Here is a 144,179-nt window from a genome sequence, read left to right as displayed (position 1 = left end):
AGGGGTCTCCCAGGGTCAGTGATGCACTGTTGTTGCACCCTCAGCGGCACTCAGGCGGCCAGGTGCAGAGTGTTGAGACCCAATGTTATCCTACGAAGGTTGGGGGGCTGCGGTTGGTGGCGGCTGGCAAGCTGGCCACAGGGTTGGGGAAGCAAAGCTCCTAGGGTTAAGCTCAGGGCAAGTTGGGGACAAAGTTAGCACCAAAGGGGCACCCTCAGCGGGGCTAGGGCAGCCGGGTGCAGGGTGCTGTTTTGAGGTTGGGCGCCCTGTTGATTTCAATGGGAATTCTCAGGGTCAAAGAAATACTGCAGGCTCGGGGACAAGGATCTTCCAGTAGTGACCACCACTTCGAGGGGAAAGTTGGGATGTAGACGGATGGTTAGGCACCGCTGGGTTGGGCATACAAGGTCGTGTGGCGCAGGGGTGCCTTTGGACGTCGGATTTTCTTACCTGCTCTGGTCACAGTTGGGGGGTCCTCTGGATTGAGGCTGTAGGCGTCTTCTGGAGGCTTGAGGCAGGTCAGGGGTTGCCGGAGCTCGGGTCAGGATCACTGGGGGACGTCCTCATGGTGTTGGTTCACTCAAACACGGGCCGGGCTTGGCGGGTGCAGAGTGTGCTGGATTCCCGGTTTCTGGCTGGCACCAGAAGATGTAGTTTAAACATGTCCGGTGTTCACGGGAGAAACAGCTAGGAAAGTGAATGCAGACAGGTCTTCTGGGGTTTTTGAGGTTGCTGGCCGCAGGACACGCTGGGGTTTCACGGGTGCAGGTTCGATGGGAGACAGGTCTGTAGGGCTGTGGCTAAGTCAGTGGACGTCACCCTCTTGTTAGCTCTGCATGGTACCTGTCCTTCTTCTTTTCTTGTCGTTGCTGGATCTGCAGATGGAAGGTTCAGGGTGCCCCTAAATACTAAATTTAGGGGCGAACCAGGTAGTTAAAGGTCAGGGACCAATGGGTATCTTCCTTGGGGTGGGTACACCCCTTATTCTGCCACTGTCTAGTGGGAGGGGGCAGGAGCCTGTCCCTGGTTGGCTGGGTCCCCATCCTCAAGATGATGGGGCCTCGAGGTTGTGCTTCACCTCGCCTCCTGCTACTTAGGGGTGGAGTTGGCAGACGTGGGCACACCTCTCTTCCTCACTTTGTTTTTCCCACTGGGTCTCCTGCCAAATGTGGGGGTAGAACCAGTGGGGACCAGTTGCTGAGTACAGCAAGTGGCATGAAGACGCTCACAAAGGTGGATTGCCTTTGAAGCTTCTCCTTTGTGAACCCTGCCCATCCTGGGGGAGGAGGCTTGGCACCTCGTCCCAGGAAGTGCATTGTTTCAGGTCCCTGAGAGCAACAAGCTCTCGACCCAGGGTCCAGAAACATGTCTGGTGGTGGCAGCCTAGGCAGCCACTCAGTCAGATGACTGGGAGTTGGTCGAGTTTACATTAAATCACACACTTGCATCAGTGTGGGTTTAATGTGCTGGGAAGTTTGATACCAAACTTCTCAGTCTTCAGTGTAGCCATTATGGTGCTGTGGAGTTCATAATGACAAACTCCAAGCACCATATACTCTTAATGGCAGCACTACACTTACAGTGCCCAGGAATGGACCTGGGTACTGTAGGGGTACAGGGCTCCTGCACCTGTACCCTTACCACTTGCATAGGGCACCCAGCTAGAGGGGTGACTGATGTATGCCAGGGCAGTGTTTTGTGGGCATGGCACACAGGGATGTGTGCCATGTCGACTCTTTGTTTTGTTCTGCACCAAGACACGCAGCCTTCAAAGGCAGTGTGAGTGTGTCAGGGCACAGGGCCTCCAAGTGTGGCACAATAAGTGCTACAGCCCTTAGGGGCCTTCTCTGGTCACATTGCCCTGGATACCTATGATACCAATTACCAGGGGCTGACATGTGGCTGGCGATGCCAAGTGGGTTTAGCATTCAAATCAGGTTTAGGGAAGGAGCACAGGCCCTGGGTACCTGCTTGGCAGGAGCCCTGGGCACACTCAGTCAAAGCACATCAGCAATTCAGCAAAAAGTGGGGGCCTACCATTCAAGAAAGAGGGCACTTTCTCACACCTGGCCCAGAAATTGGAACACCTCCCACCATCTTGAGAGAAGTAATATTCTTGGTGTGACAATGGACACCAAACTGTCACTCAAAAAGCAGGTCAACAATGTGATAAAAAAGCATCTTCAACATCACAAGAATCCTACAAATGGGGTTTTCATACCAAGCGTACACCACATGATGCAAGCTCCAGGCACGCCAGGGCTGTCAAAACCATTTACATCAAAGGACACTACATTGGGATTACAAACTGTGTAATCAACATACTTTAATGAGCCCAGGAAGCTGCCGCCAAAGAGGTTATTTTAGTTTGAACAAAGAAGATTACATAAGCATTGCCCTCAATGCTCTGCAATGGCAACCAGTGACAAAAGGAATATACGACAAAGCCCTCTGTTTTGCCAAGGAGGATATCCATGGGACTGGAGAAACCTCAGCTCAAGAGAGGCATCCAGCTTTTCAGAAAACAACTCATGTAGGTGGGAGCTCACTCTCAGCACGAATATGGCAAACTACGGAACTGAGACTCAATCCCAACAAATGAACGACATTTCCTAAATCAATCTAATGACATTCTTTATGAGCCATAGCACAGCATCGGGGAAGCCTGGTTATGACACCACAAATTATGTAGATCAAAATCCACTTGACTTTGGACCTGATTTGTATTTAGGCACGCGGCCCCCAATCCCAGATGAGGACAAAGTAAATTACCTGCACCTAATTTATAAATGACTGCCATGCAGGCGGTCATTTATAAAAGCATTGCCAAAAATCACCATGATGGTGGTTCCAGGCAATGTATATATTTTCTGTGATATGGGGCTGCAGATGGAGGGTGCAGCCCTGTAGCACAGAGTAATCATTTTTTTCTATTAAAAAAGAAAATCCTAAACAGGACTTTTTATGTTTGAAAAGAAGGTTGTACCTGGGAGTATCAGGCTCTACCTAGTGGTAAGGAACAGTAATAAATGACTACATGTCCCCCCTTCTAAATTGGGTGAGTGAACATATAGACGTTTCTCCAAAGTGCCGTACTCACCAGGGCTGTCATAGCAGTTTGGCCACAGCGGATACAGAGTAGTCTCCACCATCGCCAGAATCAAAGTCTATCCGCATTTAAATCGGGTGGGTGGACCTTAATGTTGGCAGTATGTATACACGAATATATAAATCGGGCCCTTGCCCCTTACCGTCACAGAGGGTTTTTGCCAAGAACTCCACTAAATGTGTCAACCCTTATAACATATTAACATAATTCACTGCATATATTCAGCTACAAAAAGTGGTAAATACCTGCATTCGTGACTGGGTTCATCCTTACACTACTCTTAAAGTTATATACAAAGTGCTATCAAGATCACCTTTTATTTCCACCGCCCTACAAACTACATGTAGTGCACCCAATGTATTGCCATATAAATCTAACTGCAAACAACACCCCTTCAACCATGATTCTAAAGACGCCCAGAACCTCAATGAAGTTTGAGCGCTCCAGTGACCTCAATGGACACAATGCACTATATAAATGATGCTCACATAGCAGATACTTAACAATCCAATCAGAAATCTCTTTAGCCCTCGCATGATGAATAGAAAGTGTTTTATAAATAACCATACAATTCAATACCAAATCTGGATTTTATATGAATATGTGCTCTAAGCGCCACTGAAAAGCCATGTCTATTTCTAACAGTTTTGCTACGTTGTTTCAAATATTGATAGGTTGATGTTCAAACATTATGCACTGGATTAGCATCACATACGTGACGCTAGCCAGCACAAAATGTTTTTTTTACCAATTTACTTTCCAGTGCAAAACTTGTTTTCCATTGGAAAGTACCCTACAAGTAATGCAAAGCAGCTAAACACATTACTTTGAGCTACTTAGCACCAAGTTACATGGGTGGTATACTGGCGTTCCCATGAAACCACCCATACCTTAGATGCCAAACCCTATCTACAAACAATTGTAGACAGGGTTTAGCGCCAAAAGTTAATGTCATCTGTAAGGAGGTGTTAAGAGGAGAAATGTTTTCATTTCTCCTTTCTTTTCCTACTTTGCATGCGTGTTGCACTGTGAATCACACTAAAGTGGGAAAAGAGTGTGAACTTGTCTAAGCATAGTATTTTGTACAGGACGGGCACCTAAAACCTATGCTAAGATTCAGGCACGCAACTTAGCACTATGGTGCTAAGGTGTTTGCCTGGCACACTGCAGCTGAAATCAGCACCACGGCTAGGGATAGGGAAGGAGAGAGCCAAAATCTCTGTGGATACGGCTCTCTCCTGCTCTCACCCTGTCACCTAACACAGCGCAACCTCTTTGGGGGCTGCGCTGCCTTGCGCACCTTTTTTGAAAATATCGCCCTAAGTTTTCAATTAGTTCATTTTCTGGCTACTGCATTTGGAAGGATTACGTTTTCTTTCAGTCTGAGGCCTGCCAAAACGCTCTGAAGCACAGTCCAGCTCATTAGTTCCCCGGAAATGTGGATTCACTCACAGTGACATTTACGCCTGCACTGCCAAGTCAGGCTCAGACTATCAGTCATTCTGGGAGAAGCACTCGTTTGTGACTGTATAAGCTGGCTTGCTGGTGACATTCTTTCCTCTACAGTACCTAATTTGACAGGCGACTCGAAGGAGCTTTGTTGAAAACACTCTAGCCTCCAGTGCTCCAAGCTTTATTTGTGAGTTTCTTATCTTTGAATGCTCCCTCCTTCTGAGCGGGCTGACTGAGTCGGTGATTGTGTACATGCACGGTTTTGGAATTGTAAGTCAACCTTTTATTACATGTGAAAATCCCTATGTATGTGGTATTTATGCAAACAGTAAAGCACCCTACCCTATATTTAGGTTAATGTGGGAATTAGGGAAATGTGCAATATAGCAACTTACGTTTGAGTCACATCCGCATATATAAACAAACACAAAAATGCAGCAGCTTGTAGTATTTTTACAAATTAAAATTACCCTTAATAAAAAATCTGAAAGAACGTGAACAGTGCACCAGACTTGTAAATGGAGGACATCAACAATGATACACAGGATTCCACAACATATACTACTGGTGGTGGTATCATGTCACTGGTATGGCCAGGCCAGTAGCCAGAAGGAGATGTGTTGTAGGTGGTATGGTCCCAAGGAACAACTGTGGCAAACAAGGGTTTAGAGGTTAGACAGTGTGTGCCTTCCCAACACAAAATCTTTTAAAATAGCACAAGAGGGTGATATTTTAAAGGATGCGACGTGTTTATGGCCCTTTTCAAAGCATTACTATTCTCCTACCTTCAAATTATTTGTGAAAATGAATGCAAAATTATACCTTATAAAGCTACGTGAGCTAGCAACATTGAGAATTTTCAGCAAATGTCTGTCAAATGGTGTTTTGAAAGCACCTCCAGTAGGTGAAATTGATGAAAACTGAATAGAAGATCAATGCCATTATACATGAGGCGTGGGGTTCTCCCTCAAAGCTCCCTTGGAAAATGTGTGGCAAGTGATGGTTTTCTGGACACATGTTTCTATTAACGATTGGTAACTATTGCATGGGGTCTAAATCCAATTCTAAATCTACTGCCACATAGTTCAGAGTACACAGACATGCTGCATATAAAGATGTGAGCCAGATCTCAATCAGCAATGCACTGTGAACTTCATTTATGGCATTTTAGCATAGGGCAGCAAGGCATCTTGCTGTGCTGCCCTACGCCAAAGTGAAAGAGCAGGAATGCACCGTATTTAAGCAATATGGTGAATTCCTGACCTTTCCGTCTGGTCTGACAGAATTTTCACAGCCTAGCACCAACGTAGGCACCCTTCCACTATGGAGCAAGGGTGCCTCTGACGCATGCAGGATTCTTTTTGTCCAGAAGGGGCACGTTGCTGCACAAAAACTATCCTACGAGGCGTTTTCCTCTTTCCATGTGTGCTACAGAAGAACACACGGAAAGAAGAATAAAACAAGGAGATATAAACATATTTCTCCTTGTTATGCCTCACCTTGGGAGGCATGCGAATTTGACTCTTCTACAGGTCTATATCAGTTTGTAAATCTGAGGCAGCGTTAAAAACCCACAGCAACGCCCATGGAATGCCTCCTGGGCATAGAGGAAGGCAACACAGCGAATTGTGCTGTGTCGCCTTACTCATGATTTATGAGGCCACTCAAAGCCACGCAGAAGGCCAGACTGAATGGGGCCATAGCCTGTGTTGCCTGCCCTCTGGAGGGGAGAACCTCATCAGAAGAATGCACCCACACTTCAGCCACGAGAAGTACGTTTGTTGAGGGGACGTGGCAGCCTGATATTGCTGCTGTGGGTCTCTCTCCAATTGTAGTGCAGAGGGAGAGGTCCGTTTCACCTTCCTTGTGCACAGTCTGTAGAGTATGGCTGGCGGAATGGTGGTCTCCAAAGTGGTGCAACAGAAAAGGCCTGGAAAGGGGAAAAGAAGGAAGTCATAAATACGAAATAAATGAGAAATGGAAAAATTAGGGATGAAAAATAAATTGCAAGTGTTAGATACATTTTTTGTTTACAGATTAAGTACTGATTTTACCCAAATCACTGATAGTGATTGGCAAGTCCCTCACCCTATACCTTCTAAAGAGTCGTGGTAAGATACTTTTTTAACAAGTGTAATTTTCTACATGCTATCCTGTACCACATCAATTACAACTGCAGTGCTAGACTCACTTTGGTTATTCTTACAACATGGCAGTGAAAAGTATATTTATGGGAGAAATTCTGTCAGAACTGATTTTCAGATGATTAAGGGCCTGGTTACGATACCGGCAGTCGCAAGATTGCCGTACCCTCGGATGGCAGTCTGACCACCGCCATCCTGGCTGTCCCACTGCCTGATTATAATCAGGGCAGTGAGACCGCCACAAGGCTGCCACCACCGCCAGGATCTTGGATACCGCAGTGGTGGCAGCATTGAAAGGGGACCTCAATAGTGGCGGTGCCGATGCCAGCACTCCGCCCTGATTAGAAGTTACAATTCCGCCTACCTATTCATGGCGGGGACCCCGCCATGAAAAGGTATGCAGTAAGGAAAAGAAGGGGCACCAGGGCAAATCTGCAGATTGCCCACTGTGCATGGGGGCACGTGTCGTGTGCCCCTCAAAAGTCACTGAGTGCCAAAGATGTTGCATGGTACACAGTGTACTGGATGTGCAACAGGTGCTGTACAACAGCGGCATGTTTTCAGGTTTGTTCTATGAGCTGAAGCATGTTGTCGCACTGCCGCCAGCACCTCTACGGGGCAATTGTAGTGTGATGGCCGAGATGCCACCAACTTAGTGGTCTTCCTGTGAGCCCAGCTGCGGCGATCCCTCAGGAAGATGGCCACATTCGTAAATGGCCCTATGTCTGCAGACCTGAATACCAACTACAAATATAATGATTTATTATAAAATCAATATTAAAATAAGACAACCATAGTATCAACGACCCAAATCTTACAACTTTAAACACGAAAATACTGATTCCAAAATATCGTCTTACAAAAATATCTAAAGTTAAACAAAGTCTAATGCAAAAGTGCATTTACAGTAATAATGATTTTTAAAACTAACATTTAAATACAAGAGTCATTTTCTATAGACTATTCTGTGCCACATAAATTACCACTGCATAACTAGACTCAAATTGGCTAATCTTACAACATTACAATGAAAAGTGTACATAAATGGAAGAAATTATGTTACAACTGATTTTCAAAGGATTAAGGTGTCGATTAGGATGGCGGACGGACTTGCGTCCGTCCACCACCCCCGAGGTAGAGGGACCGTCCTCAAGGGCAGCGGCATTCCCTCCATGCCAATTAGGATGTGACCGCCACCCTGGCGGTAACATCCTGTATCTTTAACATTGTGGCGGGTGCTGCTTCAAGCAGCACCCACCACAATGTTAAAAATGCATGCACAAAGCGGCAGGCACCGCGCGGTGCCTGCCGCTATGTGCATGCACATGCAGGGGGTTACCATAGGTACCCCCATGTGCACCCCCACCCCCCTCCCCTTCACCCTGAGGCCCGCAAGGGCCCCCCAGAAGCAAAGGTCCACATGCTTTTCCAGGGCAGAAAAACCGCCGCGGAAAAGCATGTTTACACACGCTTCCTAATTTGGCTGGCGGTGTCTTGCAGACACCGGCACCAAATAGCGATCTACACCCCGCAGATCAGCGGTGGACGGACCTGCCGTCCGCCACTAATCCCACCGCCATCCTAATCTGACGGGTGGTGTTGACAGGGACCGCGGCGGTGAATCCGCATCCTCCGGGCTGACGGTGGCTTCCATCGGCCATCATAATCGACCCCTAAGTCTGCAGACCATCATCAGTGATGTCATTTGAGATGTCATCAGTGATGTCATCAGTGATGTCACTGACCATGTCATCAACGATGTAATATGTGACATCATCAGCAGTGGATTGCGGGCGCGCAAGTTATAGTGAGTCCAACTAACTATAACGTGGGAATTTCAATGGTTTTGTATGAGTAAAATGTTCAGCTAACTATAACTGGTGTGAAACCTATGGTTTTTTCAGTGAATTTGAAAGGTTTTTTAAATGCTAATTCCTAACTATAACGAGTGTGAAACTTATGTTTTTTTCAGTGAATTTCAAAGGTTTTTTAAATGCTAATTCCTAACTATAACGATTGTGAAACCTATGTTTTTTTCAGTGAATTTCAAAGGTTTTTTAAAAGCTAATTCCTAACTATAACGTTTGTGAAACCTATGTTTTTTTCAGTGAATTTCACAGTTTTTTTACAAGCTAATTCATTTGTATGTCGATTTTGTAACCTGCGATTATTTTTTTTTTGTTAGCTGATTTTTACAACAATTAATTATATTTTTTTTATAAAAAAATCATTTGTTAAATGTATATATTTTTTTTTACATTTTTTCCTGGTGCGCTCAGGGTGCGCACACCGGTAAGCTCTCCCGAGAGTGCACCGAGAGCGCTATTTCTGCGTTCGTAAAAAAAATATGCATGAAAAGTAAATAATAATGGAAGACATTTAGAGGCCGATTAGGATCGCGGACGGAAACGTGTCCCGTCCGGCAAGGAAGTGGGCAAGATACTCCGGACCGCTCCGCGGATAAACCGCCGTAGCGATTAGGATTATACTGGTTTGAACCCCTGACCGCGGCGGACGGAGAACACCAAAGTCCGTCCGCGGCGGACGGAGTACACCAGAGCCCGCCGCAAGCGGATGGAACCGACGAAACCCCGTCTGCCGCGGACGCACAGGAACGCGGGAACAGCCACCTCCACCGCCATACCTGCGAAGGCTCCGTGTCCGCGATTAGGATAACGCCGCCTGTACCCCGGTACTCACCGCCATCCACGTCCACGGCGGAAAGAATGCAACGAGAAACAGTGCATCACAGCGGAAGCCCAACACGAACAACATCCCTACCGTCAAACCAATGTCAAAAAGTGTGACGGAAGTAATTTGCAAACACACGAAAAAGGACTACCCCCCACCTGAAACACCAACACCAATCACAAGCCACAATGACACCCCCAAGTACCCAATAATGCACACTAGTCAACACACCCACCTTCCACCTGACTGCCAACAACCATTGAGACACGACTATAAAATGACTCACACCCACTACCACAATCCTTTGCATCACAGCATAGCTTCTAGGAAGAGGCCCAATACGAGCAACAGCATACACCAATTGAAGACACACAACCACCACCCTACCACACCCACCACACAAACACCCACCACACCATTCCTACACACCACACAACACGCACCGCCCAACTCACTCAACCCACACCCTGAGCACCACACACCACGGCACCCAAAAAAACCCCTAAATTCACGGAGACCGAGTTGAAGGTAATGGTGGATGAAATTATCCGTGTTGAGCCCCACATATTCGGGGCCCAAGTCCAGCAGACCACCGTGGCGCAAAAAAATCACATGTGGGACAGGATCGTCAGTCGGGTGAATGCGTCAGGGACCGTGCCAAGGACAAAGCACGAGATACAGAGGCGGTGGCATGACTTGAAAACCAGTGTGAAAGGCATCCGTGCCAAAAACCATGTGAGAGCAAATCACACTGGCGGTGGCACACCCCGGAGCCCATACCCTACACTGATTGGGAGGAAAAGGTGCTGGGCATACTGCACCCAGAGAGCCTGGAAGGACTTGAGGAAGGAGAAGAGGCTGGTAAGTACTAACCAAGTACCACGATCAGAACGACATGGTCAGCCTCACACAACTGAGTAGACACATCTCCCAGGCCCCAACCCATGCACGTGGGCCACATACTCACCAAAATGTGAATGGCTACCAACAGGCCCCCATGTCCACAGGGAGGGCGGTGGTGTTGTGTGGGGTGTGTGAGAGGTCACCACTACAACTCCCAACAGGCCCCCATGTCCACAGGGAGGGCGTTGATGGTGGGTGGGGTGTGTGAGAGGTCACCACTACAACTCCCAACAGGCCCCCATGTCCACAGGGAGGGCGGTGGTGGTGGGTGGGGTGTGTGGAAGGTCACCACTACAACTCCCAACAGGCCCCCATGTCCACAGGGAGGGCGGTGGTGGTGGGTGGGGTGTGTGAGAGGTCACCACTACAACTCCCAACAGGCCCCCATGTCCACATGGGCCAGCAGACAACAATGTGGAGGGAATGGATAGCCCGCAACAACCCCCCCCCTCAACCAAGTGTCCAGACGCCACGGCCAGCAACACCACCGCCACCGCCACCTGTGCCCCTGGCGACGGATGTGGCCCCTGAGCAACCTGCCCCCCCAGCTGACTCCGTTCCACCTCAAAGACGGAGGGGCCGTCCGAGGCTGGAAGTGGGTGAGAGCAGTGGGGGGGCTCCACCCACACGCTCCAAGAGGGGCCGACAATGACTCTGACACTGCCTGAGCCAGCCATTTACCCTGGCAACTATCCTGTCCCACATAGCCAATCATTGGCACAGGTCTGCTGGACTAGCCTGACATCACCCAATGTGGTGTCAGCACGGACATTTCATCTGCCATTACCTTCAACTCACACTCCCCCACCCCACACTTACTTGTAAATATTCACCAGCACCAATGCACAACCTGTAAATAAATGCCACTTACACACTCAATGATGTGTTGCCTCCATGTTTAATCACATGATTGCCTCAGAAACAGACGTAACCAGGTGCAGGGATCCAAGTCGTACATAATCATGCCGCTGCGGGAGTGACCTAGGGAAATTCAGAGACAGCAAACACACGTCAGGAAACATATTCACACCCATCACAACACACAGCACAGCAACATTCCACAAACCACACTCAACACAAAATCATTGGATGAGAGGACACACATCATGGAGACTTGCATGTCCAAATAAATGAACACACACCTATGCAACCATCACATAGCAGAACACCCAGCTGATGCACACCACATCCACACAACACCAGCAAACATACATAAGGCATTGTCAACCGGCACAAGAGGTAGTTACTCACATTCAAGGGAAGTAGCGATCAATGAGCTGGCGCCTCTGGTCCACACCTTCCTCCTCACCACTATCCTCATCAGTCGACATGGGTGGGATGGGAGGCCGAGGAACTTGTTGGTCTTCAGGGTCCAAGAGCAGCACGGCCAGGTTGTGGAGCATGCAGCAGGCAATCACGATCCTGCATACTTTGCCTGGTGAGTAAGGCAGGGCCCCTCCGGTCTTATCCAGGCACCGAAACCTAGACTTTAGCAGTCCAAAAGTACGTTCCACCACTCTACGTGTTCTTCCATGTGCACGGCGGTCCTAGGCCGGGCCTGGCACGGCGGTTGTGGACATGGCCGGCACGGCGGTCCTAGGCTGGGCCTGGAACGGCGGTTGTGGACATGGCTGGCACGGCGGTCCTAGGCCGGGCCTGGCACGGCGGTTGTGGACATGGCCGGCACGGCGGTCCTGGGCCGGGCTGGTCCGGCCGGTGTACGGTGGATGATGCAATGTGACTGTAAGGGGGGTCATGAACTGCCATGTCCATTGACTACATCTAAAGGGTGTGTTGGCCTGCACCTCCCCCGCCGAATACGTGCACCGCCATGGTGGCGCCAGTGATTGAACATTGTTGCAAAAGAATGATCTGTCCCGGAAGCTTGCACATGCGGTTGCCGATGTGTGACCGTGACGGTCCGTGCACATGCAGCCAATGGGAAGAGGGAACGCTGGCCGCGTATGGCCAATCGAAAGTAGCGGAAGCAGTGCACCGCAACACCAAGGCCAGTCATTGGCCCTTTTACAAACACGCATCCAGGGCTGACCAATTGCTGGTGACGTATACCACTGACATGTGCTCAGGGCCCTATATATGTGTGATGTCAAAAAGCACACATCCTACCCTGGGAACCAGTGCTGGCTGTTCACCTCGACCTGCTGCTGCTGAGCTGACCACCGACTGCTGCCTGTGACCATCACCTCGACCTGCTGCTGCTGAGCTGACCACCGACTGCTGCCTGTGACCATCACCTCGACCTGCTGCTGCTGAGCTGACCACCGACTGCTGCCTGTGACCATCACCTCGACCTGCTGCTGCTGAGCTGACCACCGACTGCTGCCTGTGACCATCACCTCGACCTGCTGCTGCTGAGCTGACCACCGACTGCTGCCTGTGACCATCACCTCGACCTGCTGCTGCTGAGCTGACCACCGACTGCTGCTCTAGTGCCATACTCCGTGATCTTGCCATGTCGAGAGTCAAAGAGATCCGGTCTCGCCCCTTCACCGCCGCGGAGCTTGATGTCCTCGTGGACGGTGTGCTCCGCAACTTTGTACGGCTCTACGGCGCACCCGGACAGGTGGTAAGTGCAGTGTGGGACATGTTGGTGTGCATGAGGTGGTCAATGACTCCTGGCTTCTGCAATCTTAGCTGTGTACTGTGGGCCCGACATATTTGTCGGAATGTGCATGGCTGCTGACAGATACGTGTTGCCCCTATCTGTGTGACAGGCAAACTGTCCACTGACTTGCACCCTTTTGTCTCCCATCATGGTAGGTCAAGCTGCACCTTCGCAAGGACGTGTGAAGGAGCATAGCACGTGATGTACGGGCATTGGGGGTGTGCAATAGACGACATACACACTGCCACAAACGCTGGGACGACGTTTCCAGGCTGAGCAAGAATGTAGCGGAAGTGACACTGGGGATGATTCCAAGGACGCCACGTCTGGCCCGACGCTCCATGACCCCTCTCATGCACCGTATCATTGCAGTGACGCATCCTGACCTGTCCGAACGGCTGAGTGTGGATCAACAGCAAACTAGCGGTGAGCAGACTGTCTGTGTATGTTACTTGGGAGTGCAATGCATGTATTGGTGCCCAGACACAGTAGTGAATTCCGTGGTGCGTATGTATCGCTGCGATGCCATGTTGGTGCCATTGGGTGAGTGTAATTTGACATCCAGGTCCGGCATGTTGACACGCCACTTGCTTAGTAGTTGAGTGTTGAAGCACATGCCGTAGTGGTCCGTGGCCCCATGGAAAGACATGTGTGCAGATGTACATGCTCCTGCCCTGTCCGCATGCTGTACATGTGTCACGGCCACCAACGCTATGTCATGTGAGGATGACTGGTAGAGGTGGGCCGTGTGCAGGATGGGGGCTAGAAGAACCTTGTCAGCAATGGAATTAGGCATTCCTTGTCCTTCTGTACGTGAGTGTGCCCAGGACTTACACCTCTTTTCTGTGCATTTCATCTTTGGCAGAGGGCACTCAGCCACAGACGGCGGAGATGAGTGGAGGCAATGCATCCGGATCAGACTTCGCGCACACGCAGACTGACACAGAGGAGGGCAGCGCCGGAGAGGGGGACAGGACCATCCCTGAGGACTCGCATGTGGAGACACCATCGTCCTCATCTTCCGAGAGTGTTGGTGAGCCAGCACTGTTGTCACAGACTGGGAGTGGGCAATCAACACCTTCGGTCGGGTCACAGCTCACAGGGCCCACACTGCCGCCAACTGCACCATGTACTGTTCGTGCACGCAGGAGTAGGGGAAGCAGAGTGGCGTTCGGTGCAGGCACCGCTGCCCCTGCAACGGTGACCCAAAATGCACTTTGTGCTGAGGCTGTTGATCTGCTGCGACAGCTGTGTGTGGGGCAGACCAATATGACAAATGCATTCCAAGACCATGATAGGAAGTTGGGGCAGGTGGTGGCATTCATGGAAGGGATGCATGGCGATCTTGCTGGTCTACACAGCACAGTTCAGTCATTGACAAGCAGTGTGTCGTCTGTCATTGTACAGTCGCATGGACAGGGTGCTACTTCTGTTTCCCCATCTACACCACTGGATGTCTCGGGGGGAGTGAATATTCTGACCAGGACTCTAATACAGGTTATTGCACTAGAAGCAGCGTCAGACAGCACGTCAGGGCACGGAGGGCACAGACACCATCCCCTAGGTCAGCAAAATCTGTTCACAAAGACAACGTCAGATACACTGGAGTACACACACAGGATCCACAAGTGGTGTTGGGGGACATGCCTTCACATGCTACACGGGCATTCCACACAAAAGGTACTCCCAAGGGATACTCCCAAGTCCATGGACACTCCCTTGGACAAGGACAGTCAGAGGACAAAGGCACCTCAAAGGAGCGGGGACACGCCCATGGACAAGGACAATACTAAGGAAAGGGCCACTCCCAAGGACAGGGACAAGGACAGTCAAAAGACAAAGGCACCTCAAAAGAGCAGGGAGAGTCCCAAGGGCAGGCACACAACAGAGGAAGGGCCATCTCCCAAGGGCAGGGACAAGGACAGTCAAAAGACAATGGCACCTCCAAAGAGCAGGGAGAGTCTTAAGGGCAGACACACAACAGAGGAAGGGCCATCTCCCAAGGGCAGGGACAAGGACAGTCAAAAGACAATGGCACCTCCAAAGAGCAGGGAGAGTCCCAAGGGCAGGCACACAACAGAGGAAGGGCCATCTCCCAAGGGCAGGGACAAGGACAGTCAAAAGACAATGGCACCTCCAAGAGCAGGGAGAGTCCCAAGAGCAGGCACACAACAGAGGAAGGGCCATCTCCCAAGGGCAGGGACAAGGACAGTCAAAAGACAATGGCACCTCCAAAGAGCAGGGAGAGTCCCAAGGGCAGGCACACAACAGAGCAAGGGCCATCTCCCAAGGGCAGGGACACACACAGGGAGAAGGTGTCTTCTGGAGACAGGTACACCACAGACGACAAGTCTGCTGCCAGGAACAGGGCACCGTCCAGGGCACAGGGAAAGTCCAGAGCCAACACTCCTCCTACGGATAAGGCACATCCTAGGGACAAGGCTTCTCCCATGGACACTGGCGCAATCAAGGACAGGCATACATCACCCCTGGCTGCACTGAGGCTGATGTTGTCGAAGGAACGGAAAACAGATGTCTCCGCGGCGGAGTCCCACCATACCTCCACTCCCATCCAGGCCCGTCATAAGCAGAGGAGGGAGTCCCCTGTTGTTGCATCCCCCATTACACATGATTCTGAGTCCAGGCGGCAGGCACACAGCAAACGACAAGCAGGCTCCAGCACGTCCCCAGAAAGCCGACCCCCGGCAGCAGATGCTCCACCTATGGTGGGTGTTAATTCTTTAGAGTCCCCACCACTTGCCAGTCCTGTCCTGTCCAGGGTGCACTCACATATCCCTAAGAAACGCAGACACACACCATTGACACCTGCCCACCCCGATGTCGCTCAAGTACAGCTATCCCCAGCTCCCAGGGCCACCCTGCCTCCTGGCCCATACAGCCCTGTGGCTCATCATTTCTGTGGTCCCAGTGGCGCTGGTGCAGTAGACTCTCATGTATCAGATAGTGGCACTGTGTCTGTTGTTTGCTGTCATGCATCATGTAGTAGCACAGTCTCAGTTGTGCCCTCTCCTGTTTCAGGTGCTGGCAGTGTATCTGGGTCTATGGCTCATGTGTCAGTCAGTAGATCTGTGGCTGTGTCTCACACTCCTTTTTCTGGTGCTGACAGTGTGTCTGGGTCTGTGGCTCACGTGTCAGTCACTACATCTGTGGCTGTGTCTCACATTCCTGTTTCAGGTGCTGGCAGTGTATCTGGGTCTATGGCTCATGTGTCAGTCACTCGAGCTGTGGCTGTGTCTCACACTCCTTTTTCTGGTGCTGGCAGTGTGTCTGGGTCTGTGGCCCATGTGTCAGTCACTCGGGCTGTGGCTGTGTCTCACATTCCTTTTTCTGGTGCTGGCAGTGTGTCTGGGTCTGTGGCCCATGTGTCTGTCACTCGGGCTGTGGCTGTGTCTCACATTCCTGTTTCTGGTGCTGGCAGTGTGTCTGGGTCTGTGGCCCATGTGTCAGTCACTCGGGCTGTGGCTGTGTCTCACACTCCTGTTTCTGGTGCTGGCAGTGTGTCCGAGGCAGGTAGTTCACGCAGTCCACCTGATTCTGTGATGTGAGGTGCTGTTCACTTCACTCACATGTTATTGCACATGGTGTGTACATTGTCCATTGAGAACAGCCTTGCACTGTTGTGGTCCTTGGGACGGGTTGCTTGGAACACGTACTTGTGCTGCCTCTGATGGACATGTTCAGTGCAATGGACTGTTGATGCACTTAGCCCCTCTCACGTGCTGCCTCTGATGTACCTGCTCTGTTGTCGACAATGCCCTGTTGCTGTTCTGATACTGCATTCTGCCCTCTCATTTACTGCCTCTGATGTACCTGCTCTGTTGGGCACAATGCCCTGTTGATGCTCTGATACTGCATTCTGCCCTCTCGTTTACTGTCTCTGATGTACCTGCTCTGTTGGGCACATTGCCCTGTTGATGCTCTGATACTGCATTCTGCCCTCTCGTTTACTGCCTCTGATGTACCTGCTCTGTTGGGCACAATGCCCTGTTGATGCTCTGATACTGCATTCTGCCCTCTCGTTTACTGCCTCTGATGTACCTGCTCTGTTGGGCACATTGCCCTGTTGATGCTCTGATACTGCATTCTGCCCTCTCGTTTACTGCCTCTGATGTACCTGCTCTGTTGGGCACAATACCCTGTTGATGCTCTGATACTGCATTCTGCCCTCTGATGTGCTGACTCAGATGTACCTGCTCTGTTGTCCACAATGCCCTGTTGCTGTTCTGATACTGCATTCCGCCCTCTCACGTGCTGCCTCTGATGGACCTGTCCAGTGCAATGGACTGTTGATGCACTTAGCCCCTCTCACGTGCTGCCTCTGATGCACCTGTCCAGTGCAATGGACTGTTGATGCACTTAGCCCCTCTCACGTGCTGCCTCTGATGGACCTGTCCAGTGCAATGGACTGTTGATGCACTTGGCCCTTCTCACGTGCTGCCTCTGATGGACATGTTCAGTGCAATGGACTGTTGATGCACTTGGCCCCTCTCACGTGCTGCCTCTGATGGACATGTTCAGTGCAATGGACTGTTGATGCACTTAGCCCCTCTCACGTGCTGCCTCTGATGTACCTGCTCTGTTGGGCACAATGCCCTGTTGATGCTCTGATACTGCATTCTGCCCTCTGATGTGCTGACTCTGATGTACCTGCTCTGTTGTCCACAATGCCCTGTTGCTGTTCTGATACTGCATTCTGCCCTCTCGTTTACTGCCTCTGATGTACCTGCTCTGTTGGGCACAATGCCCTGTTGATGCTCTGATACTGCATTCTGCCCTCTGATGTGCTGACTCCGATGTACCTGGTCTGTTGTCCACAATGCCCTGTTGCTGTTCTGATACTGCATTCTGCCCTCTCGTTTACTGCCTCTGATGTACCTGCTCTGTTGGGCACAATGCCCTGTTGATGCTCCGATACTGCATTCTGCCCTCTGATGTGCTGCCTCTGATGTTCATGCTCTGGTGCCCACTTTGCCCATGCTCACGCATACATTGTGATTATACCCCTATTATGTGTAATAAAGGTAGTCAATCATGTGTCGTGGTTTGTCGTAGTCATTCCTGCTTGCGTACTACAATTGTGTATTTGTATTTGCTTGTGATCAGTGGTTTCGGTAACATGACACTCCCCCTCCCAACGTCACGACCCTTGCAGGTATTCCCCTCCAGACAGCGATTGGTTTGTGCCTTACCTGCGTCGTCGTGGATAGTGGACCAAGACTTGGACGTGGTGGTTCGCGAAGAGCATCGGGAAAGCGTGTAGCGCTGGGTCCATGGTGGCGAGCAGCTTGTGGTGGGTATCTCTGCTATGTATGGTATCTTCGCTGTGGGGAATCCGCCGTGTTCAGACAGGTTGTTTTTCCGCAGCGGTTTTATGTGTATTTTCCGCCATCTTGATTTGGGGGACGGTCGTAGACGTCAGTCCGTACGGCAGAGTCTCTGGATTGGTTACGTCCGCCGCGTGGTCGGGTGTAGTTGGGTGCGTGCTCTTCCGTCGCGGACGGAATTTTGACACTCTTTCCTATCCTGATTTGGCGGACGGAGTGTCCGCGGCAGGCGGACACGGAAAAGGCATTTTCCGCTTACTCCAGGGCTGCGGACGCACTTCCGTCCGCCATCCTAATGAGCCCCTTAGTACCATACTTATAAAAGCAGTATTTTTGATTTACGAAATGAAAATGATTTTGCATTTCCGTAAAGCTTTCAAAACGTCACTCAGGCGCGCCGCGGAAGCGCCCCCGGAAGCGCCTACATTCGCGCCGCGTAGGCACCCCTGGAAGCGCTCCGGTGCGCGTCAATTCATGTGACCTTAAAATAACTCTTTTCATTGGTTGCTAACAGTTTTTTTTACAAAGAATGAAATCCCCACCCATTTCCTTCACTTCTTCTTTCACTTTTGTGACTGCAAGACCTCTCTTTTTGCCCCCGGATCTTTGTTGGATTACTATCTTGGATTACCATGGCTGCCAGAGCATCCAGCAGTGAAGATGACACAGAGGGATTTCTTGATGAAGAAGTTCCTCAGCCGAAGATAAAAGAACACTTCATATGGACGTTTTTTTCCATTCCAAATGATCAGAAAAGAGTAAATGCTCCAATGGTGGAGTGCAGGATTTGTCACACTGTCCTGTCACGGGGTGACCCCACCAAGAAATATTCATTTGGAAACTCCACTATGATTCGAAATGTCGAGAGGAGGCACCCCCAGAACTTTGCCCGGGAGAGTGTCAGGGCTCTGGCACGAGAGGCTCCCAGTGATGGGGCCTCTACTTCAACCGGAGGAGAAACTACATCAGGGAGGGGGCGATCACAAGAGCTGATTCCTAACATTCAGCCTGCTTTTAATAAAGGCGTTATTAAATGCAGATATTGTGATCAGCTACTTTGCTATGCGGAACAAAGTGTGCTGCTCATGGTTCGAGCATTGGATAACCATCGCTCCCGTTCACAGCCCTAATTTTGTTTTGTTTTTTTGCTCCTGTTGAGCAGTTTCCCATTCCCTGTTTTTGTTTTTGTTCAAAAAAAAAGAAAAAAAGAAGAAAAAAAAAACTTCTTTTCAGAACTACCTCCAATTCTCATCAAAGAGCTGTATTCTTAAAAAATGAAAAAGAGTAAGTGAAGTGGAGTGCATTGAGAGAGGAGAGGAAAATGAGTGAGAAAGCAAAAAAAGGGACGAGAAGAGAAGGGAAGTGAAGTAGGGGGACTGAAAGAAGGGGAATGTGGATATGCGAAAAAAATTTAGTAAAGGAACGGGGGTGTGGAAGGGTAATAAAAGAGCAGTGATGTTTTGGAAAGAGTGGAGATACAGACTGGATAAAGACAAGTGAGTGTGAGAACAGGTAAGTAAGGCAGTGAAGAAACAGAGAAAGTGAAAGAAAAAATAAGAGTAGAAGACTCAAGGCCTCATTTTTGCACCTGCCTCACAGCAGGCGTAACACTGACGCAGGCCCTTTAACATGGGCCTGGCCCCATGTGAAAGGATGCATTGCTGGGGTTGCGTCACTTTTGTAACACACTCAAGCAATGCATCACTTTTGTGCTTACAGATACGTCAGAAATACTGACGTATCTGTAACTCCTTGCGACATAATGTGTCATACATTAAATATGACGCATGAGTAGAAGACTGAAGGCCTCATTTATGAGGCCATGCGTCACTTTTACGCCACCAGTGCGTCACTTTTTGTGACGCACCAGTGGTGTAAAAATTTCACCTTGTTGAGTCATATTTACAAAGTGATACATCTACATAGATGCGTCACTTTGTAAACCTTTGCGCCACATTATACCTGCGTCAGGTGTAATATATGCAAAGGTGGCGTATTGACGCAAGAAAGGGTCGTAGAGGTGACGCAGTGTATTCTTCGAGATTTCACTGCATCACTTTCAGGAGGCCGCTGCGTCAACATTTTGCACCTGCCTTACAGCAGGCGTAAGACTGGCGCAGGCCCTTTCACATGGGGCTGGCCCCATGTGAAAAGATGCATTGCTGGAGTTGCGTTTCTTTTATAACACACTCCAGCAATGCATCACTTTTGCGCTTATAGATATGTCAGAAATACTGACGTATCTGTAACTCCTTGCGACATAATGCGTCATAAATTAAATATGACGCATGAGTACAAGACGAAAGGCCTCATTTATAAGGCCATGCGTCACTTTTACACCACCGGTGCGTCACTTTTTGTGACGCACCAGTGCTGTAAAAAATGCACCTTGTTGAGTCATATTTACAAAGTGACGCATCTAGGTAGATGCGTCACTTTGTAAACCCCTGTGCCACATTATACCTACGTCAGGTGTAATGTATGCAAAAGGGGCGTATTGATGCAAGAAAGGGTCGTAGAGGTGACGCAGTGAAATCTGTGAGATTTCACTGCGTCACTTTTAGGACGACGTTGTGTCAAAATCTTGCGCCTGCCTCACAGCAGGCATAAGACTGATGCAGGCCCTTTCACATGGGGCTGGCCCCATGTGAAAGGATGCATTGCTGGAGTTGTGTCAGTTTTGTGACACACTCCAGCAATGCATCACTTTTGCGCTTACAGATACGTCAGAAATACTGACGTATCTGTAACTACTTGCGACATAATGCGTCATACATTAAATATGATGCATGAGTAGAAGACTGAAGGCCTCATTTATGAGGCCATGTGTCACTTTTACGCCACCGATGCGTCACTTTTTGTGACGCACCAGTGCTGTAAAAAATACACCTTGTTGACTCATATTTATAAAGTGACGCATCTAGGTAGATGCGTCACTTTGTAAACCCCTGCGCCACATTATACCTGCGCCAGCTGTAATGTATGCAAAGGGGGCGTATTGACATAAGGAAGGGTCATAGAAGTGATGCAGTGACATCTAAGAGATATCACTGCGTCACTTTTATGACGCTGTTGCGTCCAAATCTTGCGCCTGCCTCACAGCAGGCGTAACACTAATGCAGGCCCTTTCACATGGGACTGGCCCCATGTGAAAGGATGCATTGCTGGAGTTGCATCATTTTTGTGACACATTCCAGCAATGCATCACTTTCCTCTAAGCACTCTACATTATTTTTTTTACTCTAAATTTTTACACTGTTTTTCCCCGTGGTGCGCTCAGGGTGCGCGTACCGGAGAGCGCACCCAGAAGCGCACCCAGCGCTTACCCCGCGAAAATTTAAAAAAAAAAAAAACTTTTTTTGCCCTTCAGTGTCCATCTAGGCCCCCCTCAGAAAACCTAGAGGGTCAGGGGGTGTCTATTCTGCCCCTTTTTAATTATTTCCCCATTTATTTTTCACCTCCTCCTTTTTTTATGCATTTACCACACCCATACCTTATAATTGTGCACTGTGGTGGAAATGACTTAGGCACTTTGACTGGGGTAGGTCTGGAAATGCTTTTAAAGGACATCTTTGGGCAATTGATGTCACCTTTTCCAAAAACTGCCTTGGTATTTTCTAATATATGCCAAAGGCAAAAATGGAACTGGTCCAACCAATTTTGTCCACAGATTGAGAAAGCAAGGAAACATGTAAATAAACCTGTTTCTGCTTACCTCAGAGACTATGCTATGGGTTCCATTTACCACAACAACTTGCGTTACAACATGCAAGACATCTATAGAAGAGATGGTGTGCATTTTACAGATGAGGGGAATAGAGTCTTCCTCTTGAATTTGAGACTCTGCATTGGTACCTACTTGTAGGTACAAAAACACCCAATGAACACAACAGCTCTTTTCAGAGCTAACTTACCTCTAAACACTCTACATTATTTTTTTACTCTATTTTTTTACACTGTTTTTCCTCGTGGAGCGCACCTCGGAGCGCACCCAGCGCTTACACCGCGAAATTTGGAAAAAAAAACAAAAACTTTTTTTGCCCTTCTGGGTCCTTCTAGGCCCCCCTCAGAAAACCTAGGGGGTCAGGGGGTGTTTACTCTGCCCCCTTTTAATTATATCCCCCTTTCTTTTTTCACCTCTTGTGTCTCGATTCTACCAAGACACAAGGTGGCGGACTCTCCGGACTGTTTAGAATGTTGACAGACACCCGAAAGCCAATCAGCTTTCCGCTCGCGCCCTCCCGTAGCGCGCCGGGTGCGCTCCCCGGTACGCGTACCCGTGAGCGCTCGGAGAGCGCCTATAGATATATATGTATTTTTGAAGTTGCTTTTCATAAAAACCACTGGAGCAATTTTCAGCAAATATAGCAAAGGCTCATCTGTGTACCAGTCCCTACAATTTTGCCAAGTTTGGCGTAATTCCGTTCAGCGGTTCGGGCTGTAGACTTGTCAGACCATCCTATGGAAATTAACATGGGGAAAACAAGTTTTGGGACCCCCCTTTTTTCTCAGCCCCCACTCCACGAATCCCCCCGAAACTTCCAGGGAAGGAGCGGAGCTGGCCAAAATTTTGGAAAATTACACACAAATTCCTCAACCGGCGCCAGAGTTATTCCCAATAGAATGTTGCGGATTTCCTATGGTAGCCAATCCTAACTATAACTACCTACTGGCGACCGCCAGTAGGTAATATATATATATATATATATATATATATATATATATATATATATATACAGTAACTGACGAAGGCAAGTGCTGAAACGCGTATTACTTTTTTGTGCAATAAACCTAATTGAGGTTTAACTTACTGAGTGTGCTGGTTTGTCGACCTTGGTCTGGCAGAGGAGCTGAGAATATATATATATATATATATATATATATATATACACACACATATATATGTAACAACTTGCTGCCTTCGCCTCTCTTTTTTTCTTTTTAGTATAAGTACATTTGTCACTTTTTATTTATTTACTATCACTTGGTTGCACTATTTTATCATGCCAGTATTTATTTGCATAATTTGCACATTTGTCTTTTGCACATCCTTAAGTCAATTGGTTCATTGCCCACTTGGGCAGTATAACTCTGTGTCCCTCATCGATTTGGTTGAACACAGTGGCTGAACCATGTTAGTCACAAGGTATTACTCTATGGTTCTAGGTTCATCAAATCCCAGTTTTTACATATTTTGGAACAGGATTAGATTGATGTTAACTTTTACCATTGTGAAATGTTTTGGTTGTGCATTCACGGGTTTTAGCAGCAATGCAGTGGAATAATTCTATTTTAACATATTGATTTATTTATATGTTTTATATTTATTCTAAATTGCTGCTATTTGTGACAATTGTATTTCAACCCGTGATCATGTATTTGTCTTACTGAGTTTATTTTAACCAGTACACAAATGTTAGTTTGCATTTACGCAAGAACAAACTATGACAGTATGTCTTTTATGTCTATTTAATTTCCTTGCATGTTGCACTTTAAAAGGAGTATTTCCGCCCCTTATACGTTGTCATGTGATCAAGGCCTCTTCAGGCTGAAACTCGTAATGGTGGTATGGTGTAGAGCACAATAAATCTTAAAGCACCAGTTCCTGGGTTCGCCCCGTATTTTGTGCTGCTGTAATTGCTGCAAGACATCCTTCTGCCAAATATATATATATAGTTGAAGGCATCCGACGAAACGCGTTGACCGTCCTCCTTGTTTGCACTAATGGTGTTGTAATATAATAAAAATACCTAAACTTTGAAGAAATCAAGTCTGCATTCCGTTTGTGCTGTGGTGAATTGGAGCTGCTGGGCTACGGACAGGAGCCCGGCTGGGTTCGTTCTTTCTTGAGAATATATATATATATAGTCACTGAAAGGTTTCAGGCCTTATATAGTTAGGAATTAGCTTTTAAAAAACCTTTGAAATTCACTCAAAAAACTATACGTTTTAGGGGTGTTATGGTTAGCTGGACATTTCACTCATACAAAACCATTGAAATTGTTCCTATATAGATAGTTGTACTAACTATATTTCGCGCACCCGCAATCCACTGCTGATGATGTCACATATTAGATCATTCATGACATGGTCAGTGACATCACTGATGACATCACTGATGACATCATCCAGTGAATGTGGTTTGCTTTGTTATTTAAATATGCATTATATATATAGCAATTTGTATTGAAGAATGAGTGGATATATATAAATAAATATTTGGATCGAGGATTTAGTGGCAGTGTAATTGACTGTTTACTTGGACCAATTTATAATGTCTCACTAAATATAGTGGATAGTGACTAAACTGTGTGACTATCTGTATCACTTTGTCAGTTGTTGTGTAAACTGATTCTACAGTTGGTTACTAGCTATGTGAAAGTCTAAATTAGTTATTGATTAGTTAACTGAGTATTTGTATGGGAGAGTGAAAGTGTGTGTGGTTTGGTGGGGGGTGTGTGACTGTCCAAAGATGTGTGAATAGTTGGGTCAGTAGATATATGAAGTTAAAACTACATGTTCTAACAGTTTGAGTAAGTGAATCTCTTTATGGGTGTGGTGATGAGCAAATATATTTGTTTTTTATTTATAAATATATATATTTGGTCGCCAGTAGGTATATATAGTTAGGATTTTTTCTCTATGGGATTTTTGAAAATTCTATGTCGAATAACTTTGGCGTTTGAGGACGGAATTGGCTGAAATGTTCAGGAAAATTTTGTTTCTGAGCAGCCCCTGAAAATCTGGGGGGGTTTCGTCAAGGGGGGGCCGAGAAAAAAGGGGGGTTCCAAAACGCGTTTTTCCCATGCAATTTTCCATAGGGCGGTTGGACTCACTTTTAGCTCGAACGGCTGAATGGATTTCCACGAAGCTTGGCAAAATTGTAGATATTGTTTGCCCGATGTGCCTTTGCTAGGTCTCAATATATGTGCTCCAGTGGATTTTGATAAATTAATGTTCAAAAAAATATATATATTTGTAACAGCGCTCCGGTTAGCGCCCCGGTTCGCATACCTGACGCGTAACGGAACTTCGCGAAGCGAAGCTGATTGGCTCTCCGGTGTCTGTCAACATTCTAAACAGTCCGGAGCGGCCGCCATCTTGTCTCTCGGTAGGATCGAGAGACAAGAGGTGAAGAAAAACGAAGGGGGAAATTAATGAAAGGGGGAAAGGTAGAACCCTCCTGACCCCCTAGGATTGATGAGGGGGCTATTAAAGGGTCCCACGGGGCAAAAAAAAAAAATCAGTTTTTTCGCGGTAGAGGCGCTACCCGGTACGCGAACCGGGTAGCTAACCGGTAGCGTAACGGGAGTCCGCCATCTTGTGTTTCGGTCCAATTTAATCACAAGATGGAGGAAAAACAATGTGGGAAATGGGTATAAGGGGGCACGGGAGACGTATCCTGACCCCCTAGGTTTTCTAAGGGTGGCTGAGGAGGCTCATATATGTCGAAAAAGAAAAAAAAATTTAATTTTTCGCGAGGTTAGCTGCCGGTACGCGAACCGGGTAGCGAACCGGGAAGCGAACAAAAGTGAAAATTAGTGAAAAAAGGTACATTTGAAATTTTTAAAGAGTAATCATAGTTAAGGTAGCTCTGAAAAGAGCTTTTGGGTTCTGTGTAAGTTCTAGGTACTTAAAAGTAGGTACCAATACATAGTCTTAAATTAAATATATTTTTCGATTTAAAGAAGAATACATTTTAAAGCTTTTGATATTTGCTATTAAAAAACCATTGAAATTCACATGTTACATCATTCATGACATGGTCAGTGACATCACTGATGACATCACTGATGACATCTCAAATGACATCACTGATGACATCACTGATGACATCTCAAATGACATCACTGATGACATCACTGATGACATCTCATTTGACATTAGTGATCACATCACTGATGACATCATTCATGTGATAATACGATGAACCTCTTCAGACTCTAATATAACCTTAGATACACTCAGTGTAAACAGACACTCACAGACTGTCACTCATCCATGGAGTTACACACACACCTAGTCAGTCATGCAAAGAATCAATCACACCTCCATTTTCTCAACTATACAGTTATACACACCTTACTTATTCAAACATATACTAACACATATTTACTCGCTTATACAATCCCGGATACAAGTTCACAATGATCCATACAGCCACTCACACATTCACTGGCTCTTATGCACAGTTATTTATATATGTCAACTCTCAAATGTACTGTGTTTTACATATGTACTTACTTTGACATGTAGCACTGAGATATCCATTCACTCACCAATAGACTCATGCACACAGTCAACCGCCCATACAGCTGTTTCCACATGCACTTTTGAACCCATACATCTAGTGAATCAACTGCTCATACATCTATGCACAGAGTCATACACCTCCCAGCCACCCACACACACACTCAGTCTCCCATACAAATACTTGGGCAACCAATCAATAACCCATATAGTTACTCATATAGCTACTGATCAACACATGCAGCAGTTTACATAACAACAGATATAATGATGCACAAATTAAGACAGTTTAGTCACTAACCCATGCACTCAGTGAGACACATTTAATCACTCACTCATACAGTCAGTCATGCACCTACTAAATCCTTCATCCAGACACTTATAAATCCACTCATTCTTCAATATGTAAGACATATTTTAACTTTACAGAAACATACAGTCACTGGATGTTGTCATCAGTGATGTCATCAGTGATGTCATTTGAGATTTCATCAGTGATGTCATCAGTGATGTCACTGACCATGTCATGAATGATGTAATATGTGACATGATCAGCAGTGGATTGCGGGTGCGCGATATATAGTTAGTGCAACTAACTATATATGCGAATTTCAATGGTTTTGTGTGAGTAAAATAAGGTTTTGTAAATGCTAATTCCTAACTATATATGGTGTATAACCTATGGTTTTTTCAGTGAATATATATATATATATATATATATATATTACCTACTGGCGGTCGCCAGTAGGTAGTTATTGCTAGGACCTATTTTCCATAGGAAATCCGCAACATTCTATTTGGAATAACTTTGGCGCCGGTTGACGAATCTTTGCAAATTTTTTAAAACTGGTGGCCCACTCTTGTCCGCTCCTATCCTGAAAGTCTCGGGGTGATTTGTCAAGCCGGGGCTGAGAAAAAAGGGGGGTCCCAAAACGTGTTTTCCCCATGCAATTTCCCATAGGAGTCTTTAGTCGCAGCTACAGCCCGAACTGCTGAACAGAATTACACCAAATTTGGCAAAGAGTTAGACCTTGGTTTAGAGTCATGCCTTTTGCTTAAATGGTGTGAATCCGTTCAGTAGTTCCTGAGAAAATCACAATTAAAATTACATATATATCTATGGCCGCGCAGAATCGGTGCACCCTGCCGAGCACGAGCTGCATGCTAATTGGCTGTCAACACTCATAATCAGGAAGTGTTAGCAGCCATCTTGTGCCTCTGTAGAACCGAGGCACAAGAAACCTGAGAAAAAAATGCAAAAAACTTGAAAAGGGGGCAGGATAGAAACACCCTGACCCTTTTTTAAATCGGCAAAATCCGTGCAGGATGCGTGGATCCTGCTGATAAAAAAAAAACAAAGCGCGGTTTCCCATGCTACGATTCTAATTAGCCCCCAGGGGGCCAAGTCCCAGGGGCATTTGGAAAATAAAGTGTGAGGGGGCCCAATGCCTCCCCACAGTGCCCCGGGGACCGCCACCCCGGGGCAAAGTATCAATAATTGCAGGGGGCACACGGCCCCCCTGCAGTCCCGGGGACCACCACCCCCCGGGGCTTAAAAGTTTAATATTGGGGGGCCACTAAGGCCCCCCCGGGCCCCGGGGGCCGCCAGCCCCCGGGGCTCAACTTCATAGACATTGCGGGGGGCACAGGGCTCCCCACAGCCCTGGGGACCGCCACCCCTGGAGCTTTTTTAAAATAGATAAATACCCTGTGTGGGGGGCTCAAGCCCCCCTCATGCCCCGGGGACCGCCACCTCCCCGGGCACTAAAGATTCAAATTGGGAGGTCCGTGATGGACCCCCAGCCCCGGGGACCACCACCCCTGGGGCTTTGTAAAATATGGGAGGGGGGCCGTGCAACCCCCCCCCAGGGCCGGTTCCTGCAGTGTTCCGGGGTGCCCAACCCCGGGACACTGTAGTTTGCAATGACAGGGTGGGAGCCTTGTGGCTCCCACCCTGTCATTGCAAACTGCTTTGCTTCATTGAAGCCAGAGCAAGGAAACCTGCTCTTGCTTTCTCATAGTTAATTGTGCTATGTTTAACACGCGCGCCTGCAATGCACTGCTGATGATGTCACATATTACATCATTCATGACATGGTCAGTAACATCAGTGATGACATCACTGACATCACTGATGACATCTCAAATGACATCACGGATGACATCACTGATGACATCATCTATTGAATGTGGTTTGGTTTGAAATTGAAATATATATCTGTATTGAAGATTGAGTGGATATATAACTGTCTGGATGGAGGATTTAGTAGCTGTTTGACTGTTTGTTTAAGTGAGTAATTAAATTTGTGTCACAAAATATATGGGTTAGTAACCAAACTATGTGAATGTGTGTATCACTGTCTCTGTTGTTGTATAACCTGCTGCATCAATTGGTCACTAACTACATGAGTGTCTATATTAGTTATTGATTAGTTGGCATAGATGTGTGAGTGGTTGATTGTACAGGCATATGGGTTTAGAAGTGTTTATGGAAACAGTTGTTTGGGTGTCTGAGTCTGTCTATTTGTGTGTTGGTAAGTGAATATATGTGTAAATGGTACAGCTCCAATAAAGTAGAAAAATAAAAGGCATTGTATATGAAAGTGGTGTATATAAATAAGTATATGTAAGTCAGTGATTTGTGATAGTAACTGTATGAATGAGTGTATAATTGTAATAGTGATTTTTTAACATAGTAACTATGATTTACTATGTGTATGTATAAATCAGGTGTTGTGTGTATAAATGTGTAGGTGAGTAAATGTAAGTGTGATTGATTATTTTCATCAGTGAGTAGCATAACCGACTAGGATGACTGTTGATGTGTCAATGTCTATATAGGTGTATGAGTACATTTGATAGTGTTACCATTGATCAGTGACTGCATGTATAAGTGATTCTGTGGGTGAATGGACAGTTGTGTGTGTAGACTTAGGAATCAATGAGTGTGTATGTAGTAACTGCTATGTGTGTGTCAATGCTTTCAAATATGGTACTCTGTATTTTACAGTGAGTGATCAAAGGTTATACTAGTGCGTGGTGAGGTGTATCAGATTGTCAACGTGGATGATGTCATAAGTGATATCATTTGAGATGTCATCAGGGATGTCAACAGTTATTTCACTGACCATGTCATTATGATGTAACATGTGACATCATCAGCAGTGCATTGCGGGTGCGCGAGTTATAGTTAGCACCTGGAGGCTTTCCAGGTAGTGGCAGTGCCTGGGGGTCTGTTGGTCGGAACGCTGCATCTAAAAACACTCTGTTGATACCGTGCTTATTATCCTGCACTTTATATCGGCGCTGGCATGATTGCAATGTTGGCTGCGCATTTGTAAAATTTTAAAGTGTACTTCTAGTTTTTACTTATTCCTTATTTTGCACTTATACTAATTGCAATTACCGCTTCACATTACCTGTAACCTCGCCCTACCACCGCGGCTGGTGCCGTTAGCATGGAGGGGAGGCGCCATCTTGGGACTGGATAGACCGGAATTAGCGGTCTAGTCTCCCCACAGAGGCAGTGCTTATTGGGCCATGTGCTTCCGGGAGCGCAGCGGACGAGCGCAGCGGGCGCGACGATGGCGCGCCGAAGGTGCGCATAAGGTAAGCTCGTCTGCGCTCGTCCACGAGGGTCCGGAGCCAGGGGCCAGTCACCATGCCCAAAGATACTTTTACTCAGGCCTACAACTTATGGCCCTAAGACCTCTTGACCATCAATGCCCCACCATAGCTGCACATGTGTTTAAACGTGCCATTTCTTATGGCATTGCTAAGTGCACTCCTGTGGACCTTGAGCCACTCCCGGATACTGCCCCACAAGTTCATAAAATTGTGACTTCCACTATCGAAAAAACTTTTCACTGCTTGTTTTTAAACACACGTTCAATGGTACAACACCAAATAGATCTATTTTTATTACTGACAGAACAAAAACCCGATGTATTATTACTGGCAGAAACCTAGCTAACCCAGGACTCTCTTCCCGACATCCTGGCCACACTCCCCGGCGACTATCACATTCACTCAGTCAACCGACCGCAAGGAAAAAAAGGCGGCGGAGTCGCAGTTATTTTAAAAAAATCTTTTACACCTCTGTTGCTGCCTTCACTCATCCTACCTGGCGTTGAAAACATTGTCTTTAAAATTGATACGGACTGCGGAGCCATCCTTACTGTTCTGATTTACCGTCCCCCCTCTTCCATGCCCATGTTTCCCTCTGCCTTAGCGGAACAAATTGCCCCATTAGTAACTACCTATTCCAAAACCCTTCTAGTAGGGGATTTTAATCTTTGGTTTGACGCTATGGACTTGGATGCTCAGGCAGGGGAATTAAAAGATCTTCTTGTTGACCTTAATCTACAGCAGCATATCCACTCCCCCACTCACCGTAAAGGCCATAGCCTCGACCAGATCTGGTCCTACAACCTTACTCTATCTAATCTGGTTGTGGAGCCTTGTATCTGGTCGGATCACCACCTAATACAGTTTGCCTTGACGGTCAGTAGTAATAAGGCACAGAAGCCTCAGAAAATGGGGATAATAAGAAAATGGAAAAGCATTAGCTCCCCGGAGTTTCTAGACTCGCTACTTGCAACTTTACCTCCGGTTTCAGAACATCCGGATGCCATGGAGGAATCTATCTCACATTGGATCACAGGGGCTGCAGACATCCATGCCCCCTGGGTCAAGCCCCCTCGGTCTCGCGCCAGTAATACTCACAGATGGTTTACCCCACAACTTCAGGCGCAAAAATTAGAAGTCCGTAAGAAAGAAAGGACCTGGAGGACCAACTATTCCCAACAGGATAGGGTGACCTACTGTGCTGCTCGCAAGGTCTACCAGAAATCCATCCTGGCACAGAAAACAACTTACTTTTCTGAGCTCATCACACACTCACAAAATAAATCCAAAGACATCTTTAAGATGGTGAATGAGCTCTGTGACAGCGACAGAACGGTCCCCCCGGTGGTCCCTACCCAAGCATGGTGCGACTCTTTAAATTCTTTCTTGCTGTCCGAACTCTTTAACCGAGTTAAATCAGGTTCTCCTGATGATGTTTGCCCCCCACACATATATAAGGACATAGGCTTAGCCATACCTCAGAGTATTCTTCCCGCACTAAATGCTTCTCTTATCAGCGGCAGGGTACCATCTCGATTTAAACAGGCTCTACTCATCCCTCTGCTGAAGAAGCCGGGTGCAGACCCACAAGTCCTGGTCAACTATAGGCCTATTTCCTTGCTCCCATACTTGTCAAAATTACTGGAGGCATATACCTCTACCTATCTCTCTAAATGTATAGAGGACAGCGGCTATCTTGATCCTAACCAAGCAGGTTTCCGTCCCTGTCATTCGACGGAAACGGTCATCCTAGCCGTCCAAAATGCATTAAGATCTAATGCAGACAAGGGCATCCACCAGGCCCTGGTCTTACTTGACTTGTCGGCCGCGTTCGACAGTGTTGATTTTTCCATCTTAATCAACCGTGTCGAGCAGGCCGGCCTTAGGGGCACAGCTCTTGAGTGGACAACCTCTTTCATCTCGGACCGCACTCAGTCGGTTAGACTGGGCTCTTTTACCGCCTCTAGAACTGGTTCCACATGCAGGGTCCCACAGGGGTCCTCACTTTCCCCTTTGCTTTTTAATCTTTACATGCGCCCCCTTCTGCATCTCCTAAAGCAATTTAAAGTTACAGTTTACAACTACGCTGATGATTTGCAGCTTATCTTTCCCCTGAATGCACCCGATTCTGTCATCGAATTCCAAGCAACAATGCAACTGATACAACGCTGGATCAGCCTTAACCATCTTAAGCTCAACCCGGGGAAAACCGAGCTAATTGTCCCCGGGACCAGTAGTATCAGTTGGGGCCCACATTTTTGGCCTATTAGTCTTGGACCTCCGCCGCCCATCGCCTCTTCGGTGAAAAGTCTCGGAGTCATTTTGACCTCGGACCTATCACTGAGGGGCCAAGTTGGCGCGGCTGTCTCTTCCAGCTTTTATCAGATAAGAAAGATTAAAAAAATAGCGCAGTTCTTAACTTTCTCAGCTCTTATTCAAGTCACCATCGCCTTGGTTCTCTCTAGGCTGGACTTTTCCAACAGCATCTATCTGGGCCTTCCTCTCGGTCTCCTTAAACGACTGCAGTTAGTGCAGAATCAGGCAGCTAGGCTGCTTCTTAAACAGCCTGAGTGGCAATCTATCAGGCCAGGCCTTGAACAACGACACTGGCTGCCTGTCCCCCAAAGAATAATGTTTAAGACCAGCTGCATTATATTCAGGAGCTTACAGGAGACAGGGCCACAGTTCATCACTCAGCTGGTCACCAGATACAAGCCCATTTTGAATCTTCGCTTCTCGAATAAAGACCTCTTGATTGTTCCTTCTTACAACAGGAAACGCCAGGGTGGTAGCTGTTTTCACCACCTAGCTGCTGTTTTGTGGAACTCTCTTCCGCTGACTCTCAGGCAAAGCCCAGATCTTTTGACCTTCAGGCTCTCTCTTAAGACCTGGCTATATAAGCAAGCATATCCGCAGTAGATTTGTTATGTTATGTTCCTTCCTTCAACAGCTCCATGAAGCCCACGGGCGTACGTGCGCTTTACAAAAAATCCCTAACATAACATAACATAACATGGTTTTGTACGAGTTAAATGTCCAGCTAACTAAACACTCATGAAACCTATGGTTTTTTCAGTGAATTTCAAAGGTTTTTTAAATGCTAATTCCTAACAATAACGTCTCTAAAACTTATAGTTTTTTCATTGAATTTCAAAGGTTTTTTAAATGCTAATTTCTAGCTATAACCTCTCTGAAACCTATGGTTTTTTTCAGTGAATTTTAAAGGTTTTTAAATGCTAATTTTTAAGTGCAATAGTAGTTATGCCTATTTTTTTTACTGAATTTCTACAGTCTTTTAACTGTTTATTTGTAAATATTTTATTTATTAAACAACATTATATATTTTTTTGAAAATTGCAAAAAATGTTAATAATTTAAAAGCTGAAATATTTTTAATTATTTAGTTTTTTTGTATTTTAATATATTTATATACTTTCCTTTAAAAAAACATTTTCAAAATTGTTTGGGGGGTTGCGCACCCAAAGCGTACCTAAAGCAGTGGGTCTGCGTATTCTAGCTGCAATTTTGGAAAAGTCGTGAAGGATCTGCGTATGGTGACTGATGACTGCGTGTTTTTTTTCAGTTACGTCAAATACGTACAATGTTTCGTGGTGTGCGCTACTGGTATGCGACCGGTTCGCGACTCCTGCGCATTTGCAACACATGCGTATTACGGTACGCGATGCTTGCGCGGTGGCGGGCCCCACGTGACGTCATATACGCCTTGGGGCACGCTGGGTGCGCGACTCCCGTGAGATTTTTTATGTTATAAAATGATATGTACGTGTCTTTACTTTATCTATTAGGGCAAAAGATTATCTAAGGTATTCATAAAAATAATATATTTCTACTTGTAATAAACATATTATATTTCCACAAAGATCACAGTGCATGGATCCCATGTGACCTCCAAAAAAAAGTTTGGATTGGTTCATAACATTTCCCACTGTAACTATTGAAGGAACCCACCCATTTGAAATATTATGGGGTCCATTAGGATGGCGGGCGGATTGCCCCCGCCAGGCTGGTGGTAGCCACCGCCAGTATGGCGAGGGCAATCCGCCCGCCATCCTTCCCTGTATTCCCCTCCGCCATATTTGAATGGCGGGGGGGACCACGGCGGAGCAAAACACCGCCCGCCACTTTTCCGCCCCTGTCGCATTGCGGCAGGGGTGGAAAATGATTAATATGGTGGCGGTGTCAAGCAGACACCGCCAGCCATATTATGAAGGGCTGAGGGTGATGCCTTTCCATGGTGGAAAGGCATGCGGTCTTCACTCTGGGGGCCCCCTGCAGGCCCCCAGAGTGAAGGAGGAGGGGGTATTGCACATGGGGGGGTACCTGTGGTACCCCCCTTCATTTGCATTAACAAAGGGGCAGGCATCGCGCGGTGACTGCCGCATTGTTAATGCAAATGCAGAAATGCATTTCTAGCATTGTGGCGGGCGGTGCTGAGAGTGCCGCCCGCCACAATGCTAGAAATGCCGGATGTGCCCGCCACTGTGGCGGGCACATCCTAATGCTGGCGTCGGGACCCCCGCCCTTAAGGCGGGCGGTCCCGTTTACCGATAGGGTGGCAGGCGGGCAAATGACTGCGTGTTTTTTTTCAGTTACGTCATATACGTACAATGTTACGTGGTGTGTGCTACTGGTATGCGACCGGTTTGCGACTCCTGCTCCTGTGCATTTGCAACACATGCGTATTACGGTACGCGATGCTTGCGCGGTGGTGGGCCCCACGTGACGTCATATACGCCTTGGGGCACGCTGGGTGCGCGACTCCCGTGAGATTTTTTATGCTATGAAATGATATGTACGTGTCTTTACTTTATCTATTAGGGCAAAAGATTATCTAAGGTATTCATAAAAATAATATATTTCTACTTGTAATAAACATATTATTTTTAAATATATTTCCGCAAAGATCACAGTGCATGGATCCCATGTGACCTCCAAAAAAAGTTTTGATTGGTTCATAACATTTCCCACTGTAACTATTGAAGGAACCCACCCATTTTAAATATTATGGGGTCCATTAGGATGGCGGGTGGATTGCCCCCGCCAGGCTGGTGGTAGCCACCGCCAGCCTGGCAGGGGCAATCCGCCCGTCATCCTTCCCTGTATTCCCCTCCGCCATATTAGAATGGCGGGGGGGGACCACGGCGGAGCAAAACACCGCCCGCCACTTTTCCGCCCCGGTCACATTGCGGCAGGGGTGGAAAATGATTAATATGGTGGCGGTGTCAAGCAGACACCGCCAGCCATATTATGAAGGGCTGAGGGTGATGCCTTTCCATGGTGGAAAGGCATGCGGTCTTAACTCTGGGGGCCCCCTGTGGGCCCCCAGAGTGAAGGAGGAGGGGGTATTGCACATGGGGGGGTACCTGTGGTACCCCCCTTCATTTGCATTAACAAAGGGGCAGGCACCGCGCGGTGACTGCCGCATTGTTAATGCAAATGCAGAAATGCATTTCTAGCATTGTGGCAGGCGGTGCTGAGAGTGCCGCCCACCACAATGCTAGAAATGCCAGATGTGCCCGCCACTGTGGCGGGCACATCCTAATGCTGGCGTCGGGACCCCCGCCCTTAAGGCGGGCGGTCCCGTTTACCGATACGCCTTACCTTACCGTACCATTTTTGGACCCCTATGTTTGGAGCAGTTGGTGAGAGACGTCTCTTCTTCTTCCAGAGCTGGTTTTGGATTTTTTGGGGTGTTTTTAAAAAATTTAATTGGAGAAATGACATCTGGTTCTCAAGCTCCTCATCATTCTTCAGATGAAGATATCTTGGAGGAAGTTCCACCCAAGCAGAGGACTAAATCAGTGGTATGGAAGTTTTTCACCTTTCCTGCCGGAGAAAAAAAGGTAAACGCAAGAAAAGTCACATGCTTGCTGTGGGACAGGGTCCTGTCGCGAGGCAGTGACAAGAAATACTCCTGTGGAACAGCGAGTATGTGTAAACATCTGCGGACCATTCACCCGAAGAATCTGGCACGAGAAGAAATGAGGCGTGCAGCAACAAATCCACCACCAAGCATTGCTAGCACCTCCGGAGGGTCCACTTCAGCACTACCATTAGACATTCACCCAGAATTTGCTTTTCTGCAGCAGCATTGCACTAAGTGCAGAACCATCATCTGTTATGGTGAACAGTCAGTGGATGCTATTTGTGCAGCGCAACGGAACCACAAATGCACATTTTTTTTAGTTTTTTGTTTTTTAAATGTTGTTGAATTACAAAAGATAACTGTTTACTTCTTTTTTTTCAATTTTTAAAAAACACCAAATAAAATTCAAAATTGTTAAAAAAATTACAAAAAAAATGGAAAACAAAAAACAGAAGAAAAAAAAAGTTCAGAACTACCTTATCTGGTTTAAAAAAAACTATAATTGCATGGTAATGTCTGAAAGTTTGGTTGAATGTATGTGTAGAGCATGATTCACTGAAAGAATGCATTAGTACTGTATTGTGAATTTATAGGGGAAGATCTATGAGGAAGTGCTGCAGTTGACACTGCAAGCCCTTTAGCTGCACCGCGCTGCGGCACTTCTGAAGCACAGGGATGTGACATATTTACATGAATATGTCGCAATTCTGTACACCCTCTGCACTAGTACACAAACTGCAGCCATGCAGTGACGCAGGCACCCTTGCACCATGGTGCAAGGATATCTGGGTCGTGGGGAGATTGTTTTTGTGCAGGAAGGGACTACTTACTGCACAAAAACAATCACTAAAGGCATTTTCTTCCTTCAATGTGTGCGTGGAATTCAGCATGCATTGAAAGAGGAAAAAACGCTACACCACCTCTAAGGTCGGCGCACCATTCACACTTATCTACAGATTTACACTTTCCCGTAAGTCTTGAGATGTGTTATTCCATGGGTGTTGTGGAACGCCATGGAACGCCCCTTCAACGCAAAGTGCTGCTTTTGAATGGGTCGGGTTTTCAAGGAGAGGAAAAACCACGCAGGGTAGCTTTTTCTCTACTTGTAAAAACGAAGGAGTCCCCAACGCCATCACTACGTTACAAAAAGTGACATACTTGTGGCGCAGGGGGCTTGTAAATCTGCCCCATAAGTGCTTAGGTATTGGCAGAGTGATACAATAAGAACACAGTGCTGGATGGCTGATTGACGGACTGCATGACACTGACAGGAGGTATCATAGGCTGCATGAGTACTACTTTAGTATTTAGTGGAGTGTACCAATAGTATGTATCTGCATAGAGGTTTGTAGGGATTGTGCACAGAATATTGTACGTGTACTTGTGTCGGCGCTTAGGTCATTCTATAAGAACATCACTAGTAACTAGAATGATGACAGTGCTGCAAACAGAGTGCTCCGTTAATTTATAAGTGCTTAGGTATTGTCTCAATGCCTGAGTCATTCTGCAAGTGCATAGACAGTGACTGGGTTCCAAGAGTGCTAGTAGTTGACAGCAGGATAAGTTTATAAGCACTTATGTTTCAGCAGAGTGATTAGATAAGGACATGCTTCTATCAGGATAATTGTAGGTGTGGACACAGACTCACAGTGTGATTCCAGACAAGCATGACTATTACTTGGACTTTTGCAGGACTGACTCAGTAGTCTGCAAGGAGTTAAGGGACCGCATATATTGTGCACATTTGACTGTATCACTGCTTGTCTCAATGCCTGAGTCATTCTGCAAGTGCATAGACAGTGACTGGAATCCTAGAGTGCTAGTAGTTGACAGCAGGATACGTTTATAAGCACTTATGTTTCAGCAGAGTGATTAGGTAGGGACATGCTTCTGTCAGGATGATTGTAGGAGTGAACAGAGTTGCTTTAGAGCCATAGAACGGGTCAGCAGAGCTGCTTTAGAGCCAGAGAACCAGGTCAGCAGAGCCATTGAAGAGCTAGAGACCCAGGTCAGCAGAGCTGCTGTAGAGCCAGAGAATCAGGTCAGCAGAGCTGCTTTAGAGCCAAATAACCAGGTCAGCAGAGCTGCTTTAGAGCCAAATAACCAGGTCAGCAGAGCTGCTTTAGAGCCAGAGAACCAGGTCAGCAGAGCCGTTGTAGAGCCAGAGAACCAGGTCAGCAGAGCTGCTCTAGACCCTCAGAAGCAGGTCAGCAGAGCTGCTCTAGAACCAGAGACCCAAGTCAGCAAAGCTGCTCTAAAGCCAGAGACCCAGGTCAGCAGTGCTGCTCTAGAGGCCGAGAACCAGGTCAGCAGAGCTACTGTGGAGTCAGAAAACCAGGTCAGCAGAGCTGCTTTAGATCCAGAGAACCAGGTCAGCAGAGCTGCTCTAGAGCCTGAGAACCAGGTCAGCAGAGCTGCTTTAGAGCCACAGAACCAGGTCAGCAGAGCTGTTCTAGAGGCAGAGAACCAGGTCAGCAGAGTTGATTTAGAGGGAGAGAACCAGGTCCGCAGAGCGGCTTTAGAGCCAGAGAACCAGGTCCGCAGAGCTGCTCTAGACCCTCAGAAGCAGGTCAGCAGAGCTGCTCTAGAACCAGAGACCCAAGTCAGCAAAGCTGCTCTAAAGCCAGAGACCCAGGTCAGCAGTGCTGCTCTAGAGGCCGAGAACCAGGTCAGCAGAGTTGATTTAGAGGGAGAGAACCAGGTCAGCAGAGCTGCTCTAGAGCCTGAGAACCAGGTCAGCAGAGCCGCTCTAGAGCCAGAGAACCAGGTCAGCAGAGCTGCTTTAGAGCCACAGAACCAGGTCAGCAGAGCTGTTCTAGAGGCAGAGAACCAGGTCAGCAGAGTTGATTTAGAGGGAGAGAACCAGGTCCGCAGAGCGGCTTTAGAGCCAGAGAACCAGGTCCGCAGAGCTGCTCTAGAGCCTAAGAACCAGGTCAGCAGAGCTCATATAGAGCCAGAGAACCAGGTCAGCAGAGTTGCTGTAGAGCCAGAGAAACCAGTTCAGTAGAGCTGCTTTAGAGCCAGGGGGACCAGGTCAGCAGAGCTGATCTAGAGCCAGAGAACCAGGTCAGCAGAGCTGTTGTATAGCCAGAGAACCAGATCAGCAGAGCTGCTCTATAGCCTAAGAACTAGGACAGCAGAGCTGCTCTAAAGCCAGAGACCCAAGTCAGCAGACCTGCTGTAGAGCAAGAGAAACCAGGTCAGCAGAGCTGCTTTTGAGGGAGAAAACCATGTCAGCAGAGCTGCTTTAGAGCCAGAGAACCAGGTCAGCAGAGCTGCTCTAGCTGACACTGACTGACTGACACTGACTGACTGACACTGACTTATTGACACTGACTGGCACTGATTGACTGACACTGACTGACTGATACTGACTGGCACTGATTGACTGACACTAACTGACTGACACTGATTGACTGACACTGACTGACACTGATTGACTGACACTGATTGACTGACACTAACTGACTGACACTGATTGACTGACACTGACTGACACTGATTGACTGACACTGATTGACTGACACTGACTGACACAGACTGACTGACACTGACTGACTGATACTGAATGACACTGACTGACTACTCTCTACTACTCTACTACTCACTCTCTACTACTCTCTACTACTCCCTCTCTACTACTCACTCTCTATTTCTCTATTACTCTCTATTACTCACTCTCTACTACTACTCTCTACTACTATCTCTCTACTACTCACTCTCTACTACTCTCTACTATTCACTGTCAACTACTCTCTCTCTACTACTCACTCATTACTACTCTCTACTACACACTCTCTACTACTCTGCTACTCACTCTCTACTGCTACTCTCTACTACTATCTCTCTACTACTCACTCTCTACTACTCACTCTCTACTACTCTCTACTACTCACTCTACTACTCACTACCATTCACTCTCTACTACTCTACTACTCACTCTTTACTACTCTCTACTACTCTCTCTCTACTACTCACTCTCTACTACTCACTCTACTACTCTCTACTAACTCTCTACTACTCTCTCTCTACTACTCACTCTCGACTATTCACTCTCTACTACTCACTCTCTACTACTCACTCTCTACTACTCACTCTCTGCTACTCGCTCTCTGCTACTCTCTACTGCTCACTCTACACTACTCACTCTCTACTACTCTCTCTCTATTGCTCTCTACTACTCACTCTCTACTACTCACTCTGTACTACTCTCTACTACTCTCTCTACTGCTCACTCTCTACTACTCCCTCTGTACTACTCACTCACTACTTCTCTACTAATCTCTTCTACTCTCTCTACTACTCACTCTCTACTACTTTCTACTACTCTCTACCACGCACTCTCTAGTACTCTACTACTCACGTTCTACTACTCTCTCCACTACTCACTCTCTACTACTCACTCTACTACTCTCTACTACCCACTCTCTTCTACTCTCTCTCTCTACTACTCAGTATCTACTTCTCTCTACTACTCACTCTCCACTACTCACTCTGCTACTAACTTTCTACGACACTACTACTCTCTACTACTCCCTCTACTACTCACTCTCTACTACTCTCTACTATTCCCTCTCTACTAAACACTCTCTACTACGCTCTCTACTACTCGCTTTCTACTACTCACTCCACTACTCACTCTCTACTACTCTCTACTACTCACTCTACTACTCACTCTCTACTACTCTCTGCTACTTACTCTCTACTACTCCTCTACTCTCTACTACTCACTCTCTACTACTCTACTACTCTCTACTACTCTCTCTTTACTACTCTCTCTCTACTACTCACTCTCTATTACTCACTCTCTATTACTCACTCTCTACTACTTACTCTCTATTACTCTCTACTACTCACTCTCTACTACTCTCTCTCTACTACTCACTCTCTACTACTTTCTCTCTACTACTCTCTACTACTCACTCTAGTACTCACTCTACTACTCTCTCTACAACTCAGTATGTACTACTCTCTACTACTCCCTATCTACTACTCTCGCTCTACTATTCTCTACTACTCACTCTACTAGTCACTCTCTACTACTCTCTACTATTCTCTCTCTGCTACTCACTCTCTTAATCACTCTCTACTACTCTCTACTATTCACTACACTACTCACTCTCTACAACTCTCTACTACTCTCTCTCTGCTACTCACTCTCTACTACTCTCTACTACTCACTCTCTACTACTCACTCTCTACTACTCACTCCACTACTCACTCTACTACTCTCTACTACTCACTCTCTACTACTCACTCTCTACTACTCACTCCCTACTACTCACTCTACTACTCTCTATTACTCACTCTCTACTCTCTACTCTCTACCTCTCTACCTCTCTCTACGTCTCTCTCTACTACTCTCTACATCTCTACCATTACCTCTCTACCTCTACACCTCTACTTCTACACCTCTAGCCTCTCTACCTCTCTCTACCGTTCTCTACACGCACACATCTGCACATATATATGCATATATATGCATTTATATATATAAACATATATATAATCTGCATATCTATATAAATACAAATATAAATGCATGCATACATATACATATACATGTATGCATACATATGCATGTTATGTACATGAAAGATTGAAAAACACTAATAAAAACAAAGCTAAAAGGCCACCTAATTACAAACAGAATTGCTTTAACTTAAACGAGGGAGAGACCTATTGCATTTTCAATGCTTGTTTACTTTGGTTCCATCAAGAGGGCATTCAGATGTGTCACACATTTGCAATACATTCTGAAAGTTAGCACTCTAGTTGCTCATTAGATCACTGTAGTAAAGCTACTGCTCACCAGGGAAGTCTGCTGCTGGTATTCAAAGTGCATGTTTCAGTCTGCATGTTAGAATTTCTTAATGAAATAGAAGAGGATTTGAGAAGTCAAAATGTGCCCTAATTTTATTTTCTGAAGCACTAATCATAATTTTTATGGCAAAATGAAGCCCCTCATTTTGTTCCTTTGCAAATTAAATGTTTTAAGTATTACCACTTTATTCCAATCAAGATGGCTTCAGGTGTTCCATACTTTTGTCATAAGTAAGACTGTTGGCGCTCTAGTTGTTCTTTAGAACACTCTGGGTCATGCTGTCATTGGCCTATACGTGGGCTACATCTGAGTGATATTTGTGCTACATTTGGGCTCTTTTGCTCTGGCGGCCATCTTGGGAGACTTATTTGTTATGAACTTTTCTAATTTCCTCATTTACTACAGTCTCTACAGTAGGAAATACTTTCAGTGTTTTACTCTCTAGTTGCTCATTAGATCACTGTAGTAAAGCTACTGCTCACCAGGGAAGTCTGCTGCTGGTATTGAAAGTACATGTTTCAGTCTGCATGTCAGAATTTTTTTATGAAATAGAAGAGGGTTTGAGAAGTCACTCAAAATGTGCCCTAATTTTTCTTTCTGCAGCACTAATCATACTTTTTATGGCAAAATTAACCCCCTCATTTTTTCTTTTTTAAGTTAAATGTTTTAAGAGTTACCACTTTATTCCAAGATGGCTTCAGGTGTGCTATACTTTCATCATAAGTAAGGCTGTTAGCCCTCTAGTTGTTCTTCAGAACACTCTGGGAAGCTGCAGGAGAACACAAAGGAATCAACTGACGGTCTCTACCCTTATTGGATGTACATGTTTTACTGAGAATGTCAGACTTCATTCTCATATGGCTGAGAAAGATAATGTGAATTTACAGAAAATATGCTCTCAGTTTAGCTTATAGATCACCTTCCAAACCTCTGTGGGAAAAGCGTGAGAAAATAGTTTTCTCTCAAACATGATTCATGATATCCCAGCAGAAGGCTTTTTCACATGGTAAAATCACCCTATAACATACCACAATTCCTAAAATGAGTATGGTACCATCAATAAATGATTTATAATGCAACTAAAGTCTTAAAACGTTCTATTAACTGCAATGCTTTTTAATGAGGTGCTATCATGTATATTGGTCCCAAGATGGCTGCCAACACATCTTGGATGAAGTGCTGACAGCCAATCAGATCTCACGACGAGATGTGTCGTTAGGCTCCGCCCAGATATATATGTATTTTTTTCCTTTAATATCTTAAAAGCTACTGAACAGATGTACACCATTTAACCAAAAGCCACGAGTGTGAACTGATGGAGCAAGGTGGAAAACAAAAAATGTTGTATACCCCTTGTAAAATTAACTCTCCATAACAGTAATAAGTACTAAATGTGTGATTTTGAAATTAACCAACATAGAATAAAGTGCATACACAAATACACGTGGGATACTTTTTTGCATGGTTTTGCAAAAGCATCATTTACTAATTTGTCGTATATTGTGTTAGAAGCGTACGCATATGTTATAGTCTAAAAAAGAAATGCATAATTGTGCTTTTGTTTGTTTACTTGTGGCATAAATCATGAAGATTGTTAAGTCAGAATTACGCATATATGTCGCTTCCGGCTAGGTAAATACTAACCGGGTTATTATTAGAAAGGGGGAGGTAAACAGAAAGGGCTTCATTTCGTAAATTTTCACCTATTTGTGTTTGTTTCCGTGATAGTTCCTAAATTGAGGCCTATGCGAGCAAATAAAAATGGAGGCTGATTGAAATTCCGAGATGGCGGCAGAAGTGCGCAGGCGCCAGATCGGAGATGCAGCTGCCTGTGTCTGAGCAGTATGGGTCATGAACAGCGTGGCCATTTTGTGGGGCCTAAGCCAAAAGACAGCGAAGCCAATAATTTGCCCGTGGGAAAGAAATGACAACTAACAATTTAAAGGACACTTCGAAGGAAGTAAAACATTTAGACAATAGCACCCCAGTTGCCGCAACGTGATGGTGACTGTGCAAAAATTATAATAAAAGATGATGAGATGATGCTGATCCGACTCCAATTGACCAATCAGGACATTTTAAAACTTAAGAGTTACGAATTTTGATAGATAAGTTAGTGAAAAAGGGTATAAAAGAGGACATTTGGGACATTGAAAGAAGCTCGCCTTTTGATTTAATCTTTGCACCCCGAGATGCTGTCGGTCTGCGCAATTTTTCCTTGAGGCGCAGGGACTTTGACATTTTTCTCAACTTTAACTTATAAATGGGTGCGAAGTCCAGAGAGGGAGAGAGAGAGGCAGAGAGGTTTCTGTTCTGAGACTATTGCATTCTATACTGATGTCTTCGATTCCACTTTTAGGTAATATTTCGCTATTTTATTTCTTTCGAACTGTCATGCTAATAAATGAATGTTATTGAAATTTAACTTTTCTTTCAGGATTTATTGCATAACTGAAATATTTCCAGTTTAATAAAACGTAGAGATCATGCTAGGAGATTGACATTTCTAAGATAAAAATTAAATAAATGGAGAATTAAGCTGGTCTTGATATCCTTTTAGTCAACATTTACTAGCAGATCCAAATCTTCAATGAATAGTGGGGTGATACTATTTTCCTTGTCTTAATGAAAACCATGGTACTTAGAAATAAAAGTGCAGTTGTAAATAATGTATAAAGTTTAGTTCAGGCACTCCGCTAAAGCACCGCGACTCCTCTTTTGAATCCTTATTGAATCCTCAGAGTAGAGTAAATGTGTGTATGAATGCAGATAGGAATGATGGGCCAAATTGTGAGAAAATAGTAAGTAGCTCCGTGGGTTAAAGGTGAAGGTTTATGAAGAATTTTTGGAGCCGCGCTGCACCAGTAATTCTTGGTAGAAGAGCATTGGTTGTTATAGGTTGACTAGGATATATGATATATAGAGTAGTATATATAGAATTTTGATGTATAGAACTTTTGGCTAAAGTTTGTTGAGTTCGTATTACGTTATATGTAGTCTTGAAAAGGCTTCCGGAAATTTGGGAAGCTGGTTACTCTGCAGGCAGAGGAAGTGTGGCAAGTGAAGTTGCACATTGCATAGTCTGTTTCAAAGTGGTGACATAGTCGTATGTTACAAGTTTAGGGACCTTTACGTGTAAAAGTGGTGGATGTATAGCGAGGGCAACCTGTGAAATCTTGGGTCTGAGCACAGGGATTATTAAGAATCCTGCATACAACTCTACCCGGAGAGAGTAATAAAGTTCAACCTAAGCTTGAGAGAAGGGTATGGTAGAGGGATGTGCTACTTTATCGGCGAAAGTAAAACATTCTGTGGTAGAGAAGAGGTAAGCGCTGTCTACTGGAAATACAGATTTCTTGTGTAATTGAAGAACTATCCTTTTTGGTTTTAGCGAAACTGACCAATGGAGTTGTTTTATGTAGTTACTAACTGGTTCTACTGTATAAAAGTGTAAATACAGTGTGCCGATAAATTTTGCAAAGGAGGGGTCAGTTGAAGCTACAGAAGCAGGAGCAGGGCTGACGTCAAAAGTGTCGCGCTGGAATTGGCCCGTGTGACCAAGACAGAGTAAGGGCTGATTGGTGCATCAGCTAGAAGCAGCGAAATTATTGGTTGAGCACTAATGAAACGTATCTTGTTCTAGTTGGTGCGTTAGTGTGAACCGCTCTGTGATAGGCTGGTGTTACGAAGCAGTTTACAGAAGAGTATGCAAACTTTTGAAAATCAGGAGAGTAATAACAAAATGGAATTCTATTACGGAATGGAGAAAGAGAAACCATGTTTTCAAAAATTGAAAAATGTATTAAAAACAGACAAAGTAATTGAAACTAGAGAGGGAAAAGTAATTCCTCGGCCGAGAACGCCAGCATCATATATGATGACAAAATATGGCTACCATACAATGTATATGGTTAGAAAATTGGGCAAGATATACCAAAAATGATGGTGCGTTAGCTTTCCCAGAAGAAGGATCTTTTAGTCTTGCGATATTAAGAAATTTGAGAGACAAAATGACAAAGCTTGAACCGAGACCTAGACCAACACAGTTTGAAGTTTTGGCTGAGTGGGAAGATGAAATGCATGACTTAGAGCAAGAAAGGTTCGGAGATTACTTAGGACCAAGGAATAGAGGTCGTAGATTTTGGAGAGAAACACATGAAACTAGAATGCGAAGATGGAGAGATGCTAGCATGTGTGATGGAATGTATCCAGTTAGGTTGGTAGATGAGGAGAAGGGGCAGAAATGTAAGGAAAAGAGAAATAATATAGAAACAGGAAAAAGGAGTTATGAGGATTGTGGGTCAGAGGATGCAGTATTGGAAAAATCCTAAATAGGAGACCACCGCCCTACCAAGCAAACTCTATGGGTACAACTCCCAGTGCACCACAGCTAGAGGATAGATTATCGGAAACTCCAAAAGGATTTTCAAATTTCAGAGCTCTCCCAGAGAGAGTAGAAATGAGATATGAACTGGATGTTATATTAATTGGGACAAGATATACGGGGACACCTAAACAGGGTGTGAAATGGAGAGTATGGGATATAGAGTAGAGCGACAATTCGAAGAACAACAGAGTACTGCTGAATATATACATTCAACAAATGAATTAACAAAAAAGATACAGGCGCTTACTAAAAATATAGAAGCTGTAACTGTTCCAGTAACAATAGGTCCAGTAATACCAGTGTTTGAAAACCAGAAAATAAAAGAGCCATCTTTAACTATTCCTTTAAATCAGAATTTGCAAAAAGTAAAAGAAAAGGTTTATCCAGATTTGTCAGGAATTAAACGTACTAACCAAATGACACCGCCAGATTTGACTCTTAATCAGAGTCTTCCGTATACATTCCCATCAGGAGCAGAATCAGATTCTGTAACTCCCGAGAAAAGTGTAGAGAAAATCGATTTGCTAGATGTAGCCAGATTAAAAGTTGATATGGAAGAGCTAATAATTGGAACAATTAGTACAGATAGATTGAAAAATTATCAGGATGATGAGGTTACATTTATGTGTAAAAGTATTACATGGAAAACAAAAGGCATGCATGACAGGTTTGAAAGTTTAGCAAGTGAAATGGATGTGGAATTTACAAAATACAAAATTTTGCAGAAACCTTATAGAGTGGATTTTACTGACAAAGATATAGAAATCATGAATACAGCAGGAAGAATTACTCAAATAAAATAATTAATTGTGGTATTGAGAAAATGGGGAGACATGGATAAATGGAAAATGATTTGGGCAAAGAAAAGAGAGGAAAGCAGTGATAAATCCACATTAGCATTCCCAGAAAGAGAAAAAGAAGAAGCGATAAAAGAATTTCCTATGAGAGAAATACCCGGAGGAGGATATGTGCATGTACCTTGGAGCAGACAAGATATTTTATCATTCACAAATGATTTTCCACGATTGAGAGAGAAACCAGTTGAATGGTATAGACAAGTAGATCGATTTGTAAAGGTTTCAAAAGTCTTATGGGAAGATTTAGATGGGTTATTTGACATAGTAGTACTGGCAGATTTTTGGTCAGAGTGTAAGATTACAGTGGGTTGACCAAAAGAAGAATATCCACGAGGTAAAGTGAGAGGTGCTCCTGGACCTGAAGTAATGCGAAAATATGACCAAGAAATAGTGTTTTTGAAAAAGAAAAGGACAATACAAGAGGCTAAAGAGTCAGTTCATGCCTTCTATGAAAGACTGTTGTTGGTATTTAAACAGTACAGTGGTTACGAGGAATTAAACGGAAAAGGATATGAGTCACTTTGTATATCGTTTTGTGTTTGGACTTAGACCAGAAATAGGGGACATGATTAAGCATAATTTGATGGGATTGCAGTCATGTTCAGTGGACGAAGTCCTGAGACATGCAAAATATTGTAGTGATGAAATTTAAGTTAAACAGAGAAAACTAAAAGAGAAAGCAATGTGGGCACAGGTAAAGGTTGCCGAACATCAAGCAGCTCAATTAGAAAATAAGAATGCAGAAGGTCATCAAAATAAAGTGAAAGGGAATCCTAGCAAACCAAAGTTAGGGGGAAATATAGAAGACTTAAAAAGGAAATATCCATGTCATAAATGCGGCAGGTTGGGGCATTGGAAGAAAGAGTGTAAGTATCCACCATAAGTTAATCCGGAAAATACATTATTGAATCCACGGGTGCAGAGTGAGATAATACAGCAACCATCGCCACAGAAGCAGGTAGTTAATCCACAGTGTCAGGTGCCACAACCTCCACTTCCTCACAATGTAAACCTACAGAGATGCAGTACAGAGAATGGATTCTGTGCAGGAGACCAGCTAACAAGAAATAATAGAGTGCATGTGAGTCCGCAATATTGGCTGAAAGAGGACGGGAGAGAATTGGATGATAGTTTCTGACGGTGCCTGAGAGAGGGAGAAGAGTGCGTGCTTGGTGTTCTCTGGAGGTAGATCAGTCTGATCCATATGTGAATGGAAAAGTAAATGATGTAGATATAACTTTCCTAGTGGACACAGGTGCTACCCGTTCTACTGTTAGATCAGTGGAAATTCACAATCTTCCTCTCTCGGGTGAACGTAAACAAGTGGTAGGTGTAGCAAATAAGCAGATTAAAACGTCTTTAACAAAACCGATTAAGATTGAGATTGGAAATTTCAAAGACAAGCATCGATTTGTTGTGTGTGACAGAAGTCCTGTAAATCTCCATGGAAGGGACATACTGTGTAAAATGAACTGTGCCATTTATTGTTCACCAGATGGCATAGAACTTCCAACTCCAGATGAGGATAGTCTGTATAAAATGACAATGACACTAATTGAGGCAGAAAAGAATAAAATGTTTCCTGTGTTTGAACAAGAAAGAATACCAGAAGAACTGAAAGAGGTAGTCAAAGATCAAGTGTGGAATTTTACAGGAGAGGATATTGGTTTGATGAAAAATGCAGATCCTGTAAAAGATTCTGTAAAAGAAGGAGTAAGTTATCCAAATATTTCTCAGTACAAAATGGCAGCTGAAATAATTGAAGGAATAACACCATTGATAGATAAAATGATTGAGCAAGGGATTTTGAGAGAAATAGAAAGCAGTCCTTATAATTCACCGATAATGGGATTGAAAAAGCCAAATGGAACGTTCAGAATAGTGCAGGACGTGAGAAAGGTAAACAAGATAGTTGTTCCATGTTGTCCAATTGTGCCAAACCCAGCAGTAATTTTGTATCAAATTCCACATGATGCAGAATGTTATACAGTCATTGATCTATGTAATGCGTTCTTCACTGTTCCATTACATCCTGAAAGCCAGCCAATATTTGCGTCTATACTGATGTTTTCGCTTCCACTTTTAGGTAATACTTCGCTGTTTTATTTCTTTCTAACTGTCATGCTAATCAATGAATGTTATTGAAATGTAACTTTTCTTTCAGGATTTATTGCATAACTGAAATATTTCCAGTTTAATAAAATGTAGAGATCATGCTAGGAGATTGACTTTTCTAAAATAAAATTTAAATAAATGGAGAATTAAGCTGATCTTGATATCGTTTAAGTCAACTTTTACTAGCAGATCCAAATCTTCAATGAATAGTGGGATGATACTATTTTCCTTGTCTTAATGAAAACCATGGTACTTAGAAATAAAACTGCAGTTGTAAATAATGTATAAAGTTTAGTTCAGGCACTCCGCTAAAGCACCGCGACTCCACTTTTAGATCCTTACTGAATCCTCGGAGTAGAGTAAATGTGTGTATGAATGCAGATAGGATTGATGGCCCCAATTGTGAGAAAATAGTAAGTAGCTCCATGGGTTAAAGGTGATGGTTTATGAAGAATTCTTGGAGCTGTGCTGCACCAGAACCAAGGACTACCTTTTTGCCAAATTTGGTGTAATTCCGTTCAGCAGTTCGGGCTGTAATGCGATTAAAGGTTCTTATGGAAAATTACATGGGGAAAACATGTTTTGGAACCCCCCCCTTTGTTCTCGGCCCCCACTTGACAAATCACCCCGCGACTTTCGCACCCCACTAGTTTTGAAAATTTCGCAAAGATTCGTCAACCGGCACCAAAGGTATTCCAAATAGAATGTTGGGGATTTCCTATGGAAAATAGGTCCTAACTATAACTACCTACTGTGATCAGTGATGTCATTTGAGATGTCATCAGTGATGTCACTGACCATGTCATGAATGATGTAATATGTGACATCATCAGCAGTGGATTGTGGGCGAGTGATTTATAGTTAGTATAACTAACTATATCAGAGGAATTTCAAAGGTTTTGTACAAGTGAAATGTCCAGCTAACTATAAAACCCTTAAAACCTATGGTTTTTTCCAGTGAATTTCAAAGGATTTTTAAATGCTAATTCCTAACTATAACACCCCTAAAAATTATGTTTTTTTCAGTGAATTTCAAAGGTTTTCTAAATGCTAATTCCTAACTATATCAGGCCTCAAATCTATGGTGTTTTCATTGAATTTCAAAGGTTTTTTAAAAATGCTAATTCCTAAATATAACATGTCTGAAACCTATGTTTTTTCTGTGAATTTCAAAGGTTTTGTAAATGACTAATTTTAAATGTATTAATTGTTATATTATTTTTTTGATAGTGATTTACTACATTTTTTATACTATTTTTTTTAGTTATTTTATTTTTTAAATTACATTATAATTACAGTATACATAACATTACAAAATATACCTTCTTAGAATTATTTACTTTAGTTTAAATACTTTGGAAATAGGCAATAAACTTTTAAGTACATAACTTACAGTTGTTGCAATGAGCAACACAATTTCAAATACAATGCAACATTGAGCGCAATGTGAATTTCTAGTTAAATGCAATTAGTTACTTTATGGATTACTTTTCTAACCACAGGACTGGATCCTAGATTCAGTCCTTGGACATCTACTGTAAACAGTTGAGTAAAAGCGTTTTGGTTACAGTAGTGATTTTTAAGGAATATTATTGTATTTTAAAAGTTGACACTGAGAAACTTTTTCAAATAGAATTACTAATGTTATCCTATGGGAGGAAATTCACTTAGCAGGTAAGTGGTGTTATTGTTACTTTTTCGTACTCAGTGGTGGATCCTGGAACCAGCCCTGATCCATCTCCTGTAAACAGTCGAAAGAATGTGTTTAAGCCAGACAGGCGATTTTTAAGGAATATTTGTAGTTTGTGAAAATCAACACTTAGAAACTTTTCTGGTGAAAACCAGACAATGGATTCCTATGGAAGAAAATACAAGTTACTGGTAAGTACGGTTAGAATTACTTTTCAGGTTCCGTGCTGGGCTAAAAGATGCAGCACTGGGTTCTCTCCTGATAACAGGTGAGTAAATCGGAATTTGTTGTTCGGATAATTTTAGGTGAATATTTTAAAGTTCGAAAACTCCACACTTAGAAGAATTTCCATGTGAAACCAGTCAATGTTAGCCAATGGAAGTAAATTCAAGTTACTGGTAAGTATGGTTAGAATTACTTTTCAGGATTGGTACTGGGCTAAAAGATGCAGCACTTAGGTCTCTCCTGATAACAGGTAAGTAAATCGGAATTCACAGTACATCCAGTAATCGCCACAGAGCTGCGCAGCAGAGAGATGTAAAAAGGAGCACAGCCTGCACCACCTCACTGCAACACAGCGCAGTGACGCTTCCTGGAAGCACCTGGTGGGCTATTTAGCCCCCACTGTCCCTCATGTTTGAAGTGGATTTTTTCCCCAACTTAAAACGCGCCACAGGGCGTGTTTGCACACATCACGTCAGGCCCCGTCCCCTCTCTTCACCATTGTGTAAACACACCCTGTCACCATTCTAAGTTGAAAGATTAAATCCCCTTCAATCCTAAGGGTCCCTAGGGTCTAACTAGCCTACTATGTACCGCCAGTAAGCGCCACAGAGCTGCGTGGCAGAGAGATGTAAAAAGGGGCGTGGCCTCCGAACACCTGTCTGCAACACAGCTTCCTGTCACATACTAGCAGATACCTGTTGGGCTATTTGGCCCTCAGAGACCCTCAGTATTGAAAAATAATTAATTCCCCACCTTAAAACGCGCCACAGGGTGCGCTTGCACAGTGGTGAAGGAAGGGGGCATGGCCTGAGGTGATATGTCTGCAAACACGCCCTGTGGCACGTTTTAAGTTAGAGAATTAATTCCCACCAGGTACCTCAGTATGCGCCAGGAAGCTGCGTAGCAAAGAAGTGTTCAGAGGCCATGCCCCTTTTTACAACACTCTGCAACGCAGCTCCATGGCGCTTACTGGAGGTACCTAGTGGGCTAGTTGTCCCCCAGGGACCCTCAGGATTGACAAGGACTTAATTCCCCAACTTAAACTGTGCCACAGGGTGTGTTTGCACACATGTGAACTCAGGCCCCGCCCCCTTCCTTCACCACTGTGCAAACACGCCCCGTGGCCTGTTTTAAGTTGGGGGATTAACTCCCCTTGAATACTGAGGCTCCCTGGGGTGCAACTAGCCCACCAGATACCTTCTGTAAGCGGCACAGAGCTGTGTTGCAGAGAGGTGTAAAAAGGGGCATGGCCTCAGAACACCTCTCTTCCACACAGCTCCCTGGCACATACTGGAGATGCCTGGTGGGCTAGTTGGCCCCAGGGACCCTCAAGATTGAAGAGGAATTAATGCCTCAACTTAAAACGCACCACAGGGCAGTGGTGTTTGGGTAGTGTAGGAGGCCGTGTCGGGGGTAGTGTTTTAGTGTTTAGGTTAGTGCAGTGGTGTTTGCGTAGTGTAGAGGGTCGTGCCGGGGGTGGTGTTTTAGGGTTTAGGGTAGCGCAGTGGTGTTTGGGTAGTGTAAGGGGTCATCCTGGGTAAAGTGTTTTAGGGTTTATGGTAGCGCTGTGGTGAATGGGTAGTGTAAGCGGTTGTGCTGGGGTAGATTTAGGGTGAAGGGTAGTGCAGTGGTGTTTGTGTAGTGTATGGGGTCGTGCTGTGGGTAGTGTTTTAGGGTTTAGGGAAGTGCAGTGGTGTTTGGGTAGTGTAGGGGTCATGCTGGGGGTAGTGTTTTAGGGTTTAGGGTAGTGCAATGGTGTTTGTGTAGTGTAGGGGGTCGGGCTGGGGGTAGGTTTAGTGTTTAGGGTAGTGCAGTGGTTTTTATGTAGTGTAGGGGGTCGTGCTGGGGGTAGATTTAGAGTTTAGGGTAGTGCAGTGCTGTTTGTCTAGTGTAGGGCGTCGTGCTGAGGTAGTCTTTTAGGGTAGTATAGTGGTGTTTGGGTAGTGTAAGAGGTCGTGCTGGTGTAGATTTAAGTATTAGGGTAGTGCAATGGTGTTTGGGTAGTGTAGGGGGTCGTGCTGGGGTAGTGTTTTAGGGTTTAGGGTAGTGCAGTGGTGAATGGGTAGTGTAGGTGGTCGGGCTGGGGGTAGATTTAGGGTTTAGGGTAGTGCAGTGGTGTTTGCGTAGTATAGGGGGTCGTGCTGGGGTAGTATTTTAGGGTTTAGGGTAGTGCAGTGGTGTTTGGGTAGTGTAGGTGTTCGTGCTGGGGGTTGATTTAGGGTTTAGGGTAGTGCAGTGGTGTTTGGGTAAGGTAGGGGGTCGTGCTGGGGGTAGATTTAGGGTTTAGGGTAGTGCAGTGGTGTTTGTGTAGTGTTTGCAGGTTCGTGCTGGGTGTAGTGTTTTAGGGTTTAGGGTTGTACAGTGTTTGTGTAGTGTAGGGGGTCGTGCTGGGGGTAGTGTTTTAGGGTTTAGGGTAGTGCCGTGGTGTTTTGGTGGTGTAGGGGGTCATGCAAGGGGTAGATTTAGTGTTTAGGGTAGTGCAGTGGTGTTTATGTAGTGTAGGGGGTCGTGCTGGGGTTAGATTTAGAGTTTAGGGTAGTGCAGTGGTGTTTGTGTAGTCTAAGGGGTCGTGCTGGGCTAGTGTTTTAGGGTAGTGCAGTGGTGTGTGGGTAGTGTAGAGGGTCCTGCTGAGGTAGATGTAAGGTGTAGAGTAGTGCAATGGTGTTTGGGTAATCTAAGGGGTTGTGCTGGTTAGTGTTTTAGGGTTTAGGGTAGTGCAGTCGTGAATGGGTAGTGTAGGGGTCGTGCTGGGGGTAGAATTAGGGTTTAGGGTAGTGCAGTGGTGTTTTTGTAGTGAAGGGGGTGGTGCTGGGGGTAGTGTTTTAGGGTTTAGGGTAGTGCAGTCGTGTTTGTGTAGTGTATGGGGTAGTGTTTTAGTGTTTATGGTAGTACAGTGGTGTTTGGGTAGTGTAGGGGTTCGTGCTGGGGGTAGAATTAGGGTTTAGGGTAGCGCAGTGGTGTTTGGGTAGTGTAGGGGGTCGTGCTGGGTAGTGTTTTAGGGTCAGGCAGTGGTGTTTGTGTAGTGTAGGGGTCGTGCTGGGGGTAGTGTTTTAGGGTTTGGGGTAGTGCAGCGCTCTTTGTGTAGTGTAGGGGGACATGGTGGGGCAGATTTAGAGTTTAGGGTGGTGCAGTGGTGTTTGTGTAGTGTAAGGGGTCATGCTGGGGTAGTGTTTTAGGGTTTAGGGTAGTGCAGTGGTGTTTGGGTAGTGTAGGGGTCGTGCTGGGGGTAGATTAGGTTTTTAGGGTAGTGCAGTGGTGTTTGGGTAGTGTAGGGGGTAGTGCTGAGGGTAGATTTAGGGTTTAGGGTAGTGCAGTGTTGTTTGTGTAGTGTTTGTGGGTTTATGCTGGGGGTAGTGTTTTAGGGTTTAGGGTAGTACAGTGGTGTTTGTGTAGTATAGGAGGTCATACTGGGGGTAGTGTTTTAGGGTTTAGGGTAGTGCAGTGGTAACTGTGTAGTGTAGAAGGTAGTGTTTTAGGGTTTAGGGTAGTGCAGTGGTGTAGTGTAGGGGGTTGTGCTGGGGGTAGTGTTTTAAGGTTAAGGGAAGTGCAGTGGTGTTTGTGTAATTCAGGGGGTAGTGTTTAGGGTTTAGTGTAGCGCAGTGGTGTTTGTGTAGTGTAGGGGTCATGCTGGGGGTAGTGTTTTATGGTTGAGGGAAGCGCAGTGATGTTTGTCTACTGTAGGGGTAGTGTTTTAGGGTTTAGGGTAGTGCAGTGGTGTTTGTGTAGTGTTTGTGGGTTTGTACTGGGGTAGTGTTTTAGGGTTTAAGGTAGTACAGTGGCGTTTGTGTAGTGTAGGGGGTTATCCTGGGGGTGGTGTTTTACGGTTTAGGGTAGTGCAGTGGTAATTGTGTAGTGTAGGGGGTAGTATTTTATGGTTTAGGGTAGTGCAGTGGTGTTTGTGTAGTGTAGTGGGCCGTGCTGGGGGTAGGGTTTTAGGGTTAAGGGTAGTGCAGTGGTGTTTGTGTAATGTAGGGGGTAGTGGTTTAGGGTTTAGTGTAACACAGTGGTGTTTGGGTAGTGTAGGGGGTCATGCTGAGGGTAGATTTATGGCTTAGGGTAGTGCAGTGGTGTTTGGGTAGTATAGGGGGTCTTGCTGGGGGTAGTGTTTTAGGGTTCAGGGAAGCACAGTGGTGTTCGTCTACTTTAGGTAGAGGGTAGTGTTTTAGGATTTAGGGTAGTGCAGTGGTGTTTGTGTAGTGTAGGGGCTCATGCTGGGAGTAGTGTTTTAGGGTTTAGGGTAGTGCAGTGGTGTTTGAGTAGTGTAGGGGGTAGTGCTCACCAGGGAGTTAACTGGAAGTCTACTGCTGGTATTGAAAGTGATTGTTCAGTCTGCATGTCAGAATTTTCAAATTAAATAGAAGAGGTTTTGAGATCTCTCTTAAAACATGCCCTAATTTTTCTTTCTATACTAACCATAATTTCTATGAAAAAATGAACCCCCTTATTTTGTTCCTTTTTAAGTTATATGTTTTAGTTGTTAGCAGGTTATTCCAATTAAGATGGCTTCAGGTGTGCCACAATTTTGTCATGAGTAAAGACTGTTAGCGCTCTAGTTGTTCTTTAGTACACTCTGGGTAGCAGCAGTAGAACACAATGGAATCAACTGACAGGCTACTGCTGTTGAAATATACCAGGAAGATATTTGAGATCTCACTTAAAACATGTCCTAATTTTTCTTCCTACAGCACTAACCATAATTTATAGGACAAAATGAACCCCTTCCTGTTATTCTTTTTTAAATTGAATATTTTAAGTGTTACCACTTTATTCCAATCAAGATGGCTTCAGGTGTGCCACAATTTTGTCATGAGTAAAGACTGTTAGCGCTCTAGTTGTTCTTTAGTACACTCTGGGTAGCAGCAGTAGAACACAATGGAATCAACTGACAGGCTACTGCTGTTGAAATATACCAGGAAGATATTTGAGATCTCACTTAAAACATGTCCTAATTTTTCTTCCTACAGCACTAACCATAATTTATAGGACAAAATGAACCCCTTCCTGTTATTCTTTTTTAAATTGAATATTTTAAGTGTTACCACTTTATTCCAATCAAGATGGCTTCAGGTGTGCCATACTTTTGTCATTAGTAAGGCTGTTAGCGCTCAAGTTTTTCTTTAGAACACTCTGGAAAGCTGCAGTAGAACACAAAGCAATCAACTGACATGCTGCTCCTGTTAAAATATAACAGGAAGATATTTTAGATCTCACTTAAAACATGTCCTAATTTTTCTTTCTACAGCACTAACCATAATTTCTATGACAAAATAACCCCCCCTATGTTGAGTGTGTACTTAAACTGTTCCGCTACAACCCTCAGTGTGGCTTGTATTATTACAGTATGTTTTCCATGTTTACTGTCCCGACGCCACTGCTGTCATCTCCGAATGTTTGGAGATGTATTTATGTGACGTCACTGTAGACGCCGGTCAGACACTGTCTCCGATCTGACCTCAGCGCTTCCCCTTACTTGCTCCAGTGGGCCCTTATAATTTACCCTAATAATTATTCCAAATATTATCTTCGCCTGTGCCCATTTCTTGCCTCAACAACTTGGCGACGAGGACAATGAGGACGACGGGCTGCAATAGTGAGGCAGTATCGAAATCGGAAAATAAACGAAAAATGGCGGAGGCAGAACAGAATGGTAATAGTTGAAGGGGAAAATACGAGCAACAGGAAACGCAACAAAGTAAGTGAACTTAAAGAGTAACTAACTTCGAGGTTACCGCTGCTACTTCGGAATAAAAATCCTGTCAGCATGCACATACTGCATGTCGGGAATGACGTAGGTTCTCATTCTGAATAACTATTGGAGTGGAACCGGACACGTCGGACTGACGCAGGGCGGCGCCGCCATTTTGTAAAAGTAGCGCATTGCCTGACGGAAAGTGTGGGCGTAGGATGCTGCCTTAGGAGACCGGTGAAGTGAAATTGACGTGTAAGCAAATGAAGTACAGCATGAAAGGAAGCGTGCACTGAACACGCATAGTAATTTGACAGGCAAGAGGATAAAACAGTTAAAAGCTTAAACATACCTACACATTGGTGAAAGGAAAGAGTGCGCAGCACAGATTTAGAAATTGTGTGAGGAACTCTACAGGAAATAAATAAATATATGAGGAGATAAAAGAGGATGTAAACACATATTGACAAAAGGAAGTGAATTCAAGGCGCAAAATCCACCATCTGATGCAAATATGTCTACAAGGACAATAATAACATGGCACAGAGCAATAACATATGTGTGCCACCACTCTTCCTAGAGGAACCAGGCAAACCTGTAATGAAATGGAAGAGTTGGCTGAGGGCATTTGAGAACTACATAGTGTCAATTGATGGAAAAGCTTACGATGCTAAACGGAAAAAAGTACTATTATTTGGACTTCTAGGAAAAGCTGGACGGGAAATATTTGATAGCCCGCCAGAGTATGAAAGCCCACCAGGGGTTTTCATACCCCCAAATGATTACCAAGAGGCAATAAAAAGACTTGAAAAACAATTTTCAGAAGAAAGCAATGTCATGGTAGGAAGGCACACATTTGCATTGAGGAGGCAAGAAGAGGGAGAGACAATTGATGAATATATAGCAAGTTTGCGCGTATTAGCAAAGGACTGTGAATTTGATGACATGACTGATATATATATATATTAGAGACCAATTGGTATTTTACTGTCATTCAAATAAAATACAGGAAAGGTTGTTAGCATGTAGGAACCCTACATTGCAGAAAGTAGTGGATATTGCCAAAGGCATAGAAAGGTCGCTGATATCAACTAAAGAGTTATCTTGTACTGGTAGTAATTCTAACGTATTCTATTTACAGGATAAAAAGAAAAGTGAACATAAGAATTTTGAGAAGAATTGAAACGAAAAGAAGGTAGGAGGTAAAAGTTTTTAGTTGTTTTAGGTGTGGATCACTCGAACACTTGGCAGACTGCAAAACATGCCCTGCACTAAGTAAAAAATGTATAAAGTGTAAAAAATATGGTCACTACACAACACTGTGCAAAACTAAAAAAAACAATGGGGAACATGAAAATAAGTGCATTAAATGACTATGAAGAAGAAATGTGTGCTAATATTGTATTATCAATTGATATGGTGGATGGAAAGATAAAAGAACCAATAGGGAAGGTAATGATTGGGGCAGTAGAATTAGACTTCACAGCTGATTCATGTTCACCAATTACAATAATTTCTGATGAAACATTTGAAGAAAAATGGGAAAATGTTGATTTAATCGTATCTGATGTACACCCAAAGGCTTTTGGTGAACAAGATATCGATATGGTTGGTTATTTTTGTGATATTGTCCCATTCAAGGGAAGAGTGATAGACACTAAGATATATGTGGCAGAAAAAGGCAGGAACCTGGTGGGCTGGTAGGATCTAGCAAAACTGGGAGTAATTTTACAACCGGGGCAGAAGATCCCATAATACTAAAGGAAGATTTTGTGAACTCAGTTCAAATAGAAGGATGTCAGGAAAGTTTGGAAAAGGTGTTAAAACAATTTGGAGAGGTTTTTAAAAATGGAATTGGGTATGTAAAAAGATTTTTGCATGAAATAAAATTAAAAGAGGGGTCTGTACCTGTAAAGCACAAGGTGAGAACAGTACCATTATCTGCTAAAAGTGAATTGAAAAATGTATTAGATAAATTAATTAAAGAAGGAGTCGTTGAAGAAACAGATGCTTCAGAGTGGGTGTCAGCTATTGTAGTTTCTAAAAAGAAAAAAACAGGTGATATAAGACTATGTGTAGACCTTAGGTCACTAAATAATAACATAGTAGTAAATTGTCATCCGCTCCCGAAAATTCAGAAATATTAACATCTACTGCTGGTTCAAAGTACTTCATTTTAATAGACTTAAAGTTGGCTTATCACCAAGTATGTTTAACAGATGAGTCAAAGAGTGTAACAACATTCATAACTCCATTTGGAGCATACAGGTATGTTAGGCTGCCATTTGGACTTGCGTCAGCTGCAGGAGTTTTTCAAAATTTGATGGACATCCTATTTGGTGACATAGCAGGCATCTAAGTGTTCCAGGATGACATTTTAATACACTCAAAAAGCAGGAAAGAACATCTTGAATTACTGACTAAGGTGTTGAGAATATTAAAAGGCAGAGGAATGACAGTTTCGAAAGACAAATGTAAGTTCATGCAGAACAAAAAAGAGTATTTAGGCCATGTTTTGACATCAGAAGGAATAACACCAAAGGATGACCTGGTGGAAGCAATAAGGGACGCTCCTAAGCCAGATGACAAAGAGACATTGAAGTCATTCCTGGGCCTAAGCGAGTATTATTCTAGGTTCATGCAGGGGTACGCAACCAAAGTGGAGCCATTAAGAAAATTGTTAAGAAAAAATTTGAAATATCTATGAGATGAGGAACAAGACAAAGCATTTGAAACTATAAAAAGGGATATTACTCAAGCACCTGCTCTAAAACCATACGACCCAGATCTGAAAAACATTGTCACTGTTGACGCAAGTGCAAAATGAATAGGAGCAGTGTTTTGCCAGGTTCAAGGAAAAAAGGAGAATACAGTTGCCTTCATCTCTATAAGATTGAGTGAAGCAGAGGTAAACTACAGTACTATCGAACCCGAGACACTTGCATGTGTATGGGCTGTGGAGAAACTAAAAACTTTCTTGTGGGGTAGGCAATTTGAGATAGTCACAGACCACAAACCATTGGTGTATATGATGGATGCAAAAGGACGTGGAAATGGTAAGGCAAGCTCTAGGCTAATAAGGTTTTTGTCCAAGTTGCAAGAGTACACATTTACCATTCAACATATAAAAGGCGGACAAAACAGTAGAGCAGACTGTTTATGGTGCCTACCATTGCATGAACAAGAGGAAAGTACCTTTGATGATAATGAATGTGTAGTAGCCCTAATAGATGCAACAGCAATGTGCAATGGGTCGATAAATGAAGAGGAATGGTTAAACAGCCAAAAGGAGGACACTACAATGGAAAGGGTAATTAAACACCTAACTACAAAATGGCCACCCATCAAAAATCTACAGAGTGAATTGAAAAGCTTCCAACAAATAAGCGATGAATTAACTATTGAAAGCGGATTCCTAAAAAGATGCGATCTGTTCATACTACCCACTAGGTTGAGAGTGAAACTTATAAGACTTGCTCAACAGGGTCATCCAGGAGTAAATGCTACAAAAAGCATTTTAAAAATGTATTACTAGTGGCTAGGAATGAATGGTGACATAAGCAACTTCATTGACAAGTGCGAACAGTGTTTAAAAGCTGACAAGCATTGGAAAGTAAGCAAAGGGGAGCTACAGATGGTAGAATTACCAAATGGACCTTGGTCAAAAAATGCTATAGACTTGGCTGGTCCGTTTAATGTCTTGAATGATGATTGCAGATATATGATTGTACTGTCTGACTATTATTCAAAATGGGTACACTACAAATGTGTACGATCAGTGACTACAGAATATGTTATAAAGTTCCTCAAAAAGATCTTCACTATAGAGGGTCAACCTGAAATAACAGTATCAGACAATGGTACACAACTGGAGTCTAAGCAAATTACATATTTTTTAGAACACTTAGGCATTAATGTCAAAGATTTCATTTGTATGAAGGTCAACACATACAATAATACACCAAATGATGCAACCAAACACACTCCATTCTATTTGATGAGGGGGAGGAAGTGTAACAGTGAAATCACTCCCAAGTACAATAAGTGGTACATAGACGAAGAGGGAACGGAAGAGATAAAGGATGATGTAGTCAAGGTCAGGGAGAGTATTGTGGCCAAACAGGAGAGATCTAAAAGTTATTCAGACAGGGCAAATAAATCAAGAGAGAAGGTGATAGAACAAGGAGCGAAGGGAGAATCAGTGTTTAGGACACCTGTTTGTGTACAAGAGGCTTCCAGAGGTGCTCTCTGTACAGAAGGCAAGGGATGGCGCAGTAAGGATGATGTAGTCAAACTCAAGTCAGGGCAAGAGAGGATCATGATGAGGGGTAATTGTGAGAGCGGTGAATGCTCTGGTGAAGGCACTCTTGAGTGGGAAGGAGAAGTTTCTGGCAACGAGTTTCTATGATATCAATGAAAGCTTGAATGTGACAACTGAAGGAAGTAACATAACCACAAGTGGTCCTGGGGAGAACACTTGTGTTCTGGAAAGGTTCAGCACCAGTAACTGGGGTGGATTTGATTCTAGGGAAGAGCTCAGGGTTAACTAGATGACCACATGTTTGATTAGATGCCGACATACTTTATTTGCGGCCTTTACTCTCCGTCCTGATTTATCAAAATTAGAAACCTTCGCGTCATGGGACCATGACTAGTGTTGTTCCTTGAACCCTTAAGAAGTCCGGTCACGGACGAAACGCATTGGCTATTGATTTTAATCATCTTTGTGAATAAAAGAACCCTTTTCAAACTGAAGAACCTGACTTTGAAATTCTTGGGAGAACGTTCAGAAACATTATTGAAATTTGTAGAAAACATCGCTGAAAATGAACAAACATTGTAATAATAAGTGAAGGGTGCGGGGTCACCTTTTGTGCAGTTTATTTGAAAGTTAAGTTTCTTAGCTTTCGACCAATGGGACCTAGGGGATTGTGTCCTAGACCATCTGCACCTTCAAGATACTAACTTTTAGGACTTTAAAACCAGTGTGGACAGAGTAGCCTTAATCCCCTTTCTTGCTGTGATTATTTAATCAAGGTGCGGTTAGCAACAGGTTAAGTGCTACGATTGAACAAACTGGTTTTGGTCAGGAATACCATTATCGGACTTGGTCCGGAAGAGACATCAGGATTCCCAAACGTTTTGAGGATTATATGTGCAATTGAATATTTTGTTGTTCTTTTGTTATTGGGGAAAGGGAGATGTTGAGTATGTACTTAAACTGTTCTGCCACAACCCTCAGTGTGGCTTGTATTATTACAGTATGTTTCCATGTTTACTGTCCCGACGTCACTGCTGTCATCTCCAAATGTTCAGAGGTGTATTTATGTGACATCACTGTAGACGCCGGTCAGACACTGTCTCCGAACTGATCTGAGCGCTTCCGCTTGCTTGCTCCCGTGGGCTCTTATAATTTACCCTAATAAATTCTTCCAAATATTATCTTCGCATGTGCCCATTTCGTGCCTCAACACCCTATTTTGTTCCTTTTTAAATTAAATGTTTTAAATGTTACCAGTTTATTCCAATCAAGATGGTTTCAGGTGTGCCATAATTTTGTCAATAGTAAGGCTGTTAGCACTCTAGTTGTTCTTTAGAGTACTCTGGGAAGCTGCAGTAGAACACAAAGGAATCAACTGACAGTCTCTGCCCTTGTTGGATGTACATGTTTTACTGGGAATGTCAGACTTCATTATCACATGACTGAGAAAGATAATGTGAATTTACAGAAAATATGCTCTGACTTTAGCTTCTGGAGCTCTCTACCTCTATGGGACAAGCATGAGAAAACAGTTTTCTCTCAAACATGATTCATGATATCCCAGCAAAAGGCTTTTTCACATGGTAAAATCACCTTAGAACACACCACAATTCCGAAAATGAGTATGGCACCATCAACAAATGATTTATAATTTAACTAAAGTCTTAACACCTTCTATTAACTGCAATGCTTTTTAATGCAGTGCTATCATGCATATTGGTCCCAAGATGGCTGCCAACACTTCTTGGATGAAGTGCTGACAGCCAATCAGATCTCACAATGAGAGGTGTCATTAGGTTCCGCCCAGATATATATGTACATTTTTCTTTAATATCTAAAAAACGACTGAACAGATTGACACCATTTAAGCGAAAGGTGTGAGTCTGAACTGAGGACTACCTTTTTGCCAAATGTTGTGTAATTCCGTTCAGCAGTTCGGGCTGTAGCTCCTGCTAAAGGTCCCTATAGAAAATTGCATGGGGAAAACACGTATTGGGACCCCCCTTTTTTCTCAGCCCCCACTTAACGACTGACCCCGAGACTTTCAGGATAGGCCCGAAGTGGACCTGGCCATTGGTTTCGGAATTTTGGCGAAGATCCCTCAACCGGCGCCAAAGTTATTGCAAATAGAATGTTGCAGATTTCCTATGGAAAATAGGTCCTAACTATATCTACCTACTGGCAACTGCCAGTAGGTAATACGTGTATATATTTATATGTATATATATATACGTGTATATATATATATATATATATATTACCTACTGGCAATAGCCAGTAGGTATATATAGTTAGGACCTAGCTACCATAGGAAATCCGCAACATTCTATGGGGAATAACTTTGGCGCCGGTTGAGGAATTTGCGTGTAATTTTCCAAATGTTTGGCTTGCTCTGCTGCGCTCCTTCCCTAAAAGTTTCGGGGGGATTCGTGAAGTGGGGGCTGAGAAAAAAGGGGGGTCCCAAAACGTGTTTTCCCCATGTTAATTTCCATAGGACGTTCTGACAAGGCTACAGCCCGAACCGCTGAACGGAATTACACCAAACTTGGCAAAATGGTAGAGTCTGGTACGCAGATCACGCTTTTGGTTAAATAGTGTAAATCCCTCCAGTAGTTCCTGAGAAAATTAAAATTGAAATCAATTATATATCTATAAGCGCGCGCCGTGTGCGCACCGTACGCGCACCTTGCCGTGCACGAGCTTCATGCTGATTGGCTGCCACTGTCTGTCAACACTCCAAAACAGAAATGGATGGCAGCCATCTTGTGCCTCAGTAGACTGAGGCACAAGAAAGCAGAAAAAAAGTGTAGAACTCAAAAAGGGAGCAGGGTAGAAGCACCCTGACCCCCTAGGCCTGCTCAGGGGGTCCCACAGGGACCCCCAAGGCGAAGAAAAAGAAAAATCGAAAAATCACGGGGTGCGCGCACCCCATGATCCCCCCCCCCAATTTTTTTTTTTTGCCTTGGGGGTCCTTCTGGGAACCCCCGAGCAGGCCTAGGGGGTCAGGGTGCTTCTACCCTGCCCCCTTTTTGAGTTCTAAAACTTCTCGAGCACAAGCTGCATGCTCGTTGGCTTTCAACACTTCAAACCAGGAAGTGTTGGCAGCCATCTTGTGCTCGGTAGACCGAGGAAAGCAAAAAAACAAACGTGTAGAACACAAAAAGGGGGCAGGGTAGAAGCTGCCTGACCCCCTAGGCCTGCTCATGGGGTCCCACAAGGACCCCCAAGGACAAAAATGTTTTTTTTTTAAACCCCGGTATGTTTATTTAAAAATTACCCCCCCAGGGGGACCAAATTGTGGGGGCATAGTGATAAAGAAGTGTGGGGGGGTGCCCAATCCCCCCCACACTGCCCCGGGGACCGCCGCCCTCCGGGGCAAAGCAACACAGCCCCCTGGCGCATACTGGAGGCTCCTGGTGGGCTAGTTGCCTCCCAGGCAATTAGTTCCCCCTCTGCAAATGCGCCCGTGGGCTGCGCTGCAGAGAGGTGTAAAAAAGGGTGTGGCCTCAGTACACCTCTCTGCAATGCAGCCCCCTGGGAAATACTGGAGGTTCCTGGTGGGCTAGTTGGCCCCCAGGGACCCCCAATATGCAAGGGGAATTAGTTCCTCCCCTGCAAATGTGCCAGGGGGCTGCGTTGGTCACTTTTGTGACACAGCGGCGGTGCAAAAGATGCACCATGGTGCGTGTTATTTACAACGTGACGCATCTGGGAGATGCGTCACGTTGTAAAGCCCTGTGCCTTAAGGAGGCGTTATGGTGCAGGGGGGGATGTTCCTGCGCAGGAACGCCTGCTAAAAATGGCTAAGTGAAATCTACAAGATTTCACTCAATCACTTTTAGGCCAATGCTATGTCAAAACCCTGCGCCTGATTGAAGCAGGCGTAAGGCTTGACGCAGCATTAGTTGAATGGGCCCCCCAGGAGCATTGCTGGAGCTGCATCGTGCATGCGATGTAACTCTAGCAATGCGACACCTTTACGGCACAGATGCGTCACGCATCTGTGCCGTTTTTGTCCCATGGTGTGCCCCATTATAAATGTGGAACATCAGTGGTGGCGCTTGGGTGGTTTTGCTTGTCGTAGGTTACTTGGCGCATCGCTGCTGATTTGCAGAGATGCACCATGTAACGTACATCTGCCTCATTGTTTCAGTCACTCTTTTACTTCACTTTCTTCAGTCACTATACTTCCTTTACCTCACTCATTTGCTCAGTCCCTTACTCCATTTTTGTCATTCATTTCAGCTAGCCATTTATACACTACACATTCATTCAAAAGAAAGATGACACGGTGCATAAGAAATAGAGCCCTTTTTTGAAAAATTAGTTAGTTCTGAAAATAACTTTTTTTTTGGTTTTGTTATTTTGTATTTTATTTATTTTTTAACAAAGTTTTATACTTTTTTGGGGTTTTTTGAAACGCAAGCTGAAATCCTGAACTTCAAAAGTGTTCAACAGAAATAACAAAAAACTGAAATTTAAAAAAATTATCGCCTTCTTGTGCACACATGCTCCATTATGCGCTTTTCAACAAGCACAAGGCTTTGTTCAGAGTATACAAGAATTTCGTTGCACTTGTTGCACCTCATGTGCACCTTCTTTAAATATGGCCTCAGGTCCAGTTAGGCAGTTGAAGGCGATATAGGTGTTGCCGATGAAGTGCTGGCCACAGCTGGTGGCATTTGTGTGGCCAGGGCTCTAGTGGATGCCTTCGCAAACTGCGCAGAGTGCACTTGCCTCACATGTCTCATCATCGTGTGAATTGAAAATGAATATTTTTTCGAAGGGTTTCCCCTAGAAAGGACAGTGTCACAAATGGTGCACGTGACTTTAGGTGCATTCACCTTCTTTAGTCCTTCAGGATATCGAAAAAATTGCCAAATAAAAGATTCCTTCACTCGCCGTTGAGGAAGTCGATACTGTTCATCAGAATCAGATGATGATGATTCCTGTCTGGCTGCCAGTTCCGTTATTTCTCAGAGAAGCTGGGGAGGGTCCTTCTTCCACGAGATTGAAACAGATAAAGAGGGAAATGGGTGGGGTTTTTGAAGATTCTAGAACTGAAACTACTATGAACCAATGAAAAGTGTTGTTTTTGAGTCACATGACTTGACGTGCGCGCTCGGGTGGGCGCACCCGGTCGCGCACGTCACTTTAAAATGGCGGTCTGCCCGATTTTCATAAAAGTTTCAAAACGTAAAAAGGAGGCAAGGTAGAGACACCCTGACCTCCTAGACCTTCTCAAGGGGTCCCAGAAGAATCTCGACGGGTTGAAAAATAGCGGGGTGCTCGCACTCGGTCGCGCACCCCGTCTCAAAATGATGTTTAACTCGATTTACATAAAAGTTTCAAAACATGAGAAGGAAGCTTGGTAAACACTCCCTGACCCCCTAGGTATTCCCAAGGCCCAAAAAATCCTTTATTTTTTTACTAAAAAGTTGCGGGGTGCGCGCACCCGGTCGCGCACGTGGGCACGTCGGAATAAAATGGCGTTTTACCCGATTTACATAAAAGTTTCAAAACGTGAAAAGGAGGAAAGATAGACAGTCCCTGACCCCCTAGAGTTTCTCAGGGAGTCCCAAAACAACTCCGACGGGCAAAAAAAAACCTTTTTTTTTTAAAAAGTCAAGTCATGTGACTCAAAAACAACATTTTTCATTGGTTCATAGTAGTTTCAGATCTAGAATCTTCAAAACCCACCTATTTCCCTCACTATTTGCTTTATTCTCCTGGAAGAAGGACCCTTTTTGGAGCAGGAAGCAGAAAAAAGAACAGGATGGCAGAAAGACAAGAAACATCATCTTCTTCATCTGACTCCCACATGGAATATCGCCAGCCAGCTAAGAAAGGGAAATCTTCTTTTATTTGGAAGTTTTTTACTTTTCCTGAGCATCAAAAAAAGGTAAATGCCCATAAAGTAACGTGTACCCTTTGTGGTACTGTTCTTTCAAGGGGAAACCCTCTTAAAAAATACTCTTTTTCTATCCATACCATGGTAAGACATGTAAAAAATGTGCACCCTGTGCAATATGCCCAAGCAGCCACAAGAGCACTGGCCCAGCAGATTCCACCAGCTGTGGCCAGCACATCTACAGCTCCACCTCCATCGCCAGCAACAGCAGAAATGGACGTTAGGCCATATTTGGCACATGTGCATATGCGGTGCAACAAATGTTTTGATATTATTGTTTATGGAGAACAGAGCCTGAATCTAATTGAACGGATGATTCAGAATCATAAATGCTCTGAAAGGAGATAATTTCTATTTTTCATTTATTTTGTTCCGGTTGAACAGTTTCCTTGTTGCAGTTCCTGAATTTTCTTTAAAAAAAAAAAATCTCAAAATTTAAAAAAAAAGGAAAAAAATATATAAAACAACAAAAGAAATAAAAATGTTCTTTTCAGAACTCATTCAATTCTCTAAAAAGAGTTATATTCTTAAACACTCTATTGTTCATTTTTTTGAATGAAAGCGTAGTGCATAAATGAGTGATTGAAATGACTGAGGGCAGGAAGGGACTGAGGGAAAGAGTGAGAAAAGGGGAGTATGGTGAGTGACAAAAGAGGAGTTGAAGAGTAACTGAAAGAAGGGGACTAAGGGTAGGGGAGTGAGTTAAGGGGACTGAAAAACTAAAGGAAGGGCAATAAAGAAAGGAGAAAAAAACTACTTTCAGTGTTTTGATGTTGTATTTAAATTCATAATAAAAAAAAAAGAATTTTACACATATTTTATTTAGCGGTTAGCATTTAAAAAACCTTGCAAATTCACTGAAAAAACCATAGCTTTTACACATGTTATAGTTAGGAATTAGCATTTAAAAAACCTAGCAAATTCATTGAAAAAACCATAGGTTTTATATCAGTTATAGTTAGCTGGACAATTTACTCATACAAAACCATTGAAATTCCAATGTTATAGTTAGTTGCACTCACTATAACTGGCGCGCCCGCAAAGCACTGCTAATGACGTCACATATTACATCACTCATGACATAGTCAGTGACATCACTCATGACATCACTGATGACATCTCAAATGACATCACTGATGACATCATCCAGTGAATGTGTATCTTTCTGATCAAAAAAATATATTTTATATATGTGTACCTAAACATCGATGGAAAAACAAACGATTAATTTAGAGTTTAAATGGATGGGTTTTTTATTTGATTGTATAACTAATTTAGTAAGTGTATGTTACTAAATATATGTATTACCAATTATTGTTTAAAATTGTAAATATCTGTATCACTGTCTCCCTTTATCTATAGACGGATGCTTAGGTTGGTGAGTAGCTACATGATTGTCTATATGGGTTATTAGTTAGTTTTTTGAGTATTAGTATGAGTGTCTGTTAAGTTTGGTGGGAGGTATTACTTTGTGCATATATGAATGAATGAGTGCGTTACTGTTTGCATATGTTTTGAAGACAGCATGTATGCACGACTGTATGGATGGATGAGTGTGTGTATAGGTGTGTTAGTGAGTGAATGACTGTCAGAATCATTTCTTTATGAGTAACTACATATGTTTTAAATTACTATAAGTAAGAATTGATACATATAGGTAAGTATGTGTGAGAGTGAGAAATTGTAAGAGTTTCTGTATAAATACTTTTTTGTTCCTATAAGAGATAGTTTTAGTAAAAAAGTATGTGTACGTTTCTGTAGAAGTAAGAGTAGTGATGTGTGTATAGCTGTATTAGCAAGTGTATGGTTGTTTTATAATTTATTTGCTTGTGTGAGTATGTGTGTGAGTAACTCTAAGGATGAGTGTCGTTTTGTAACAAAATGTATAGATGATTGAGTATTTATGATGATTGAGTATGTGTATGAGTAACTATATAGATATGTTGGTGAATGAGCGAATGTGTATGTAGATTTTGCAATTTCAGAATAGATTGTTTAAGTGGAATTAGTTTCTCCATTGTTTTGTAATTATTTGATTCTATTTTTCAATGTGTGTATCAAAACTTATATTACGCTGAGAGAGAGTCTGCCATTTTTTCACAAGGATGATGTCATCAGTGATGTCATTTGAGATGTCATCAGTGATGTCATGAGTGATGTCGCTGACTATGTCATGAGTGATGTAATATGTGACGTCATTAGCAGTGCTTTGCGGGCGCGCCAGTTATAGTGAGTACAACTAACTATTACAAGGGAATTTCAATGGTTTTCTATGAGTAAATTGTCCAGCTAACTATAACTGATATAAAACCTATGGTTTTTTCAATGAATATATATATATATATACGTGTGTGTATGTATATATATATATATATATATATATATGGCAGGCTGTGGCGCTCTTGTGGCGGTGCGTCGCATACGGCTGAACCACGCCGTTTCATATTCACCCAAACACCTTCCCAAAGAAAGGAAAGTAAGTAGCCGCACACCACGATGAAGATTACATCTTTTTAATCAAACAGGCAGTCAATAGTCCTAACATGTTTCGTTCGTTCTTCGTGAACTTTATCAAAGGATTGCGCCGCTGCCAATTCAAACCAGGTATGACGAGGAACTACATCACTTCTGTTCTTTATTGATTGTCCAGTGGGCGTTGCACTCTCTCTCGCTAGGTTTTGTGGTCAATGTAGTTCCAGTTTTGTAAAATAGTTTTTTTACCCCCCAATGGGTTACTGTCTCATACTTGCTGCTTGATCCACTATCATGGTTGCGTGTTGAACTGTCATGAAATATAAAGAGTTCAAAAATTTATATGCGATCATATAGGTATGTTTGAAGGCTAAGTGCCTTAATTTATGCATATGTGATACTAGTCAGCTAACTGACAGTTCAACACGCAACCATGATAGTCCTAAATTATAGGACTATAGCACATCAACGCACTTGACGCTGATTTTAGCATAACAGAGCACTATGCTCTCAATCTTAAATGTCAATTAAGAATGCACAGTGTGATACATCAGCAACCCTACAATGTGAATTGGGCTAATAAATGTTAGCAACATACACAAAAAAATGAAATAATGTTTTGCCTACTGTACCCATAATGCATCATAATGTGCCTAATGGTTGTAACAGTATAAATGTGTAAAACAAACAAAGGACTAACGTTTGACACCGTGAACAGGGACTCTGTGCAGTCCGAAACGCGTAGGTGGGAGACCTACAAGAAATAAAACGAACAGCGTAATCTAAACAGTGGTGTGCGGCGTGTTTCTTACAAGGAAATCTTGCTTTTGCATAATATTGCGAGTGTGTCTCAACCCTCGCCGCCAGCACCGGCTTCAAGCAGCTCCCCCCTCTTGGGACATTTGCTCGTGAATATATATATATATATATATATACATATATATTACCTACTGGCGGTCGCCAGTAGGTATATATAGTTAGGATTTTTTCCCTATGGGATTTTTGAAAATTCTATGTCTAATAACTTTGGCGTTTGTGGACGGAATTGGCTGAAATTTTCTGGGAAATGGAACATTTTGGTTCTGAGCAGCCCCTGAAAATTTGGGGGGGGTTCGTCAAGGGGGGGCCGAGAAAAAAGGGGGGTCCCAAAACGTGTTTTTAACATTGAGTTTTCCATAGGGCGGTTGGCCTCACTTTTAGCCCGAACGGCTGAATGGATTTGCACGAAACTTGGCAAAATTGTAGGGACTGGTAGCCCGATGTGCCTTTGCTAGGTCTCAATATATGTGCTTCAGTGGATTTTGAGAAATTAACGTTTAAAAAAAGATATATATCTGTAAGCGCGCTCCGGGCAGCGCCCCGGTTCGCGTACCTAACGCGTAACGGAACTTCGCGAAGCGAAGCTGATTGGCTCTCTGGTGTCTGTCAACATTCGAAACAGTCCGGAGCGGGCGCCATCTTGTCTCTCGGTAGGATCGAGAGACAAGATGCGGTGAAAAACGAAGGGGGAAATGAAGGAAAGGAGGCAAGGTAGACCCCTCCTGACCCCCTAGGATTGATGAGGGGGATATTAAAGTGCCCCGCGGGGCAAAAAAATTTTTTTGCGATTTTTCGCCATAGAGGCGCGTCCCGGTACGCGAACCGGGCAGCTAACTGGCAGCGTAACGGGAGTCCGCCATCTTGTGTTTTTGGAGCGTCCGGTTCGCGTACCGGGTAGCGTCCCGGTAAGCGTAACAAGAGAAACAGTAAAAAAAAAAAATTAATGGAATAGATTATCAAGAAAACTTTGAAAAATTGTAGGGACTGTTTGTTTGATGTGCCTTTGCAAGGCCTCAAGATATGTGCACGTGTGGATTTTGTCTAATTAAGGTTAAAAAAAATATATATATCTGTAAGCGTGCTCCGGCGCGCTTACGTTACGGGTTTTGTTTGCGCTGCAGAGCCGATATCTCACGGTTATGCGACGCGTCATGAGGCCTCTCACGTGGCTACGTGATACGTCACGTAATAAAGAATATATTTTACAGATATAGATATTAGTTTTTGAAAAACCATTGAAATTCACTGAAAAAACCATAGGTTATAGACCATATATAGTTAGGAATTAGCATTTACAAAACCTTGAAAATTCACTGAAAAAACCATAGGTTATAGACCATATATAGTTAGGAATTAGCATTTACAAAACCTTATTTTACTCACACAAAACCATTGAAATTCCATATATAGTCAGTTGCACTAACTATATATCGCGCACCCGCAATCCACTGCTGATGATGTCACATATTACATCATTCATGACATGGTCAGTGACATCACTGATGACATCACTGATGACATCTCAAATGACATCACTGATGACATCACTGATGACATCTCATTTGACATCAATGGTCACATCACTGATGATATCATTCATGTGACAATACAATGCATCTCCTCACACTTTAATATAACCTCTGTTACACCCAGTGTTAAATACAGAATATAATTTTTTAAACCATTGACACACCAATACTAGTTACTACATACGCACTCACTGATTCCTATATCTACACACACATTCACTCATTCACCCATACAATCATTTATACATACAATACCTCATCTTTACAACACTATCATATGCACTCATACACCTATACAGACACTCACACTCTGCCACTCATCCATGGAGTTACTCACACACCTAGTCAGTCCTGTAAATAATCAATCACACTTCTATTTTCTAATCTATACAGTTAAACATAGAGTACCTTACATTTTCAAACATATACTAACACATACTTACTCTCTTATACAATCATTGATACAAGTACACATTGATCTGCACAGAGTCACACATCTCCCAGCCAGCCACACACACACTCAGTCTCCCATACAAATACTTGGACAATCAATCAATAACCCATATAGTTACTCATATAGCTACTGATCAACACATGCAGCAGTTTACAGAACAACAGACATAATGATGCACAAATTAAGACAGTTTAGTCACTAACCCATGCACTCAGTGAGACACATTTAATCACTCACTCATACAGTCAGTCACGCACCTACTAAATCCTTCATCCAGACACTTATACATCTACTCATTCTTCAATATGTAAAACATATTTAAACTTTACAGAAACACACAGTCACTGGATGATGTCATCAGTGATGTCATCAGTGATGTCATTTGAGATGTCATCAGTGATGTCACTGACCATGTCATGAATGATGTAATATGTGACATCATCAGCAGTGGATTGCGGGTGCGCGATATATAGTTAGTGCAACTAACTATATATGGAATTTCAATGGTTTTGTGTGAGTAAAATAAGGTTTTGTAAATGCTAATTCCTAACTATATATGGTCTATAACCTATGGTTTTTTCAGTGAATATATATATATATATATATACGTGTGTATATATATATATATATATATATATATATATATATATATATATATATATATATATATATATATATATATATATATATCCATCACAGTGCAGGAACCCTTTTGGAAAAAGCCACAAGGAAGCTGTTAAGAGCACACATTTATTGGCAGCATGCTGACAGTAGGCTCAATAGTAGTCCTGTTTTCAAAATTAATTAGTCACTCCAAACGCGTTTCGGGAATTACCATTTCCCTTCGTCAGTGGCGTGCAGGCAAAGCAAAGTGTCAGCGCCATAATGTTTTTTAAATGCTCAATCCCCGCCCATCCAGGCGGGGCCGTGAATACGGCCCTCTGGGTATTGTAGTGCTGGTAAATAAATCCACAGTGGGTGCCCTGATCACTGCAAAGATTTTAAAAAGTTATTTTCATCCCATGTGGGTAGAAACAGGAAACCTTGGTCCGCAGTCCTGTTTAGATGCTGTCAACGTGTGGTAGTGGGCACCACCCTGCATGGCGCACACCCACCTTCCATCCAGTCAGCACAGACACCGATTTCGTGTCTGCAGGCCCGCAGTTCAGCGGTGAGCTTTTTCCGCGACCGGCAAGCCGCTATACATCCATCACAGTGCAGGAACCCTTTTGGAAAAAGCCACAAGGAAGCTGTTAAGAGCACACATTTATTGGCAGCATGCTGACAGTAGGCTCAATAGTAGTCCTGTTTTCAAAATTAATTAGTCACTCCAAACGCGTTTCGGGAATTACCATTTCCCTTCGTCAGTGGCGTGCAGGCAAAGCAAAGTGTCAGCGCCATAATGTTTTTTAAATGCTCAATCCCCGCCCATCCAGGCGGGGCCGTGAATACGGCCCTCTGGGTATTGTAGTGCTGGTAAATAAATCCACAGTGGGTGCGCTGATCACTGCAAAGATTTTAAAAAGTTATTTTCATCCCATGTGGGTAGAAACAGGAAACCTTGGTCCGCAGTCCTGTTTAGATGCTGTCAACGTGTGGTAGTGGGCACCACCCTGCATGGCGCACACCCACCTTCCATCCAGTCAGCACAGACACCGATTTCGTGTCTGCAGGCCCGCAGTTCAGCGGTGAGCTTTTTCCGCGACCGGCAAGCCGCTATACATCCATCACAGTGCAGGAACCCTTTTGGAAAAAGCCACAAGGAAGCAGTTAAGAGCACACATTTATTGGCAGCATGCTGACAGTAGGCTCAATAGTAGTCCTGTTTTCAAAATTAATTAGTCACTCCAAACGCGTTTCGGGAATTACCATTTCCCTTCGTCAGTGGCGTGCAGGCAAAGCAAAGTGTCAGCGCCATAATGTTTTTTAAATGCTCAATCCCCGCCCATCCAGGCGGGGCCGTGAATACGGCCCTCTGGGTATTGTAGTGCTGGTAAATAAATCCACAGTGGGTGCGCTGATCACTGCAAAGATTTTAAAAAGTTATTTTCATCCCACGTGGATAGAAACAGGAAACCTTGGTCCGCAGTCCTGTTTAGATGCTGTCAACGTGTGGTAGTGGGCACCACCCTGCATGGCGCACACCCACCTTCCATCCAGTCAGCACAGACACCGATTTCGTGTCTGCAGGCCCGCAGTTCAGCGGTGAGCTTTTTCCGCGACCGGCAAGCCGCTATACATCCATCACAGTGCAGGAACCCTTTTGGAAAAAGCCACAAGGAAGCTGTTAAGAGCACACATTTATTGGCAGCATGCTGACAGTAGGCTCAATAGTAGTCCTGTTTTCAAAATTAATTAGTCACTCCAAACGCGTTTCGGGAATTACCATTTCCCTTCGTCAGTGGCGTGCAGGCAAAGCAAAGTGTCAGCGCCATAATGTTTTTTAAATGCTCAATCCCCGCCCATCCAGGCGGGGCCGTGAATACGGCCCTCTGGGTATTGTAGTGCTGGTAAATAAATCCACAGTGGGTGCGCTGATCACTGCAAAGATTTTAAAAAGTTATTTTCATCCCATGTGGGTAGAAACAGGAAACCTTGGTCCGCAGTCCTGTTTAGATGCTGTCAACGTGTGGTAGTGGGCACCACCCTGCATGGCGCACACCCACCTTCCATCCAGTCAGCACAGACACCGATTTCGTGTCTGCAGGCCCGCAGTTCAGCGGTGAGCTTTTTCCGCGACCGGCAAGCCGCTATACATCCATCACAGTGCAGGAACCCTTTTGGAAAAAGCCACAAGGAAGCTGTTAAGAGCACACATTTATTGGCAGCATGCTGACAGTAGGCTCAATAGTAGTCCTGTTTTCAAAATTAATTAGTCACTCCAAACGCGTTTCGGGAATTACCATTTCCCTTCGTCAGTGGCGTGCAGGCAAAGCAAAGTGTCAGCGCCATAATGTTTTTTAAATGCTCAATCCCCGCCCATCCAGGCGGGGCCGTGAATACGGCCCTCTGGGTATTGTAGTGCTGGTAAATAAATCCACAGTGGGTGCGCTGATCACTGCAAAGATTTTAAAAAGTTATTTTCATCCCATGTGGGTAGAAACAGGAAACCTTGGTCCGCAGTCCTGTTTAGATGCTGTCAACGTGTGGTAGTGGGCACCACCCTGCATGGCGCACACCCACCTTCCATCCAGTCAGCACAGACACCGATTTCGTGTCTGCAGGCCCGCAGTTCAGCGGTGAGCTTTTTCCGCGACCGGCAAGCCGCTATACATCCATCACAGTGCAGGAACCCTTTTGGAAAAAGCCACAAGGAAGCTGTTAAGAGCACACATTTATTGGCAGCATGCTGACAGTAGGCTCAATAGTAGTCCTGTTTTCAAAATTAATTAGTCACTCCAAACGCGTTTCGGGAATTACCATTTCCCTTCGTCAGTGGCGTGCAGGCAAAGCAAAGTGTCAGCGCCATAATGTTTTTTAAATGCTCAATCCCCGCCCATCCAGGCGGGGCCGTGAATACGGCCCTCTGGGTATTGTAGTGCTGGTAAATAAATCCACAGTGGGTGCGCTGATCACTGCAAAGATTTTAAAAAGTTATTTTCATCCCATGTGGGTAGAAACAGGAAACCTTGGTCCGCAGTCCTGTTTAGATGCTGTCAACGTGTGGTAGTGGGCACCACCCTGCATGGCGCACACCCACCTTCCATCCAGTCAGCACAGACACCGATTTCGTGTCTGCAGGCCCGCAGTTCAGCGGTGAGCTTTTTCCGCGACCGGCAAGCCGCTATACATCCATCACAGTGCAGGAACCCTTTTGGAAAAAGCCACAAGGAAGCTGTTAAGAGCACACATTTATTGGCAGCATGCTGACAGTAGGCTCAATAGTAGTCCTGTTTTCAAAATTAATTAGTCACTCCAAACGCGTTTCGGGAATTACCATTTCCCTTCGTCAGTGGCGTGCAGGCAAAGCAAAGTGTCAGCGCCATAATGTTTTTTAAATGCTCAATCCCGCCCATCCAGGCGGGGCCGTGAATACGGCCCTCTGGGTATTGTAGTGCTGGTAAATAAATCCACAGTGGGTGCGCTGATCACTGCAAAGATTTTAAAAAGTTATTTTCATCCCATGTGGGTAGAAACAGGAAACCTTGGTCCGCAGTCCTGTTTAGATGCTGTCAACGTGTGGTAGTGGGCACCACCCTGCATGGCGCACACCCACCTTCCATCCAGTCAGCACAGACACCGATTTCGTGTCTGCAGGCCCGCAGTTCAGCGGTGAGCTTTTTCCGCGACCGGCAAGCCGCTATACATCCATCACAGTGCAGGAACCCTTTTGGAAAAAGCCACAAGGAAGCTGTTAAGAGCACACATTTATTGGCAGCATGCTGACAGTAGGCTCAATAGTAGTCCTGTTTTCAAAATTAATTAGTCACTCCAAACGCGTTTCGGGAATTACCATTTCCCTTCGTCAGTGGCGTGCAGGCAAAGCAAAGTGTCAGCGCCATAATGTTTTTTAAATGCTCAATCCCCGCCCATCCAGGCGGGGCCGTGAATACGGCCCTCTGGGTATTGTAGTGCTGGTAAATAAATCCACAGTGGGTGCGCTGATCACTGCAAAGATTTTAAAAAGTTATTTTCATCCCATGTGGGTAGAAACAGGAAACCTTGGTCCGCAGTCCTGTTTAGATGCTGTCAACGTGTGGTAGTGGGCACCACCCTGCATGGCGCACACCCACCTTCCATCCAGTCAGCACAGACACCGATTTCGTGTCTGCAGGCCCGCAGTTCAGCGGTGAGCTTTTTCCGCGACCGGCAAGCCGCTATACATCCATCACAGTGCAGGAACCCTTTTGGAAAAAGCCACAAGGAAGCTGTTAAGAGCACACATTTATTGGCAGCATGCTGACAGTAGGCTCAATAGTAGTCCTGTTTTCAAAATTAATTAGTCACTCCAAACGCGTTTCGGGAATTACCATTTCCCTTCGTCAGTGGCGTGCAGGCAAAGCAAAGTGTCAGCGCCATAATGTTTTTTAAATGCTCAATCCCCGCCCATCCAGGCGGGGCCGTGAATACGGCCCTCTGGGTATTGTAGTGCTGGTAAATAAATCCACAGTGGGTGCGCTGATCACTGCAAAGATTTTAAAAAGTTATTTTCATCCCATGTGGGTAGAAACAGGAAACCTTGGTCCGCAGTCCTTGCCGGTCGCGGAAAAAGCTCACCGCTGAACTGCGGGCCTGCAGACACGAAATCGGTGTCTGTGCTGACTGGATGGAAGGTGGGTGTGCGCCATGCAGGGTGGTGCCCACTACCACACGTTGACAGCATCTAAACAGGACTGCGGACCAAGGTTTCCTGTTTCTACCCACATGGGATGAAAATAACTTTTTAAAATCTTTGCAGTGATCAGCGCACCCACTGTGGATTTATTTACCAGCACTACAATACCCAGAGGGCCGTATTCACGGCCCCGCCTGGATGGGCGGGGATTGAGCATTTAAAAAACATTATGGCGCTGACACTTTGCTTTGCCTGCACGCCACTGACGAAGGGAAATGGTAATTCCCGAAACGCGTTTGGAGTGACTAATTAATTTTGAAAACAGGACTACTATTGAGCCTACTGTCAGCATGCTGCCAATAAATGTGTGCTCTTAACAGCTTCCTTGTGGTTTTTTCCAAAAGGGTTCCTGCACTGTGATGGATATATATATATATATATATATATATATATATATTCACTGAAAAAACCATAGGTTTCACATTTGTTATAGTTAGGAATTAGCATTTAAAAAATCTTTGAAATTCACTGAAAAAAACATAGGTTTCACACCAGTTATAGTTAGCTAAATATTTTACTCATACAAAACCATTGAAATTCCCACGTTATAGTTAGTTGGACTCACTATAACTCGTGCGCCCACAATCCACTGCTGATGATGTCACATATTACATCATTCATGACATGGTCAGGGACATCACTGATGACATCCCTGATGACATCTCAAATGACATCACTGATATGTATTTAAACTAAATAATAATGCAAGACATTTAGTACCATACTTATAAAAGTAGTATTTTTGATTTTAAATAATCGTATTTTAACTTTAAATGCATTTCCGAAAAGCTAGCAAAACGTCATTTAGGCGCGCCGCGTAAGCGCCCCCGGAAGCGCCTACGTTCGTGCTGCGTAAGCGCCCCCAGAAGCGCTCCGGTGCGCGCAGCATAAGCGCGTCAAGTCATGTGACCATAAAATAATTCATTGGTTGTTAACAGTTTTTTTACAACTAATGAAAACCCCACCCATTTCCTTCACTTCTTCTTTATCTTTGGAGACAGCAAGACCTGTTCTTTTCTGTTCTTCCATTTATTGAAAAGAATGGCTGCCAGACAACCCAGCAGCAGTGAGGATTCAGATGACTTCATCCAGGAAGAGCCTCCTCAGCCCAAGGTGAAGGGTCACTTCATCTGGAATTTTTTTTCCATACCAGCAGGATTGAAAAAAGTTAATGCTCCAAAGGTGGAGTACAAAATCTGCAAAACTGTGCTTTCACGGGGAGACCCTAGAAGGAAGTACAGTTTTGGCAACTCTACAATGATTCGCCATGTTCAACGGAGGCACCCCCAGAATTATGCCCGGGAGAGTGTCAGAGACCTGGCATGTAATTCCCCAAGGGATGGTGCCTCAACATCCACTGAAGGAGCAACAACAACATCAGGGAGAGGAAGAGCAGTGGAATTGGAGATGATACCATTCAGCCTGTTTTCAGTGATATCACTATCAAGTGTAAGCAATGCGATGAACTGCTTTGCTGCGGTGAGCAGAGCATTAAGCTCATTGCACGCAGAAGGCAAGAACACCACTGACCTCCCCAGCCCTAATTTTTCCCCTTTTTTTGCTCCTGTTGAGCAGTTTTGCATTCCCTGTTTTTGATTTTGTTCAGAAAAAAAACAAAAAAAGAAGAAAAAAAACAGTTCTTTTTAGAACTACCTCCAATTCTCAAAAAAGAGCTGTATTCTTAACAAATTCAAAAGGAGTAAGGGAAGTGGAGTGCAGTGAGAAAGGAAAGGAAAATGAGTGAAGACGCAAAGAAAGGGACGAGAGGGGAAGGAAAGTGAAGTAGGGGGACTGAAAGAAGGTGAGTGTGGGAAGTGAGTGAGGAGAAGGGGAGTGAACAAGGGGAATGAAGATAAGTGAAGAAAATGGAGTAAAGGAACAGGGGTGTGGAAGGGTAAGAAAAGAGCAGTGATGTTGAGTAAAGAGTGGTGATAGAGACTGGATAAAGGCAAGTGAGCGTAAGACAAGGGGAGTAAGGGAGTGAGGAGACAGAGAAAGTGAAGGAAAAAGTGAGAGTAGAGGACTGACTGAGGGAGGAAAGGAAGATAAGTGAGGGAGTATGGCAGAGTTATAGGGAGTGAGTGTAACAGAAGAGGAGTGAGAGACGAAGAGGATGGAGAGAATAGGGGTAACAGAGAGAGAGTGAGGGAAGGGGAGTGAGTAAGTTAGAGGATAGAGGGATTGAGAGAAGGAGTTACTGAAGTGGAGTAAGAAGAGTAAGGGAAGGGAAAAGAGTGAAGGAGCGAAGGATGGGAAGAGAGAGGAAGGAAAGTAAAGGAGAAGGTCTAAAAGAAGGTGAGTGTGGGAGTATGGCTGAGTTATAGGGAGTGAGCATGACAGAAGAGGAGTGAGAGACTAAGGGGACGGAGAGAATGAGGCTAACAGAGAGAGAATAAGGGAAGGGGAGTGTAGAAATAAGAGGACAGAGGCAATAAGAGAAGGAGTTAGTGAAGTGGATTAAGGAGAGTAAGGGAAGGGAAAAGAGTGAAGGAGCGAAAGAAGGGAAGACACAGGAAGGAAAGCAATGGAGAAGGTTTGAAAGAAGGTGAGTGTGGAAGTATGGCTGAGTTATAGGGAGTGAGCGTGACAGAAGAGGTGTGAGAGACTAAGGGAATGGAGAGAATGAGGCAAACAGAGAGAGAATGAGGGAAGAGGAGTGTAGAAGTTAGAGGACAGAGGGAGTAAGAGAAGGAGTTAGTGAAGTGGAGTAAGGAGAGTAGGGGAAGGGAAAAGAGTGAAGGAGCAAAAGAAGGGAAGAGACAGGAAGGAAAGTAAAGGAGAAGGTTTGAAAGAAGGTGACTGTGGGAGTATGGCTGAGTTATAGGGAGTGAGCGTCATAGAAGAGGAGTGAGAGACTAAGGGAATGGAGAGAATGAGGCTAACAGAGAGAGAATAAGGGAAGAGGAGTGTAGAAGTAAGAGGACAGAGGGAGTAAGAGAAGGAGTTAGTGAAGCGGAGTAGGGAGAGTAAGGGAAGGGAAAAGAGCGAAGGAGCGAAAGAAGGGAAGAGAGAGGTAGGAAAGTAAAGGAGAAGGTCTGAAAGAAGGTGAGTGTGGGAGTATAGCTGAGTTATAGGGAGTGAGCGTGACAGAAGAGGTGTGAGAGACTAAGGGGACGGAGAGAATGAGGCTAACAGAGAGAGAATGAGGGAAGGGGAGTGTAGAACTAAGAGGACAGAGGGAGTAAGAGAAGGAGTTAGTGAAGTGGAGTAAGGAGAGTAAGGGAAGGGAAAAGTGTGAAGGAGCGAAAGAAGGGAAGACATAGGAAAGAAAGTAACGGAGAAGGTCTGAAAGAAGGTGAGTGTGGGAGTATGGCTGAGTTATAGGGAGTAAGCATGGGCGGATTTTGCGGATTGGCAATCCGCGAACTTGCGTATTTACGAATTCGCAATCCGCGAAGATCCGCGAACTCTAGCGGATTTGCGGATTTTTCCGTTTTTTGTGTTGGCGCGTGCTCGCGCCGATTTTGGGACAAGTTCGCAATTGCGAACTTACTTTTCGGCTTGCAACGGCCGCGACTATGTTGTTTCTACGTCTGGTTTATCATCACAGGTTCACAGCACCCTCTGTTTCACCACTGCCACCCTCTGGGACACCCATGCCACCCTCTAGTACATCCTCACTGGCACCTATTAGGTTTATTTATCACTGTAGATTATGGTGGTTGAAAAAAGCAAGCACACCTGCCCTTCTTCAACTGCCATCAATTAATTTGTGTTTCATTAATGTGTCAGTAATTTTGAAAGTTCCAGTCTGGCTGGCACCTGCTTCCTTCCTTATCTGTAATTTGCTTTTTGTTGCAGTGAAATTTTTTTTTCACAGGACCTTTATGGTGCTATTCTATGAGCCTGCTGTTTGGGTCATAGCAGGGTCATAGAATAGTTGCAAACTCTGGAGGGGCCCATCAGGAAGCACTACCTTGAATGTTACTAATGTTAAGTTTGAACTTTTGCACCTGCTCATTGCTTTCAGTTTAGCTAAAATCGTTTTTTCTGCAATTTCGCGCGTTTTTTGGGGCGCGAATCCGTGCGAGATCGATTTCGGAAGCCGCGAATACGTGCGAATACAAAATTGTTTTTGTTGCGACGTGTATGTTCGCGTGATCTTGCGCGTGTTCGCGAGGCGCTTCTAGCTATACGTTTGCCAAGTTACCCTATCGGTCGTACACGGGCGCGGCCATCTTGTTGGCGTGACGTAATTCCGTTTCCGCCCGCTATGTGTAATCTCGCAAAGTGTGCTGCTCGCTAGTACAATTTCGCGCGTACTCGCAAGGAAAATCTCGCGCGAACTTACCCACGCGGTCGTGAACGGGCGCGGCCATCTTGTTTCTCATTCATTGCTATGGTTCTGGGCATGCTTTCTCTATCCTCTCTCAATCTCTGCCATCCTTTGCTTGTTTGAAGTTTTTTTGATCTAATTTTACTTATTATCTAACCCTCTATTTTTCTAGCTCTATATTTTTGTGTTTTCTGCAGCTTTTAGTTACTTTTAAACTACTTTTTTAAACTCTTTTCTTTTCTTCTGCACTATTCTATTTCTTCTTTATCATTTAAGTTTATTTCTGCCCAGACCATGGTAAAGGGAGCCGGGAAGCACCCTGAGAAGGGGAAGGGTCCCGCACCCCGTGCCCGGCTCCCGTGCGGGCGTTTAAGGGGGGAGCAAGTGGTCCCGAGGGAGATCTTCAGCGCGGAGGAAGTGGCGGCACTGATCTTCCACGTCCAGCGCCGCCTCCCCAAGACGATCCTGGGAGGCGGCAAGATCGCGACCGGCTATGGCATCCGGGAGCGTCGCAAGCGGTGGGAGAAGGTGTGCCGGGCCATGTACAAGATCTCTGGGGTCCGGCGCACATATAACCAGGCCACCCACCGCTGGACCGATGTCATGGACCGGGAGCGGGACTTGCTGGACGCGCTCGGCGTAGAGGTCCCCGGGCTTGGTGAGTAGTAGTAGTAGTACATTTACTACTCTGTTTTATCCTGCTCTGTTATTTGCAAATCTTTGTTCTTTACCAAGAGCAATAATGCTGCCGATTACATTGAGGTAAATTATATTTCAAAATCTTCTATGCATTTCAGGTGCACTGCTCTCCTTCTCAGTAGCCTTGCTTGCTACTATGCTTCTTTGTTTTGTATGTTGTGTTCAGAAGCATTTCATTGGCCTGAGAAATTATGTATGAGTGTACTGTAAAGAAAAGAACTGCGTAATGTTAGACAGTAAGGGTCATATTTTCAATTACCGGCGCATCCCTGCAACGTAGCAGGGATGCGGCAGTAATTGTGTGCCATGCCACCACCACCCATTGGCCCAAAACGTCACAGAAGCCTTACGCATCTGTGCCGTAAAGGCAGCGCATTGCTGGAGTTGCGTGCCAACGATGGCGCAGCTCCAGCAATGCTCTGGGGTACCCTATCTCCCCAATGCTGCATCAAGCCGTACGTCGGCTTCAAGCGCGCAGGGTTTGAGTCATGCATCATTGTCCTAAAAGTGACTGATTGACATCTTGTAGATTTCCCTCAGCCACTTTTAGGATTCGTTCCTGCGCAGGTACGCCCTCCCTTGCGCCGGAACGCCCCCTGATGGCGCAGGGCTTTACAACGTGATGCATCGCCCATATGTGTTTTTTTTTTTAATATATACGCCGCACCAACACCATGGCGAGTCTTTTGTTCTGCCGCTGCGTCAGAAAAGGCACGCAACAATGGAGGAAAATCAGCCGCAACTTCCGCAAGGGACTTATAAATCAGCCCCAACAGACTGAAGTCCAGTCCTTCCTTTAGACAGTCACATGGCTATCAGAAGAAATAGTGGCGGTGGTGGCGGGTGGATTGATAGTTTGAGTATTCACTGATCTGCAAGCAGGATGGACTATGTCTGTCACGTGTTGCGCACTGCTGCCTGCAGTGCCAGGCCTAGGCAAACCTCTTTAGTAGTCTGTTTATTGAGTTACATAGGAACTTTCTAAGTCAACGTTCCGCAAATCAGGCAATACGAATAACGTAGTATACCACATGAGATAGATCCCGTGGAATAGTTGTCTATCTATTTGCTATTTTTCCAAAATATGTTGTTATTGTTCTTTTGAAATGTTTGATTTGGTTGAAAAATCTCATCCATGTTTTCTGGTTTTTCTTTCTTTCATGTTGTACATCAGCTCCCCCCAAGGGCAAGAGGACACAGGAGGAGGGTGCTGAGGATGCAGGCCAGGATCGGGCAGGCGAGGGCTCCTTTGCTGGCCCCAGTAAGTTTACATTTTAATAAACAGTACCTATTTTTTCCTAGCGTTCCTCATTCGATTTTTTCTAAATCGTCTTTGATCTTCTTGTAGACTGGATATAAATTCTTATCCTGCCTCGAATATGACTCCCTGTGGTATTACTAGACTATTCTTATTAGTCTGTCTGTGTAGCTAACTAAGATTGGCCATTTGGCAATTCCATTGGACTCCCATTATATTCAGCAATACCTCTATGCACTGTCTCCTTACTGACTAGATAGTGTGGCAGAGTCATTCAGCTCCCGAAGTCACCGATTATAGATCCCCAATGATCTCTAGATTATCGTACGCAGGACAAGAGAGTAGTACGGAGTCACAGCACAGTCAAGAAGTGTCAGAGGCACTCATGCTTGCAAAAATTCCAAAACCTTTAGCTCATCCACTCTAGTCTAGAGGAACAAAAACCACAGAGTCTATTTAAGTGTAAAAGCTTTATTAAAAGTAAACACATTTATTAAAATCTACTTTGTCATAAAACTATTTAACTGTAAACGGAAAAGTGGTTAGTGCTGACGATTAATTGGACACATTTCTTGTGGTCGAGCCGAACTCTCACCTAGTTTGAACTTGATCCTGGTCGTGTTCTTAGGACTCAGGAGTCAAGCTTCTGTCTGTTAGGAGAAAAAGTGGTGCGTGTTAAAAATCAAAAGCAAGCATTCATCAGTTGTGCATAAAAGTGCAGCAAGACAACAGCCTTCCCTGGAAAATGGGACATTTTTACTATGGAGTAGACAGTCACAAATTATTACATTGTATTCTGTTTTTTTAACATTTCTCCTAGACCAAATATTATATAGTAGTGAGTGGTGTATTAACATTCTTAAATGTACTTTGTAGGTGTAACATCTGGTGACGGGGCCAGCGCGGAGGTGGCTGTGTTGGACTTGGACTCGGAGGCCTCTGGGGAGGAGGCGGCGGTAGAAGAGCTGGTGGCCGTTCCTGTGGGGGATCAAACGGTGGTGGCGGAAACAGGTAAGCTATATATTCCTTACTTATTGAGATTGAAGACTGCATAGTGTGCTTTCTGCACGGGTGTATTACAATTACAAATCAACCAGGTAGTAGCCTCCTCGAAATGTACTTCGACTTAGCTGTGAAGTTTTTGGTGAGAAGAATCCCAATAAGTTCTTAGACGAACGTGATGGATGGGATGAACGAAAAGCGAAAGAAGGGTGTAAGTAAGTGGGACGCGAACTTGTATGATGGCTGGCAAAGAAGAACGATATGTGTTTGCTTGGCCCCCGAGGTGGCTGGGAAGGAAAGAATATGGTATGGTGCATGGCTGGGTCAATGATGAAGCAAGGATGGGTGGAAGGACAGCAGCCTGGGTGGGTGAAACAGAAACTGTATGTGTGCGTATACTTTGACTGAATGGATGCCTGGAGCATGGTATTCTCTGACTCTTACATAGCACATGTGTATCTAGAGAGAGTAGATGGTCGCCAGGTGAAGTAAGTGTTACCTTGAAGAGCATGTACCACCGCACCCGCACGTCCGTCCCAGTGCAGGGAAGGCAAGGAAAAGAAATTGTAAATGTGTCCAATACTACCATGAATAGTAGCAGTACTTTGTATTGCGTTTGCATTCACAGCATATATCCGGTTATTACGGTGGACACTCCGTACCTCTCTTAATAACTTTAGTTTACTTGTAGTACGTCATTCATGTGTGGGTGTATCACTGTTCACTCAATATTAAGCAAAGCACCTAAAGTCATCTCATCTCTCATTAAATACGTCCCATGTGAAGTGATAGATAATCAAATTAGTTAGCTTCTTCAGTTTCCTTTTCTAGTACTCATTTGCACTGTAGGGTGAAAGGTAAATTAATTAAGCAGTAGCCCTTGTAACAGAGTATTCTCAGTGCCACCCGTAATAGAAAAGTAATAGCTTCACCACCTGCATGTACTGGACCGGTACAGTAACGCAAGTCTGTCTCAATCATCATGGTGTGCAACTTTTTTTCTCGGGTGCAACTTCACTGTGCTGTGTCCATGTCATTCTGCCGGCTTGCATAAGATAACGTACCCATTTCCCTAAACAAGAGAGAAGAAGAAGAATAAGACTGGTGTACTGTCATAGTCGACTGTAATGGAAGTCCATAGTGGTCGTAGAATTAGTTCATTAAACTACCACTACTGTTAGAGCAAGGATGCAGAAGTGGGAGGTTACATAGATACTGTCCTCAATAGTTATGTACTGTGCTTTCAATTTGCTACTTGTACTCTGTGACCCAACTTTCGGCTCAATCACTTTGTGTTATTAATAAGGAGCATTGGTTACAGACTATGTCTTTCTTTCTTCATATAGTTGCTCCTTCCAAATCAACAACAAGGAGGGAGCAGGCTAGATTGGCCCGGCAACGGAGGCTGGAGGCCACAGTCGCCGAGTATCGGCGGCTGGTGGCCCTGGAGGAGGAGGAGGACACGCAGTCGAGCGGGGCAACATCCTCGACTGTGACCACTGCATCCTCCTCCGTGACTAAGCCAGCGGGACCGAGCCGGGCTAAGAAAGCCGACCGCCACCGCCAAGCAACCGAAATACCAGCTGCCCCCCACAGGAGCTGCAAGGAACGCCAACGCCGCCTACGAGTCCGCATGTCCAACCTGGAGCAGGAGGTCCTGAGATATAAGAACTTGGTTAAGGGCCTCCGCTCCGAGCTTGCCACCCTCCGCAAGGAGTATGATGCCCATGCCGCATCATGCACCAGCACCAGCACCCTCCAGTAGTGGAGTGTCCCTTGCCCTTTTTTTATAGACTTTTGGGGGGTGGGATTTGGGAGTTGGGATCGTTTTGGGACGTTTCAGAGACAATCGTTGGGGTTAGGGTGGGTGAGGGAGATTATTTTGTTAGGGCTAAATAAATATATTTTTCAACTTTATCTGACCATACCTGTTTTTTACTGCTTTTCAGTCTGGTGGGTGGGGGGCGGGGGTGTAACAGTAACTTTGTTTTCCTGAACAGTCGTAGGACTTTAGTAGTACAACCGTCAATCTCTTGTCTACTCCGAAATAATACTCCATTATACTACCTCCCACCAAACGCTTATCTTACCTGTAATTTGTGTTAGAAATTAGGGCTAGGCCCAGGGCTGGCTCCAGGTGAAATGGGGATTAACGTTGTCAAACCTGGGCGGGTGACATTTCCTCATTGCGGTGGTACTAGTGGTGTGACACAGTGGCAGTTGCATGCCTATGGAAAAAAAGAATTGTATTGTATTGTGGCATACTTATATAGCGCAACCTGTCACCACCAAGGGCATCCTGGTGCTTTGACCCGTACTCAATGGAAAACAGTAGCTCAGCCTATCCTGGGAAAAAGATGAGTTTTTAGAGCCTTTCTAAAAGATAAGAGATCTCCAAGGCTTCTCAAGGATATAGGCAGAGAGTTCCAGAGTTTGGCTGCCGCTACTCTGAAAGAGCGGCCCCCCATCCTCACTCTCTGGAATCGTGGGACTACCAGTAGCCTGGATGACGAGGAGCGTAGAGCTCTAGATGGACAGTACCAGGCAAACATTCGCCGCAAAGGAATGGGGCCCAGGTCATGGGTAGCCCTAAACACAATACACGCCGCTTTGTAGCGCACCCGTAGATGAACTGGCAGCCAATGAAGTTCTCGCAGTGCTGCCGTAGAAGAGCTGTGGTAGGGGCGAGAAAGGGCGAGTTTAGCAGCGATATTTTGCACCCTTTGCAACTTGCCCAAGAGTGTTACCGGGGCCTCCAGAAGTAGTGCGTTGCAATAGTCAAGTCGACTTAGGATGGTACAGCGCACTACTTCTGGTCTGTCTTGCGCAGGGAGGAGAGGGAGGACCTTCCGCAGCATGCGAATCAGCATCATACATGTTGAAGAGATCTTATTCACATGTAGATCCAACTGCAGGTTAGGCCCAAAAGTGACGCCTAAATTGCGCGCTGATTGTGCCGCGGACACCGTCTCTGCGAAGGACGGAGGCCAGAAGTCCACTGGGAGGTCGCGAGGAACTCGGTCAGTGGAACAGTGTAAAACCTCCGTCTTTGTTCCGTTGAACTGTAACGAGTTCAACCGGAGCCATTCCGCTGTCGCCTGCATGCACCGATGAAAGGTCTCCAGTGTGACTGCATCCTGACCCTCCAGAGAAAAGACCAGCTGGGTATCGTCTGCATAATTAAATACAGAGATACCGAAGGTTTTAATGAGCTGGACTAGGGGGCGGAGGTAGACATTAAAGAGTATAGGGCTGATGGCCGAGCCCTGAGGTACTCCTTGTCCCACTCTCCGCTCCTCTGAACTGAAGGGGGGTAACGAAACCCGTTGCTGACGGCAGTCCAAGTAGGAGATTAACCAATCCCTGGCCTTGTCCCTGACCCCGCATTCCTCCAGTCTAGAAATCAGGGTGGGATGGCTGACCGTGTCGAACGCGGCCGACATGTCGAGCAGCACCAAAAATGCTGCCCGACCACTGTCGACTCGCGCCCACAGATTGTCTAACACGGTCACCAACGCGGATTCCGTCCCATGCGCTGGGCGGAAGCCGAATTGCGTCTCATCCAACCAGCTGTTCCCTTCTAGAAAACTGGACAGAGCACGGGTAACCAACTTTTCCATAATTTTAACCGGAAAAGGGAGCAGGGAAATTGGCCGATAGTTAGAGAGGCAGGCAGGGTCGAGCGTAGGTTTTTTTTAAAAGCGGGGATACCACTGCCTTCTTCCAGCAGCTTGGAACAGTAGCTGTCTCGAATGACTGACAGCAGATGGCGTGCAGGGGCTGGAAGAGGTCCTCTTGAAACACCCTCCATAGTCTTGGAGGGAGAGGATCCAAAGGCGAGCCAGAAGAAATCGTCATGGCTAAGTCGCCGAACTCCTTCAAGGATGGAAGGGGAAAACTACTCAGCTGGGGTCGACTGGCCTCACTCGCCGGAGCTCCCAAACTGAGGGCCGACTCCAATGAAGGAGAAAAGTGACTTCTCTGCTGGGGTCGACTGGCTACGGTCTCCGGAGCTCCCAAGCAGAGAGCCTGATCCAAAGTGGGGACAGAGGGGACAGAGGGGCCGCTCAGCTGGGGTCGACTGGCCTCACTCGCCGGAGCTCCCAGACCGAGGGCCGGCTCCAATGAAGGAGAAAGGTGGCTTCTCTGCTGGGGTCGACTGGCTACGGTCTCCGGAGCTCCCAAGCAGAGAGCCTGATCCAAAGTGGGGACGGAGGGGCCGCTCAGCTGGGGTCGACTGGCCTCACTCGCCGGAGCTCCCAAACTGAGGGCCGGCTCCAATGAAGGAGAAAAGTGACTTCTCTGCTGGGGTCGACTGGCTGCGGTCTCCGGAGCTCCCAGGCAAGGAGCCTGATCCAGAGTGGGGACCGAGGGGCCGCTCAGCTGGGGTCGACTGGCCTCGCTCGCCGGAGCTCCCAGACTGAGAGCTGGCTCCACAGAGAGAAGGAGAAGGCTACCCTGCTGAGGTCGACTGGCTACAATTGCCGGAGCTCCCAAGCAGGGAGCCGGATCTGGGGCTGCGAGGGAAGAGTAGTTCAGCTGGGGTCGACTGGCCGCAGTCGCCGGAGCTCCCAAGCTGAGGGCCTGATCCAAAGAGAAGAAAGGAGGGCTACTCAGCTGGGGTCGACTGGCTTCCGCCGCCGGAGCTCCCAAGCTGGGGGACTGCTCATCTAGTCGGGGTCGACTGGAGGGCGTGACCGGAGCTTCCTGACAGAGAGTAGTAGCCCACTGCAGGGGTCGACTGGCCATTTCCTCCGGAGCTCCCTCCTCAGTGGTGGAATTCCGTGGGTCCTGCAGACCTGCTAGGATTTTACGGATTTTTTCCTCAAAGGCATCCGCAAGAGAGTCGCAAAGAGCTTGCGACGAGGGAACGGCACTAGCCACACACGTAGGGTGAGCCAGGTCCTTAACGATTTTAAAAAGGGCCTGAGCCTTGTTTGGGGCCTGATTCAGAGTGAGTTCAAGAAAGGTCGCTTTCGCTATCTTAATTTGAGCTTTATATTTATGCATAGCAGACCTAAATGCAATTTTCTCGGAGTCTAAGTACTGCTTCCTCCAGACCCTTTCCGCGCGTTTACAGTCGAGTTTGAGCTGGCGAAGTTCGCTCGTGTACCAAGGACTAGCTCGGTTCACTCTCCCTCGCGACTTCCGAAGGGGCGCTAACTTATCCAGCGAGCTAGCTATGGACTGACAGAAGAGGGTATAACTATCTTCGACTGTATTGCCAAGTTTGAAGTCCTCATCTAAGATGTTCGGCAATGGGACAGTGTTTAGGATGCGGGACCAAGGTCTCTCTAGCTTGGCTAGAGGTAGTCCAGCCTTACGCGAAGAAGGGTCCTCCGACCAAAGGGAAAACCTGATCAGAAAGTGGTCCGTCCAATATTGGCACTTGATGTCCCCGAGTGATGCCCATTGAGGATCCGCGAACACCAGGTCCAAAGTGTGGCCTTTCCGATGCGTGGAGGCATTCACCAGCTGTACTAAGTTGATATCCGTACAGGCTTGGCTAAGAGAAGAGAATGCGTTGTCCAGCGAGCTGCCTGCCCACAGATTGAAATCTCCAAGAACTAATAACCTGGAGTGGGAGCTGGCAAGTTCATAGATCAGGTCAATGAGAAGAGGAATGGATGGTGCTGGTCCCGGGGGACGGTAACAAAGAACACCCGAGCAGCAGATCGACTCCTGCTGTTTGACTGAGAAACCCATCAATTCAAATCCCGGTACCTCTCGAATCTTTAACTGGGAGAGGGTAAGCGAGTCTCTATGAATGAATCCGATTCCCCCTCCTCGGTTAAGTGGGCGCGGTGAGTGACTTATCTTATATCCTGAAGGGCAGGCTAGGCCCAGCTCGACCTCACAGTCCTCCCGAGTCCACGTTTCTGTGAGAAAGAGGACATCGAGCTGTTCAGACTCAATGAGGAAGGCTATTTCCGTGTGGTGCTTACAGAGAGATCTGACATTGAGCAAACCACAGGCGATTGGCTTGGAGGTAGAAGGTCTGACCGGGTCCTGCCCAGGTCTGAGTTCAATAAGCTCACTCCGAGTGTAAGCTATACGGTTTGGACCGGAGGGGCCAGAGGGAGCGGCCCTAAGCGCGTCCGTTGCGCGAACGGGCGCAAACGGGCTTACCTCTGGCGCACCTCCGGCGCCCCTACGACGCCCCCGCTGCGCACCGTCGCTGCGCACTTGTCTAGCGGCCATCTTAAATGGCCAGCAGGGTGTCACGTGGGTCCTGGCAGGGCGATTGTCTCTCCCTCACCAAGATGGCGCTGAGAGTGGAAGGACTTCTCCCCACTCCAAGATGGCGCTCACAACCGGCGCGATGATGCTGCAGAGCCCCCGAGTCCCTTCTAGCCCACAAATGTGGGTATGTGGCGAATTATGGTGCAAGTAAGACTCCCTTATTTCCCCCTAAGCGGTAGAAGAATACTAATTAAAAGCGCGAAGCGCTCGGCGCAATTTACATAAAACAAAGCAAGTGAAGCTTAAAATTCTCCAAGCAAGGAGCGATATGCGCGCAGCGCTAGAGCAGCGTTAGCACTAAGCACAGAGTCAAGGTCTGCCTGAACGAGGTAGGAGGTCCTACTGATAATACCTCCTCCTCCAATGCGTGGGTCCTGGCAGGGCGATTGTCTCTCCCTCACCAAGATGGCGCTGAGAGTGGAAGGACTTCTCCCCACTCCAAGATGGCGCTCACAACCGGCGCGATGATGCTGCAGAGCCCCCGAGTCCCTTCTAGCCCACAAATGTGGGTATGTGGCGAATTATGGTGCAAGTAAGACTCCCTTATTTCCCCCTAAGCGGTAGAAGAATACTAATTAAAAGCGCGAAGCGCTCGGCGCAATTTACATAAAACAAAGCAAGTGAAGCTTAAAATTCTCCAAGCAAGGAGCGATATGCGCGCAGCGCTAGAGCAGCGTTAGCACTAAGCACAGAGTCAAGGTCTGCCTGAACGAGGTAGGAGGTCCTACTGATAATACCTCCTCCTCCAATGCGTGGGTCCTGGCAGGGCGATTGTCTCTCCCTCACCAAGATGGCGCTGAGAGTGGAAGGACTTCTCCCCACTCCAAGATGGCGCTCACAACCGGCGCGATGATGCTGCAGAGCCCCCGAGTCCCTTCTAGCCCACAAATGTGGGTATGTGGCGAATTATGGTGCAAGTAAGACTCCCTTATTTCCCCCTAAGCGGTAGAAGAATACTAATTAAAAGCGCGAAGCGCTCGGCGCAATTTACATAAAACAAAGCAAGTGAAGCTTAAAATTCTCCAAGCAAGGAGCGATATGCGCGCAGCGCTAGAGCAGCGTTAGCACTAAGCACAGAGTCAAGGTCTGCCTGAACGAGGTAGGAGGTCCTACTGATAATACCTCCTCCTCCAATGCGTGGGTCCTGGCAGGGCGATTGTCTCTCCCTCACCAAGATGGCGCTGAGAGTGGAAGGACTTCTCCCCACTCCAAGATGGCGCTCACAACCGGCGCGATGATGCTGCAGAGCCCCCGAGTCCCTTCTAGCCCACAAATGTGGGTATGTGGCGAATTATGGTGCAAGTAAGACTCCCTTATTTCCCCCTAAGCGGTAGAAGAATACTAATTAAAAGCGCGAAGCGCTCGGCGCAATTTACATAAAACAAAGCAAGTGAAGCTTAAAATTCTCCAAGCAAGGAGCGATATGCGCGCAGCGCTAGAGCAGCGTTAGCACTAAGCACAGAAAACGAAACCTTGTTTGTCCTCCTTACTGTAGCATTACAACGGTTACGGTACGATCGAGAAAATAGCAGGTGACAGTACACTAGAACAGTGCCATAATGTAGCCTAACAAATGGTAAAGTATTTGCTTGCAAGTATAACTAGTACTTGCGTTGAATTTATTTGACATTGGCTACTACTACTAGAAGATATAGTACTGAAGCTGAGTAAGTCTAGAAGATATCCTCGTATTCCTTCACCAGCCTGTTGCTGCTATCACCTTATCCTCCCCAGCAAGTGTGTGGAATTATTGATGTCATTTTAGTCAGACATCAAGCAAAACAACACAGCCCGGGGGAAGAGGGTTAGGGTTTGTAAAATGGATGGGAATGGGGGTTTCTTTTTGGGTAGGTTTTGTTGAGAGAAGAAAAAAAAAGCAGAGCATGGACAAACAATAATTGAAGATACAGAGTTTACAGACAATCTTTGGTTACAAACTAAAGGTAAGCACATGCAGTCACACTCATAGAATAAAAGACAACAATGGATACTGTATCTGTATTGCGTATGTTGTTGGAGTTGTCCTGTTGAAATTGGTAAGTAAGTTGCATGCAGCAAACAATTCCTCTTATTGGCGGCACTCCTCCATTCCAGCTGACGCTTCGTCCATCAATGTGGTGGTGACCACTGACAGAAGAGACACCCTGTCCACTGCCTGCCTGGCGGATGTTGACTGAAACCCGGCCTGTAATTATTGAACGGAAAACAGGAAGTGCTATTACAATACCACTGATAAATAAATAAAAGGTATGTACGCTGTGTGGTTCAAAAAGTGACACTTTGATTTCCCTAATAGACAGTACAATATTTTTGAAATTGCGTGCTCTGTCTGAGTCACCTTTTTAAGGATCAATAAGTATGGCCAAAATATTATAGCGGATCTTTCCCCTCAAGGTGGGTGTACTACTGTGTTTTAGAACAAAATTTGACCTTCCCAGCAATGCTCCCACCAAGACCCTTACTAAAGCCAGTCGCAAAAATGTAGAAGAACCCAATCATATCTCCAAAAACGATGCCTAGCAGAAAAATGGTTACAAAACGTACTTTGAAAGTAACAGTAGGCCCAAATACAGACCGTGGATTGTATTCAAACCACTTGCCTGCAAGCAAAAGTATCCATAGCCAGCATCGCTCCAACAGTGCTCTACAACAACAGAACCGCGTTGCAATAGAACCCCCCTAAACACATGCAATCCTGCTGCTAGGGCTAACCCTAACGAACCCTAACTTACAAAAAGTGCCAAAACTGGTGTTTCCTTATGGATTTTGTCCAACAAACTTCTAGCCGGTATTAGACCTTCCCAGGAATGCCCCAGGCAAGACCCGCCAACCCACCCGCAAAAAAACACCCGACACAACACCACCAAACAGCGAAAAAGCTAAATCTCATACTTACAATGTCTCTCGGCCTTCGGTCCAAACGCGGCGCTGTGCAGCTAGGTCGTTATCATCATCAATCATCATAACTCCTGTTTTCCACCACGGATTTCCTGAAAAGCAAATGCAATCAAGATTAGACTGTCGCAGCAGTGCTTCGACAGAGACCCCGGCCGCAACCCACCCACGAACAGCAGGAAGCCCCCCAAAACGCTACATTGAGCAAGATGTCTGAAGAAATGGCAAAAAAAAGGCTGTTCCTTATGGATTTTGTCCAAAACACTTGTATCCGGTATTAGACCTTCCCAGGAATGCCCCAGGCAAGACCCGCCAACCCACCCACAAAAAAACACCCGACACAACACCCCCAAACAGCGAAAAAGCTAAATCTCATACTTACAATGTCTCTCGGCCTTCGGTCCAAACGCGGCGCTGTGCAGCTAGGTCGTCATCATCATCAATCATCATAACTCCTGTTTTCCACCACGGATTTCCTGAAAAGCAAATGCAATCAAGATTAGACTGTCGCAGCAGTGCTTCGACAGAGACCCCGGCCGCAACCCACCCACGAACAGCAGGAAGCCCCCCAAAACGCTACATTGAGCAAGATGTCTGAAGAAATGGCAAAAAAAAGGCTGTTCCTTATGGATTTTGTCCAAAACACTTGTATCCGGTATTAGACCTTCCCAGGAATGCCCCAGGCAAGACCCGCCAACCCACCCGCAAAAAAACACCCGACACAACACCCCCAAACAGCGAAAAAGCTAAATCTCATACTTACAATGTCTCTCGGCCTTCGGTCCAAACGCGGCGCTGTGCAGCTAGGTCGTCATCATCAATCATCATAACTCCTGTTTTCCACCACGGATTTCCTGAAAAGCAAATGCAATCAAGATTAGACTGTCGCAGCAGTGCTTCGACAGAGACCCCGGCCGCAACCCACCCACGAACAGCAGGAAGCCCCCCAAAACGCTACATTGAGCAAGATGTCTGAAGAAATGGCAAAAAAAAGGCTGTTCCTTATGGATTTTGTCCAAAACACTTGTATCCGGTATTAGACCTTCCCAGGAATGCCCCAGGCAAGACCCGCCAACCCACCCGCAAAAAAACACCCGACACAACACCCCCAAACAGCGAAAAAGCTAAATCTCATACTTACAATGTCTCTCGGCCTTCGGTCCAAACGCGGCGCTGTGCAGCTAGGTCGTCATCATCAATCATCATAACTCCTGTTTTCCACCACGGATTTCCTGAAAAGCAAATGCAATCAAGATTAGACTGTCGCAGCAGTGCTTCGACAGAGACCCCGGCCGCAACCCACCCACGAACAGCAGGAAGCCCCCCAAAACGCTACATTGAGCAAGATGTCTGAAGAAATGGCAAAAAAAAGGCTGTTCCTTATGGATTTTGTCCAAAACACTTGTATCCGGTATTAGACCTTCCCAGGAATGCCCCAGGCAAGACCCGCCAACCCACCCGCAAAAAAACACCCGACACAACACCCCCAAACAGCGAAAAAGCTAAATCTCATACTTACAATGTCTCTCGGCCTTCGGTCCAAACGCGGCGCTGTGCAGCTAGGTCGTCATCATCAATCATCATAACTCCTGTTTTCCACCACGGATTTCCTGAAAAGCAAATGCAATCAAGATTAGACTGTCGCAGCAGTGCTTCGACAGACACCAAAAATTACACACAAACCCCCGGAACCCCGCCAAAGAGCACCTCAAAGGCAAGCAAGTCAGCAAAAACGGCAAGAAATTTCCACCTCATATTTGGTCCAAAACACTTTTGTCCATTATTAGAGCTTCACAGCAATGGGCCCAAATCCGTCAACTCACCCGCAAAGAAGTACAACACCCCCACAAGTGCTGAGTCTTTCTTCATTGGGCGTAATCCAGCACTCTGCTTGGAGGGAAATCGCAGTCTGGAGGAGGAGGATAGAGGAGCATGTTCTTCGGAACTTGTGAACCTGAGGAATGTAGACTGCGGCACCTTCAAAGCAATAAGCAAACAAGTGAAGACAGTTCTGATGATGGTCTTGTTTTTGGGATTAGGTGATTAAAGTTTGAATTTAATTAACTGTGCAAAACAAAGAAAGAGAGACACAAAGCACACAGGAATAAAAGTGAATAAGGACGAAAAAGAAAGTTCTTGATTGATTGTCTCATTTTCAGGGCTCGGTGTCAGGGAATAAGAACAAGATTTCGTCATCATACTCTGCGAATTCAGGCTGGATGAGGTCAGTGCCACCGAACAGAGAAAAAATCCCCTCATCTACGTTGCCGTCCTCCTCGTCTTCATGCGGCGTGATTTCTCGTACTTTGTAATCTGGTGGTATGAGGTGCTGATTCATCTTGATCATTGTCAGCCGCTCCACATTTTTGGGTGAGAGGCGGCTCCGTTTGGGAGTTACAATGCCACCAGCAGCACTGAAAACACGTTCAGAAGACACACTTGCGAGTGGGCAAGACAAATAGTTTATAGCCAGGTTGTAGAGCTGTGGCCACAATTGTTTTTTGCCATGCCAATACTGCAATGGCTCCTCATTAAGAAAGACCACTGTTGAGTCATTCATATAGTCCTGCACCATCGACTCAAGGTCATCAACGGTTCCTCCACTTTGCTTACTTTTTGCTGTGGCTGTGACATTTTTTCGAGAACCATACCCAAGCAAACTTAGCCAATCCTCTACAACAGCCACTGTTTTTGTTGTGTGTGGTGCAGATGATCCAGTTGCCGGTGTCTTTAACGGCTGAGAGGTCACTTGTGCCCCAGCCACAGGTGCAGAAGTGGATTCTTGTGACTGGGGATGGCCTGCTGATGCTGATGCTGATGTACTGGCTTCTCCTTCAATAACCTGCCGTTCTTTTTCAAACCTCTTGGCTGACAAGGCTAACTAATGTTTGTACTTTTGAACATCTGCATCATCAAAAGGAAAGAATGCTTCGCCTGCCAGCGCCTTTTTGTAGCGTGGATCCAGAATAGTAGCACAAATGTAATGCTGATCTGACTTGATCTTTTGAAGACGTTCATCACCACGTAGGCGCTCTAATAATTTCTCTGACAAAATGAAATGTTTTTTTTTTTCTTCATCTTCTTTTTCAAACTCAGAAGACACCGCCATCAGTTGGTGCTCCAGCATGCACAACAATGGGATAGCTTTTCCCAAATTACAGTCCTCCTGGCTGACTGCACGCGTGAAGAACTCAAAAGGACGAAGCATGTCTGTCAGGCTTTTAACTATGTCCCATTGCGCCGCACTCATCCGCAGGTCCTCCTTCTGAGATGTACCCTCTGTGAAGAAATATTGATCGAGTACCGTATACTGCTCATACAGACGCTCAAGCATGTAGAAGGTTGAGTTCCAACGTGTTGCCACCTCCTGGATGAGTGCTTTCACTGGCATTCTACGTTGAAGTAGCAGTCTCCGCAGATGCTTCCGGGCCTTAAAAGAATGGCTGAAATGGTTGCACATTTTGCGGCAGGTGGCCATTACCGCGAACGCTGCACTGTCTCTATCACTCAAGAATTTTTGAACTACCAGGTTGATACAGTGCGCCAAACATGGCACTCTGAAATAGCCACCCTCCGACATGGCCTTAACTACATTGGAGCCATTATCCGTGGAAACATAACCAATCTTGCGTTTTAAGGGGGATAGCATTGTCAAGACCTTTTTGTTAAACTCTTGCAAAAGGTTTTCTGCTGTGTGACTTTTCTCCAAGCCAAACATGGCTAGTGTTGCATGTTTCCGAGCAGCTTTGAAAACTTTGTCCGGGTCAACACCTGCGTTTAGCTTTGCTTTAACACCTGAAAAAGAGACCCAGTGTGCAGTGATGCACATGTAATCATGGCCTGGGCCACTGGTCCACATGTCTGTTGTCAGATGTATTGTGTGAACAGCACTCTTCTGCAAAGCTGCCCCAATCGCCTGCAGCACATCTTCATGTAGTGCTGGAACCGCAACTCTGGCAAAATAGAACCGGCTCGGAACTTTCCATTTAGGGCAGAGCGTTGCCACTAATTCAAGAAAACCTACCGCTTCTACAAAAGAAAAAGGTAGAAGGTCCACAGCTAGCATTTTAGCCAGCTTAGTGTTATACAGACGCGTCAGTGGGTGGTTGCGTTCATATGGCACGTCTGAAGTAAGCATTGTTCTAATGTTGGCCTGGACCAAGCATTTACGGGCTGATAATGACTTCGTTGACCCAATTTTGCTCGCTGGTGAACTTTTGTGCGTTGGTGTCTCACTCGCTCCAACACTCTTAGTGTGCCTCACATTGGGTGTGCTGCTGACAGGGGTACTGGGTGTAAGGGACGTGTTTGACACGTCTTCTTCCTGCTCGTCATCATCAGATGAAACATCAACGTTTCCTTGATTTTGGCCTTTCTTGATCGCATCTAGGTGCGCAAACCATTTGACAGCGTGCTTTCTCTCAAGATGACCACTCTGGCCGCCGGTACCATAGTTGGTACCTGACTTACCACGACTAACTGCAAGCTTACAAAGGGTACAAATGGCAAACTTTGGATTTTTGGGACAAACAGTAAAGAAGTCCCAAACTGGGGACTTGAAGTGTCTGTGGGACCTGGAGGAGGCGGCGATACTGGTGGTGGTGGTCATGAAGCTAATGCCAGATGAAGTGGAGGATCTGGATTGCCCAACATTTGTACGTTTTGCACTTTCACCGCCACTAATTAAGGTCGAGGTTGACGGAGGTCTCTTCTTGCCAGAAAGAAATATGGAAGCGGGACGAGTTGGTGTACTACTTAACTCCAATGATTGTGGTGTTTCCACTGCCTCCTCATCGACAACATCATCATCATCATCATCATCACGCGCAGCAGCTCTTCGGGCTAGGGTCAAAATGTCTGTTTGCTGCATGCCCGCTGGGGCTGCAGTGACCTTTATGATGACTGGGTCGTCGTTGGCAGAGTCTTCATCAGCAGCAGTATCCGCCACTTCTTGTTGAGCCTCATCACACTCCATAACTCTGAGACTTTGGACGAGCTTCCTTTTACGCTTAACTACCTTTGTTGGATCATGGTGTGCCTCACTCTCAGACGGCTGTGGTGCTGGTTCCCAAGTTTGATCCGTATCATCAGAAGGAGGTGTGCTTGAAGAGGATGTAGACACCACCCTTGATCTCTTCCTTGCTAGGGGTGTGGAAGACAATGAAGGATCATCAGGAGGAGTGGCTTCCTCAAATGATACCTCGCCTTGATTGTCGATTTCCTGATGTGCCCCTACTTCGGGAGGAACAACTATTGTGGGCACTTGTGACCCTCCATGCACCTCTGCTTGCGCATCTCCTTGCGCTGCCTCTCCTTCCACATGTACTTGGGCTTGTACTTGCACATGTGATTGTTGTTGCGGCTGTGGTTGTTCAACACTCGTCAGATGAGCTACAACAACCTGTGTTGATTGAGGGACATTGCTGGTGCTTTCTTGCGATGAGCCAACATCACTGGTCGATGGTGATTGAAGAACTATACTGGCTGCCTCTGCAGCACTCAAGGGCTTGGACTTAAGTTGGCGTGGTGGTGGTGGTGGCACTGAGCCCAATGGAGCGGGGGTGCTGCTGCCAGCTTGGTCCCCAGCAGATCCCGCTGCTGCTGCTGCAGGCATACTTTTTTTTTTACTCCCAAAAAAAGGGGCGGGCGGCACACCAGTCTCCTTGGTAACTTGCTTCTTCTGCTCCTTACTGGCACCTTTCTTGCTAGAGGAGCTACGGGTTACTTTTTTTGGGGCCATCCTCTTCAGAGCAGGTCAGCAGGCAGCAGTTGCACGAGTTGCAGAGGGTTCTGTGTCCAGACGTGACGTCGCGTGACGTTATGCTGCACACACCGCTGCAGGACTTCTTCCTGGCACTGGTGGTTCTCTTGAGTCTTCTTGTGCACCTAAAAGCAATGGAAGACAGAGGAACATCAGTTCAGTTATACACCCCAAAAAATCGACAAAACACAGAAAAATGAGCACAATCCCATGCCATCCTTGATGTTTACATTGAAGACACCCCACAGAAAGACTACGGACATGCAAGTATGCAACACTCACTACCCCTGGGCATAATGGATGAAAAGTAGGCAAAATAAGTGCAGGCCTCAGACACTGCCTCTCCTCAAAATGGCCCCCTTACACCCCAAGCACATGTTGCCTGTACCAGCCAGCACTCAAGATGGCCACCACCACCACCCACATGGCCAGTCCACATCAACAGTACACCCCCAAAAAACAGAAAAACAGCCAGAAATCACCACAATCCAATGCCATCCATGATGTTTACATCAAAGAGAGTGAGACCACACCACAGGCACACTCAGTCCATGCACCACCACCACCCCTGGGCAAGCAAAAGGCCACACCAGCAGCCCCCCAAAAACGACAAAAAACAATAAAATAAGCACAATCCCAGCCCATCCATGGCCTCAATTATGTTTAAATTCAAGAAGACACCCCACAGAAAGACTAGGCCCATGCAACACTCACCACCCCTGGGCAAAGGGCCACACCAGCAGGCCCAAAAAAAACGACAAAAAACAATAAAATCTGCACAATCCCAGCCCATCCATGGCCTCAATGGTGTTTAAATTCAAGAAGACACCCCTCAGAAACACTAGGCCCATGCAACACTCACTACCCCTGGGCATAAGGGATGAAAAGTAGGCAAAATAAGTGCAGGCCTCAGACACTGCCTCTCCTCAAAATGGCCCCCTTACACCCCAAGCACATGTTGCCTGTACCAGCCAGCACTCAAGATGGCCACCACCACCACCCACATGGCCAGTCCACATCAACAGTACACCCCCAAAAAACAGAAAAATAGCCAGAAATCACCACAATCCAATGCCATCCATGATGTTTACATCAAAGAGAGTGAGACCACACCACAGGCACACTCAGTCCATGCACCACCACCACCCCTGGGCAAGCAAAAGGCCACACCAGCAGCCCCCCAAAAACGACTAAAAACAATAAAATAAGCACAATCCCAGCCCATCCATGGCCTCAATTATGTTTAAATTCAAGAAGACACCCCACAGAAAGACTAGGCCCATGCAACACTCACCACCCCTGGGCAAAGGGCCACACCAGCAGGCCCAAAAAAACGACAAAAAACAATAAAATCTGCACAATCCCAGCCCATCCATGGCCTCAATGGTGTTTAAATTCAAGAAGACACCCCTCAGAAACACTAGGCCCATGCAACACTCACTACCCCTGGGCATAAGGGATGAAAAGTAGGCAAAATAAGTGCAGGCCTCAGACACTGCCTCTCCTCAAAATGGCCCCCTTACACCCCAAGCACATGTTGCCTGTACCAGCCAGCACTCAAGATGGCCACCACCACCACCCACATGGCCAGTCCACATCAACAGTACACCCCCAAAAAACAGAAAAACAGCCAGAAATCACCACAATCCAATGCCATCCATGATGTTTACATCAAAGAGAGTGAGACCACACCACAGGCACACTCAGTCCATGCACCACCACCACCCCTGGGCAAGCAAAAGGCCACACCAGCAGCCCCCCAAAAACGACAAAAAACAATGAAATAAGCACAATCCCAGCCCATCCATGGCCTCAATTATGTTTAAATTCAAGAAGACACCCCACAGAAAGACTAGGCCCATGCAACACTCACCACCCCTGGGCAAAGGGCCACACCAGCAGGCCCAAAAAAACGACAAAAAACAATAAAATCTGCACAATCCCAGCCGATCCATGGCCTCAATGGTGTTTAAATTCAAGAAGACACCCCTCAGAAACACTAGGCCCATGCAACACTCACTACCCCTGGGCATAAGGGATGAAAAGTAGGCAAAATAAGTGCAGGCCTCAGACACTGCCTCTCCTCAAAATGGCCCCCTTACACCCCAAGCACATGTTGCCTGTACCAGCCAGCACTCAAGATGGCCACCACCACCACCCACATGGCCAGTCCACATCAACAGTACACCCCCAAAAAACAGAAAAACAGCCAGAAATCACCACAATCCAATGCCATCCATGATGTTTACATCAAAGAGAGTGAGACCACACCACAGGCACACTCAGTCCATGCACCACCACCACCCCTGGGCAAGCAAAAGGCCACACCAGCAGCCCCCCAAAAACGACAAAAAACAATGAAATAAGCACAATCCCAGCCCATCCATGGCCTCAATTATGTTTAAATTCAAGAAGACACCCCACAGAAAGACTAGGCCCATGCAACACTCACCACCCCTGGGCAAAGGGCCACACCAGCAGGCCCAAAAAAACGACAAAAAACAATAAAATCTGCACAATCCCAGCCCATCCATGGCCTCAATGGTGTTTAAATTCAACAAAACAGTTGTATCATGCACCCATAACCAACCCTGGTCCTACTGGATACTGTGCCTACCCACAATATAATTTATTTAATTTTCTGAAAAAGTTCAAAAATTGTACTTGCAGCAACTGTAATGCCCCAAACAAACTTACTTGTGAAAGTTGATTTCTAATCCAAAAGTGATCCAAAGACAGTCAAAAAGGCCCCAAATCCAAATATCCAGCAGCACCCACAAAAAGTAATCCTTCCAGCTCCAGATCCAAATGAAAGTGACCAGGAGATGGACAAAGCACTGGGAGGAGCCTGCTGGACAGGAACAGGAAGTTGGAGACTGTGGGGCACTTCCTTACTCCCCCCCCCCAAAATGGACTCCTTGCAAAAAAAAAGGCCATGCAAATGTCAACCTGAGGAGTGATTCTGATAAAAATCATAATTTTCTGAAGGTTTATCCTGTTTGCTGGTGATTTTCTTGTGCGAAATTGCAAAATCTCTATTTCGCAAGTGCGAGATTGTTCCTTTCCGCCGCAACTACGTGTTCGCAATTGCGAACTCTCGCGAGGTGTGCTGTGCAAGGTGGCAAGCCGCGAGTACGTATTCGCGGGCGACAAACTCCCGCGGGAACACGCAGCAAGATCTAAAATGGCGCGTCACTCGCAAAGAAAAACAACTCGGCAAACGCTAAAATGACGGAAAGTGAACGCCGTGCACCACGCCGCGCGCCGCAACCAAGCAAAAAATCCGCCGCGAGCGGATTCACGGATTTTCGACAAATTCGCGAGCGTTCGCGGATTGCGAATTTGCCAAAAATCCGAAAAATCCGCGAGCGGAGCGGATTTTACGCCCATGCTTAAGTGTAGGGTCATGCTGGGGGTAGTGATTTAGGGTTTTGGGTAGTGTTGTAGTGTTCGCGTAGTGTAGGGTCATGCTGGGGGTAGTGTTTTAGGGTTTAGGGTAGTGTTGTAGTGTTTGTGTAGTGTAGGGTCATGCTGGGGGGTAGTGTTTTAGGGTTTAGGGTATTAGGGTAGTGTTGTAGTGTTTGCGTAGTGTAGGGTCATGCTGGGTGTAGTGTTTTAGGGTTTAGGGTAGTGTTGTAGTGTTTGCGTAGTGTAGGGTCATGCTGGGGGTAGTGTTTTAGGGTTTAGGGTAGTGTTGTAGTGTTTGCGTAGTGTAGGGTCATGCTGGGGTGTAGTGTTTTAGGGTTTAGGCTAGTGTTGTAGTGTTTGCGTAGTGTAGGGTCATGCTGGGGGTAGTGTTTTAGGGTTTAGGGTAGTGTTGTAGTGTTTGCGTAGTGTAGGGTCATGCTGGGGGTAGTGTTTTAGGGTTTAGGGTAGTGTTGTAGTGTTTGCGTAGTGTAGGGTCATGCTGGGGGTTGTGTTTTAGGGTTTAGGGTAGTGTTGTAGTGTTTGCGTAGTGTAGGGTCATGCTGGGGGTAGTGTTTTAGGGTTTAGGGTAGTGTTGTAGTGTTTGCGTAGTGTAGGGTCATGCTGGGGTGTAGTGTTTTAGGGTTTTGGGTAGTGTTGTAGTGTTTGCGTAGTGTAGGGTCATGCTGGGGGTAGTGTTTTAGGGTTTAGGGTAGTGTTGTAGTGTTTGCGTAGTGTAGGGTCATGCTGGGGGTAGTGTTTTAGGGTTTAGGGTAGTGTTGTAGTGTTTGCGTAGTATAGGGTCATGCTGGGGGTAGTGTTTTAGGGTTTAGGGTAGTGTTGTAGTGTTTGCGTAGTGTAGGGTCATGCTGGGAGTAGTGTTTTAGGGTTTAGGGTAGTTTAGTTGTTTAGTGTATGCTAAAGGCATATTCGTTCTAAAAGTTTTCGTTATTTTAATTTGCGGCCTAATAGTACATGCAGGATTTTTTTTGCGGACTGATGGTATGCGGGATTTCGTCATATATTCGCTAATCATACTTTCTATGGCAAAATGAACCCCCTCATTTTGTTCCTTTTTAAATTAAATGTTTTAAGAGTTACCACTTTATTCCAATCAAGATGGCTTCAGGGGTGCCATACCTTTGTAATAAGTAGGACTGTTAGCACTCTAGTTGTTCTTTAGAACACTCTGGGACATTCTGTCATTGGGCTATAGTTGGGCTACATCTGGCTGATATTTGGGCTACATTTGTTTTTTTTGTCTCTGGTGGCCATCTTTGGGCTACATTGGGCTACATTGGGCTACATTGGGCTACATTTGGGCTCCAACATATATATAGCCCAATGTAGCCCAATATATGTTTTTCAAAGTTAATTTTCGTAAAAACCACTGGAGCCTATATCTTGAGACATAGCAAAGGCACATCGGGCTACCAGTCCCTACAATTTTGCCAAGTTTGGTGTAAATCCATTCAGCCGTTCGGGCTAAAAGTGAGGCCAACCGCCCTACGGAAAATTGCATGGGAAAAGCACGTTTTGGGACCCCCCTTTTTTCTCGGCCCCCCCTTGACGAAACCCCCCCAAATTTTCAGGGGCTGCTCAGAAACAAAATGTTCCATTTTCCTGAACATTTCAGCCAATTCTGTCCTCAAACGCCAAAGTTATTCGACATAGAATTTTCAAAAATCCCATAGGGAAAAAATCCTAACTATATATACCTACTGGCTATCGCCAGTAGGTAATATATATATATATATATATATATATTACAACAATGTTTTTCCCGAAGGGAAAAGAAGGGGTCACACCTGAAAACTTGGTTTCTGCTTATTTATTGATGAAACAACAGCAGCTTGTGGCATGATCCTGACATGTTTCGTTCCAACATGGAACTTCCTCAAAGGTAAGCCTTGCTCCGTTCACAACCGCCGTCCGATGTTTCAAAGCATTTCGTTTGCCTCCAGTGGCATTCTTTTATGGAATCACTTCCGGTTTGAAATGGCTTGTGGGACTTGTGGTCGTGCATGTGCTTCAGTCTTTTTGTGTCACAGTCCGAATTCTTTCGAGTTGGTTTTTAACATGTTTTATGTCTCCCCATAACGTTCTAATTCCAAATTGCCCTTGGATTTGGAGACACCCGTTCGGACCTGTGATTTGAAAAGGCTGCCTGCTATTTACGACCCTCCAGTGGGTAGAGCATTGTGCTATTATTTTTTCAGCGCTGGTTGGCAGTGTCTTGGTTTCCTTGTCCGTTTTCATTTAAGTTCATTTTCATATCACCTCTCGTGTGTCAGTCCATATCGTGTTTGTTCATTCGTGCTGACTTTCAATTTTTGGGACACCAAAACGGACTTCAAAGGAAACTGCTTACTCATTTGGTTGTTTCCGCGCTGGTTTGTACCTTTATCCATCAATGTGGCAGAAAGTTTTCCCGAGTCCGTCTACATATGAAACTGACTGCTGATCCAATACCGAGGTCCCGTCCTCGGCGGCACCACTCCCCCTATTTCGGATGTCCGAGTTCAGCAAAAATGGTTCTTGGCGGGAGAGTTCAGGCGCTCTTGTGGTGGTGTTTGACCTTCGGCAGAACCACGCCGATATTTATTACAACAATGTTTTTCCCGAAGGGAAAAGAAGGGGTCACACCTGAAAACTTGGTTTCTGCTTATTCATTGATGAAACAACAGCAGCTTGTGGCATGATCCTGACATGTTTCGTTCCAACATGGAACTTCCTCAAAGGTAAGCCTTGCTCCGTTCACAACCGCCGTCCGATGTTTCAAAGCATTTCGTTTGCCTCCAGTGGCATTCTTTTATGGAATCACTTCCGGTTTGAAATGGCTTGTGGGACTTGTGGTCGTGCATGTGCTTCAGTCTTTTTGTGTCACAGTCCGAATTCTTTCGAGTTGGTTTTTAACATGTTTTATGTCTCCCCATAACGTTCTAATTCCAAATTGCCCTTGGATTTGGAGACACCCGTTCGGACCTGTGATTTGAAAAGGCTGCCTGCTATTTACGACATATATATATATTCAATCTACGGACCAGCCATTGGACTTCCACAGGCATTGGTAACGGGACTGCGAAAGAGACAAAGGGGGAGATGTTTCTCTCCTTGGAATCTCAGCATTGCAAGTACTTATCATGAAGTGTGGCAGCATATTTGTGCACTTGCAATTGATGTGAACTGTATGTACCTTTAAAATTGACATTGAAGTTTGTGACAATGTTTTTGACATTTGGTGATAACTGATGCTATTTCAGCATTAAGAACACTGAGCAATGTATCATGCCAAGAAACAGCTATGTTGGTGCATTCTGGGGCCTGGAGTTAATACTAAGGGACATTAGACCACATGGTTTCTAATTTCACTCACCTGTGATCAAGGCATATGACGCCGAAACGCGTAAGCATATTTTAGTGGTTGTGATGCTGATGCGCACAGACGAATAAAGTCTATCTTGCAAGGAAGTCGGAGTGGGGCTCTGAATCTCTTTTGATGTTATTTCAACAGGATTCTCTGCTCCTGCTTACAGAGCCCGCCCTGCAGAGTCGGGGGGGCCCCAGTAAAAAGGAGCTCTTTATTTTTGTATATATGTATACTGTACGCCTGACCATCTATATGTAATGTCCAATATATTCGTAATCTTTGGGATCATGGGTAGCCAACAAATGCATATGTTTTAATCTAAGAAGTGCATAGAGTGACAAAATCATAACCACAAATTGTATGATCCTAGGACAGTATCTCTAGGTTATACTCATCTATCCATATATAACCATATTGAGTAAATAGGATTCATTATTCCTATTTTTTATATGTAGAATCATCTTTACGATAAAAAGAAAATTGATGTGTCTAATATCGGAAAAAATTCCCAATAAAAGTCATGGATAATAATTAATCATTGTAAAAATACTGTCTATCAAATATCGGGAATGTGCCCCAATAACTTGCCAGGATATTTGGCAAGTGCCACGACATAACCAATTTTAGATCATAATGGGTTGTGGTGTATTAAGTATTCTCAGAAAAATAGATTACAAGAAAAACAACATATAAAACAGACCAAAATTAAACGCCTTATTCTTAAATAAGTAATCTAAATTAAATATATATTCGTACTTGTTCTTTAAAACATATAAAGACAATAATTGAACCATTTTTGCAAAACTGTAAACTAATATATATGTATTCTAAAAAGTGTTTTACAAAAATTACAATTACATTAATATTATTAACTACACCAATACCTTGAAAATGAAAAGATAAACATATTTTTTTTAACAAAAAAAATAAAATACCAAAATACATATTTGTGAATAATATAAGGATTAAAGAAAAACTAAAGTAATAAAAAATCAAAACAATCACAAATAAACAACATTAGCACGAGTGTTGGGCTTCAATGAAGTTGGATTGACTATTTTACCTCCAATAAAGTGTTCTGAATCTACTTGGGTGCCTCAATTTATTATTTGCATGCCATTGACAAAGGGCTTATGGCTTGAAACCCGTTTGGCATATACAAACAGGAGGATGCTAGGGCTTGCTTTGTTTGCTACTGCCGGATATGCTGAGCGGTAAACTTTCTCTGTGTGATGTTTCTATGGGGACACCCTGGCTTTTTCTGGTCCAGATCTAGGTGGTATCCCTTTTTAAGATATATATATTACCTACTGGCGGTCGCCAGTAGGTATATATAGTTAGGATTTTTTCTCTATGGGTTTTTTGAAAATTCTATGTCTAATAACTTTGGCGTTTGTGGACGGAATTGGCTGAAATTTTCAGGAAAATGGCACATTTTGTTTCTGAGCAGCCCCTGAAAATTGGGGGGGGGTTCGTCCAGGGGGGGTCGAGAAAAAAGGGGGGTCCCAAAACGTGTTTTTAACATTGAGTTTTCCATAGGGCGGTTGGCCTCACTTTTAGCCCGAACGGCTGAATGGATTTGCACGAAACTTGGCAAAATTGTAGGGACTGGTAGCCCGATGTGCCTTTTGTAGGTCTCAATATATGTGCTACAGTGGATTTTGAGAAATTAACGTTTAAAAAAAGATATATATCTGTAACAGCGGACCGGGCAGCGCTCCAGGACGCGTACTTTTCGCGCAACGGAGCTTTGTGAAGCGAAGCTGATTGGTTCTCCGGCGTCTGTCAACATTCCAAACAGTCCGTAGCGGCCGCCATCTTGTCTCTCGGTAGGATCGAGAGACAAGAGGAGGCCAAAGCGAAGGGGCAAATGACCATAAGGGGGAATAGTAGATCCTCGCTGACCCCCTAGGTTTGATGTGGAGGTTTTAAAAGGGCCCCGCGGGGCAAAAAAAAAAAATAATAATAATAATCGAACGGCTGAATGGATTTGCACGAAACTTGGCAAAATTGTAGGGACTGGTAGCCCGATGTGCCTTTGCTAGGTCTCAATATATGTGCTTCAGTGGATTTTGAGAAATTAACGTTCAAAAAAAGATATATATCTGTAACAGCGCACCGCTTCGCGTACTTTTCGCGTTACGGAGCTTTGCGAAGCGAAGCTGATTGGCTCTCCGGTGTCTGTAAACATTCCAAACAGTACGTAGCGGCCGCCATCTTGTCTCTCGGTAGGATCGAGAGACAAGAGGAGGCCAAAGCGAAGGGGCAAATGACCATAAGGGGGCATAGTAGATCCTCGCTGACCCCCTAGGTTTGATGTGGAGGTTTTAAAAGGGCCCCGCGGGGCAAAAAAAAAAAATAATAATAATAATCGAACAGCTGAATGGATTTGCACGAAACTTGGTAAAATATTAGGGACTGGTAGCCCGATGTGCCTTTGCTAGGTCTCAATATATGTGCTTCAGTGCATTTTGAGAAATTAACGTTCAAAAACAAGATATATATCTGTAACAGCGCTCCGCTTCGCGGAGATAAAATTATATCTGTATTACCTAGCTGTTGCTAACACCAGTTAGCGATGGCTAGTAGGAGATAGCGACCATCTTGGGCCCCACTTTGCATGTGAGTGATATTTATCACTAATGACATGCAAAGTGGGCATGCCAAGATGTTAGCGACTGGAAACAGTCGCTAACATCGCTATCTCCTATTATCAACTTTTGGAAATATTCGAGATAAGCGCGAATATCTCCAAAAAGTAACAGCTGCCCTGAGCAGTTCTTAGCCATGTTATCCAATGGGAGGTGGATAACATGGCTAAGAGCATTAGCTCGGTAATGCATGAATATCGCTGAGTTTTCAGCGATATTAATGCATTGCGGTCGTTTTTTATCGTATTTGCGATAAACCTTGATAATAGCAAGGTTTATCTGCGATAATTTCTGACGGTAAAAAAATCTTTGCAATGCATCGTTAGGGATAAATATCGCTTAACTTTGGTAATATGCCCCAACGTCTGTTAACGTTCGATTCGAAGGAAATCAGGAAGTGTTGAAAAACATTGTCTGCGCCATCTTGTCTTTTTTCAAATGCCACACTTTTGTCGTGCACGGCAGCCATTTTAGATGCCTTGACCAGACCCACTCTGTGCACGCTGTCGATCCTTAGCATGGCTCCCCACCCTCGCAAGCATCTCACCCAGGCAGTGGTCACCCCCGCTCTCTGTCTTATGCATGGGTAATAAACCTCCCACCATCTGCGCTGCTCTTCCCTGAGAATCACACCCTGTGCCCGCCCGACACCTCCCTTTCGCCCTATTCACTACCGCACCCTCTGACACTCCTTTTCCTCTGTGTCCGATTGTCCAGGCCGGTCCTAGGCTATCAGCTAGCCCTGCAGATGTAGTTTATGGCCACAGCTGTAAAGAATCACCCCTCTTCAAAGGAGTTATAGTAGATCAAGGCCCACACTCGATGAGATCCGTCACAGCAGAAGCGTTGCTATTATCTGAAAACCATCCTGTATTGTGATTGGGGAGGGGACCGAGCGTGAAGCGGAAGATTCCAGGGATGACTCTTTGTACATCAAAGTTTTTACAATTATGTGTCACATTAAAAATATATAGCACTCCGACAAAGTAGTAAGATTATAAAACTTTAATAATTTATAAATATATACAAGAAAACAAAAATAGTAATAACATATAAACATTTTTAGGGAAAAACAACGAAGTAGCGGTCGGCTGTGCGAATAGTCCCAACGCAGCACAACGTCCAGATTTCCGGCGTGGGGCGTCGCGGGGGGTGGGTCATCAGTAGCAAACTGTTGTGCGAATAGTTCCAAGGAAGCAGAACGCGCCGAAATCTGGATGACACGAAAGTGATGTCTAGTAAGTTGCCACCCAGCAAATAACGGCGTGGGGCGTCGCGGGGGGTGGGTCATCAGTAGCAAACTGTTGTGCGAATAGCTCCAAGGCAGCAGAACGATGGCACCAAGGTGATGTCCAGTAAGTTGCCGCACTGGTTTTGGTATCCTACAATGCTGCTCCGAATAACGGCGTGGGGCGCCCCGGGGGAGGCGGCGTGAACGGGCCTCTCCAGGTGGAGTGTCATCTGTTGTAGTGGGGCGCCCCTTTACCGTTTCAGTTGCCATTCCGTCCGTTTTTGGTCCACTGCGTCAAAAGCCGCAATTCAGCTGAGTTGCGCCCACTCTTGCGGTGCAGCGATAGGCGGCTGTCACAGGACTCTCAAAATGGCGGCAGGCTCTTTCCTTTTTGGGCCTGGTCCACTGAAATGGCCCTGGGACACCTTGGAAATCGGACGCTTGTCTGCTAGGTCTTGGACCCCATTCTCGAAAGCGTCCCCTCCGCCTTGAGAATTCATCAAAGGTTTTGGGGGCCCGACTCCTGCAGGCTTCTGGTGGGGAGCGGCTGCCATGATTGCTCGCGGAATGACCACGACGGAGCTACGAGATGGTGGTGCTCTCATGCTGACACCAGTTTAGTCTGAAACATCCAGAAACAAGGTGGGGCTTTCATCGTTTGGGAAAAAAAAAAAGTTTTCATCCAATGAAAAGTGTTGTTTTTAGGTCATATGATCAAGCCTTCCATCATTAGGAAACCAAAAGTAAAATGAACCAATGAAAAGTTTTATAAACAAGTCACATGACCTGTTATGCGGCATAAGGTATAAAATGCGGAGAAAATACGTTGGCACGTGAGGCGGCGTCAGTAGCGGACCGATGTGCGAATAGGCCGAAGGCAATACAACGCGCCAAGATCCGGATGGCACCGAGGTGGTGTCCAGCAAGTTGCAGCACTGGTGTGGACATCCTACAATGCTGAAAGTCGGCGTGGGGCGCCCCGTTGGCCTGTGAGTTTGCGTCAGTAGCGGACCGATGTGCGAATAGGCCGAAGGTAGCACAACGCGCCAAGATCCGGATGGCACCAAGGTGGTGTCTAGTAAGTTTTCGCACTTCTGTGGCCATCCTACAATGTTGAAAGTCGGCGTGGGGCGCCCCGTTGGCCTGTGAGATGGCGTCAGTAGCGGACCGATGTGCGAATGGGGCCAAAGGCAGCGCAACAATATTTTCTGACTGACACCACAAGGCGCTGAGATGCCAAGATCCGGATGGCACCGAGGTGATGTCTAAGTTGCGGACTGATGTGCGAATGGGGCCAAAGGCAGCGTAACAATATTTTTTGTATGGAAGATACCACTAGGCGTTGAGATGCCAAGATTCAGATGGCACCGAGGTGATGTCTAGCAAGTTGCTGTACTGGTGTGGTCATCCTACAATGCTGAAACTCGGCGTGGGTCGCCCCATTAGCCTGTGAGATGGCGTCAGTAGCGGACCGATGTGCGAATAGGCCGAAGGCAGCACAACGCGCCAAGATCCGGATGTCACCGTGGTGGTTTCATAGTTGAGAGGCACTTCATCTGCAGTGGGGCGCCGAGATCCGGATGGCACCGAGGTGATGTCTAGCAAGTTGCTGTACTGGTGTGGTCATTCTACAATGCTGAAAGTCGGCGTGGGGCGCCCCATTAGCCTGTGAGATGGCGTCAGTAGCGGACTGATGTGCGAATGGGGCCAAAGGCAGCGCAACAATATTTTTTGAAGAGAAGACACCAAAAGGTGCTGACATTCCAAGATCCGGATGGCACCGAGGTGGTGTCTAGCAAGCTATGCAGTTGAGTTGTGTGCGCACTTGCGGCGAATAGGTCGAAGGCAGCATAACAATGTTTTTTGAATAGAAGACACCACAAGGCGTTGAGATTCGGTTACCACCGAGGTGATGTCTAGCAAGTTGCCGCACTGGTGTGGCCATCCTACAATACTGCTCCGAATAACGGCGTGGGGTGCCCGAAGGGGGGGGGAGCCGGCGTGAATGGGCCTTCCTAGGTGGAGGCTCGTCTGCTGTAGTGGGGCGCCCCTTTACCGTTTCAGTTGCCATTCAGCTGAGTTTCGGCTGCTCTTGATGCTACAGCGACAGGCGGCTGCAAGAGGACTCTCAAAATGGCGGCCTGTTCTTTGGATTTGGGCCTGGTCCACTAAAATGGCCCTGGGACACCTTGGAACTCGGACGCTCGATTTTTTTTTCCTTTCCTGTACATGCAAAAAAAGGTAAATGCCCGGTACGTTACACGCTTCATCTGCCACGATGAACTCTCCAGAGGAACCGAAAAAAAATATAGTTGTGGTAACTATACCATGCATCGTCATATGGAGAGGTGGCACCAATTAATTATAGTGCTGCATAAAAGAGAGATTTGGAGGAGAACCCCTGACCTGCTAGTACATTCATCAAAGAAGTGGCACTGAGAGCTTCAGAGGCAAGGGAAACGGTCCCAAATATTTAGAAGAACTTTGGAAAGATTAAAATGACATGTTTAGATTGTGGCAAATTAATTTCATGTGGACAGATGAGTGTTACTCTAATAAATACAGCATATGAACATCATCATAGTCGATGGTTGGTAGAGACATTTTGACTATATCCTGGACCTGCCCGTCCTCGCCCAAAATGGCGCCGGAATAAATGGGACTCGTAACTCCTTGTTGTGTACTGGTTGCAGAACCTTGAAATCACGAGATACGTATGCAGTTTTGAAGCACATGGCGGGCGGGGACGAGAATTGATTGAATATTTCGACATCCCTATTGATATTAAGTTCTGATGTGTTATTGATTACTGTACTGTTGAAAGTTCGAATTAACGTCACCCATGGTACTTGCCCGCAAATGTATATCTAGATAATTTTATTGTAACTGGCCCTGTCGTATTTTAATTATAAAATGTACGTCCACCGATTCCGTAACTGTTAGACACCTTAGTTCTTGCAACCTAATGGCCCGCCCGTTACGTTCCTCTACAGTGTAAATGTCTATTCATCATATACGATTACAGTTTGCTCTGTGGCAGGCCCACGTGGTTATAGGCTCGTATTTGTATAATGAAATTTTCACAATAAAGGTTTTTAAAAGAAAACATGGTAGTAGTATATACATTGGTAAAGTTTTTAATAATAGTGACTGTTTTAGAATCATTAAAAGGCAAGTGAAATAAAGCAGACCAATTACATGAAGGGTAAAAGGTATAATACGAAGGAACGCAGTAAAGATAAATGGTCAAGGGCTGTTGTGTTTTCTATTCCTGCAACATAAAGTGATCGATAAGAATGTCATATTCAGGCGTATCGGCGACTAAGACAGCAGGTCGACCCTCTTTTGCTCAACGGCTCCGTCATGGGACGAAGAAACGCTCTTTTTCTCGAAAAAAGAATATATTTTACTTGCAGGACAGTTGTAAAATTTCCGGGAAAGTACATTAGCCTGGAACATTATAACATATATTTAAGAAAAAATAATGTTCGGAAGTAATGAAAAGCGTAATTTTTAGGTCATATGACCAAGCCTTTCATCATTACAATAAGAAAAGTAAAATGAACCAATGAAAAGTTTTATTAACAAGTCACATGACTTGTTATGCTTACGTTACGCGCTGCGCGCCCCGGATGACTTCCGGATGCGCTAACGCGGCGCGTCATATGACGCATTACGCGACAACGCAGGTACAGAATATAGTCAAAATGTCTCCACCAACCAGCGGTCGGAACACAACCCCTTTCAGCAGGCTAAATAGTTCTGTTAAATGACAACAGAAGGGACAGGCAACAAGAACCATCAGTCAAAGAGAGGAGGGCTAGTTCTTCTCTACCGGGTTACATTGGGGCGCTACCGGAACTGATCGAATTGGTAGTCTACAGTGTTTCTGGATGTTTCAGACTGAAGCTGGGGTTAGCATGAGAGCAGCACCATTTCGTAGCTCCGTCGTGGTCATTCCGCAACCAATCATGGCAGCCGTTCTTTATCGTTATTTTGGGCGGGGTGGGTGGCGGAGCCGAGCTGTTTTGCAGCCATCATTGTGTGGAGTTCAGTTCATCTCACTAGTTTTGTATTTGTCATGAGGGGTTGTTACTAATGTTTCTATTTTAGCGAGGTCAAAAAGAGATCCCATTGGTGGCCTACTGATTTTGCTCGATTCCTTTTCTTTTTTTTTACACGATTTTTCGTTATCTGCAAAGACTAAACAGAGTATTGCGACTCTGTGTTTGTTTGTAAATAGAGAATGAACCAAAGAGAACTCATTCTAAAACAGTAAATACTTGGATAACAATCAATCAAATGGAGAGAGAAGCAGGCACGACGGATTACAACGGGGGCAAAGGCCTGCGTTAACTACCTTTCACTATCTGCAAAGAGAGAGTACTCCTAATAGAAATGAGGGGGGGGCACCATTCAAAGCAGATCAGTGTGCATAAACACGAAAATGTTTTCACTTACCACATACTTGACATTCGACAGCTTATGATATTTGCTATTAAAAAACCATTGAAATTCACTGAAAAAACCATAGGTTATAGACCATATATAGTTAGGAATTAGCATTTACAAAACCTTGAAAATTCACTGAAAAAACCATAGGTTATAGACCATATATAGTTAGGAATTAGCATTTAAAAAACCTTATTTTACTCACACAAAACCATTGAAATTCCATATATAGTTAGTTGCACTAACTATGTATCGCGCACCCGCAATCCACTGCTGATCATGTCACATATTACATCATTCATGACATGGTCAGTGACATCACTGATGACATCACTGATGACATCTCAAATGACATCACTGATGACATCACTGATGACATCTCAAATGACATCACTGATGACATCACTGATGACATCATCCAGTGACTGTGTGTTTCTGTAAAGTTTAAATATGTTTTACATATTGAAGAATGAGTAGATGTAGAAGTGTCTGGATGAAGGATTTAGTAGGTGCGTGACTGACTGTATGAGTGAGTGATTAAATGTGTCTCACTGAATGCATGGGTTAGTGACTAAACTGTCTTAATTTGTGCATCATTATGTCTGTTGTTCTGTAAACTGCTGCATGTGTTGATCAGTAGCTATATGAGTAACTATATGGGTTATTGATTGGTTGCCCAAGCATTTGTATGGGAGACTGAGTGTGTGTGTGGGTGGCTGGGAGGTGTATGACTCTGTGCATATATGTGTGAGCAGTTGATTCACTAGATGTATGGGTTCAAAAGTGCATGTGGAAACAGCTGTATGGGCAGTTGACTGTGTGCATGAGTGAATTGGTGAGTGAATGGATATCTCAGTGCTACATGTCAAAGTAAGTACATATGTAAAATACAGTACATGTGAGAGTTGACATATATAAATAACTGTGCATAGGAGTCAGTGAATGTGTGAGTGGCTGTATGCATCATTGTGAACTTGTATCCAGGATTGTATAAGAGAGTAAATATGTTTTAGTATATGTTTGAATAAGTAAGGTGTGTATAACTGTATAGTTGAGAAAATGGAGGTGTGATTGATTCTTTGCATGACTGACTAGGTGTCTGAGTAACTCCATGGATGAGTGACAGTCTGTGAGTGTATGTTTACACTGAGTGTATCTAAGGTTATATTAGAGTCTGAAGAGGTTCATCGTATTATCACATGAATGATGTCATCAGTGATGTGATCAGTAATGTCAAATGAGATGTCATCAGTGATGTCATCAGTGATGTCATTTGAGATGTCATCAGTGATGTCATCAGTGATGTCATTTGAGATGTCATCAGTGATGTCATCAGTGATGTCATTTGAGATGTCATCAGTGATGTCATCAGTGATGTCACTGACCATGTCATGAATGATGTAATATGTGACATGATCAGCAGTGGATTGCGGGTGCGCGATATATAGTTAGTACAACTAACTATATATGGAATTTCAATGGTTTTGTGTGAGTAAAATAAGGTTTTTTAAATGCTAATTCCTAACTATATATGGTCTATAACCTATGGTTTTTTCAGTGAATTTCATTGGTTTTTTAAAAGCTAATATCTATAGCTGTAAAATGTATTCTTCTTTAAATCCAAAAATATATTTTATATGTTTATTAATAATTTTTTTTTAAATATTTTTTTTGTTTCGCTCCCGGTTCGCGAACTGGGAAGCTTTCCGTTAGCTCAATTTGATGCCGCGACCCGGTCCGCGAACCGGTAAACGTTCCGTTAGCGCAACTGCCGCGTTAGAAATCAACATCGTGACGCGTCGCGGAAGCGCGACGTATCACGTTGTCGCGTAATGCGTCTTATGACGCGCTGCGTTAGCGCACCCGGAAGTGCTCCGGTACGCGAACCGAGGCGCGAAGCGCAGCGACCCGGAAGCGATCCGGGGCGCGTTCCGCAGCGCGTAACATAAGCGTGAGAGGTCATGTGACTTGTTAATAAAACTTTTCATTGGTTCATTTAACTTTTGGTTTCATAATCATGTAAGGCTAGGTCAGGTGACCTAAAAATAACACTTTTCATTGGTTTAGAACTATTGTTTTTCCCAAATGATGAAAACCCCTCCTTCTTTCCTCACTCTGATTTTCATCATTGTGAGAGGAAGACCTTTATTCATAGTAGAGCAATGGCTTCAGTACTTGCTTCAGCTGGTGCACCCCCACCACCACCTCCACCTCCTCATGGGAAGAGAGGACCACCTCCCCAGGTCATCACCAACACAGAGGAGGAAGAGGAAGAAATAGAGGAAGAGGAGAGAGAAGGACCACAGTTCTTGGAAGAGGTGCCCCGGGTTTCCCATAGGAAAGCCAGTTTCATTTGGCAGTTTTTTTCAATCCCTCCAGGGCAGAAGAAAGTGAATGCAAGGTATGTCACCTGCCTCATTTGCAAAGACAAATTATCAAGAGGGACTGATAAAAAGTATAGCTATGGGAACTATACCATGCATCGGCACATGAGCAGGAGGCATCCACTCAATTACAGCCGGGCGGAAATTCGTGACATGGAACAAAACCCAACAGCAACTCCTGTGGCCAGGTCAACATCGTTAATATCATTGACAGCAGCAGAGGCACGGGAAACCGTGCCAAACATCCAGGAGAATTTTGGGCATATGAAATATACTTGTCTGCACTGCGGTGCATTGATATCATGTGGTAACATGAGTATTAATTCCATCAACCTGGCTTATAACAATCATAATTGCCCTAACCGCCCCACACAGTAATTTTTTTTTTGCTCCTGTTGAGCCCTTTTCAATGCCTGTTTTTTGTTGTTTCCCCCCCCCAAAAAAACCAAAAAAAATATAAAATTGTTCAAAAAATACAAAAAAAACAAAAAAATAAAAAAAAATAAAAAAAAATATAAAACAACAAAAACATTAAAAAAAAAGTTCTTTTCAGAACTACCTCCCTTTTCAAAAAAAATTGCTAGAATGTTTAGCACTCTAGCAAGCTCTATTTCTTTTAGTTCGCTTCCCAGTTCGCTTCCCGGTTCGCGAACCGGGAGCGAACCAAAAAAAAAAAAAAAAAAAAAGAAGAGTAAGTATAAGGAAAGTAAACAGAGAGTGATGTTAAAAGAAAGACAGCTATAGGGAGTAAACCAGAGATACTGTTTAATAGATCTATTTACCGAAGAAAAGACGGAAGAGGGTATAATTGTGGAAAACAAAATAGATAAGGAAGTGAAAGAAAAAAAAGAGAGTAGAACAATAACAAAGAAGAGTTTCTTGGAGAATGTGAGTGAATGTTCAAAATAAGATTAAAACATGGGGAATAACAGAGAGAAAAAATAGAAAACAGAAAACAAAAAATAACAGAAAAAGATTAATTGAAACAGCAAAGAAATGTAAATAACATAGAGCCATATCATCAACATAGGCAATAAAAGTTTTGCAGCTTTTATCGGCAGAAATATGTCACCAAAGCCGCTTTTGCGGCAGAAAACTGCCGCTAAAACCACTTTTGCACCAGTTTTCTGCCAATAAAAACAGCAATAATTTTATTGGCTGTGTTCATAATATGCCCCTTAGTGTGCTTCAACTACACAGAGAAAGCATTATGAACAAGTAGTGAAAAAGTGATCAGTCAAAGACACTAAGAGTAATAGAGACGGAGTGAGTGAACAAGAGTGAGGAACTATGAGAAGAGAGGGACTGAGAAAAAGAGTGGAAGGAGTTGAGTAAGTAGGTAATAGAGAAAGGAATGAGGAAAGTAGCAAAGGCAGGAAACTGAGGTTTAAAGAAATGAAGCTGTGGAACTAATAGTAGGTGAATGTGATAGAAATGTAACGAAAAGAATACAAAACATTTACCTTATAATTGTTGTTAAATTACTCACTTTTTGTTTTTATACTTTCAATCTGTGAAAGAGAGAACAAACATTTGAAAAATATTAAAACATGTATTTAAAAATTACAAAAGACAAGGGAAAAGATTGAAGGACAAACAGTTTTTCAACAACTTTGACACTGACAGAAGCTTCTGCTTCTCCAGGCCCCCTACACAATCCTAAAGATATACATTTTAAACTAACAGTATCTTGATGCAGATGAAGTGAGGCCTATCTTAAAACATGGTGCATCTTTTGCACTGCTGTTGTCTCAGAAAAGTGTCGCAAGACACTAACATTTTAAATGATTGCTTCAGGATGCCAATAAGATGTGTCCTATCCAGAGGTTTGTTTGAGGTGAGACCTACTCAGGGTTCCAAATGAAATTTCGAGTTGTTTGAAGGGAACAGAGGACATAATACATGTGAAGGCCTACCAATGAAGTGAGTCATGTCCACTTCACTCTTGAACAAAGGCCAGACCTCTTCTGTGTCCGTGGACAGACCTAAACTTCATCTGCACAATGTCATTCATAAACTTAGGAAACACAGGTGATGTAATTGAAAAATGTGGAGTTTCTTTTCCTCATTTCACAATCACATCACCTGTGTTGCCTTTGCTTAGGTATCTCATAGTGCAGATGTAGTCCAGCATATTAAACAGTACCTAGAAGTGCAGCACTGCATGCAACAACTTTGACACTTATAAAAGCTTTTGCTTTTGCATGCCCCCTACACAATGCTAATTATATACATTTTAAACTGATGGTATCTTGCTGGAGATGAACTGAAACCTATCTTGCAACATGGTGCATCTTTTACACAAAAGTGACCCACAATGGAGCAAAAGAGGCGCACGGCCACCATAAATCTGACCCTAACATTTTAAATGATTGTTTCAAGATGCCAATAAGGTGTAACCTATCCACAGATTTGTTTCAGGTAAGTCCTACTCAGGGTTGCAGATGGAATTTAGGTTTGTTGAAGAATACAGAGAAGATAATACATGTGGAGGCCTACCAACGAAGTGAGTAATGTCCACTGCACTCTTGAACAAATGTCAGACCTCCTCTGTCTCCAGGAACAGGCCTAAACCTCATCTACACAATGTGGTGTGTAATGGTAGGAAACACAGGTAATATAATTGAAAAACATGCAAATTTGTTTGCTCATTCCACAATCATATGACCTGTGTTTCCTTTGCTTAGGTATCTCATTGTGGAAATGTAGTCTATCATATGAAAGACTACGTAGAATATGAGCACTGTATGCAAGAACTTTGACACTTACAGAAGCCTCTCCTTCTCCATGCCTCCTACACAGTTCTAAATGTACATCATAAATGGAAACAGTACAGAATTAATTATACATGTTAAATGGTTTATTTTTGCTGTTCTCAGAATGTATCAAATTTCACTAAAAACAGTGACTTGAAGGTATTCATCATATAACAGCGGGGAAAAAAAACACAATCAAAATGATTGTGTTTAAAAAACCCATACAACATAACAAATCAGAATTCAGAACTCCTTAAAGTTAACTTACTTTCCATGACGTCAAAGGATGTCCTATGAACAGCTTACACTCTGTTGTGCTGTTATTACTTTCAGCCCGCCACTTTCTGAAAGAAAACCTCCATCGTTTTGAAAAACATGTTACATACAATAAATGACTTCTTGCTCTCTACCACAAGTTTCCACAAGGCCAAATCTTGTCAGAGCCATTTATAACTCTTGGATTTCTTGTAAGCCAATCCCGTCATTTGGCATTTCCGCAACTTTCAGAATTAAAATGTTGAAGATCATTTTCACAATCCTGGACTAGTAATATCTTCCCCTTCTTCCTCAGTCATGTTCTACATTTCCTATGACACTGATACTGCTTACTATGAAGCAGACTTACACTACCTCTATGACTACTACAATTATTTAATTCTCTACATCACTTTTAATCACAAAGCAATGTAAAACAGTAGACAGCATTGCAGACTTACATTCCCTCTACTCTATGTTTTGATTGGCTGCTTCAATTAGCTTATAAAAAGAAATAGTTTTTCTGAACTCATTCAAAGTGCACTTATTTCTCCATGACGTCCAGTCTTATGGTTAGAAGTTATGTCTCTGAACTACACTTATCCTCAAGGCCAAATCGTGTAGGAGCCATTAGAACTTCTTGAAATTCCTCAGAGCACATCCCGAGATTCTTTCCCTAAAATTTTGGTTTTAAAAACACCAGGTAAGAGTTTTTAAGGTCATACGGCAATTTTTTTGTGAAAATTAAAACAGAATCATTGCAGAATGACCAGCCATTTCTAGACTTTAAATAAGCTGTGTAATGTCCTGATGTTGTTGAAGGACCGTCATGATATATAATTGCTGCAGTTACAAAAGTCCTTCCTGATATTGACAACTGCGAAGCCACAACATTTTTAATTAAAGTTGTCAATTTTGTTCCATCAGGCCTACATCGTTGGAACATTAAAATGACATACTGGCCATATGTTCGTATAAATAATGTGGACATCATTTCAGATTTACATTGGCTACACTCCATGTTGTGATCAGCTGCTTTTACTAGCTTATTAAAGGAGACTGATTTACTGTCTGGCAAAGTTAAATATATAAATCTTTCTGAGTCTACACTAGTAGTACTTGATACCCTACAGTTCTCGCAGTCATGCTGCCATTGATAAGAAAGCCCAAACAGCTGATCTACATCTACACCTTCAGCATGCAATACATCAAGCATATACATTAAAAACTCCTGACAATCTTGCTGAATATTTTGAGAGAATTGTGTTTGGCCTGAACATCTGTCTAACAGATTTCGAATTTCAGACACACTTTCTATGTTTGTTCTATCAGTGCTACATTTTTCTAAGACAGAATTTAACAAACTGCAAAATCTTTGATCAGAATTGACCACAATCTCTTCTTTTACATTTTCTAGAGAAAACAAAACATTAACCACTACATTAGCATAGCAGTTGACACCAGAACTGTTTTCAAATTGAAAACCAACAACATCTTCAACAGAATCCTTTTTGTTTCTGCTTATAATTTCAGGTTCATCGACTTTTCGTCTTTTTGCTACAACCTCCCCAGTATTGGTCACATTTCTTCGTTTCCGGCCTACCACACGTTTCTCAAACAAAGGATATTGAGGAAAGTGTGGCGCATACTCTCTTCTTAACCTATTGTATTCCTTAACACAATCTAGATCCGCACAAATGCTTGTGACATCACACTCAATCAAGTACAATCCCGATAAAGTTCTAACTCGTGACAATGCCACATATGCCATACCCTCCTTGAACACAGAACTGCCAATATTCACCAATGCACTGTCTACACTTAAACCTTGCGATTTATGGATTGTCACCGCATATGCCAAGCAAACAGGAAACTGCTTACGGCGAACATATAAGTCTTTTACAAGCAAAAATCTAGCAGAACAACGACCAATTAGCTGTACTTCCTCAATGCCATCAAATTTAATTTTTAAAAATTCAATTCCATCTCTATTTCTGTATTTTACAAAATCAACAACATTACCCATTGATCCATTTACCAGACCTCTTTCAACATGTAAATTCCTTCTTAAAATTATACGGCAGTTCAAGCACACATTCAGAGTCTTTTCAAAACCTGCAGTTTTAGATATACTCTTCTCTAATGAATCCAATTTTGTTTTCAGATTCTCAGACAAAATATTTGTTGATCCCATATGCTCTACTCTGTCAATAGCTTCCAGTTTCACAATCTCTTGCTTTTCTAAATGCAACATTTTGTTGTTGAATTTGGCACATTCTGCAAGAGTTGGCATCAAACATATTCCAGATTTCTTCTCAGTAATTTTCTGAAAAATATTCTCAGGCACAACATCTTGTTCTGGATATAAATTTGACAGTAATCGTGCATGTAAAGCTTCTTTCCCATGCTCGGTCCTTTTCCAATTCTAACATCTTGTAGAATAGTCTTGTAACTTCATCCTTCGCCTGACGCATATTTTCATGCAGTTCAGCATAATTGAAGTTTAACCATATATTGACGTTGCCAATGCTGCCTAGGCACTTCCTGGTATCTTCATGCGTGAGCATTTTGAACACACGTTGCCCTTTCACTGGTGTCAGCTGCAGAAGATCTCCGAAAACAATGATGTGTTTGCCACCAAATAACACATCATACTCTGTTTTGAGAACTTCTTGCATTCTCAAATGCACAAAGGCAAGCATGACATTGGAAACCATGCTTACTTCGTCAATGATAAGAAGTTTCATTTTCCTCAAGATTCTTGAAACTTCAAAACAAGCATCTCCAGATAGCTTGTGATATTGTAATTTGTTGTCATGCTCCACTGGCAGCATCAGTAAACGATGTAAAGTAATCCCTTTAATGTTATGTGCTGCCAGTCCAGTTGGAGCGGTGACAACACAAGACAGCGATGACTCTGTCCTTTCCTGCAAATAACATGAAATTGCTTTAATAAGGAAACTTTTTCCAGTTCCCGCTTCTCCACTCACGTACAGTCGGACAGGCTTCAACGACGTACATGAGCACTCTTTCTTGTCATGACTTAATCCATGATCAATTTGCATGGTAACTTCGTCATATATTTTCCTCTGCTCAACGTTGAGTTGTCTTTCCAACTCTTCTAAGTTAACCGCATCCTCCTGAGCATGTGCTATGGCTCTTTCCACTTCATTCATAGCAGTGGCAGCTTCATTTTCGATAACAGGTCCTCCTAGTGGATCCTGACTCAATGAAGCAGAACTCTGACTGTCCTGAGAACTGTCTCTGGCAATCTCGGCTGCAATCTTTGCTTCCTGCTCAATTTCCGCATTCAACATTTCTACATATTTGGGAAAAGCAGGACATTCTATGGTCTCCTTGGCGGCATTGAAAGAGTCTTCGTAACAGAGAAAATCTCCAAGCAGTTCCTCTTCTGCACGCCAAGGCTTGAAAAGTTGCAAAAGTGCTAAATAGAAAAACTCCTTTTTTTCAGGAGATTCGCCACTCAATTTTCGATGGTTTACCAAGTGGCATTTTCTTTGCTTGACCAGACATCCCTCACTTCCTATTACAGCATACACTCCTTTCTCAGTATCTTCTTTGATGTTCCTCTTGAATATGTAATTTTGAAGAACCTCATATAAACAAACATTCTCGAGGTGAATGCTTCGATTTGGATAATATGTATCCAACATTTTGGTCTTCAAAATGTCGGTACTGTTTGGCTCCTTTTCCGCCAAATACTCAATTTCCCGCACAGGTTTGAGAACTCGATTACGCGTTGCAGCAAGACCAAGACTCGCCCAAACGATACTCCTGGACTTGGCATAGAGACTTGCTGAAGACAACCGGTCAGAACATTCGTACGCTCCAATTTCTCGATGCGACAACATCTTCAGACTGAAACTGTACAACTTCTTGCTGAGGCTCTTTTCATGGGAAATGTCCTCCCACATATCCTTCAATTCTGTCTTCTCTTTTTTGGTGATGCAAGACGTCACATACCGAGCCACAGCCATACAGTTATCAGCCACAAACTGTATATCCATGTTAGCATTCCACATCGACAAAATCACCGGGTTGTAGTCGTTGATGTACTTGGACTCTTCGTTCCTCTTCAAATTGTATGTGTTTTTAGGTGATTTCTTCATCACATTATGTCGCAGCGAAGACATCAAACTGTTTACTCTTCCTTTAGAAATCACCGGTCGTGGAAAGCCGAAACGACATTTGGTGTAGAACTTGTCCTTGTTTCGGAATTTACGACGACAGTACTTTCCACATCGATGGCTTTGGAAACGCAGAACTTTTTCTATTAGGCTTTTCTTCCCCTTTGCGTTTGGAACAGCACACGTAGAATACTGTTGTATAAAACTCATCACTGAGTCTTCTGGATCCGTTCCAAATTTAGGTGCATCCTTGATCCACATCAACATATGTATATGAGGAGCACCTCTTGCTTGGTACTCCTTTCTCCAGAAGAAATCCAACACCTCTCCAAGAGGTGGATTCTTCTTATTCATGATGAAAGACATCATAGCTTCAAATCTATGATTGAAGTACCTACATACATTGACTGGATCCAAAGAGCACAGTTCTCCGGGTGTCTTGAATTCGATGTTTTCTACGTTAGCATTTGCCTCTCGTAGAAATTCAAGTAAGTCTTCCCAGCCATACTCGGCACAGCTCAGAGTGAGGAACCATGTGGGAGTTCCTAAGTTCCTCAGCATACATTTTAAATCACCATGACGACGGTACCAGTACTCATTTGTACCACGCTGACACGCCATGAGATTAATCAGGTGAGAATCCAAAATACTGTCTTGGACATTGACTTTATCCATAAAGTCACTTGCCGAGATGTTTTGCATGTGTATACCACTTTTCAAGATGTGGTTCACTGCATATGACAGTCCAGACAGATCGCTTTCAAACAGGAGATGAAACAAATAAGGAATGCATTGTCGAAACCTAGCATCTCCTGCATACAATCGCAAAGTCCGGTATTCAGAAGCAGGAATTTGATGAGGTCGCTCATCATATCTTCCTCCCTGACCTGTTGGAAAAAGCTGTGGGAAACACCGAGCTTCCAAACTTTCCTCCCAAACACTAATGGGACTCCCTTTGGCTTGTTTCATTTGAAACAACTCAATAGCATTCCCCATGACTTCCTTGGAATGCAAAGGATGAACACTATAATGTTCATATATTTCTTCACTAGTAGAGGGTTCTACTTTCTCAATTTGACCAGCACACAAATCGCTATCCTCTTCCTCACTTACTTCCTCTTCTGCAACATATACATTCTTATAGTATTTATTATTTTTTTCAAATACAATGTTGCCTTTTTAACTTTCCTAACATCCACTAAATCTTGCCATATTTTCTTATTCTTTGTCGGAACCCCATTAACTAAGATAACCAGAGGTTCCTCTTCCACTTTTTCTACTCCAATTGTGTTAATGTTTTTCTTCAAATCTAGAGGCAAATAAACAACTCTTCCCTTTAATCCTCTCTGTAAATCTGATGGAGGCAATTTCCCTGTCTTTGGCTCCATTCTTACAATAGCCTGAAAGGGATGGATACTTTGAATCAAAATAGATTCATACGTATTTAAATCCTTCAATTCAGAAGGAATCTCAACCAATTCCAGATTATTATGAACTGCTCTAGCAGGCATCTGGTTTTGATTTAATTTGCAACAACAATAAGTACACACACGTTGATCCAATCCCAAATCAAAACAATTTTCTGCCATCAAGTATGTTGCGAAATCCTTCCATTCACTATTATTTTCCCTTTCACTTTTTGCATATAAATCCACTAACTTAGTCTGATTCTTATAATAAGTGCGTCGACAACGCACACAAGTGAAATTTGGCCTCTCACTTGATTTGACCTGAAACGTCGCAATTTCCCTCTGGAAATGATCTGTACTGGAAACCTGTACACTATCTTCCACATTACCTGCTTCTTCTTGGTCAATTTCAACATTCTCCTCTTTACTTCCAAAGTAACAAAACTCAATTTCTTCACATATATTCTTCACATCTATTTCAGAACCATGCAAAAGAGCAGCGCATAATTGTTTAAGCATAATTGCTGGACTCTTAGCATAATACAACATTCTAACTAATTTCCTCACTTTATTATGATGCGCTGCTAGCATCCTGAAATGATGAAAAACACTCTGGCATACTCTCCTGGAAAGACAAGCCAGTGAATGACCATGCAAACCTGTCACTTCTCTCACTCTGCAAGGATCTAATTCTTGCAACAAACTCATTTTATGCTTCAAACTTTTCTTATTAAATGACCGTACAAAATCACAAAGCAAATTGATGGAATCCTGTCGCACACTGCAAATACTACTACACTTCCAGGTGTACACAGGACCCTTAGCACGTCTTCCTAAAACATCATTACCTAACACCTCTTCTGCCTCTGTTGTCACAAGTTTTTCTTTTTCAACTGGACAACCATCTTTCACTTCATAAGCTCGACCACTGGTGTCAACTGCATGCACCAAATCATTATCCTGGAAATAACTCTCCTCATTATAAAATGCCTCACAGCTTGAACTATGCATCCATTCTCCAGAAAAAACTTCACAAAAATTACTACGATTAACTATTCTCTTCCATCTACTATTTCTTTTGAAATCATAAATTGCCTTGTTTAGCTTCCTAATTCTATTGATTATCAAAATAAATAACTTACGTTTAATTTCAAATGCCTGATCAATAACTTTCTCAACTTTTTTTTTTCTCTTATAAAAAACCACTTTCTGTTGACCTTTCTTAATATTTTTTAACAAATTGCCAATTATCCTGTTGCGGAACATTCGTTTACGAATGTCCCTAAACTGTTGTTTCCTTCTACTATCATGCACAGAGTTATCTCTTGCTCTAGCAGTAACATTTTTCATTGGCCTTTCCTTTCCGTTTGAATTGCTTCTCTTTTTCTGGACTGAAACATTTTCTGTAGTAATATTTTTTTTACTACAAATATTTCTTATAAATGTTTTTGTACTCTTACCCGGTGCTTTCTTGGTGACTTGACAAATCTTTTTGTTAGAGGACTGCTGCTTTTTTCATTAACCTGCTGTCTTTGACGTTTTGCAGCCTTTCTCACTCTTTCTTTGGTTGGCATGCTGAAATCTTGAAATGATCTGCAGTTGAATCTGTGGTAAAATATAATAAAAAAAGTTATTAACCACTATTACCCAACAGTAAATCAATAACAGTAATCAAAAACTTAAAACACTACTTGACATTTTTACATAGAAGATTTTTTAGTGCTTGGCAAATTTAGAATACAGAAATAGCAGAAAAGAAATGGAATTTATATTCATGTTACCTGTGCTATTTCATATGTGAATCTGATCTAATTTTATGAGCATATTTTAATATTTTATTGAAGACACTACACACGCTTACAGATATATATATTTTTTTTAACCTTAATTAGACAAAATCCACACGTGCACATATCTTGAGGCCTTGCAAAGGCACATCAAACAAACAGTCCCTACAATTTTGCCAAGTTTGCTGGAAATCTATTCCCTTCATTTTTTTTTTACTGTTTCTCTTGGTTTTCTTCCCCTTGTTACGCTTACCGGGACGCTACCCGGTACGCGAACCGGACGCTCTAAAAACACAAGATGGCGGACTCCCGTTACGCTGCCGGTTAGCTGCCCGGTTCGCGTACCGGGAAGCGCCTCTACCGCGAAAAATCGCGGGGGACTTTAATATCCCCCTCATCAATCCTAGGGGGTCAGGAGGGGTTTACCTTGCCCCCTTTCCTTCATTTCCCCCTTCTTTTTTCACCACATCTTGTCTCTCGAACCTACCGAGAGACAAGATGGCGGCCGCTCCGGACTGTTTACAATGTTGACAGCTACGCTGCCGGTTAGCTGCCCGGTTAGCTGCCCGGTGAGCTGCCCGGTTCGCGTACCGGGACGCGCTTCTACGGCGTAAAATCGCAATTTTTTTTTATTTTTTTATTTTTTGCCCCGCGGGGCACTTTAATATCCCCCTCATCAATCCTAGGGGGTCAGGAGGGGTCTACCTTGCCCCCTTTCCTTCATTTCCCCTTTTGTTTTTCACCACATATTGTCTCTCGATCCTACCGAGAGACAAGATGGCGGCCGCTCCGGACTGTTTAGAATGTTGACAGACACCGGAGAGCCAATCAGCTTCGCTTCGCGAAGTTCCGTTACGCGTCAGGTACGCGAACCGGGGCGCTAACCGGAGCGCTGTCACAGATATATATATTTTTTTAAACGTTAATTTCTCAAAATCCACTGGAGCACATATATTGAGACATAGCAAAGGCACGTCGGGCAAACCATATCTACAATTTTGCCAAGTTTCATGTAAATCTATTCAGCCGTTCGAGCTAAAAGTGAGTCCAACCGCCCTATGGAAAAATGAATGTGAAAAACGCGTTTTGGGACCCCCCTTTTTTCTCGGCCCCCCCTTGACGAAACCCCCCCAAAGTTTCAGGGGCTGCTCAGAAACAAAATGTGCCATTTTCCTGAAAATTTCAGCCAATTCCGTCCACAAACGCCAAAGTTATTAGACATAGAATTTTCAGAAATCCCATAGAGAAAAAATCCTAACTATATATACCCACTGGCTATCGCCAGTAGGTAATATACATATGTAAACATATATAATCTGCATATCTATATAAATATGAATGCATGCATACATATACATATATGCATACATATGCATGTTATTTACATGAAAGTTTTAAAAACACTAATAAAAGCAAAGCTAAAAAGCCACCTCATTACAAACAGAATGGCTTTAACTTAAACGAGGGCGAGATCTATTGCATTTTCAATGCTTGTTTACTTTGGTTCTATCAAGAAGGCATTCAGATGTGTCACACATTTGCCATAAATTCTGAATGTTAGCACTCTAGTTGCTCATTAGATCACTGTAGTAAAGCTAGTGCTCACCAGGGAAGTCTGCTGCTAATCATGGTTTGCAGCCATTTTCCCGCATTTTTTATCCCGCAGACTTTCAGTCCGCATACCATTATCCCGCAAGGTCATTGACCTCGCATACCATTATCCCGCATGTTTTTCAAAACGCATGTGCATTTATCGCGCATGCCTTTACAAAGAATTACGTTTTAAAGGCATGTATGGTAAATGCATTTGCGTTGTGAAAACCACGATGACGAGAGAGGTAAGTGGGTTTGTGTTAATTTTTTCGTGGGTTAGTGATTGTGTAGTGTAGTGTTGTGTAGTGTAGTGTTGTGTTAGTGTAGTGTAGAGTTGTGGTGGTTGTTTAGTGTAGGGTCATGCTGGGGGTAGTGTTTTAGGGTTTAGGGTTGTGTTGTAGTGTTTGCGTAGTGTAGGGTCATGCTGGGGCTAGTGTTTTAGGGTTTAGGGTAGTGTTGTAGTGTTTGCGTAGTGTAGGGTCATGCTGGGGGTAGTGTTTTAGGGTGTAGGGTAGTGTTGTAGTGTTTGCGTAGTGTAGGTAAGCATGGGCGGATCTAGCGGATCTCGCGTACGCGAACTTGCGGATTTACGGATTCGCAATCCGCGAAGATCCGCGAACTCTAGCGGATTTGCGGATTTTCCCGTTTTTTGTGTTGGCGCGCGTTCGCGCCGATTTTGGGACAAGTTCGCAATTGCGAACTTACTTTTCGGCTCGCAACGGCCGCGACTATGTTGTTTCAACGTCTGGTTTATCATCACAGGTTCACAGCACCCTCTGTTTCACCACTGCCACCCTCTGGGACACCCATGCCACCCTCTGGTACATCCTCACTGCCACCCATTAGGTTTATTTATCACTGTAGATTATGGTGGTTGAAAAAAGCAAGCACACCTGCCCTTCTTCAACTGCCATCAATTAATTTGTGTTTCATTAATGTGTCAGTTATTTAGAAAGTTCCAGTCTGGCTGGCACCTGCTTCCTTCCTTATCTGTAATTTGCTTTTTGTTGCAGTGAAATTTTTTTTTCACAGGACCTTTATGGTCTACTTGTAGCTATTCTATGAGCCTGCTGTTTGGGTCATAGCAGGGTCATAGAATAGTTGCAAACTTTGGAGGGGCCCATCAGGAAGCACTACCTTGAATGTTACTAATGTTAAGTTTGAACTTTTGCACCTGCTCATTGCTTTCAGTTTAGCTAAAATCGTTTTTTTCTGCAATTTCGCGCGATTTTTGGGGCGCGAATCCGTGCGAGATCGATTTCGGAAGCCGCGAATACGTGCGAATACAAAATTGTTTTTTTTGCGACGTGTATGTTCGCGTGATCTTGCGCGTGTTCGCGAGGCGCTTCTAGCTATACGTTTGCCAAGTTACCCTATCGGTCGTACACGGGCGCGGCCATCTTGTTGGCGTGACGTAATTCCGTTTCCGCCCGCTATGTGTAATCTTGCAAAGTGTGCTGCTCGCTAGTACAATTTCGCGCGTACTCGCAAGGAAAATCTCGCGCGAACTTACCCACGTGGTCGTGAACGGGCGCGGCCATCTTGTTTCTCATTCATTGCTATGGTTCTGGGCATGCTTTCTCTATCCTCTCTCAATCTCTGCCATCCTTTGCTTGTTTGAAGTTTTTTTGATCTAATTTTACTTATTATCTATCCCTCTATTTTTCTAGCTCTATATTTTTGTGTTTTCTGCAGCTTTTAGTTACTTTTAAACTACTTTTTTAAACTCTTTTCTTTTCTTCTTCACTATTCTATTTCTTGTTTATCATTTAACTCTATTTCTGCCCAGACCATGGTAAAGGGAGCCGGGAAGCACCCTGAGAAGGGGAAGGGTCCCGCACCCCGTGCCCGGCTCCCGTGCGGGCGTTTAAGGGGGGAGCAAGTGGTCCCGAGGGAGATATTCAGCGCGGAGGAAGTGGCGGCACTGATCTTCCATGTCCAGCGCCGCCTCCCCAAGACGATCCTGGGAGGCGGCAAGATCGCGACCGGCTATGGCATCCGGGAGCGTCGCAAGCGGTGGGAGAAGGTGTGCCGGGCCATGTACAAGATCTCTGGGGTCCGGCGCACATATAACCAGGCCACCCACCGCTGGACCGATGTCATGGACCGGGAGCGGGACTTGCTGGACGCGCTCGGCGTAGAGGTCCCCGGGCTTGGTGAGTAGTAGTAGTAGTACATTTACTACTCTGTTTTATCCTGCTCTGTTATTTGCAAATCTTTGTTCTTTACCAAGAGCAATAATGCTGCCGATTACATTGAGGTAAATTATATTTCAAAATCTTCTATGCATTTCAGGTGCACTGCTCTCCTTCTCAGTAGCCTTGCTTGCTACTATGCTTCTTTGTTTTGTATGTTGTGTTCAGAAGCATTTCATTGGCCTGAGAAATTATGTATGATTGTAGTGTAAAGAAAAGAACTGCGTAATGCTAGACAGTAAGGGTCATATTTTCAATTACCGGCGCATCCCTGCAAAGTAGCAGGGATGCGGCAGTAATTGTGTGCCATGCCACCACCACCCATTGGCCCAAAACGTCACAGAAGCCTTACGCATCTGTGCCGTAAAGGCAGCGCATTGCTGGAGTTGCGTGCCAACGATGGCGCAGCTCCAGCAATGCTCTGGGGTACCCTATCTCCCCAATGCTGCATCAAGCCGTACGTCGGCTTCAAGCGCGCAGGGTTTGAGTCATGCATCATTGTCCTAAAAGTGACTGATTGACATCTTGTAGATTTCCCTCAGCAACTTTTAGGATTCGTTCCTGCGCAGGTACGCCCTCCCTTGCGCCGGAACGCCCCCTGATGGCGCAGGGCTTTACAACGTGATGCATCGCCCATATGCCCATATGTGTTGTTTTTTTATATATACGCCGCACCAACACCATGGCGAGTCTTTTGTTCGGCCGCTGCGTCAGAAAAGGCACGCAACAATGGAGGAAAATGAGCCGCAACTTCCGCAAGGGACTTCTATCAGCCCCAACAGACTGAAGTCCAGTCCTTCCTTTAGACACATGGCTATAAGAAGAAATAGTGGCGGTGGTGGCGGGTGGATTGATAGTTTGAGTATTCACTGATCTGCAAGCAGGATGGACTTTGTCTGTCACGTGTTGCGCACTGCTGCCTGCAGTGCCAGGCCTAGGCAAACCTCTTTAGTAGTCTGTTTATTGAGTTACATAGGAACTTTCTAAGTCAACGTTCCGCAAATCAGGCAATACGAATAACGTAGTATACCACATGAGATAGATCCCGTGGAATAGTTGTCTATCTATTTCCTATTTTTCCTAAATATGTTGTTATTGTTCTTTTGAAATGTTTGATTTGGTTGAAAAATCTCATCCATGTTTTCTGGTTTTTCTTTCTTTCATGTTGTACATCAGCTCCCCCCAAGGGCAAGAGGACACAGGAGGAGGGTGCTGAGGATGCAGGCCAGGATCGGGCAGGCGAGGGCTCCTTTGCTGGCCCCAGTAAGTTTACATTTTAATAAACAGTACCTATTTTTTCCTAGCGTTCCTCATTCAATTTTTTCTAAATCGTCTTTGATCTTCTTGTAGACTGGATATAAATTCTTATCCTGCCTCGAATATGACTCCCTGTGGTATTACTAGACTATTCTTATTAGTCTGTCTGTGTAGCTAACTAAGATTGGACATTTGGCAATTCCATTGGACTCCCATTATATTCAGCAATACCTCTATGCACTGTCTCCTTACTGACTAGATAGTGTGGCAGAGTCATTCAGCTCCCGAAGTCACCGATTATAGATCCCCAATGATCTCTAGATTATCGTACGCAGGACAAGAGAGTAGTACGGAGTCACAGCACAGTCAAGAAGTGTCAGAGGCACTCATGCTTGCAAAAATTCCAAAACCTTTAGCTCATCCACTCTAGTCTGGAGGAACAAAAACCACAGCATCTATTTAAGTTTAAAAGCTTTATTAAAAGTAAACACATTTATTAAAATCTACTTTGTCATAAAACTATTTAACTGAAAACGGAAAAGTGGTTAGTGCTGACGATTAATTGGACACATTTCTTGTGGTCGAGCCGAGCTCTCACCTGGTTTGAACTTGATCCTGGTCGTGTTCTTAGGACTCAGGAGTCAAGCTTCTGTCTGTTAGGAGAAAAAGTGGTGCGTGTTAAAAATCAAAAGCAAGCATTCATCAGTTGTGCATAAAAGTGCAGCAAGACAACAGCCTTCCCTGGAAAATGGGACATTTTTACTATGGAGTAGACAGTCACAAATTATTACATTGTATTCTGTTTTTTTAACATTTTTCCTAGACCAAATATTATATAGTAGTGAGTGGTGTATTCTAACATTCTTAAATGTACTTTGTAGGTGTAACATCTGGTGACGGGGCCAGCGCGGAGGTGGCTGTGTTGGACCAGGACTCGGAGGCCTCTGGGGAGGAGGCGGTACAAGAGCCGGCGGACGTTCCTGTGGGGGATCAAACGGTGGTGGCGGAAACAGGTAAGCTATATATTACTTACTTATTGAGATTGAAGACTGCATAGTGTGCTTTCTGCACGGGTGTATTACAATTACAAATCAACCAGGTAGTAGCCTCCTCGAAATGTACTTCGACTTAGCTGTGAAGTTTTTGGTGAGAAGAATCCCAATAAGTTCTTAGACGAACGTGATGGATGGGATGAACGAAAAGCGAAAGAAGGGTGTAAGTAAGTGGGACGCGAACTTGTATGATGGCTGGCAAAGAAGAACGATATGTGTTTGCTTGGCCCCCGAGGTGGCTGGGAAGGAAAGAATATGGTATGGTGCATGGCTGGGTCAATGATGAAGCAAGGATGGGTGGAAGGACAGCAGCCTGGGTGGGTGAAACAGAAACTGTATGTGTGCGTATACTTTGACTGAATGGATGCCTGGAGCATGGTATTCTCTGACTCTTAGATAGCACATGTGTATCTAGAGAGAGTAGATGGTCGCCAGGTGAAGTAAGTGTTACCTTGAAGAGCATGTACCACCGCACCCGCACGTCCGTTCCAGTGCAGGGAAGGCAAGGAAAAGAAATTGTAAATGTGTCCAATACTACCATGAATAGTAGCAGTACTTTGTATTGCGTTTGCATTCACAGCATATATCTGGTTATTACGGTGGACACTCCGTACCTCTCTTAATAACTTTATTTTACTTGTAGTACGTCATTCATGTGTGGGTGTATCACTGTTCACTCAATATTAAGCAAAGCACCTAAAGTCATCTCATCTGTCATTAAATACGTCCCATGTGAAGTGATAGATAATCAAATTAGTTAGCTTCTTCATTTTCCTTTTCTAGTACTCATTTGCACTGTAGGGTGAAAGGTAAATTAATTAAGCAGTAGCCCTTGTAACAGAGTATTCTCAGTGCCACCCGTAATAGAAAAGTAATAGCTTCACCACCTGCATGTACTGGACCGGTACAGTAACGCAAGTCTGTCTCACTCATCATGGTGTGCAACTTTTTTTCTCGGGTGCAAGTTCACTGTGCTGTCCATGTCATTCTGCCGGCTTGCATAAGATAACGTACCCATTTCCCTAAACAAGAGAGAAGAAGAAGAATAAGACTGGTGTACTGTCATAGTCGACTGTAATGGAAGTCCATAGTGGTCGTAGAATTAGTTCATTAAACTACCACTACTGTTAGAGCAAGGATGCAGAAGTGGGAGGTTACATAGATACTGTCCTCAATAGTTATGTACTGTGCTTTCAATTTGCTACTTGTAATCTGTGACCCAACTTTCGGCTCAATCACTTTGTGTTATTAATAAGGAGCATTGGTTACAGACTATGTCTTTCTTTCTTCATATAGTTGCTCCTTCCAAATCAACAACAAGGAGGGAGCAGGCTAGATTGGCCCGGCAACGGAGGCTGGAGGCCACAGTCGCCGAATATCGGCGGCTGGTGGCCCTGGAGGAGGAGGAGGAAACGCAGTCGAGCGGGGGTGCAACAACGACATCCTCGACTGTGACCACTGCATCCTCCTCCGTGACTAAGCCAGCGGGACCGAGCCGGGCTAAGAAAGACGACCGCCACCGCCAAGCAACCGAAATACCAGCTGCCCCCCACAGGAGCTGCAAGGACCGCCAACGCCGCCTACGCATGTCCAACCTGGAGCAGGAGGTCCTGAGGTATAAGAACTTGGTTAAGGGCCTCCGCTCCGAGCTTGCCACCCTCCGCAAGGAGTATGATGCCCATGCCGCATCATGCACCAGCACCAGCACCCTCCAGTAGTGGAGAGTCCCTTGCCCTTTTTTTATAGACTTTTGGGGGGTGGGATTTGGGAGTTGGGATCGTTTTGGGACGTTTCAGAGACAATCGTTGGGGTTAGGGTGGGTGAGGGAGATTATTTTGTTAGGGCTAAATAAATATATTTTTCAACTTTATCTGACCATACCTGTTTTTTACTGCTTTTCAGTCTGGTGGGTGGGGGGCGGGGGTGTAACAGTAACTTTGTTTTCCTGAACAGTCGTAGGACTTTAGTAGTACAACCGTCAATCTCTTGTCTACTCCGAAATAATACTCCATTATACTACCTCCCACCAAACGCTTATCTTACCTGTAATTTGTGTTAGAAATTAGGGCTAGGCCCAGGGCTGGCTCCAGGTGAAATGGGGATTAACGTTGTCAATCCTGGGCGGGTGACATTTCCTCATTGCGGTGGTACTAGTGGTGTGACACAGTGGCAGTTGCATGCCTATGGAAAAAAATAAAACGAAACCTTGTTTGTCCTCCTTACTGTAGCATTACAACGGTTACGGTACGATCGAGAAAATAGCAGGTGACAGTACACTAGAACAGTGCCATAATGTAGCCTAACAAATGGTAAAGTATTTGCTTGCAAGTATAACTAGTACTTGCGTTGAATTTATTTGACATTGGCTACTACTACTAGAAGATATAGTACTGAAGCTGAGTAAGTCTAGAAGATATCCTCGTATTCCTTCACCAGCCTGTTGCTTCTATGACCTTATCCTCCCCAGCAAGTGTGTGGAATTATTGATGTCATTTTAGTCAGACATCAAGCAAAACAACACAGCCCGGGGGAAGAGGGTTAGGGTTTGTAAAATGGATGGGAATGGCGGTTTCTTTTTGGGTAGGTTTTGTTGAGAGTAGAAACAAAAAGCAGAGCATGGACAAACAATAATTGAAGATACAGACAATCTTTGGTTACAAACTAAAGGTAAGCACATGCAGTCACACTCATAGAATAAAAGACAACAATGGATATTGTATCTGTATTGCGTATGTTGTTGGAGTTGTCCTGTTGAATTTGGTAAGTAATAAGCATGCAGCAAACAATTCCTCTTATTGGCGGCACTCCTCCATTCCAGCTGACGCTTCGTCCATCAATGTGGTGACCACTGACAGAAGACACCCTGTCCACTGCCTGCCTGGCGGATGTTGACTGAAACCCGGCCTGTAATTATTGAACGGAAAACAGGAAGTGCTATTACAATACCACTGATAAATAAATAAAAGGTATGTACGCTGTGTGGTGCAAAAAGTCACACTTTGATTTCCCTAATAGACAGTACAATATTTTTGAAATTGCGTGCTCTGTCTGAGTCACCTTTTTAAGGATCAATAAGTATGGCCAAAATATTATAGCGGATCTTTCCCCTCAAGGTAGGTGTACTACTGTGTTTTAGAACAAAATTTGACCTTGAAAAAAAGGCTGTTCCTTATGGATTTTGTCCAAAACACTTCTATCCGGTATTAGACCTTCCCAGGAATGCCCCAGGCAAGACCCGCCAACCCACCCGCAAAAAACCACCCGACAACACCCCCAAACAGCGAAAAAGCTAAATCTCATACTTACAATATCTCTCGGCCTTCTGTCCAAATGCGGCGCTGTTCAGCTAGGTCATCATCATCAATCATCATAACTCCTGTTTTCCACCACGGATTTCCTGAAAAGCAAATGCAATCAAGATTAGACTGTCGCAGCAGTGCTTCGACAGAGACCCCGGCCGCAACTCACCCACGAACAGCAGGAAGCCCCCCAAAACGCTACATTGAGCAAGATGTCAGAAGAAATAGCAAAAAAACGCTGTTCCTTATGGATTTTGTCCAAAACACTTCTATCCGGTATTAGACCTTCACAGGAATGCCCCAGGCAAGACCCGCCGGCGCCAACCCACCCGCAAAAAACCACCCGACAACACCCCCAAACAGCGAAAAAGCTAAATCTCATACTTACAATATCTCTCGGCCTTCGGTCCAAATGCGGCGCTGTTCAGCTAGGTCATCATCATCAATCATCATAACTCCTGTTTTCCACCACGGATTTCCTGAAAAGCAAATGCAATCAAGATTAGACTGTCGCAGCAGTGCTTCGACAGAGACCCCGGCCGCAACCCACCCACGAACAGCAGGAAGCCCCCCAAAACGCTACATTGAGCAAGATGTCAGAAGAAATAGCAAAAAAAAGGCTGTTCCTTATGGATTTTGTCCAAAACACTTCTATCCGGTATTAGACCTTCCCAGGAATGCCCCAGGCAAGACCCGCCGGCGCCAACCCACCCGCAAAAAACCACCCGACAACACCCCCAAACAGCGAAAAAGCTAAATCTCATACTTACAATATCTCTCGGCCTTCGGTCCAAATGCGGCGCTGTTCAGCTAGGTCATCATCATCAATCATCATAACTCCTGTTTTCCACCACGGATTTCCTGAAAAGCAAATGCAATCAAGATTAGACTGTCGCAGCAGTGCTTCGACAGACACCAAAAATTACCCACAAACCCCCGGAACCCCGCCAAAGAGCACCTCAAAGGCAAGCAAGTCAGCAAAAACGGCAAGAAATTTCCACCTCATATTTGGTCCAAAACACTTTTGTCCATTATTAGAGCTTCACAGCAATGGGCCCAAATCCGTCAACTCACCCGCAAAGAAGTACAACACCCCCACAAGTGCTGAGTCTTTCTTCATTGGGCGTAATCCAGCACTCTGCTTGGAGGGAAATCGCAGTCTGGAGGAGGAGGATAGAGGAGCATGTTCTTCGGAACTTGTGAACCTGAGGAATGTAGACTGCGGCACCTTCAAAGCAATAAGCAAACAAGTGAAGACAGTTCTGATGATGGTCTTGTTTTTGGGATTAGGTGATTAAAGTTTTAATTTAATTAACTGTGCAAAACAAAGAAAGAGAGACACAAAGCACACAGGAATAAAAGTGAATAAGGACGAAAAAGAAAGTTCTTGATTGATTGTCTCATTTTCAGGGCTCGGTGTCAGGGAATAAGAACAAGATTTCGTCATCATACTCTGCGAATTCAGGCTGGATGAGGTCAGTGCCACCGAACAGAGAAAAAATCCCCTCATCTACGTTGCCGTCCTCCTCGTCTTCATGCGGCGTGCTTTCTCGTACTTTGTAATCTGGTGGTATGAGGTGCTGATTCATCTTGATCATTGTCAGCCGCTCCACATTTTTGGGCGAGAGGCGGCTCCGTTTGGGAGTTACAATGCCACCAGCAGCACTGAAAACACGTTCAGAAGACACACTTGCGAGTGGGCAAGACAAATAGTTTATAGCCAGGTTGTAGAGCTGTGGCCACAATTGTTTTTTGCCATGCCAATACTGCAATGGCTCCTCATTAAGAAAGACCACTGTTGAGTCATTCATATAGTCCTGCACCATCGACTCAAGGTCATCAACGGTTCCTCCACTTTGCTTACTTTTTGCTGTGGCTGTGACATTTTTTCGAGAACCATACCCAAGCAAACTTAGCCAATCCTCTACAACAGCCACTGTTTTTGTTGTGTGTGGTGCAGATGATCCAGTTGCCGGTGTCTTTAACGGCTGAGAGGTCACTTGTGCCCCAGCCACAGGTGCAGAAGTGGATTCTTGTGACTGGGGATGGCCTGCTGATGCTGATGCTGATGTACTGGCTTCTCCTTCAATAACCTGCCGTTCTTTTTCAAACCTCTTGGCTGACAAGGCTAACTAATGTTTGTACTTTTGAACATCTGCATCATCAAAAGGAAAGAATGCTTCGCCTGCCAGCGCCTTTTTGTAGCGTGGATCCAGAATAGTAGCACAAATGTAATGCTGATCTGACTTGATCTTTTGAAGACGTTCATCACCACGTAGGCGCTCTAATAATTTCTCTGACAAAATGAAATGTTTTTTTTTTTCTTCATCTTCTTTTTCAAACTCAGAAGACACCGCCATCAGTTGGTGCTCCAGCATGCACAACAATGGGATAGCTTTTCCCAAATTACAGTCCTCCTGGCTGACTGCACGCGTGAAGAACTCAAAAGGACGAAGCATGTCTGTCAGGCTTTTAACTATGTCCCATTGCGCCGCACTCATCCTCAGGTCCTCCTTCTGAGATGTACCCTCTGTGAAGAAATATTGATCGAGTACCGTATACTGCTCATACAGACGCTCAAGCATGTAGAAGGTTGAGTTCCAACGTGTTGCCACCTCCTGGATGAGTGCTTTCACTGGCATTCTACGTTGAAGTAGCAGTCTCCGCAGATGCTTCCGGGCCTTAAAAGAATGGCTGAAATGGTTGCACATTTTGCGGCAGGTGGCCATTACCGCGAACGCTGCACTGTCTCTATCACTCAAGAATTTTTGAACTACCAGGTTGATACAGTGCGCCAAACATGGCACTCTGAAATAGCCACCCTCCGACATGGCCTTAACTACATTGGAGCCATTATCCGTGGAAACATAACCAATCTTGCGTTTTAGGGGGGATAGCATTGTCAAGACCTTTTTGTTAAACTCTTGCAAAAGGTTTTCTGCTGTGTGACTTTTCTCCAAGCCAAACATGGCTAGTGTTGCATGTTTCCGAGCAGCTTTGAAAACTTTGTCCGGGTCAACACCTGCGTTTAGCTTTGCTTTAACACCTGAAAAAGAGACCCAGTGTGCAGTGATGCACATGTAATCATGGCCTGGGCCACTGGTCCACATGTCTGTTGTCAGATGTATTGTGTGAACAGCACTCTTCTGCAAAGCTGCCCCAATCGCCTGCAGCACATCTTCATGTAGTGCTGGAACCGCAACTCTGGCAAAATAGAACCGGCTCGGAACTTTCCATTTAGGGCAGAGCGTTGCCACTAATTCAAGAAAACCTACCGCTTCTACAAAAGAAAAAGGTAGAAGGTCCACAGCTAGCATTTTAGCCAGCTTAGTGTTATACAGACGCGTCAGTGGGTGGTTGCGTTCATATGGCACGTCTGAAGTAAGCATTGTTCTAATGTTGGCCTGGACCAAGCATTTACGGGCTGATAATGACTTCGTTGACCCAATTTTGCTCGCTGGTGAACTTTTGTGCGTTGGTGTCTCACTCGCTCCAACACTCTTAGTGTGCCTCACATTGGGTGTGCTGCTGACAGGGGTACTGGGTGTAAGGGACGTGTTTGACACGTCTTCTTCCTGCTCGTCATCATCAGATGAAACATCAACGTTTCCTTGATTTTGGCCTTTCTTGATCGCATCTAGGTGCGCAAACCATTTGACAGCGTGCTTTCTCTCAAGATGACCACTCTGGCCGCCGGTACCATAGTTGGTACCTGACTTACCACGACTAACTGCAAGCTTACAAAGGGTACAAATGGCAAACTTTGGATTTTTGGGACAAACAGTAAAGAAGTCCCAAACTGGGGACTTGAAGTGTCTGTGGGACCTGGAGGAGGCGGCGATACTGGTGGTGGTGGTCATGAAGCTAATGCCAGATGAAGTGGAGGATCTGGATTGCCCAACATTTGTACGTTTTGCACTTTCACCGCCACTAATTAAGGTCGAGGTTGACGGAGGTCTCTTCTTGCCAGAAAGAAATATGGAAGCGGGACGAGTTGGTGTACTACTTAACTCCAATGATTGTGGTGTTTCCACTGCCTCCTCATCGACAACATCATCATCATCATCACGCGCAGCAGCTCTTCGGGCTAGGGTCAAAATGTCTGTTTGCTGCATGCCCGCTGGGGCTGCAGTGACCTTTATGATGACTGGGTCGTCGTTGGCAGAGTCTTCATCAGCAGCAGTATCCGCCACTTCTTGTTGAGCCTCATCACACTCCATAACTCTGAGACTTTGGACGAGCTTCCTTTTACGCTTAACTACCTTTGTTGGATCATGGTGTGCCTCACTCTCAGACGGCTGTGGTGCTGGTTCCCAAGTTTCATCAGAAGGAGGTGTGCTTGAAGAGGATGTAGACACCACCCTTGATCTCTTCCTTGCTAGGGGTGTGGAAGACAATGAAGGATCATCAGGAGGAGTGGCTTCCTCAAATGATACCTCGCCTTGATTGTCGATTTCCTGATGTGCCCCTACTTCGGGAGGAACAACTATTGTGGGCACTTGTGACCCTCCATGCACCTCTGCTTGCGCATCTCCTTGCGCTGCCTCTCCTTCCACATGTACTTGGGCTTGTACTTGCACATGTGATTGTTGTTGCGGCTGTGGTTGTTCAACACTCGTCAGATGAGCTACAACAACCTGTGTTGATTGAGGGACATTGCTGCTGCTTTCTTGCGATGAGCCAACATCACTGGTCGATGGTGATTGAAGAACTATACTGGCTGCCTCTGCAGCACTCAAGGGCTTGGACTTAAGTTGGCGTGGTGGTGGTGGTGGCACTGAGCCCAATGGAGCGGGGGTGCTGCTGCCAGCTTGGTCCCCAGCAGATCCCGCTGCTGCTGCTGCAGGCATACTTTTTTTTTTACTCCCAAAAAAAGGGGCGGGCGGCACACCAGTCTCCTTGGTAACTTGCTTCTTCTGCTCCTTACTGGCACCTTTCTTGCTAGAGGAGCTACGGGTTACTTTTTTTGGGGCCATCCTCTTCAGAGCAGGTCAGCAAGCAGCAGTTGCACGAGTTGCAGAGGGTTCTGTGTCCAGACGTGACGTCGCGTGACGTTATGCTGCACACACCGCTGCAGGACTTCTTCCTGGCACTGGTGGTTCTCTTGAGTCTTCTTGTGCACCTAAAAGCAATGGAAGACAGAGGAACATCAGTTCAGTTATACACCCCAAAAAATCGACAAAACACAGAAAAATGAGCACAATCCCATGCCATCCTTGATGTTTACATTGAAGACACCCCACAGAAAGACTACGGACATGCAAGTATGCAACACTCACTACCCCTGGGCATAATGGATGAAAAGTAGGCAAAATAAGTGCAGGCCTCAGACACTGCCTCTCCTCAAAATGGCCCCCTTACACCCCAAGCACATGTTGCCTGTACCAGCCAGCACTCAAGATGGCCACCACCACCACCCACATGGCCAGTCCACATCAACAGTACACCCCCAAAAAACAGAAAAACAGCCAGAAATCACCACAATCCAATGCCATCCATGATGTTTACATCAAAGAGAGTGAGACCACACCACAGGCACACTCAGTCCATGCACCACCACCACCCCTGGGCAAGCAAAAGGCCACACCAGCAGCCCCCCAAAAACGACAAAAAACAATAAAATAAGCACAATCCCAGCCCATCCATGGCCTCAATTATGTTTAAATTCAAGAAGACACCCCACAGAAAGACTAGGCCCATGCAACACTCACCACCCCTGGGCAAAGGGCCACACCAGCAGGCCCAAAAAAAACGACAAAAAACAATAAAATCTGCACAATCCCAGCCCATCCATGGCCTCAATGGTGTTTAAATTCAAGAAGACACCCCTCAGAAACACTAGGCCCATGCAACACTCACTACCCCTGGGCATAAGGGATGAAAAGTAGGCAAAATAAGTGCAGGCCTCAGACACTGCCTCTCCTCAAAATGGCCCCCTTACACCCCAAGCACATGTTGCCTGTACCAGCCAGCACTCAAGATGGCCACCACCACCACCCACATGGCCAGTCCACATCAACAGTACACCCCCAAAAAACAGAAAAACAGCCAGAAATCACCACAATCCAATGCCATCCATGATGTTTACATCAAAGAGAGTGAGACCACACCACAGGCACACTCAGTCCATGCACCACCACCACCCCTGGGCAAGCAAAAGGCCACACCAGCAGCCCCCCAAAAACGACAAAAAACAATAAAATAAGCACAATCCCAGCCCATCCATGGCCTCAATTATGTTTAAATTCAAGAAGACACCCCACAGAAAGACTAGGCCCATGCAACACTCACCACCCCTGGGCAAAGGGCCACACCAGCAGGCCCAAAAAAACGACAAAAAACAATAAAATCTGCACAATCCCAGCCCATCCATGGCCTCAATGGTGTTTAAATTCAAGAAGACACCCCTCAGAAACACTAGGCCCATGCAACACTCACTACCCCTGGGCATAAGGGATGAAAAGTAGGCAAAATAAGTGCAGGCCTCAGACACTGCCTCTCCTCAAAATGGCCCCCTTACACCCCAAGCACATGTTGCCTTTACCAGCCAGCACTCAAGATGGCCACCACCACCACCCACATGGCCAGTCCACATCAACAGTACACCCCCAAAAAACAGAAAAACAGCCAGAAATCACCACAATCCAATGCCATCCATGATGTTTACATCAAAGAGAGTGAGACCACACCACAGGCACACTCAGTCCATGCACCACCACCACCCCTGGGCAAGCAAAAGGCCACACCAGCAGCCCCCCAAAAACGACAAAAAACAATAAAATAAGCACAATCCCAGCCCATCCATGGCCTCAATTATGTTTAAATTCAAGAAGACACCCCACAGAAAGACTAGGCCCATGCAACACTCACCACCCCTGGGCAAAGGGCCACACCAGCAGGCCCAAAAAAAACGACAAAAAACAATAAAATCTGCACAATCCCAGCCCATCCATGGCCTCAATGGTGTTTAAATTCAAGAAGACACCCCTCAGAAACACTAGGCCCATGCAACACTCACTACCCCTGGGCATAAGGGATGAAAAGTAGGCAAAATAAGTGCAGGCCTCAGACACTGCCTCTCCTCAAAATGGCCCCCTTACACCCCAAGCACATGTTGCCTGTACCAGCCAGCACTCAAGATGGCCACCACCACCACCCACATGGCCAGTCCACATCAACAGTACACCCCCAAAAAACAGAAA

This window comes from Lissotriton helveticus, chromosome 5_1 (assembly GCF_964261635.1).
Source record: "Lissotriton helveticus chromosome 5_1, aLisHel1.1, whole genome shotgun sequence".
Lineage (NCBI taxonomy): Eukaryota > Metazoa > Chordata > Amphibia > Caudata > Salamandridae > Lissotriton > Lissotriton helveticus.
The sequence above is the reverse complement of the archived record's forward strand: the minus strand, read 5'-3'. Positions refer to the sequence as shown.